General features: G+C 41.8%; 2 protein-coding genes across 12 annotated transcripts; both read right to left on the bottom strand.

Moving 5' to 3' along the window:
• Nucleotides 1-2,139: 2,139 nt before the first annotated feature.
• Nucleotides 2,140-69,288, bottom strand: TFCP2 (transcription factor CP2). 3 transcript variants are annotated; one of them, XM_023556391.2, is made up of 15 exons: nt 68,293-69,280; nt 21,482-21,633; nt 20,863-20,939; nt 19,312-19,417; nt 16,907-17,013; nt 15,727-15,879; nt 13,861-13,971; nt 12,544-12,632; nt 10,890-10,938; nt 10,401-10,494; nt 9,209-9,299; nt 6,757-6,857; nt 6,178-6,320; nt 4,545-4,596; nt 2,144-4,120 (listed from the first exon to the last, which is right to left on the bottom strand). In XM_023556391.2, the coding sequence occupies exons 1-15, from the start codon at nt 68,412-68,414 to the stop codon at nt 4,083-4,085; spliced, it is 1,485 nt and encodes a 494-aa protein (XP_023412159.1). In that variant the 5' UTR covers nt 68,415-69,280; the 3' UTR covers nt 2,144-4,082. The 3 variants fall into 3 exon arrangements, with proteins under 3 accessions (XP_023412165.1, XP_023412159.1, XP_003405827.1); XM_003405779.4 differs by having other exon boundaries at nt 2,145-4,120; nt 6,745-6,857; nt 68,293-69,277; XM_023556397.2 differs by lacking the exon at nt 15,727-15,879 and having other exon boundaries at nt 2,140-4,120; nt 6,745-6,857; nt 68,293-69,288.
• A 1,956-nt stretch (nt 69,289-71,244) lies between these two features.
• Nucleotides 71,245-113,232, bottom strand: POU6F1 (POU class 6 homeobox 1). Of its 9 annotated transcripts, none has more exons than XM_064284224.1 (12): nt 112,537-113,232; nt 101,859-103,503; nt 100,136-100,331; nt 93,152-93,238; nt 92,551-92,672; nt 91,475-91,700; nt 90,691-90,944; nt 89,882-90,010; nt 88,778-88,981; nt 82,855-82,996; nt 82,116-82,284; nt 71,249-81,376 (listed from the first exon to the last, which is right to left on the bottom strand). In XM_064284224.1, the coding sequence occupies exons 2-12, from the start codon at nt 101,904-101,906 to the stop codon at nt 81,031-81,033; spliced, it is 1,923 nt and encodes a 640-aa protein (XP_064140294.1). In that variant the 5' UTR covers nt 101,907-103,503; nt 112,537-113,232; the 3' UTR covers nt 71,249-81,030. The 9 variants fall into 9 exon arrangements, with proteins under 9 accessions (XP_064140297.1, XP_064140298.1, XP_023412188.1 ...); XM_023556404.2 differs by having other exon boundaries at nt 101,859-102,571; XM_023556412.2 differs by having other exon boundaries at nt 101,859-101,953.
• Between the last annotated feature and the right edge of the window lie 5,779 nt (nt 113,233-119,011).

The following is a 119,011-nucleotide window of genomic DNA, read 5'->3' as shown; positions in this document are numbered from 1 at the left end:
AAAGATGGCCCCATGACACAAACAACAAAAAAGCTGTTTGAGTGGAATCAAGGAAGGTCTTAAAAAGGACATACACAAATTTATCTCTATATGTACACAATATACACAAACACACAGAACCTATTTCAATAGCAAAATAGCCATCAGGTCTAAGGGGGTGAAATGCAGGGATGAGTTTAGAGAGGGCAAACTTAATAAACTCAACAAGGTGAATAAAAACCTGAAGCAAGGTTAAATCCTTAATGAAAAATCAGGCAGAGCTCAAGAAGAAAACAGGAATCTGCTGTGATTAAAATGAGGAACGTGTACCTCAACTTGAGCAAATCTAATATATGAAAATATACATTCACATAAACCAGTTATTAGTCATGTTCCAAAAGATTCCATACAGTACAAAATGGAGACACAATAACATTATTTTAAATAGCAAGTTCCCTTATAACTGACATGAATCCAATTGAAAAATTTAAGTCATATACAATTTTAAATCTGGATTTGAGAATGGAAATGCTAGATGTAGTTGCAATTGTTAAGGTAACATTATTGACTACAATACCTTAGATCTATGTTCACAGGGAACAACACAGATCTAGAAGTGAGAAGGAAAGAGGTAGAAAGAATAGGGAAGAAGTGGAAATGGATGGAAGTTCAAGGTCAAAGGTAAAATACATGATCATTAAAAGAAGCAAGAAGGAGAAATAAAGGATTAATAATGTAGAAAAAACAGGTGCTGATGGCATGAATTTCAAGTCGCATGGAGCATCTTTTCCAGCTCATTCCACTTTGCAGTGTTCTTCCTCATTTAAGCCTTACAATTGATATAATGAAACAAACCTTAATCACAAACTATTTTAGCAAAAAAAAGCCTTACCCCACTACTCAGAAAATAGAGCATTTACAGAAGCAGGAAAATGATGCATGATTATTCTACTTGAACCACACGCAAACCAAACCACTGCCATCAAGCCGACTCTGACTCATAGCGACCCTACAGGGCAGAGTAAAACTGCCCCTAGGGTTTCCAAGGAACTGCTGGTGGATTCGAACTGCCAACCTTTTGGTTAGCAGCCAAGCTCTTAATCACGGCGCCACTAGGGCTCCTATTCTACATGAATTAGTATATAAACAATGCAGCCAGGTGGGGCATCTGTGCAGTTCCAGTTGAGATTGGAGTTCTTGAAACAGACCAGTAGGGGCGGTAACAGATTACATTCCTACAGTGAAACCATCCATGGCTGAGGAAGCAGGCTAACAAAGGTTTCAGTATAACGATAAAATGGCTCTTCAATTTCAGCTCTCCAGTACCAAATCATGTGGAATTGTTAGGCAGTGGCCAGAGAAAAAAACTACCGTGAAGAGGGAAGAGCTTGGCCGCGACTTCAAATATTTGTACTCCAAATTGGTGTTACTTTCAGAACTGAATGCAGAAGCATCGTTTGATCTTTTATGTTGGTTTGCAAGACAGTCCAAATCTCTGCAGCAACCCTAAAAATACTTCATTGGAGTACTTGGGGATAACAAAGGGTTTTGAGAGCACTCCAGTAAGTATCAATCAGAAATGTATGGTCCCCTTATTCCAAGCTTTTTTCACACACCTCAGGTTTCCTGATGCCTCCAGAGGCCATGTGCCCCTCCAGCTCACTGTGGTGAGAGTCATGATCATGCTCTGCCCCTAAAACACACTCAGTGCCTGCAGGTGCCTGGCTTCTAGGAATCAGAGCATCATCTGCCCCTTACATGGACCTCTCTTTCTTAGTTCTTTCACAGATCTGGTTGTCTTTTATTTGTATACTGTAATCTGTTTCCAGCCAATGCGACCAACTCCCATTTCTCTCCTTTCAATAGCTTCTTAAATCATTTATGTGAGCAGACATTCTTATTGGGCAATAATATTGGGTAAAACAAAATTACTAAATAGCCACATTTCATGTAGTGACTAGTGCTCGGTCCTTAGGGTCCTGCAATAACACCCCTGCCCCATTTTTCCCCCAATAACTCCCTCTTAACTATTAAGTCATTACATGATATATGAGTAGAATTCCATGTATCATTTGCATTAAGCAAGAGTCACAGGTTCACAGATTTGGAAAAGACTTTAAAAGTCATCTAGTCCAACCTTCCCAATCTGAAAAAAAAAAAAAAAAAACAAACAATAGCAGCCTGCTGAGGGGAGACCTTTCTTCTTTAGGAAGTCAGCCTAGGACTGAGTCAGTCCTAGGAACATAATACAACTGGGAAATGTCCCCCCCAGATGGGGACATCTAGTAATCATTCACTGAAAAAGTATTTCAGCCTAATATGTCAAGTTGCCCAAGTCATTTTTAAATAATCATTGACTTGTTTAATTTTCTGGTTTCAAGGTTTTCAATTTGTTTAAAACCAAGAGGAATTAGGTCATGTTGCAGGTTGATTTTAATGAACAAAAATCTCTGTATAAAAACATTTAAGCTTTATCAAATGCTTTAAAAACACACACAAAAAAAACTTCAAAGCCAATACAGAATCTTAGAACATTATCTTTTTTCACGTCAACATAATCTGGATAAAACGTTACATGTGAAAAAGAAGACCCATGGTCTTACACACACACACACACACGCACACACACACAGGCATACAACCATTTTTAAGGAAGAACAAAAACATACAGTGTGAATGAGATGGGAATGAATTTCTTGGGAAGCTTACACATGAGTCCTATATGAGTAAAAGAACTCCCTACAGGAAGAGGACACAGAGAAGGGAACAGAGAGCAGAGATTAGCCTAACTCAATAAACAGTCTGAGAAAGTCATTCAAGGATAGTGAATTTTGGGAGTTACAGACAATCCCTAGTTTTCACTGCCTCGAATCCTGCAAATCTGATAACTGCATCGATGTTTTCATTTTTTTGGAAGTCTTGATTTTTTTCATCATTACTTAGGTATGGGTTGCCTCTTGCAGTGGCTGATTCTTCACTTCTCATGCACCATTACGTGCTATTCACCGGAAGAGCCACAGTAATACATGATGGCAAGCGCAGGCTATAAAGGGTGGCAGTACTGTCTGGTGGTTACGAACCAGATTGCCTGGGTTTGGATTTGAGTGTCACTGGAAAAAAAAAAAAAAAAAATTTTTTTTTTTTTTTTTTACCTGCTAGCTGCCTGTTATGGTGCAAGTTACTGAGCCACTGTGTGTCTCTGTTTCTTCATCTTCAGTTAGGGATCACAATAGTGTCTACTTCATAGAGGGTTATTAAGTGATTAAACAAGACAAGCTATTTAAAGACTGTATCACATTGCCTGGCATTAGTTATGTGTCAATTACTGTTGGCAAAAAGTACTACTATTAGTAGTATTACCCAAATCCCCAAACCAATGCTGTCGAGTTGATTCTGATTCAGTGACCTACTGGGACAGAGTAGAACTGCCCTGACCCTTACGATTTCCAAGGTTGTAATCTTTACAGAAGCAGACTGCCCCATCTTTCTCCTGAGGAGCAGCTAATGAGTTGGAACCGCCAACCTTTCAGTTAGCAGCCAAGCACTTCAACCACTGTGCCATCAGGGCTCCTAGTAGTATTACCAGGGAACAAAAAGAAAAATCCTATCTCTGCATGTCTCTCCTTTGATGAGGTTTTCAGGAGCCAACTGTGGCAAAAAGAGGAGATGCCTGTATGTTTGATGCAAAAAAGACTGAGGATCTAGTCTTAGGAATATAGATGTTCATTTTTATATTAGAAAAAAATTACATGGCTCCATATCACAAATTTAACATCTCTCCGTTAAACATCACACGATTTCCACCATTATTATGCCATACATACACTCTAAACGATGTGGCGTTTCTGATACTCAGTAACAACAGGGTCCATAAATTGTAACTAAGAAATAGCTGCAGAACTGCATGTTGAGCAGTAATCTGTGTGTGCCACAAGAGCTTGGACCAACACAGAGGGCTGCCTCCATGGCCCAGACTCCCCGACACACAGTCAGACAGGTCGGGTTCCTGCAGACCTTCAGATTCCCACTCATGTCCCTCTGCGAGAGGGGAGTTTCCAAGAGGTGAAGGAAGCATCAGCCACTGAGTATGGAATGCCTCATTCCTACTTCAGGATGATATGATAGCTATCATTGGCTTCTGCTGTAAAAAAACAAAAACAAAACAGAATGATCTTCTGTTACCCTTAAAACACAGAATGAGAAAAAAAAAATACGGTAAGCTTTTTGGGAGAAGGAGAAAACAAAAACAACAGAGCAGGACAAAGGGCAGCATACCTTTTAATTAGCAGAGAATACTTTAATAAATGTATATTATAAAAACAACGTGGCTGTAAGGGACACTGAGCTTCTGTTAATGGTGAGGGAATATCTGGAAATGGATAGTGGTGATAGCTGCACGCCATGAACATAAACAATGTCACATAAAAACAATGCTGAAATCGCAAAAAAAAGCTTCCATTTCCTCATTTGGTGGTTGATACTTTCCCTATCTCTTCTCAAAGAATTATGAAAAAGCTCTTAAACTCCTTAGAGAAAGGTGTTTGTTTGTCTTATTATTTTATTACCTTTCATTGTGTCCAGAATAAAACAGGCTTCTTCCTGAAAGTTTTGTATCATCTGAAAAGAAGCAAGAAAATTTGATGATTATTAAAAACTTTTTATGATATCAAATTTCAATGAAAAATAATCTGTCCATTTCTGTTTCTGGAGGACTGCTCCATCTGGGGGGTGTAGATGGAAGTCTTTACTGGTCCTAAACACAGTATTTTATGAATATCTGTAGAATCATAGGAGTTTTTTCTCCCAACTTTAAAAAGCCTTCTTAAAAGCCTGTTTTTGTTTGTGTTCTCTGCCCCTGTCCCCTGCCACCTGTTTTGGTTTTTTAATTTTTACAAGCTGAGCGGTCTAGAACAGTGGTCTCAAAATTGGAGTATGCATTTCCCTGGGTTAATCCCAAGACTTTCCAAGGAATACACGGACACTGATAGGTCCCATATAGAACTCATTTCCAGGTCTTCAACTTGCATACATAGTTTTCTCTAAAACCTCTTCATTTCCTTCCCCACTTTCCCTTCTCAACCCCTCTTCTTCCATTTTACAAAATAAAGGCACGAGTCTCACCCCCCTAGGAACTTACTAAAGTGCTCTGCCCTAGGGTAGCAAAATATAATTAAAAATGTGGACTCTAACGAATGACTGGGTAACAAACCCTTTTGAGAGTCACGTGGATTGCAAGTCTTTCCTCGCACCAGAACTGAAGCGTGACCTAATCAAAAATTGTCAAATTACAGATGATTCAAAATTATTTTGATAACATCCTGATGTAATTTTTGGCATGTAACTCAGAAGTTTGAAAACCCAGCAATGGTGCTATAACACAACTCCATCCATTCCTATCTATCAATTTATGCAAATAGGGTTCTACATCATTTCTATCTAGGGGGGAAAACGGGATGGAATTGATGCTGAACTCTCTCTCTAGCAATCAAGGGGCAGTATTCATCTACAGATGAACTAATTGTGGGTGGGGGCTGAGAATGGAACACCACCATTCATCTCATTAATAGATGTACTTTTAATACATTTTCTTTATGTTTAATAATTCCTTGTCAAAATTTGTAATACATATGTTGTTTTAATTAATTATAATTATAGTGATAATTCTATTTGGAAGAAATAATTTTTCTCAACTTATAAACTTTTGTTTCAAAGAACTATGGTAGGATATCAATAAAAGATGTTAAGCATAAAAACTATGTTAACAGAAAATTCTATGAAGGAGGTAACTGGAAATACAAGTTCAAGGAAACAAAGGAATGATATAAAATTTCTAACTTAAAGAAAAGCACAGTCATGTGTTTTTTGATGGATGACGGCACTAATCATGCTTGTATGGAGGTTTCATGGAATACAATTAAAATAGTGATGTAACTGTTTCATTTGTAAATGTCATATGATATGCCCAGAAATGACATCTTTTGCAACTATTTAAACTTACAACAAAAAATCTTAAGTCAACCTAAAACTGCACAAGGGGATAGTTTTTAAAATTTATTTTAGAAGGTATGCAAGCAAGAAAGTTTGAAAACTTCAGGTCAAGAAGACAGAGCATCCTGCCCCAGTAGAGCTGCTCTTGCTCCATCCCAGGCCCTGACAGACTGACTGTCATCTGGTGAGTTGCGGTCCTGAAAAATCTACCTCATCACTGATGAGCACATGGATTCCTGTCGGCCCCTGTTTGTAGATCTGGCCGATCTGCTGAGGGGAAATGCTGAACAGCTGAGCAATTTTTTCAGTCAGTTCAACAGCTGTCAGTTCTTCTAGATAGATGGCATGGTACACTGCAAAGGGAGAGAGCAATGGCAGTCAGCGCAAAGGTTCTCTGCTTTTACAAAGCACCTGTCAGGAACTTCCACTTTTCTGAAGGACTAAGAAGTCAGACTGCCTGTGTACAAATGTTGGCTCAGCTACTTGCTAGCTGTGTGATCTAAGGCAAGTTAACATTTCTAAGCCTCCTTTTCCTCACCTAAACACTGAAGATAACAATGAAATCTACTGCGAAAATGAGACAGCAGTTGTAAAACTAAAGCATGTAGAAGTGCTCAGAGTAGTGCTTAGCATGTATTAGGAGCTCAATAAACATTAGTGATTACCATTACTTCTAGCAAATGCTGAATCTGCTGTTTGATGAATTCCCATCACATGCCCTTAAGACATCTCTTCACCTCTCTTCATGTCTGTCCTGGTCTGTCCAGAACGACCTACCGAAGAAAGTACCATTTGAGTCTCCATCCTCATGCTTCTGTTGTTGCTGCTGCTGCTCCCTCAACTGCAAGGATTCCTGACAAACATAAATGGTCAATCTTGGACGTACCATGCTAAAGACAAAACCAAAAAACAACAACCTGTCAGTTTAGGGTTTTCATAGGAAGCACAACTTAAGGGAGAACTTGTGTGTCTACATGACTAACAGTATAGAACAGTGGCTGAAAACTGGCAGCTCACAGGCCAGATGCAGCTTCTTCAATGTTTTATTTGCTCCCCAGTGGTTTTTTTTTTTTTCCTTTCTTTTTTTCTTTTGAAGCTGAATTAGTTCCAACTGGAGACATCATATAAGCTGAAGTTTTGGCTTTTCTTGAAAAATCAGGCCGGCAATTCGAGGCTCTCATCTTCACACAAGAACAGTCAGCTGCCCTCCTCATCTGGTGCGTGTTTTCTTCAGTACAGCCCAGTCTCGGCCGTCCCTCCGTTACATTACCTATGGGACCTCTGTAGTCATTTGAGTTTGTGACTTTTGGTGTAAAGGTTAGAAATATTCAAAATCTGTGAGCACTGCTCCATTGGTCAGGTTCAAGACAGATAACTTTTACTTAAAAACTCCAATAAGTACATGGGGTATCTATGTCCCTCATTACCCTTTTCTAAGTAGCCTAAGCCCTCTTTCTATTCTTCTTAGGCAAGGGTATTCAGTTACCTCTTGATCTGATCATTGTATTCCTTTCTATTAAATATTCTTCAGACGATACCCTAAAAAAGATTCTTTTTTCCCAAGTCACCAACCTGTGAATTTCACCTTTCCTTAAAAGTTTCTGAGATTACAGCCCTATTGATTTAATATCCCTGTGAGGTACACAAACACGAATACTTATCCATCTGTTTTATTATTTAGTCACTGATTTGGTTCTGTTGCTATTGACCTGTATGCTTTTTTTTTTTGCAAGACAATAAGGTAGGGTCCTAGACATTTAATGGAAAGATGAGATAGTTTATATCTTCCAGGAGGGGTGAGGGAGTGAGGAGGTAAGTGGATTACAAAACAGAATAAGAGAATATACATCCACTGGGGCTCAAAGGACAAATAGGTCACATCTAACTGAAAGGTCAGTAAGGCTCTCACACAACAGTGACAGTGGAGATGGGACTGGAGTGATGGGGAGATTTCAACAAAACAGTGATATACACAGAGAGAGAGGCCGTGCGCTGAGCCACCACCCTGAATGTGCAGATTCAGATCTCAGCTTGGCGTTCACTTCTCAGGCAAGCCCTCCCTGACTCCACCGTGAGGGTTGTTGTTGTTGTTGTTGTTATTAGATGCCGTCGAGTCAATTCTGACTCACAGCAACCCTATGCACAATAGAATGAAACGTTGCCCAGTCCTGAGTCATTGTCATAATCATTACGCTTAATCCCACTGTTGCAGCCACTGTGTCAATCCATCTCATTGAGAGTCTTCCTCTTTTTCGCCGACTGTCTATTTTACCAGGCATGATATCCTTCTCCAGGGACTGATTCCTCCTGACAACATGTCCAAAGTATGTGAGACGTAGTCTCGCCATCCTTGCTTCCAAGGAGCATCCTCGTTGTACTTCTTCCAAGACAGATTTGTTCATTCTTTTGGCAGTCCATGGTATATTCAATATTCTTCTCCAACACCATAATTCAAAGGCGTCAATTCTTCTTCAGTCTTTTTTATTCATTGTCTAGCTTTCACGTGCACAGGAGGCAATTGAAAACACCATGGTTTGTGACCTGTATGCTTTCTACATCAATATTATTTATCTGAAACTGTAAATCTCAAAAGGGGAAAGACTACAAATTACTCTGTGTCACAACTAATATTTGCAAGTGGACACTTAGGTAATTTCTACCCAAGCTCTTCTCAGTTAAAACTAACAGGGCCTTTGCACCTGCTGTTCCTTCTGCCTAGAACATTCTTTTCTCAAATGACCCCATAGCTTCATCCTTCTTATAACTCAGCTTAAATAGCCTCTCTTGACTGTACTCTGGGTATACTCTCTAGCCCATATCTTGTTTTTGCTTAATTTTGTTTTGTTTTCCTTCAAAGCACTTATCACTATCCAGAATATTCATTTGTTTATATCTTTATCTCTTTCCTCATTAAAAGGAAACTCCATGGTATTGCGTACCTTCTCTCTTTTGCTCGCCAATCCTTATGACTGGTGTCCTCAGAGCCTAGAATAGTACCTTGCTCATGACAGAGACTCACTGAATATTTGTGGAATGAAAAAACTACCTGGGAATGGAAAGTAGGATATTATGGAGGAATTTCATGGATCAAGTGTAAGAAAGGATATTTTTTTCTCTTTATTTGATACGTAGCTGGCACTGAAGAAATGTATTTAGCTGTGCAAACAGTATTTTGAAGACTCCCTGAATCCAAATCCATTTGAAATCCAGCCTCACCAATATTTTGACACTAATTACATACCGGCCTTTTAATGCATTAAAAAGTCTGATTCCATCTGCAGGGCCACAGATTTGGATCACATCATCTCTAGTTAGTTTCAATAAATCTGCCCCTGGAATAAATATAAAGAAAATGTGTGATAAAGGGAAAGATTCTCTGTTAATGATGATTAAAATGGGCTCTGTTACAAGGACACCTCATTACCAGCATGTTATGGTCCAAGATCTTTTCTATGGCATACAAGGCTCTCCATGACCTGGCCCGGCCTCCTCTCCAGCCTAGATTCCCACCCAATTAACTTTTCCACTTAACCCTATGCCTTCATCATATTGATTTTTGAACCTCAGCCTAATGAGCAAGTTTTTTTTCCTGTCTGAAATTTCCTTCCACTATCTGACTAAAAGACAGGCTCCTCCTCATCCCTCCTCGAGAGTCACTTCGCACATCACGCATGTTCCCTGACATGAGAACCTCCCCTGAATGCCTCATCTTGTACCCACCTCTGTAGAAAGACTTATCGACTACATCACAATTCTTTGTTAACCTGTTTGGGGGGTTTTATTTTGGTTTCATTTATTTTATATTTTCCTATACTAGATGATGAGCTCTTTCATCAGGAATTATGTTTTATCCATTTCTGTGTTCCTACTACCCCTGGTACATAAAAAAAGAAGGTGCTAAATAAAAGTGGAATGTGTTAAGTAAAATACAATATACTGATACCCAGGGAAAGATTTCAGACTACCTTTAAATGTCCCTTGATAAAGCACTATATGAAATATACATTTTAAAAAGTGTTGGACGTAATTAATACTTTAAAATTACAGTGCATTTACACTAAGTATTTCTTTTTAAGTATTTCACAGCACTGTTGCAGCTGATGAGAAAGGCTAAAGGGTTGTATGGAATTAATTTCATCAGAAAAGTACACTAAGATCTCACCAAAAAAAATAACCTCTTACAGACACTAGGAAACCCTGGTGGTGTAGTGGTTAAGTGCTACGGCTGCTAACCAAAGGGTCGGCAGTTCAAATCCACCAGGTGCTCCTTGGAAACTCTATGGGGCAGTTCTACTCTGTCTTACAGGGTCGCTATGAGTCGGAATCAACTCGACGGCACTGGGTTGGGTCACAGACAATACGAGGCCATAAAATGTAAAGGAATATCCCATGCTGTATGAATGGGTAGGTGGGGAAGGACAAGCAAATTTAACCTGAGAAGTTTGTGAAAAGTCTTGTGAATGTAGAAAAACGGTTTCGATGCAACCACTGCTGAGCTTCCTGAGGTGTGGTTGTTGGCAAAAGGTTCTGAAAGAGAGGAGAATTTTTTCATAATTAAATATGTTCCTCTGTCATTTCATTAGGTAGCACAAACACACCCACATGCACCCACACTCAGGCCCAGTTTGCTTGGAAGTTGTTTACACACCTATCTCTCTGTATCTAAACACACAACAAGCCAGCGGAGTTCATCCTTATCTTCCCTACTAGACTGTAAGCCCCTCAAATGTGAGAGTCTTGCATTACTTATTTCATATCTCTATTTCCTATCACAGTACCTGGGACATAGTCAAAATTCAACAGATGTTTGCTTAATGAATGAATACCAATCCTCCCTAAAAGCTGGGCATTTCTATTGAATTGTAAAGTCATCAAAGTATTATTAGACATTGCAAGTAATTGACATTCAACTTCAGACTTACGTCTGTGACTGGAGGGGGAGGCTCTGGCTGGTGGTTTGGTGAACCATTTCTAAAGAAACATTTAAAATGAAAGAATGAGTCCATGACAAATACTAGGGAATTGGGAAATTCATTCTCCTCATTCTTCATCCTCACAATAAGTCTTAAGCTAGAGATTTAAAAGATCTGTGTGGTCTCATAAAACATTCATACTCTTTGATCTAATGCTTCTATATGTGTTTATATGTGTTAATCTGACCTCAAGACTTTACGAGAGAGGGAAAGGAACTATGTCATTTATAACATTATTTATGATTGGGGAAGCTGAAAAAAAAATCTAAATTTCAATAACTTGGGACTCATTAAATAAATTATGGCATAAAGAATATTGAATAATGGGAAATTTATTAGAACATAAACTATCAGGATACAAAAGCATACCAATATATTACAACTATATTAAATATATAAATATACAATATAAACATGCATAAGAAAAAAGATTGGAGGAAAATTTACGCAATGCAATGGGATGATACACTTTTATAATAAAAAACACTTAATAATTATTTTTAAAGCAGCTTCAAAAATTAGTGCTGTTTAATTTATGATCCAAGGGCCAGCTCCACACACTTGGTTCTTCCTTATACTCCCTTTTGCTTTATGGGTTGTTCCTCTTCCCTAATGCTTACTTCTTTTATGGGAGAAAAATTAAAGCCTAATAATGAAGTACATACAAAAGAGAAAACTTAAAAAAACACAACCCTTAAGCCTTTACATAATATTTAAAATTGCCTATAAGTAAAAAGATCTTTTTCCTTCTTTTTTTCCCCTTAGCTATAAAATTCAAATTCAGTAATTAACTTAGCTCAAGGCCCTAATTATATCTATGCCTCCTACCACTTCTACATATTTTTATTCTGAATTGTTCCATTTTGAACATTAAAAAAAAAAAAAAATTTTTTTTTTTAAAGCTACCTTAAATACCTTTAAATTTAGAACTTAAATAAATCTAAAAACAAACACTACAGCCAAACAATATACTCACATATTTGGTAGCCTATCTCAAGCTTCAAAATGGCCTGTTCTAGAACTATAAGACAACTACCCTTTTTTTAAACTGGAGAAGGCATCTGTACCAACTTTCAATTACCTCTGATGGTAAAGGACAATAAGGCAAGATTAAATATATCCCATAGATAATTCTAAAATTTCATTTTAGCCATCATCTTCAAACTTCTCCCTCCAATTATCAAAGGCCCATAATAAATGTCAGGAGCATTCTTAACAAGTAACAGAATAAATTTTAGTGTTTGCACAACTGTGTTTCCAATTTCCAGTGACCACTCTCTGTTGAAAGTATGATCAGGAAGTGAAATAACTCAAGATCAGCAGCAATAAGAAGAACCAAAAAGGCTAAAAATTCAGTCCTTAAATCACTAAAAATCAAACAAAAATGCTATTTTCTAATGGAAATTTTTTTAAAAAGGAGAAAAAGGGCTACATAAAACTCTTTCAGTCTCCTTTGAAGACAATCCAAACTTCAGTTAATATGTGAATTTACCAAAGATTGACCAAAGGGAAGTATTTACTGATTTGGAAAGATCTTGTTTATGGAAAGATAAAGAATACATATTTGGGACAGACACAAACCAATTTCATTTCCCAGACTTACCCTTCCCCAAGAGAAAAACTGCTATGGGAACTGTTGAAGCCAGGTGATGGGGAATTATTGACGTACGTGATCTCAGGCCATGGCGAACACTATAAACAAAGGACAACCCAGATACTGAAAAAGCACATTTGACCCTAGGGTCCCACTAAAACATTGTTACTTGAGTAGCACGTCTTTATTAGTCCATCTTAATTCATGAGGGCCCCAATAAGCAAGAGAAAATATGCCCAGGACCATTAGGTTTTGATTAGGCTGGACATAATGGATTTTTCCTTTAAGAGTGAAAAGTATCATAATATACCCTTGAAAAATGGCTGAAATTGAAGAGCAGCTAGGGATAAATGAAAAGTCACCTACGAAGGAGAGTCAATAAGAATGAACTTGGACTACTCAGCAGAAACTATGCAGGCAAGAAGGCAATGGGATGACTTATATAAAGCACTGAAGGAAAAAAGTTGCCAGCCAAGAATCATATATCCAGCAAAACTGTCTTTCTCAAATATGAAGGTGAAATTAGGACATTTCCAGATAAACAGAAGTTTAGGGAATTCGTAAAAACCAAACCAAAACTACAAGAAGTACTAAAAGGAGTTCTTTGGTTAGAAAATTAATAATATCAGGTATCAACCCAAGACTAGAACACTAGACAGAGCAATCAGATGTCAACCCATATAGGGAAATCACAAAAATAAATCAAGATAAAAAAACGCTCAAAACGGCAACAGTGATGTTATTTTGTAAAAGAAGACAACATTAAAACAATAAAGAGGGACTAAGAAATGTAGTCACAGATCTTTCATATGGAGAGGAAGACAAAGCGATATAAAGAAATAAAACTTATATTTAAACTTAGAAGAATAGGGGTAAATACTAAGGTAACCACAAAGGAAACTAACAATCCAACTCATCAAAATAAAATACAAGAAAAAAATACTCAGCAGAAACAAAATCAATGACAACGAATAAGAGGAAAAGACAATATATAAACGACTCAGCACATAAAATTAAGTGGGAAAAAGAAACTCTCAACAACACACAAAAAAAGACATCAAAATGACAGCACTAAACTCATACCTATCCATAATTACACTGAATGTAAATGGACTAAATGTACCAATAAGAAGACAGAGAGTGGCAGAATGGATAAAAAAAACACGATCCATCTATATGCTGCCTAAAGAGATAGACCTTAGACTTAGAGACACAAACAAACTAAAACTCGAAGGATGGAAAAAATACATAGCAAGCAAACAACAATCAAAAAAGAGTAGGAGTGGCAAAAACGGCTGAAATTGGCACTAAAAGAAATCCTTTTACCTCTGTGAGTATAGTTGTCTCATAGGAAGGTTGATATTTCTCCTTTTCGTGAGGTGTTCGTTTCTCCATTTTCTCCCTGTCTGTTTTTTGCTTTCTGTCTGCACCTTTGGGCTGAAATGAGAAATAAGTGTGCCTTAAACTCAAGAATTCATTTTTTTTAAATTGTGCTTTAAGTGAAAGTTTACAGCTCAAGTTAATTTCTCATACAAAAACTTATACACATATTGTTATGTGACCCTAGTTGTAATCCCTATATGACAACACACTCCCCACTTCCACCCCGGGTTTCCTGTGTCCATTCGATTAGCTCCTATCCCTCTCTGCCTTCTCATCTTGCCTCCAGACAGGAGCTGCCCATTTGGTCTTGTTACTTGAATTAAAAAGCACATTCTTCACAAGTATTATTCTATGTTTTAGAGTCCAGTCTAATCTTTATCTGAAGAGTTGGCTCCGGGAATGGTTTTAGTTCTGGGTCAGCAGAGTGTCTGGGGGCCACATCTCCTGGGGTTCCTCCAGTCTCAGTCAGACCATTAAGTCTGGTCTTTTTATGTGAATTTGAGCTCTGCACCACACTTTTTTCCTGTTCCGTCAGGGACTCTCTGTTGTGTTCCCTGTCAGGGTGGTCACTAATGGTAGCCGGGCACCTCAAGAACTCACTTTTGACCCAGCAACATTACTTCTAAAAACTTAAATATCCACATATGAAACAAAGGTTTATATACAAGGATGCTGATTGTATCACTGCATGTAAGTCTGAAAAAGAAAATTTAAATACTTGATGGAGTTAAAAAAGAAAGAGACAGACCTACAGTGACTGTCTATAGACTTATCAATAGATCTATGGGAAGATCTCTGAAGTACATCCAAACCAAAACCAAACCCATTGCTGTCAAACCGATTCCTACTCAAAGCAACCCTATAGGACAGAGTAGAACTTCCCCATAGGGTTTCCAAGGCTGTAAATCTTTATAGAAGCAGACTGCCAGATCTTTCTCCCATGGAGTGGCTGGTGGGTTTGAACTGCAGACCTTTTGGTTACCAGCCGAGTGTTTAACCACTGTGCCACCAGGGTTCCTCCTGAAGTGCATGGTTAACTAAAAAAAAACCAAGCCTCGAAACAATTTATACAATATAATTCTATTTGCTTCAAAGAAAAAAATATATGCCTATGTACATATCTATGTAAAGCATAGTAAAGGGACTAAAAGGACACATACCTAATTATGACAGCAGTTACCTCTGGGGAGGGGATGCTGATTTAGGGAAGAGGGAGTGGTAAAAGGAAACTTGGGTATTATGCTATGAACACTTCTGTATTACTGAATCTTTTGCAAAGAGAACATATTTATCACACATGATAAAAATAAAGACCCAAATAAGGGAAGAGAATCAAATTGTCAACTTTTCTAATTTTTATGGGCTTCTACAAGTCCCTGTGACTTCAAGGGGAACCCTGGTGGTGTAGTGGTTACGTGCTATAGCTGCTAACCAAAAGGTCGGCAGTTCGGATCCACTAGGCGCTCCTTGGAAAATTCTACGGGGCAGTTCTACTCTGCCCTATATGGTCGCTGTAAGTTGGCATCGACTCAATGGTAATGGGGTTTGGGGGTTTTTTGGTGACTTCAACAGGCTCTAAAAGCTTTCATGAAGCATCTGTTTCTGTTTCTGACCCCAAGTTCCCTTTTTCCTACACCATCCCCACATAAATTTCATTATCAGGCATCTCAGCCATTAGTTGAATAACTCTAGTTTAGACTGAGCTGTCAGAGTTTTTGAAAAAAGACAAGTCAACTCTCTGACTTGGTGATTAATGTTAAAATAGATGAGGAAAAAGGATCTGAGAGCCAGCACAATGCCCAAGAATACCTTGAAGACTTTGATCTGGCAGCTGGCTGAGTGTAAGTGCTCAGTATATTCCCCATTCTCGTTCTCCTTGAAGGTGTCAATTTGTACTCGGAATGGCACTCCCTTTTCTCCACCATGTTTCCTCATAGTGAACTCTGTGCTAATACAATGTACCTGGAAAGAATACAGAATGGCTTCAGTAATGCTAGCCAGCCAGCCAAACCAGCCAGCAACATTTTTTGAGAACTACTAAGAGCAAAACCTTTAATAGGTTTTATGAACAGCTACAGAAACACTTTGTCTTTTTGATCTTGAAGAACTCACAGTCTGATGAAGGAAATAAGAAAAACCTAAAAGATTTACAAATTCAAACAAAGTAAATGTACAGATATGATGCCAACATAAGCTCCTGTGGGGAGCTAAATACATCAACTGGTTCAGGGAACAGAAGAGTTAACATAAAAGAGAAATAATTTCTGATAGTAAACGTTTCCTGGACTTCCAGGTAGATGTTCAAAAGAGGAGGCACCATTCGTGCTGGGAAAACTCTAAATATGAGCTCACAGGCCATAGGGGGAGAAAAGGATTGCATGGCTACTGCATAAAGTCTAAGACCTTGGTGAATCCTAACAGTGGAACCTTGGTTGACTGACCACTTACTAGCCTGGGTAAGTTACTCAACCTTTATAAGCCTCTACTCCACAGGGTTATTGTTGAAAGTATTAGATTAAAAATCATGTGTAGAAAGTGTTTTCTTAACACAATGTCTCATGGTAAACAATAAACTGGCAGTTATCCTGATTATAAATAAGGATTTTCAAGTAATCTACCCAAAGGACATGATCAGATATGCAAATAAAAATTTAAGTATAAAGACTCAAAATAATTTTACTGATAATAATGAAAAATTAGAACAATCTAAATGGTAAATAATTGTTAGGTAAGTTATGGTACATCCAAAGGATGAAATATGATATAGCCATTAGCAAGCACTTTTGAGACAGATGAATAAATAAACTAGGGTAACTGGAAGAGCAATTCAGAACTCCTCACTGCTCTTAGATACACGTTGAGGTGTCTGGACTTGACAGTTAGGGTGATGCCCTGTGAAGATTTCATAACCAAGATGTTTTACCCTTTAAGAAACAAGCTGTAGTAAGAGATGCTCTTTATAACTGGAACCACATCTGCGATGCCTTACCTGAATAAACACAGATGTCCTCTTTGCAGGGTCCCATAGGAACTCCACTGTATTTAGCTGAGTTGGGTTAGCCCTAGGATCGATTATACCCACAGACATTGGGATATCTGAGAAACAAAACAGTAATCACTGACCAATGCTATGGGCTACTGGCATTATAAGAAAGCATTTATTTCCTGGTCCCCAGCAATAAAAGATTCTTGTGTATCACGCCCTAAACTTCTTTTTTTGCCAATAAAAGAAGGTTCTGATTAGAGCTAAAACCGACCTAAGTACTTTCCTCCTGAATATCTTTTTTCTACTTTAAAAAGTTTTTTAAATAAGGCAATTAAAAGCAGTTTCTTTTTAATTTGTCAAAATTCTGCTTAAAGACTAAGTCTACACACTAGCCCTAGTGACATAAAAGCTATAATTTATAATCTGCATCACTTACACTCCTAAAATTAGCATTACTGCTAGAAGCACATTAAAAGGGTTACTGTAGAAAGGAGAAGCAGAGAGTCCCCCCCCCCAAAAATAAAACAACAGGAAGTACTATATCAAGGATAAAACCCAAAAACCAAACCCACTGCTGTCGAGTTGATCTGACTCATAGTGATCCTACAGGACAAAGCAGAACTGCCCCATAGGGTTTCTAAGGAGCAGCTGATGGATTCTAACTGCTGATTTTTAAGCCAAACACTTAACCACTACACCACTGGGGCTCCGTATCAAGAACAGAAGTGAGCAAAATTTATCACAAAGATTCATGTTACTTATCAAGTCACCAAATAATCCTATAACAGAGAGATGAAGCTTATACTGAAGAGGGAAACAAAAATTAACGGACTTTAGCAGAATTCTGCTCTCCATTTCACATGGCAGATATTGAAATGTTATTCCCTGACTGCCATTAATATTCAAACTGGGGAAATAAGGCCAAGCTGATATTCTTCACTATCATATTGCGCTATAACTATACCACTATTTGTTATCAATGACTCAAACACGAAAGCATTAAGTGGATCCCACTCCACAGTGTTAGCTGTGTTGGTTTCATCCAATCTATCAAATGCATATCAGAATATCTATATGGGAATGAAGGAGCCCTAGTGGAGAAACAGGCTGCTCAACCAGATCTTGAACAGTACCTGAGACAATTTTTTTTCCTTCTTTCTTCTTTCCCTCCCCTAGCCCATCCCTGTCTCCATGGAAGATCCTGATCTTAGCTCCCCCAAAAGGTTAAGTGTTAACCAATGTTTCCTCTAGGACTGGGGAAAACAAGTGATATTGATCTAAGCCTGTCAAATGAGATGAAGGATGGTGCCAGCCACCCCCAAGCCTATGGGATAATGGCAAGAGAACATGTTTGAGATACGACTACAGAAACCAAACAGAAGAAAGAGAGTGCACATTCCACAAGTCCCTAAAACTTATGGCCCCTTTTCCCTTAAAAACCAGAGCTGACCTGTAGTTCAGAGAGACAGACGACTTTAGGAGGAGATGATTCCCCTCTGTCTCCATATACCAGTATATCTAATGAAGTTCTTGCTACCCACCTCACCCCTGTCTCAAGGATTGGCTGTTTGAGGCAGGTGGCTCTAACTCATGAAATTGCAGTAACGGTGACACGGTGGTTAAGTGCTCAGCTGCTAACTAAAATGTAGGTGGTTCGAACCCACCAGCCTCTCTGTGGGAGAAAGATGTGGCAGTCTGCTTCCATAAAGATTATAGCCTTCAAAACCCTATGGGGCAGTTCTACTTCATCCTATAGGGTCACTATGAAACAGAACTGACTTGACAGCAATGGGTATATGAGAACTACTTTTTTTTTTTTTAAGGTAATACTAGCAGTGCTTACTTAGATTTGCTTAACAAATATGTTTGCCAATAGGAGATAATAACTCTGGAGTATTGTACACAGATGCCAGCATTAAAAGTACGTTCACGAAGAGACTGTGTTTGTTTGTGAAGATCTTTCCCTCATGCTGTATGATTTAGGAAAAACAAGTTCTACTCTATGTAGCAAAGCAGAAAAAAACCTCAACTACAAACCAAAAGATGTAGATTCTAGTCACAGGTCTCCCACTTTAGTAAGACATATCATTAATCTGGCCCTCAAGTATTAGTAAAATAAAGGAACTTGCAATATATTGGGAGAAAACCTGCTCTCTTTTACACACTATTCAAAACAAAACATAACCCTGAAGTAATGGTTGCAACTGCTATGGAAATGAAGAGTTTACAATTCCAACTTCAATTGTGGTATCATCTTACAAGTAGTTTTTTATGCTTAGTCAGTAATCACTCCCAGATTCACGCTAATTGAGCTGCTGAAGCACTGAATCAAGTACACGGCAAGTAAGAAAACCAACTCTCAGTCCATAGTTCAGGCATTTCCTCAGCAACAGATTCTCTTAGCTCACCTATGTCAAGAATTCTATCTCCAGGTCGGTTCCACCTCCAGCCCTCCAGCTGCTGATGCTCAGTGTATTGTAGCCGTCTGTCATGGAACACTACACGGAATATACTCTAAAAAGAAGCAACAAAGTGAGTGAAATAAGTCCTAGCTTAGGGAGCACTGAGCTTCTAATGGTGGTAGCATAATGTGGAAAAGGACAGCGGTAATGGTGGCACAACATGATGAACGTAATTAACGTCACTGAATTAAATCGATGAACTGGAAAACGTTATATGTATTTTTACCACATTTAAAAAAAATGCTCACTAGATATTCACTGTATTTGCAAGATGTACCACAGAAAAAGTAGGTCATTTTCCAAATAGTTTTGGAAAAGGTTGGATTGGTTTCTTTTCTGTGGAACTTCTCAGAGCCTTTAATGTGATAAGGCACATGTGATAATGGAGAGGAGTCTACTGTATGCAACATTTCTTAAGTTTATTCAAACTTGAAGCCCTCTATCATTTTTATTTTTGGTCAAAAATGAACGGTGGTCTCTGAAATGCAGCAAGGGAAACTCTGCTCTAATGTATTTATATTTTCTGGTTTATATCACAATTTCATTTATCATTCTAATTACCCCTCAAAAATTATTTTTTGTACACTGCAATAAAGGGCATTATAAAAAAGAAGCAACAAAGTCAAATTATAATAGGATCCCTTGAAAATCGGTGCTGACAAAAGAAAACCAGGAGTCACTCCTAATTGGTTTCTAGACGAAATCTAAAATTATTTTTCTTAAGACTTGTTCCACTCTAAAACCCATGCCACACCAAGCTCTATTTCGGTGTAAATTTTTTATAATTTTTTAGATATAATCTTTATATTTAGCTGTTACAATGTGTAAGACTTGGCCAAAACATCATTCCTGATGGTAACCAGGCATAAAGGACTCCTATGAGAAGCATTTCTACATGCTTCTACTGTTATCTTGTAATAGTTAAAGAAACTCTTCAGATGCAAATGAAAAACTCACTAAATCCCCCACTTGCTAACCCACCATATAACCTGTAAACACTGATGTTTCCATCAACTTTCCTTTTGTTACTCTTACTTTGTGGAGGTGTCTATTAATCCCTCCTGCCACCTTTCACGGCTGCTAAAAAGACTCCTCTTTCCCAACTGTGCTATGAATTCTCAAAGTCGTTACCGTCAGTCTAGACTAAGAGAACTGCTATTCATCAACAGCAGCGTCTGTTTTCCTTGCTACTAGACCAAGTATCCAAAAAGACACTAGAGCTTCTCTAAAACAGAATTTTGCTGAGCCAGGAGGCTACCCTAGACACAGAAGGGTAATCTTCGGTTTGTGCAGCTCCGAAAAATCCATGTGAATACAGGGGCCCGCTCTGACCCCAAGGAATTAACACGTCAGTTTACCAGTCTGCCAGCGAACTATGGCAAGTAAGAGATTTCAATCAAGTTCTCTATGGAAGCAAAAGAATATTATTCAAAATATCCAAAAAAGGGTCAATAAAAGCATATTGTGCAGAGGAATGGTTTATTCATTTTCTTTTACCTTCACCAACTTGCCATTAATTTCTGGAAGTTCTCCAAGTTTCCTATTGTCTAGCATTCGAATTTCATAAGACTGTCCTAGAAGAAAAAGTAATTACATATCACAGTCATCACAAGTTAACTCTGCAAGATTCAGAAAGAATAAATTTCAATTATCTGAATATATAAGTGCATAACACTAACTAGTATTAGTAACATCAATAACTATAAGCCTATATGCTAGGCACTGTGCTAAGTGCTTCCATACATTATCTATGGTATTATCAATCCCATTTTACAGATAAAGAAATTGAAATGTAAAGAGTTTAAGCAACTTGTCCAAGGCCACACAACTGGTAAATAACAGAGCTAGGTAGGGTAATACCTCTCAGAAAATAATCAATGGGGGTGTCTAGAGAACATGGATTAGAAATAGAATGGAAACTAAAAATGGGCAGGTAGACAAAAGAAGTCAGTAGTGCATAACAAATATGACATTAAAACTCAAATCTCTAAAGTAACGCTTCTAGTAAGGCTTTCTAGACCACACTAGACAAGATGAGTGTACATACAAGTGTACCTAATAAAATGTCATGAATCCAGCCGTCTGTAATACTACTAATGAATAGGAAGCATCTAACCTTGATTGAGATACGTCAGTGTTTCATCATGGAGCTTCACTGCTGGCGAGGTGGCAGCACAAAGCACATACTGAAAAGGTAGGATTTTATTCTCATTATCAGGAGGCAAACTGGATTCTTCTTGTTTAAAAATGGGCAACGCGAGGACATCACTGAAATAAAAAAAAGAAATGACTTACATTTACATCTGATAATGATGCAAGAGCAGATTTACTGTTAAAACAATTTAACTGCAATTCGTTTTGAAATAACTCACTTTGGTGGAAATTCATCAAGACCATTCAGTTCAGATTACCTGCTATGATATCCACCCCCCCCCCACCACACCAACCTGGGTGATGGCAGATGTTCACTGCCAAGACCAATTTAAGTGTCCAAAGAGAATGCTTCTAGGAATCATAGGCAGGGGTTCTTTCCTGTATGAAACTGGGATTCCATGAAGAGCTGCTCAGTCTTAAGGTCCCCTGAGGTATAAATTAACCTCTTGAGAAATGCAGCCCTCTGAATGGTCTCTACTAGTTTACAACTATGGTTTAAACTTCTCCCTTCAGGCCTACCAGAAAGTGACTTGAGAAGGGAGAGGGGAGGTTTGATAAGCTCTACTTTGAGTAAGAGAGGCAAGTAGGCAGATGTCCATAGAATCAAAGGAAGTTAGAAACTAACAGTTGCTGTGGAATCAAATCCGACTCATGGTGACCCCATTTGTGTCAGAGTAGAACTGTACTCCATAGGGTTTTCAATGACTGCATTTTTGCAGATGGCCAGGCCTTTCTGCTGAGGCATTCCTGGGTGGACTCTAACTGCCAAACTTTCAGCTAGCAGCTGAGTGCATTCACACCCAGGGACATCAAAAATCCAAATGTATCCTTAAATTTTATATACTATAAAAATTGCATGAGCATTAGCCATTAGAGAAATGCAAATTAAAACTACGATGAGATTCCATCTCACACCAGCAAGGCTGGCATTAATCCAAAAAACACAAAATAATAAATGTTGGAGAGGCTGCGCAGAGATTGGAACTCTTATACACTGCTGGTGGGAATGTAAAATGGTATAACCACTTTGGAAATCTATCTGGCGTTATCTTAAACAGTTAGAAATAGAACTACCATACAACCCAGAAATCCCACTCCTCGGAATATACCCTAGAGAAACAAGAGCCTTCACACAAACAGATATATGCACACCCATGTTTATTGCAGCTCCGTTTACAATAGCAAAAAGCTGGAAGCAACCAAGGTGTCCATCAACGGATGAGTGGGTAAATAAACTGTGGTATATTCACACAATGGAATACTACGCATCGATAAAGAACAGTGACAAATCTGTGAAACATTTCATAACATGGAGGAACCTGGAAGGCATTATGCTGAGCGAAATTAGTCAGAGGCAAAAGGACAAATATTGTGTAAGACCACTATTATAAGATCTTGAGAAATAGTAAAAACTAAGAAGAACACATACTTTTGTGGTTACGAAGGGGGGAGGGAGGGAGGGAGGGAGGGGTTTTTTATTGATTAATCAGTAGATAAGAACCGCTTTGGGTGAAGGGAAAGACAACACTCAATACATAGAAGGTCAGCTCAATTGGACTGGACCAAAAGCAAAGAAGTTTCCGGGATAAAATGAATGCTTCAAAGGTCAGCGGAGCAGGGGCGGGGGTCTGGGGAACATGGTTTGAGGGGACTTCTAAGTCAATTGGCAAAATAATTCTATTATGAAAACATTCTGCATCCCACTTTGAAATGTGGCGTCTGGGGTCTTAAATGCTAACAAGCGGCCATCTAAGATGCATCAATTGGTCTCAACCCACCTGGAGCAAAGGAAAATGAAGAACACCAAGGTCACACGACAACTAAGAGCCCAAGAGACAGAAAGGGCCACATGAACCAGAGACCTACATCATCCTGAGACCAGAAGAACTAGTTGGTGCCCGGCCACAATCGATGACTGCCCTGACAGGGAGCACAACAGAGAACTCCTGAGGGAACAGGAGATCAGTGGGATGCAGACCCCAAATTCTCATAAAAAGACCATACTTCATGGTCTGACTGAGACTAGAGGAATCCCGGCGGCCATACTCCCCAGACCTTCTGTTGGCACAGGACAGGAACCATCCCCGAAGACAACTCATCAGACATGAAAGGGACTGGTCAGTGGGTGGGAGAGAGATGCTGATGAAGAGTGAGCTGATTATATCAGGTGGACACTTGAGAGTGTGTTGGCAACTCTTGTCTGGAGGGGGGATGGGAGGATAGAGAGAGAGGGAAGCTGGCAAAATTGTCACGAAAGGAGAGACTGAAAGGGCTGACTCAATAGGGGAAGTCCAAGTGGGAGCACAGAGTAAGATGTATGTAAACTTATATGTGACAGACTGATTGGATTTGTAAACGTTCACTTGAAGCTTAATAAAAGTTATTAAAAAAAAAATTGCATGAGCAACATGGATGAATCTGGAGGGCATCATGTTGAGCGAAATAAGTCAAAAACAAAAGGGCAAATATTGTATGAGACGACTAGTATAAAAATTCATGAAAAGGTTTACACACAAAAAGAAACAATCTTTGATGGTTACAAGGGAGGGGAGAGGGTGGGGGTGGAAAAACACTAGGTAAGTGGTAGCTTTGGTGAAGGGTAAGACAGTAAGTACACAAAACTGGTGAAGCCAGCACCACTTGACCATGGCAAGGTCATGGAAGCTCCACAGACATATCCAAACTCCCTGAGGGACTGAATTGCTGGGTTGAGGGATGTGGGGACCATGGTCTCAGATAACATCTAGCTCAACTGGCATAACATAATTTTTTTTTTTTTTTATTGTGGTTTAAGTGAAAGTTTACAAATCAAGTCAGTCTCTCACACAAAAACTTATATACACCTTGCTACATACTCCCAGTTGCTCTCCCACTAATGGGACAGCCCGCTCCTTCCCTCCACTTTCTCTTTTCGTGTCCATTTCGCCAGCTTCTAACCCACTCTACCCTCTCATCTCCCCTCCAGGGAGGAGATGGCAACATAGTCTCAAGTGTCAACCTGATCCAAGAAGCTCACTCCTCACCAGCATCCCTCTCCATCCCATTGTCCAGTTCAATCCCTGTCTGAAGAGTTGGCTTCAGGAATGGTTCCTGTCCTGGGCCAACACAAGGTCTGGGGGCCGTGACCACCAAGGTCCTTCTAGTCTCAGTAAGACCATTAAGTCTGGTCTTTTAACGAGAACTTGAGGTCTGCATCCCACTGCTCTCCTGCTCCCTCAGGGGTTCTCTGTTGTGTTCCCTGTCAGGGCAGTCATCAGTTGTAGCCGGGCACCATCTAGCTCTTTTGGTCTCAGGCTGATGTAGCCCTTTTTATCTGTTGGGCTCGTAATTACCTTGTGTCCTTGGTGTTCTTCATTCTCCTTTGATCCAGGTGGGTTGAGACCAAGTGATGCATCTTAGATGGCCGCTTGCTAGTGTTTAAGACCCCAGACACCACTTTCCAAAGTGGGATGGTGTAACATAATTTATAAAGAAAACGTTCTACATTCTACTTTGGTGAGTAGTGTCTGGGGTCTTAAAAGCCTGTGAGTGGCCATCTAAGACACTCCACTGGTCTCACCCCTTCAGGGGCAAGGGAGAATGAAGAAAACTAAAGATAAAAGGGAAAGATTAGTCCAAAGGACTAATGAAGCACAACTACCACGGCCTCCAGCAAACTGAGGCCAGCACAACTGGATGGTGCCCGGCTACCACCACTGACTGCTCAGACAGGGATCCCAATAGGGGGTCCCAGAAAAAGCTGGAGAAAAATGTAGAACAAAATTCTAACTCACAAGAAAAAGACCAGACTTACTGGCCTGACAGAGACTGGAGAAACCCTGAGAGTATGGCCTCCAGACACCCTTTTAGCTCAGTAATGAAGTCACTCCTGAGGCTCACCCTTCATCCAAAGATTAGACAGGCCCATAAAACAAAACAAGACTAAAGTGGCACACCAGCCCAGGGGCAAAGAGTAGAAGGCAGGGCGGGACAGCAAAGGTGGTAATAGAGAGCCCAAGGTCAATAAGCGAAAGTGTTGACATGTCATGGGGTTGTTAACCAATGTCATAAAAACAGTATGTCACTAATGGGTTAATGAGAAGTTAGTTTGTTCTGTAACCCTTCATCTAAAGTACAATTAAGAAAAAAAAAGTATCATGGCTGCAGGTGGGTGGAGGGCCAGAGACCCACCTTGTAACAGTATCAGTTGATCTCATTAAAAGGGGGAGGGCAGGTTCAACCACTCATGTTAAGATTATCCAATGACTGATCCTCTATTCTTCTCTTTATAAACTTCACTGTAACTAGCCTACTTCAAGCCATTTGTTTTGTTTTTTTGAATCAGAATGGTCTCCCTGCATGCATACAGAATAACTGCTTGGAATAAACCTTACGTTTCAAAAAAAACTGCACGAGGTTTCATGGCTCAGCTGCTAAATGTCCCTACGGTACTACCTCCAAAGGTGGCCTCGAATGACCAGCAAGCATCTTCTCATATTTACACCCTTTCTCAGCCACTTGCCATACACTGAGTCTGGCCTAGCCCTGAGATTTGTTTTAGCAAAGAGAATGTGAACGATGTAGCAGTGTACCAGTTCTGGCCGAGGAACTAATCTTTAAGAAGGATTGGCGTTTTCTATTTCTGGATTTTGGGGAACCCTGAATAACCAGGTAAGTACCCTGCTAGAGCGACCACATGGAGTAGCTAAGTGGAGAGAGAAAGGCCCTGAGCCCAGTGTTCTAGCCAAACCCAGCACTGGACATGTGAGCGAGCCATCTAGGCCATTCCAGTCCAGGCCCCCAGATGACTGCAGCCTCAGCTGACCCCACATGAAGCAGAATTGCACTGTCAACCTGCAGGTTCATGAGAAGTAATAAACTATTGTTTTAACCCACTATGTTTTGGGGGTAGGTAGTTCCTTGAACAATAACAGATAATGAAATAGTCCCCCATTCCAAGGCTTCTAAAGAATTCTTTGCTCTACAGTAAAACTTAATAGTAATGGTAAATATTTAAATGAAGATATTAAATCATTCTTACTTAGAATAGTGTCATGGATTGAATTATGTCTCCCCCCCACCTCCCAAATGTGTGTATCAATTTGGCTGGGCCATGACTCCCAGTATTGTGGGATTTTCCTGTATGTTATGAATCCTGCCTCCAGGATGTTAATGAGGGAGGATGGGCTGCAGTTGTGTTAGCAAGGCAGGACTTGACCTACAAGATTGGATTCTGTCTTCAGGCAATCTCTTGAGACAAAAAAGAGAGAAGGGGGCAGAGAGACAGGAAGACCTCATACCACCAAGAAGACAATACCAGAAGCAGAGCGCATCCTTTGGACCTGGGGTCCCTGCGCCTGAGAAGCTCCTAGTCCAGGGGAAGATTGATGAGAAGGCCGACAGAGAAAGCCTTCTCCTGGAGCTAACACCCTGAATTTGGACTTTCAGCCTACTTTACTGTGAAAAAATAAATTTCTCTTTGTTAAAGCCATCCACTTGTAGTATTTCTATTATAGCAGCACTAGAAAACTAAGACAAACAGCTATGTTTGAAAAAAAAAATCAAAACAGGCAAAACAAAAGGTACATTCCAAAAGCCACTGTATGGTACTTAAGGAAAAATAAACAACAAAACACACGAACACCTCAGAATACAGTATGACAACTCGGCTTTACTTGTATTATTTTTCAAACACATTAATGCTATAAAACCTTAAACTACATTACTAATAAAATATACTTGTTTTCACTTTTCAGGTAAAGAAACAGTAACAAAGAATTTGAGCAATATGACCAGATCCAAAGAATAAGCAAGCAAAAGCAATTGCAACAAGCAATCAAAAGACACACTAAAAAAAATGCATGTGGCCCCAAAACAGTTAAATGGGGAAAAGACAGTCTTTTTAACAAATGGTGCAGGCATAACTGGATATCCATCCGCAAAAAAATGAAACAAGACCCATACCTCACTCCATGCACAAAAACTAACTCAAAGTGGATCAAAGACCTAAATATAAAATCTAAAACGATAAAGATCATGGAAGAAAAAATAGGGACAACGTTAGGAGCCCTAACACATGGCATCAACAGTATACAAAACATTATAAAGAACGTAGAAGAAAAACTAGATAACTGGGAGCTCCTAAAAATCAAACACTTTTGCTCATCCAAAGACTTCACCAAAAGAGTAAAAAGACTACCTACAAACGGAAAAAGTTTTTAGCTATGACATTTCTGATCAGCGCCTGATCTCTAAAATCTACGTGATACTGCAAAAACTCAACTGCAAAAAGACAAATAACCCAATTAAAAAATGGGCAAAAGATATGGATAGACACTTCACTAAAGAAGACATTCAGGTAGCTAACATATATGAGGAAATGTTCATGATCATTAGCCATTAGAGAAATGCAGATCAAAACTACAATGAGATTTCATCTCGCTCCGATAAGGCTGGCATTAATCCAAAAAACACAAAATAATAAACATTGGAGAGGCTGTGGAGAGACTGGAACACTTCTACACTGCTGATGGGAATGTCAAATGATACAACCACTTTGGAAGTCGACTTGGCGCTTCCTTAAAAAGCTAGAAATAGAACTACCATGCACAATCCAGGAATCCCAATCCTTGGAATATATCCTAGAGAAATAAGAGCCTTTATACAAACAGATATATGCACACCCATGTTTACTGCAGCACTGTTTACAATAGGAAAAACATGGAAGCAACCAAGGTGCCCATCAACAGACGAATGGATAAATTATGATATATTCACACAATGGAATACTACGCATCGATAAAGAACAGTGAGGAATCTGTGAAACATTTCATAACACGGAGAAACTTGGAAGCCATTATGCTGAGTGAAATTAGTTACAAAAGGACAAATATTGTATAAGACCACTATTGTAAGAACTTGAGAAATAGTTTAAACTGAGAAGAAAACATTCTTTTGTGGTTATGGGGGGGAAGGGTGGGAAAGGGGTATTCACTAATTAGATAGTAAGTAAGAACTACTTTAGGTGAAGGGAAAGACAGCACACAGTACAGGCGAGGTCAGCACAATTGGACTAAACCAAAAGCAAAGAAGTTTCCTGAATAAACTGAATGCTTCAAAGGCCAGCATAGCAGGGGCAGGGGTCTGGGGACCATGGTTTCAGGGGACATCTAAGTCAATTGGCATAATAAAATCTATTAACAAAACATTCTGCATCCCACTTTGAAGAGTAGCGTCTGGGGTCTTAAATGCTAGCAAGCGGCCATCTAAGATGCATCAATTGGTCTCAATCCACTGGGAGCAAAGGAGAATGAAGAACACCAAGGATACAAGGTGATTACCAGCCCAAGAGACAGAAAGGGCCACAAGAACAAGAGACTACATCATCCTTAGACCAGAAGAACTAGACGGTGACTGGCTACAACCAATGACTGCCCTGACAGGGAACACAACAGAGAACCCCCGAGGGAGCAGGAGAGCAGTGGGATGCAGACCCCAAATTCTCATAAGACCAGACTTGATGGTCTGACTGAGACTGGAGGGACCCTGGTGGTCATGGCCCCCAGACCTTGTGTTGGCCCAGGACAGGAACCATTCCCGAAGCCAACTCTTCAGACATGGATTGGACTGGAGAATGGGTTGGAGACGGATGCTGGTGAGGAGTGAGCTTCTTGGATAGGGTGGACACTTGAGACTATGTTGGCATCTCCTGCCTGGAGGGGAGATGGGAGGGTGGAAGGGGTTGGAAGGTGGCAAAAGGGACACGAAAAGAGAGGGTGGAGGGAAAGAGTGGGCTGTCATTGGGGGTAGAGTAGTTGGGAGTGTGTAGCAAGTTGTATATGGGTTTTTGTGTGGGAGGCTGACTTGATTTGTAGACTTTCACTTAAAGCACAATAAAAATTATTTTAAAAAATGCATGTGAGAGAAAACAAATGTAAGTAATAATCAATCTGGCTTCATTAAAGGAATGATAGGACAACCATCTCTTTTCCTTATCTTCTCAATTATGTGCTCTTAGTCCTGTGGCTTTCAAACCTCTTTGAATACTACTTGAAATTAAAAATCCATTCTACATTATGACTCAGGACACACACATGCGTTTGTGTCTACAAAACTGAAACAAGTTTCACAAAACAATTATTTATTCTCACTACATGTAATGCATTTTGGTATTTTCTATTTGATTTCATTTTTTTAAAATCTTGGCCACAACCTGCAGTTTGAAAAACACCACACTAGTCTCGTCCCTTAGAACTCTGTACTAAAGCTTACTTACCATCCCTTGATCGGTATTCAAAAAAACTAATAAAAGGCCAGTATTCCAGATCAGACTATAATTCAGCTACTAAGAACAGCGATATTATCAATTTTAATAAATAACTAAACAAACACACGGACTCACACAAATAGTTACATAGATGGTACTTTGCACACCACCTCTCTAGCTTTGAGGTTCTTCTCCCTTGCCCATCCCATGCCAGAAAATTGACTATTTCTTCCTTAGACTCATCCGTATTGGGTGCCCTTGGGCCCCCTCTTTTTTAAACTCTCCTTTACAAAGCAAGAAAGAATGCTCCTAAATCCACCATTCAGCATTCATAATGAAGACCGTCTTAAAAGCTACAATCCAGGATCTGCTTTTTAAGTCAGAAAACATATTTGGAAATAAAATCATTTTCAAGTCATCTTCTGCTCTACTTGTAGATCAAATTACTACATTCAAGTCAAGTCTGTATGGAAGGCATATAAATAGCAGGGGTTCGCAACCATGGCTGCACATTAGAATCACGTGAGGAGCTTTTAAAACTCCCTCCCATATCTCATGCCTATTAAATCAGAATGGGGGTGGGATGGGGGGAATAACCGGTCAACTGAATTACTTAAGTGTTGTGTCTTAGTAGGAACCCCGGTGGTTAAGTGATTAAGTGATATGGCTGCTAACCGAAAGATAAAGGAGCCATGGTGGCACAGCGGTTAAGTGCTTGGCTGCTAACCAAAAGGTCATGGTTCGGAACTACCAGTCACTCCATGGGAGTAAGATGCAGCAGTCTAATCCCGTAAAGATTTACAGCCTTGGAAACCCTGTGGGGCCGTTGTACTCTGTCCTATAGGGTTGCTATAAGTCAGAATTTGATTCGACTGTAAAGGGTCTGGTTTGGGGTTTTTTGATGTCTTAGTAAGACAAAGTAATACGTTTGATCTCTATGTCGTCTAGGATGACCAAGGCCAATAGGTGTCCAGTGAGCATCTTGAAACATGACCACAAAGGGTGAGGGAGTTTGCTCAGGTCTGTGCATACCCATCACAAATACGACGGCATGATGCTGGGTCAGTAAATCCTTTCAAAATCTTTTTTCCAATTATTCAGCAAATAGTCTTTGAGCACCTAGTATGTTCTGGGCCCTATTTTAGGTACCTGAGATATAGCAACAAACATGACAGATAAGGTCCCCATAGAGAGTAGCATCATTGTCATTTTGTGTGTGAGTGTGTGTGTACATACGTGCGCACAGACGCGCACATTAGGTGAAAGTTTACAGAGCAAATTAGTTTCCCATTTGATAGTTTGTATATGAAGTGTTTCACGACCTTGGTTTCATTCCCCACAATGTGTAAGCACTCTCGCATTTCTAACCTGGGTTCCTTTGGCCCTAATTTTCTACCCTTTCCTGCCTTCTCATCTTTGCCTTTGGGTAAATATTGCCCTTTTGATCTCATATAATTGATTATTCTAAGCAGTACATTCCTCTTGGGTATCACTGTTTATCTTATGGACTTGTCTATTGTTTGGGGAGAGGTGATCCCCAGGTAAGGCTTCAGTTCCAGGTCAGAAGGGTGTCTCAGGGCCATAGTCTCACAGGTTTCTTCAGCCTCTGTCAACCTAGTAAATCTGGTCTTTTTTGTGCATTTGATTTTTTGTTCTATATTCCTCCCCTGCTCTGTCCAGGACCCTCTGTTGTGATCCCCATCAGAGCAATTGATAGTGGTAGCTGTGCACCACCTAGTTCTTCTGGTCTCAAGATCATTTAGGCTGTGGTTCATGTGATCCATTAGTCCTTTGAACCTAGCGTTCCCTTCAGTCTTTGGTTTTCTTCACTCTCCTTTGCTCTGGATGGGAAGAGACCAACAGTTGTATCTCAGATGGACGTCTGCAAGCTTTTAAGACCCGAGATGCTACTCACCAAAGTAGGATATAGAACACTGTCTTTATGAACTATGTTGTGCCAATTGACACGGATGTCCCCCAAGTCTATGGTCCTTTGTCTTTGAGCCTAGGAACTTCATCCCGTGAGGTGTTTGGTTATGTCTAAGAGGGTTCCCTAACTGTAAACCCTTGTGTGCTCTATATGAGCCCCACCTACAGTCACGTATGTAGAAATATTCACCACCAAACCTGTAGCAGACAGTGCGTGTGTTCCCTTACGACCTCCCATATCTCTTGATCCATTCATAAACTATTGTTTGTTAATACTATTGTTGCAGGACTGTCTAATATATAGTAGTTACTGTAGTTGCCTTTTATTCTTGCGTTCCCCTCAGTGTCCTCTCTTGCTTTGGTCATGATGTGCTGAATTCCCCCATATTACATACTGTCCTTTCCTTCACCAATATTAACACGTCTTCTATCTAATTGGTAGTTTCCCCTCCCCTCATCCGTGCTAACCATCAAAGAATGTTTATCTTTTGTGTAAACCTTTGTTACTTCGTAACAGTGGTCTCATACAGTATTCGTCCTTTTGTGATTAACTTATTTCACTCAGCACAATGTCCTCCAACTTCAACCATGTTGTGAGATGTTCCGTGGATTCACCATTATTCTTTATTGTTGCATAGTATTCCATTGTGTGTATCTACCACAGTTTGTTAATCCATTCATCTGTGGATGGGCACTTAGGTTGTTTGCTTTTTTTTTGCTGTTGTGAATAATACTGCAATGAACAAGGGTGTGTATATGTCTATTTGTGTTGTGGCTCTTATTTCTTTAGAGTATATGCCTAGGAGTGGGATTGCTCGATCACATGGTATTTCTATCTTTCTGAGGAAGCGCCATACCGTTTTCCACAGTGGTTGTACCGTTTTACATTCCCACCAACAGTGTATAAGAGTCCTAATCTCCCCAAAACCTTGCCAACATTTGTTCATTTTCAGTTTTTTTTTTTTTTTGCCAGTAATGTTGGAGTGAGGTGGCATCTCATTACAGTTTTGATTTGCATCTACCTAAGCGGGTTTGGGTAAGCACTAATGACCATGAGTGTTTCTTCATATGTGTTAGCAGCCTGAATGACTTCTTCAGTGAAGTGACTGTTTACATCCTTTGCCCACTTTTTAATTGGCCTTTTTATCATTAAGATGCTGATGTTTTCTACATCACTGTCATCTTCATTTTTATCTCTGTACAGCAACAAACCATAATAAATTATTCTGAAACATCTATAGTTTTCCCTTCTTTGTTCTTTTTCCAGTTCACTGTCCTTAAGTATTACTACTGTTCAAGGAAACATAAACGAATTATTTAAAAATATAGTAAAAATTATGTTACTCAAAAGGGTCTAGTATGCTTTCAATAGGTGTTTTATGCAACTCTGCCCTGAGTAGCTTAACTCTGCTCCCATCCAATTTCAAACTTCGAACCTGGATAGGTCGAGTGTGAGGCCAAAACACAAGTGAGCAGGAGACAAAAACTACACTATATCTGGGTTTTATACTGCCCTGGTAGAGACACTGGTTATCTGACAGTCTTTCTTTAGGAATTCTGTTTCTGGGACTTTTTTCCAGATTTCAGAATTGGGCTTAATGTTCTTTAAGCACTTTAAAAAAGTGCTTCTTGAGTATGTCATTCTATTTCCTCATCACAGTTATGAGAAACCAGAGGCTTAAGATCAGAACAGTTATCATTCACTATGTCCACTTCAAAATTTCCTGCAAAATGAAGCTGGATTTTTTTTTTTTTTTTTGAGTCTCCCCGCTTTTCTATTCTGCTGAATAGTATTTGGCCAAATGCCATTTATTTACCTTTATAACCAATGTCTTTTTTTAATTTTCTTTAGGCTTAGGAAGGTACCAAGAACTTCTGATTGCAAATCTATCAGCAAATTTTATTTTTCTTAATTTTTAATTTTATTGTGCTTTAAGTGAAAGTTTACAAATCGAGTCAGTCTCTCATGCAAAAACTTATATACGCCTTGATATATACTCCTAGCTGCTCTCCCGCTACTGAGACAGCACACTCCTTCTCTCCAACCTCTATTTCCGTGTCCATTCAGCCAGCTTTTGTCCCCCTCTGCCTTCTCATCTCTCCTCCAGACAGGAGCTGTCAACTTTAACCAAAAAGCTCACCAGTATCATTTTCTATCCTACAGGCCAGTCCAATCCCTGTCTGAAGTGTTGGCTTTGGCAACGGCTCCTGTCTTGGGCTAACAGAAGGTCTGGGAACCATGACCTCCGGGGTCTTTCTAGTCTCACTCAGACCATTATGTCTGGTATTTTTACCAGAATTTGAGGTCTGCATCCTTCTGCTCTACTGGTCCCTCAGGGATTCCCTGTTGCGGTCCCTGTCAGGGCAGTCATCGGTTGTAGCCAGGCACCACCTAGTTCTTCTGGTCTCAGACTAAAATAGTCTCTGATTTATGTGGCCCTTTCTATCTCTTGGGCTCATAATTACCTTGTGTCTTTGGTGTTCTTCATTCTTCTTTGCTCCAGGTAGGTTGAGAATAAATGACACATCTTACATGGCCCTGTGCTAGCATTTAAGATCCTGGATGCCACTCTCCAACGTGGGATGCAGAATGTTAATAGATTTTATTATGCCAGTTGACCTAGATGTCCTCTGAAACCATGGTCCCCAAACCCCAACCCCTGTTACGTGGGCCTTTGAAGCGTTCAGTTTATTCAGGAAACTTTGCTTTTGGTTTAATCCAATTGTGCTGACCTCTCCTGTACTGTGTGTTGTCTTTCCCTTTACCTAAAATAGTTCTTGTCTACTATCTGATTAGTGAATGCCCCTCTCCCTCCCTTCCTCCCACTCTCCTAACCATCAAAGAATATTTTCTTCTCTGTTTAAACTATTTCTCGAGTTCTTATAATAGTGGCCTCATACAATATCTGTCCTTTTGCAACTAATTTCACTCAGCATAATGCCTTCCAGATTCCTCCATGTTATGAAATGTTTCATGGATTCATCATTGTTCTTTATCGATGTGTTGTATTCCATTGTGTGAATATACCATAATTTATCCATTCATCCATTGATGGGCACCTTGGTTGCTTCCATCTTTTTGCTCTTGTAAACAGTGCTGCAATGAACATGGGTGTGCATGTATCTGTCTGTGTAAAGGCTCTTATTTCTCTAGGATATATTCCAAGGAGTTGGATTGCCAAATTGTATGGTAGTTACAGTTCTAGCTTTTTAAGGAAGCGCCAAATCAATTTCCAAAGTGGTTGTACTGTTTTACATTCCAGCAGTGTATAAGTGTTCTAGTCTTTCCACAACCTCTCCAATATTATTTTGTGTTTTTTGGATTAATGCCAGCCTTGTTGGAGTAAAATGGAATCTCATTGTAGTTTTGATTTGCATTTCTCTAATAGTTAATGATCTTGAGCATTTCCTCATGTACCTTGTTAGTTTACCTGAATGTCGTCTTTAGTGAAGTGCCTGTTCATATCCTTTGCCCATTTTATAATGAGGTTATTTGTCTTTTTGTAGTTGAGTTTTTGCAGTATCGTGTAGATTTTAGAGATGAGATGCTGATCGGAAATGGCATAGCTAAAAACTTTTTCCCAGTTTGTAGGTAATCTTTTCATTCTTTTGGTGAAGTCTTTGGATGAGCATAGGTGTTTGATTTTTAGGAGCTCCCAGTTATCTAGTTTCTCTTCTGCTGTTTGTGCATCATTAGTAATGTTTTGTATACCGTTTATGCCATGAATTAGGATTCCTAGCATTGTCCCTACTTTTTCTTCCATGATCTTTATCATTTTAGATTTTATATTTAGGTCTTTGATCCATTTTGAGTTTGTTTTTGTGCACAGTGTGAAGTATGGGTCTTTTTCATTTTTTTGCAGATGGATACCCAGTTGTGCCAGCACCATTTGTTAAAGAGGCTGTCTTTTCCCCATTTAACAGACTTTGGGCCTTTGTCAAATATCAGCTGCTCGTATGCGGATGGATTTATGTCTAGATTCTCAATTCTGTTCCATTGGTCTATGTATCTGTTGTTGTACCAATACCAGGCTGTTCTGACTACTGTGGTGGTATAATAGGTTCTAAAATCAGGTAGTGTGAGGCCTCCTACTTTGTTCTTCTTTTTCAGTAATGCTTTACTTATCCGGTGCCTCTTCCTCTTCCATATGAAGTTCGTGATTTGTTTCTCCATCTCATTAAACAATGTTGGAATCTGGATCGGAATTGCATTGTATCTATAGATACTTTTGGTAGGATAGACATTTTTACAATGTTAAGTCTTCCTATCCACGAGCAAGGTATATTTTTCTACTTATGTAGGTCTCTTTTGGTTTCTTGCAGTGGTGTCTTTTAGCTTCCTTTGTATAGGTCTTTTACATCTCTGGTAAGATTTATTCCTGAATATTTTATCTTCTTGGGGCCTACCGTAAACGGTATTGATTTGGTGATTTCCTCTTCGATGTTCTCTTTGTTGGTGTAGAGGAATCCAACTGATTTTTTGTATGCTTATCTTGTATCCCAATACTCTGCTGAACTCTTCTATTACTTTCAGTAGTTTCTTGAGGATTCTTTAGGGTTTTCTGTGTATAAGACCATTTCATCTGGAAACAAAGATACTTTCACCTATTCCTTACCAATCTGGACGCCCTTTATTTCTTTATCTAGCCTAGCTGCTCTGGCTAGGACCTCCAGCACAACGTTGAATAAAAGTGGTGATAAAGGGCATCTTTGGTTCCCGTTCTCAAGAGGAATGCTTTCAGACTCTCTCCATTTAGGATGATGTTGGCTGTTGGCTTTGTATAAATGCCTTTTATTATGCTGAAGAATTTTCCTTCTATTTCTATTTTGCTGAGTTTTTATCATGAATGGGTGTTGGACTTTTTCAAATGCCTTTTCTGTATCAATTGATAAGATTATGTGGTTCTTGTCTTTTGTTTTATTTATATGGTGGATTACATTAATTGTTTTTCTGATGATGAACCATCTCTACATACCTGGTATGAATCCCACTTGGTCATGGTGAATTATTTTTTGGTATGTTGTTGAATTCTGTTGGCTAGAATTTTGTCAAGGATTTTTACATCTAAGTTCATGAGGGATATAGATCTGTAATTTTCTTTTTTTGTGGTGTCTTTACCTGGTTTTGCTATCAGGGATATGCTGGCTTCATAGAATGAGTTTGGGAGTATTCCATCCTTTTCTATGCTCTGAAATACCTTTAGCAGTAGTGGTGTTAACCCTTCTCTGAAAGTTTGGTAGAACTCTGCAGTGAAGCCATCAGGGCCAGGACTTTTTTGGCGGGGGGGGGAGTTTTTTTAATTACCTTTTCAATCTCTTCTTCTGTTATGTGTTTATTTAGTTGTTCTACCTCTATTTGTGTTAGTTTAGGTAGGTAGAGTGTTTCTAGAAATTCATCCATTTCATCTAGGTTTTCAAAATTGTTAGAGTACAATTTTTTGAAGTAATCTGATATGATTCTTTTAATTTCAGTTGGGTCTGTTGTGATATCACCCATCTCATTTCTTATTCAGGTTATTTGCTTCCTCTCCTGTTTTTGTTTTGTCAGTTTGGCCAATGGTTTATCAATTTTGTGAATTTTTTCAAAAAACCATCTTTTGGTCTTGTTAACTCTTTCAATTGTTTTCTGTTCTCTATTTCATTTAATTCTGCCCTAATTTTTATTATTTGCTTCCTTCTGCTGCCTGAGGGTGTCTTTTGTTGATCTCTTTCTATTTGTTCGAGTTGTAGGGATAATTCTTTGATTTTGGCCTTGTCTTCTTTTTGTATGTGTGCGTTTATTGACATAAATTGACCTCTGAGCGCTGCTTTCACTGTGTCCCAAAGGTTCTGACACGAAGTGTTTCCATTCTCCTTGCATTGTATGAATTTCTTTATTCCATCCTTAATGTCTTCTAAAACCCAGTTGTTTTTGAGCAGGGTATTGTTCAATTTCCAAGTGTCTGATTTCTCTTCCCTGCTTTTTCTGTTATTGATTTCTACTTTTATGGCCTTATGGTCAGAGAAGATGCTTTGTAATATTTCGATGTTTTGGATTCTGTTAACGCCTGCTTCATGACCTAATATGTGGTCTATTCTACAGAATGTTCCATGTGTGCTAGAAAAGAAAGTACACTTGCCTGCTGTTGGATGGAGTGTTCTGTATATGTCTATGAGGTCAAGTTGGTTGATTGTGGCATTTAGATCTTCCGTGTCTTTTTTGAGCTTCTTTTTGGATGTTCTGTCCTTCACCAAAAGTGGTGTGTTGAAGTGTCCTACTATTATTGTGGAGCTATCTCACTTTTCAATGCTGTTAGAGTTTATGTATCTTGCAGCCCTGTCACTGGGTGCATAAATATTTAATATGGTCATATCCTCCTGGTATATTGTCCCTTTAATTATTATATAGTGTCCTCCCTTATCCTTTGTGGTAGATTTAACTTTAAACTCTATTTTGTCAGAAATTAATATTGCCACTCCTCCTCTTTTTACTTGTTGTTTGCTTGATATATTTTTTTCCACCCTTTGAGTTTTAGTTTGTTTGTGTCTCTAAGTCTAAGGTGTGTTTCTTGTAGGCAGGATACAGACAGATGTTTTTTATCTATTCTGCCACTCTGTCTCTTTATTGGTGTCTTTAGTCCATTTACATTCAGCAGAATTATGGATAGGAATGAGTTTAGTGCTGTTGTTTTGATGTCCTTTTTTTGTGTGTTGTTGACAGTTTCTTCTTCCCACTTAATTTTTTCTGCTGAGTAGTTTAATAGATTGTCTTTTCCTCTTAATCGTTGTTGTTTTGTTTTTGCTGAGTGTTTTTTTTTTTTATGAGCAGGACTGTTAGTCTCCTTTGCGGCCACCCTAATACTCCCCCCTATTTTTCTAAGTTTAAACCGAACTTTTATTTCTTTATATTGTCTTGACCTCTTGTCCATATAAAAGACCTATGACTACATTTCTTTAAAAAAAAAAAAAAAAAATTTCTTTTTTTTTTTTTTATATTTCTTAGTCCCTCTTTATTGTTTTAATGTTGTCTTCTTTTATATAACATCACTGTTTCCCTGTTTTGAGCTTTTTTTTTTATCTTGATTCATTTGTCTGGGCTGACATCTGGTTGCTCTGTCCTGTGTTCTATTCTTGGGTTGATACCTGATATTATTGATTTTCTAACCAAAGAACTCTCTTTAGTATTTCTTGTAGTTTTGGTTTGGTTTTTACAAATTCCCTAAACTTCTGTTTATCTGGAAGTGTCCTAATTTCACCTTCACATTTGAGGGGCAGTTTTGCTGGATACAGGATTCTTGGCTGGCAATTTTTTTTCCTTCAGTGCATTATGTAAGTCATCCCATTGCCTTCTTGCCTGCATGGTTTCTGCCTAGTAGTCTGAGCTTATTCTTATTGACTATCCTTTGTAGGTGACTTTTCATTTATCCCTAGCTGCTCTTAAAATTCTCCCTTTATCTTTCGTTTTGGCAAGTGTGATTATAATATGTCTTGGTGACTTTCTTTTGAGATCTACCTTATGTGGAATTTGATGAGCATCTTGGATAGATATCTCCTCATCTTTCATGATGTCATAAATTTTACTTATTTGGAAAGATGAAAAATGTCTCACCTAATGTCCAATATAAATTTACTTCCAGAGAGCTTTTAAAATAACAAAAGTTTAATCAGAGAAATCTGAATTAGCAAAGCCCTACCTCAAGAGATTTGCCAGATATAGGCCTATTTTCTGTTTTTTTCCATACATGATAGGATTAGTTCTTACCAGCCTACAAATCTCATTAAAACACTGCTAATTGAAAACATCACCTGTGGCATCATTAGTACCAGGCTCTTTCATTAAATTTCTGAAATCACTGACTCTTCCCATTTAGGTAATAAATGGTAACTTGCAACAATATTCGTGGGTTACATATCCTTGGGGGATCTGATAATTTTAATATAGAAAGCAGAACTCCCATTTCAGTATTCAAAGATCTGATATCTTCCATCACAGGATGAGCTAACTAGGAAACACCACAGGAATTTTTTTGTTTTGTTTTTGCACGAGTAAGGGAAACCACATTCAGTCTTTATAGTGTTGAGCCTCAAAGTTTCTTTTCTGTTCCAAAATGTCTACCAGTATACCCTCTCCCTCTCAATATGCTTCCCTCTTCACAGGCAAGCATCACTCACCACCTCTCTATCCTTTGGGGTTCTTCTCCTTTGCCCATTCCATCCCCTCTGCCAAGCCTGGCTCCAAAGTAATGACAATCTCCCTAGTGTCCCAACCCTCCCTGCACTGAAAAACAAATACCACTTCATTTTTAAGGCTTTCACTACTCTAAGAAAACAGGCAGGTGTTAACAAATGCTAAGAATGGGAAAATCCTAAACGTACCAGAATACTAGTCGTATGAAATGGTAAATATACTTTAGCCTTCCCTTCTTCCTTTATGCTCATAGTGATATGGTTTATGAAAATTTCTCCTTCTCTTGCTTCAGTCAACAACTTTGATGAAAGCTGTTTTTTCTAATATGGTCAGTATGCCCCCTGAAGATGCCTGATGATGTGATCAAAGCATAACAGTTATTTCCCCTTTCTTTCTAGATAGACAGATAGAGAATGAACTTACATTTCTAAGGCTATGCAAAGCAGAAGACACCAGTTCCCTAAGCTTCAAACGTTCTCCAGAAATGATAATTAATGGCTTTATCATTATCAACCAATCTTTGGTCAGGGTAATCTTTTTAAAAAGTAAATATAAATACATCACTTCTCTGTTTATAGTGCTTCAGTGGCCTCCCAATGCAATCCAGGTGAAACAGTAGCTCCTCAACAGGCCTTTCAAAACCTGGAATCAGCTTATCTTTCCAGTCCCATCTCTCATCATACTTCCCATCTCTTTTCCCTTTTAAAGTTGCAAATGGCAAAGTGCATTTCCTTTCCCTCGCCTCCTGGTCTTGGGTCCACCTGCTACCCTCCACCCTCACTCAACTACCACCGTTTAGTTTTTAAAACATAAACTCTCAGCCAGTCCACACAACTATGCTATGGGGTAGGAGGAATTCCCCCTTTCTTCCCATTTTCCTGTTGAAACTGAGGTCCAAGTAATTTGAGATGTTAAATAACCTGCCCAAGGTAACAAAGCTAGTAAATAACAGATATAAATCTGAGTTTATTCATTCAACAATACTCTATGAAGTGCTATGTGCCTGACATTGTTTTAGGCAACGGGCAAAACAATAAACAAACAAATTTCATCCAACTTTTATACTCCTGTATTATCATTCAAGGTTCCTGGGTAGTGCAAACAGTTTGTGGACCGCTCCTATCCTAAAGGTTGGTGGTTCAAACACACCCAGCAGCACCACAGAATAAAAGCCTGGTGATCTGCTTCTGTACAGATTAGAGCCAAGAAAAACCCTATGAAGCAGTTCTACTCTGTAACACATACGGTTGCCATGAGTCAGAACTGATTGATCAGCAACGCATTTGGTTATTTTTTGTTTGCTTGTTTGTTTTTTATCATCACTCAATGCCAGGCATAAAATAGTACTTTTTCAAAAACATTCCTGAGGAAAAAGATATAATCAAAAGCTCCCATTCAATGCTCTGAAGATATTTCTAAAGGTGGTGCACTCCAACACTTGCACATGACTATTTGTACAATCCATACTGATGGAATGACAGTATCAATTAAGTGATTTCACTAAAGGGACTCAAAAAGAACTCAAAGCTTTTGCAATGACAGATCCCTCTCCCCAAAAGGCTCAATTTCCACAAATTTCTACAGGCTGGCTCTTTTTCAAGTCCCACTTCAAATGTCACCTCTGCGGAGAAGTTCGCTGGCCTCTCCTTAAAGTAGGCCCCACAAACACACTGGCCCCATGGTTCTCTAATCCTGTGGTATTTTCATCATGGCCCTTGTTTCTCAAATTTCCTTCTTTGTTTCTTTTCCTCCCTCTGTTTCTCTATTTTCAGTCTCTTCTCCCCACTCCCCCCGTAAGAATGTAAGCTCCACAAATGCAAGAACCTTATTTGTCTCGGTTACTGCAGTATTAACAAGGCCTACCACAGTATGTGCTCAATAAACCGTTTTAAAAAAATTATTAAAAATATAATAATAATACGCCCATTAGAAAATCTGGGTCTTTATAATTAGGCAACTCAGCAAACACATCTGGTCCACTTGTGGATGAGTAGTCAAGAAAATGTTATCATTTATTATCAAATCCATATTGAGACAGCCAAGTGAAGTGCTCCTGAGTATTTCCATGTTACTTGCAATTGCCTCTCCACATACAATTTAATTAAACCCCCTCATAGAACATTTTTAAGCATCTTCCACCAGCAAGCCTACAATTCTACCTACCCCTTGAACTCATCTTCTCTTTTGCTCCTGATGCAACAAAAGCAAAGTTCCTCCTATGAAAGGGTGAATGTTCCCTGTAGACTTCTCAATTCCCAAGAACCCTGCATCAATTTTCTTCTATTGGATCATTCCCATCGCACACGTTTGAGTATTTCCCATCTTTAAAAAAAAAAATTCTTCCCACATCCCCCTTCGATTTACCCATTACCACTGCGTTTATTCCAACTCATACCAGCCCTATAGGACAGAGTAGAACTGCCACATGGAGTTTCCACGGAGTGCCTGGTAAATCTGAACTGCCAACCTTTTCGCTAGCAGCCATAGCACTTAACCACTACGCCACCAAGGTTTGCAATTACTGTTGGATTTCTCTGTGCTTTCAAAACCAAAATTCTCTACCTATACCCAGAGTCTCTATTTCCTCACCTCCGATTCACTCCTTAAACCACCAGAGTCAGGCTTTCACTTCGCCACTACGTGAAAAGTGCTTGTCAGAGTCACCGATGACATCCATGTAGGCAAATTCAATGGTCATTTCTTCAGGCTCATCTTACTTCGACTCTCAGCAGCATTCAACACAGCTATAACTCCTAAATTTGCTACTCTCCTCTCTGGCATCCTGAATACCCTTTCCTGATTTTCTTCCTACTTCACTGGCAGCATCTTCTCATCCTCATTGTAGCAACCCCCCTCCTCTACATAACCTCATGGCTTGATCTTGGCTCTTCTATATTCCCAGATGATCTCATTAATTCCCTAAACATTTAAATACTATTTTCTTCTGAGGCTCCCAAATTTATCTAGTAGGTCCAGACTTTTACACTGAACTCAAGATTGCATTTAAATGCCTACCTAACATTGCCTTTTTGATATCTCACAGGAATGTCAAATAGACCAGGTTCAAAACAGAACTCCTGATCTTCCTTAAATGTCAACACCATCCATCAAGATGCTCAAACTAGAACCCTTAGAGACATACTAGCTTGATCCTTTTCCCTCGTCCATGAAGATGTCCATTAGCAAGTCCTATGACTTTTATCTACATAATACATCTTGAATTCATCTTCTCTTCAGAAGAGCATGGGAATTAAGAAAGCAGGCTCTGGACTACTAGAACTTGAATCACAGTACTAATAATAGCTAGCATTTCTATTGAACATTTACTGTTTGCCTAACACTGTTCTAACTATTTTACACATATTCACTTATTTAATCTTCGTAACAACCCAATGATGCAGATACTATTATTATTTCCATTTTAAAAAGAAGCAGAGAGGTTAAATAATTTGCTCGATGCTGATGGCACTAGAATTTAAATTCCTACGTCTGGCTCCAGATCTCACTATGCTATGCTGCTCTTAGAAAGAGCAAACTAAAGATCTGAAACAGCAGACTGAAGAGTAGAGAGATCAGTTGAAAGCTAATCCAACAGTCCAGGAAAGAAATGAGAATCTGAACTAGCACTGAAAGCTGGAACACCCGTTAAAAAAAAAAAAAAAAAAAATTGCCATTGAGTTGATTCCGACTCACAGTGACCCTACAGGACAGAGTAGAACTGCCCCATACAGTTTCCAAGGAGTGCCTGGTGGATCTGAATTGCCAACCTTCTGGTCAATAGCCATAGCACATAACCACTACGCCACCAGGGTTTCCAGCAGAAACACAGAGGAGTCAAATTCAAGATAAGACCTAAAGACAGACTATATCATGTTCAAGGACTGAAAGATTAAATATCATCAAGATATCAATTTTCCCCGAATTGATCTCTAGACTGAACTGCAATCAATATCCCAACAAATTCAACTCGACAAGCTGATTTTAAAAATTTCACGAATGAGCAAATCCAAGAATAGCCAAGATAATCCTGAAGAACAAGAAGATATCGAGAATTATATAAATGCTTTAATAATTAAGACAGCATGGGATTGATGCAGAGAGATAAATTAACGTGTGGAACAGAAATCACAACTCATAAATTGACCCCACCTATATAGAAATTTGATTTATGACAACTGTTATCAGTGAAGAAAGGATAAACTTTTCAATAAATGATGCTAGAAAAAAATGGATATCTATATCAGGAAAAAAACAAATTAGATCCCTACCCACATCCAATAGAAAAATCAATACTAAATGAATTAAAGACTTAAGTGTGAAAAAGAAAACTATAAAACTTTTAAAAGACAATAGAGGAGAATATCTTTCTGGTCCTAAGAGTAGAAAAGAATTTCTTAGGTAAGACGTAAAAATCATAGACCATAAAGGAACAGGTTGATAAATTCTAATATACTAAATAAATAACTTTGGAACCAAAGATACATAGAGAGAATAAAATGACAAGCCACAAACTGGCAGAAGATACCTGTTACACACCTGATGAAAGATAAGTATCCGGAATATATTAAAAATTCCTACACATTAATATGAAAAAGACCAAAAACTCAATAGAAAAATAGGCAAAAAACTTCTCAGGAAAAACAGGAATGGCCAATAAACATATGAAAAGATGTTCCACCTCATAAGAAATCAGGAAAATGCAAATTAAAACCACAATAAAATACTAGTATACACCCACTTTTGTCATTTCACCGACAAAAATGAAAAACGCTAATTAAATAAATTATTGGCTAGGACATAAAACAACCAGATCACTGAAGCTCCAAGTAGACCAGGAATAACAACTTAGTATAGGTAGAGAATTTTAGTTCTGATAGTACAGAGAAATGCAGCAGTGGCTGAAGGGGAATGTGGGAAGAATTTTTTTTTTAAAGATGGAATACATTCATCTTGTATAAAGATGCACAAACTCCATAATCTAGCAATTCCATTGTTCCTACAATCCCTCCTCCTGGAATACCTACTCTCCTCATCTTTGCGTGGTCAAATCTTACCCTCCCTTAAATACCATCTTGAGAAGGCAGAATTAGTTTTCCATCTTATGAACTCCTACAGCACTTTATCCGTATTTTCGCACAACAATTTGTAGCCTGTATATTTATATACACGCCTTATCTCTCTACAAGACTGTAAGCAACTGGAGGACAGAAGCCAGTTTGATTTGCCTTTTAATCACTATAGCATGAGGCACAGAACCTGTACATGGGAGCATATGGTGAAGACTCAAAGCTATGACATCAAGCTTCACGAAACCCAGCACACAGTAGGTACTCATATTATTTGTTGAATGAATAAATATCTGAGTAAGGAATAAGTGAATCAACCAGGACTTGCTGCATACAAAACACGAATTGGTGATAAAAGGAAAATCCGAAGAATACCAGTTTGTATACCTGAAGTCCCATATTTTTTTCCTCCCAGATTCTAATTTGGGGCTTAATGAGAATCAACCATCAACTACAAATGGTAAGTATAAACAAGGCAGATAGAGAATGAGGGCAGGATTGGAGGGGATGGAAAAAAAGAAAGCAAAGGTAACAAAATGGGAGGAGGAAGGAATGGCAACAGTGTTGGTTTGTGGGTCATCTTTCATATGAATTAGAGGAGGGGAAGAAAAACAAAAAAAAATAAGTAAAGAAAAAAATCTATGAACATTCTGACAGAAAGACAAAAAAAGCTACCCAATAATAGATTATGTGGTAGACATTTTATTAGGCAATATTTCAGACATAATAAAGGTAAAAAATTATAACAAATATCAGTGTGCACTACAACCAGCTTAAGAAAGAGAACATTTAACAGCTGAAGCCCTCTGTATTCTCCCTTAATTACATCCTCCTCCAATACCCAGAATCAACAGTATCCTGAATTTGCAGTTAATCATTTTATGCAATTTATATTTTTACAGAAGTATCGTCTTTAAAAAGAAGTAGTATATAAACTCTGTAGCAAAGGAGGAATCTCATCTGAATACATTATTCATAATAAGAGACTCAGAATGAAGTGAAAGGAAAGGAACAATCAGTAACAACCAACCAATTCTAAGACAGAGATGAAGGGAAAAAAGGATGAATAGGTGATAACTGAAGGGAGAAAAAAATGAAGGAAAATGTATTGAAAACAAGATGCACAGTAAAAAAGAAAAATTCATTCTTGATGAAGAGAAGCCAGCTGCCTCAGAAACAGCTATACTTCTTGCCTTTTAAACAAAATGGAGATGGTGAGTTCAGTTCACTCACTCAACAAATAAGCATGGACTACTTATTAGGCAGTCTTCTAGCACTAGGGATATAGCAGAGAACAGAGTTGTTTGTTCTAGTTGAGGAGAGAGGCAAACAAATGAATAACACATCAGATGGTAACAAAGGATTTGTAGAAAAAATAAGAAAGCAGAATAGAGAAGGCAGGGAGTGCTGGTGAGGGAAAGGAGGTGCTTGCTATTTTATGTGCAGATTGTTAGAGAAGGCTTCTCTGATAGGTGACATTTGAGCAGAAACCTGAATGAAGTAGGGAATCTAGAAGAATGTTCCAGGGAGAGTAACAGTAAAGGCCTTGTACAGTATCTGAGGAACTATAAGAGGGCCTGATGTGCCTGGGGAAGAGCAAGCCAGGGACAAGAGTAAATATGGTCAGGATGGTTGGAGAGGCTTTTATTGAAAGTGAGGTGGGAAACCATTGGAGAGTTTTCAAGAGAAAAGCAATATGATCTGATCTGCATTTTAAATAGAATGATCATATAATTATATCATTCAAAACAGGACACTTCAGTGAGTGAAGGAGGGTGCTACTAGTAGTTACACTAGAACAACAGGCATCAACAAGACCTTAATTTTAAAAGGGGTCTGCGTGGGAGCCAGTTGAAGGGGCTCCCCTCTGCTGTAATCTGGGACAATCTGACCAAAATAAATAGTGATAGTAATAGATAATAATCTTTTAAGTAAAGAACCTATGAGTCTATATTGATAGCAATAAGAACGGGAAGTTCTTTATTATAGTAGAAAACCAATTAACAAATATAGAAGGATGGAATTAGAAAAATCGTCATTTGACAACCATCATAAAAATACCTGATTCAAGCAAAATCATTAAGAAAGGCTAAAACAGGTGGATGAAAGTTTGAGGAGTAACAGGATATTTGCATAGTCTCCAAGTATCTTTCCACAAGATACTTACTCACCACAAAGAGCAAAACAATAGCTTTACTGTGGATAACACTGACACACACCACCTTAACTAAATGGTCAAAGTTAATGTTTCCAGTAATGGGACCAATCAATGGCATGTGTGTCCTAATATGATACACAGAGAAAAACTCAGCCTCACTTTGTAGGTATTACTGCCTAAAGTGTATAACCTGAAATCTAATCATGAAGAAACATCAGACAAACCAAAATTGCATAATATTCTACAAAATAACTGACCTGTATAATATTGACTAAATTGTCAAAATACAAAGATTCAGGAACTGTTCCAGATTAATGGAAACAAAAGAGACATGACCAATGCAATGAATTTTTTTTTTTTTGCTATAAAGGACATTATTGGAACAATTAGCAAAATCTGAAAAGGTTAATAGGTTACAGTACAATACCAGTGTTGACTTTGATCATTGTGCTGTGGTTTTATAAGAGAATGTCTTGTTTTTAAGAAATACACACTGAAATGGAAAGGAAGAACCCAGAAAAGTAAAGCATTATTGAGAAGAACAAAGTAGGAGGCCTCACACTACTTGATCTGTGAACCTATTATACAGCCACAGTAGTCAAAATAGCCCGGTACTGGTAGGAGTTGGAATTGACTCAATGGCAACAGGTTGGGTTTTTTGTTTGTTTTTTGGTATAACGACAGATACAAAGACCAGTGTAACAGAATTGAGAACCCAGGTGTAAAACCATCCACCTATGGACAACTGATCTTCGACATAGGGCCAAAGTCCATTAAATGAGGAAAAGACAGTCTCTTCAACAAATGGAGCTGGCAAAACTGGATATCAGTCTGTAGAAAAATGAAACAGGACCCATACCTCACACCATACACAAAAACTAATTCAAAATGGATCAAAGACCTAAATATATAACCTAAAACTGTGAAGATCACATAGGAAAAAATAGGGACAACACTAGCCACCCTAATATATGGCATAAACAGAATACCAAAAATAACTAAATATGCACACACACACAGTAGAAGATGAACTAGATACATGGGACCTCCTAAAAATTAAACACATATGCTCAAAAAAGACTTCTCCAAAAGCGTAAAAGGAGAACCTACAGATTGGGAAAAAAATTTCAACTACGACGTACCCCACAAGGGTCTAATCTCTAAGAATTTATGGAAAACTTTAACACCTCAACAAAAAAAAGGACAAACAATCCAATTTAAAAAAGGGCAAAGGATATGAACAGACACTTCACCAAAAAAAAGACATTCAGGCAGCTAACACACATATAAAGAAATGCTCACGATCATTAGCAATTAGAGAGATGTAAATTAAAACTACAATGAGATAACACCTCACCCTGGTATTACTGGCACTAATAAAAAAAAAAAGAAAATTACAAATGTTGGCAAGCTTGTAGGAAGATTGGAACTCTTACACACTGTTGGTGGGAATGTAAAATGGTACCACCACTATGAAAAATGGTATGGCACCTCCTCAAAAAGAAATGGAAATACCATATGTTTGAGAGCAATCCCACTCTGAGGTATATATCCTTAAGAAATAAGAGCCATGACACAAATAGACATAAGCACACCCATGTTCACTGCAACATTATTTACAATAGCATAAAGATGAAAACTACCTAAGTGCCTATCCACAGACGAATGGATTAACAAACTGGTAGATACACACAATGGAATACTAAGTAAAGATAAAGAATGACAAATCCACGAAACATCTCACATGGTTGAATTTGGAGGACATTATCCTGAGTGAAATAAGTCAATCACAAAAGGACAAATATTATATGAGACCACTATTATAAAGCAACAACAAAAGGTTTATGTACATGGAAAAAAGAAAAAAAAATTTTTTTTGATAGTTACCAGGGATGAGAGGGGAGGGAGGGAAAATTACCAGATAGTGGACACAGGTTAATACAGGTGAAGGGAAAGGTAGCACACAATATGGGAGACATCAGCACAACATGACCAAGGCAAGAGAGGGTACTGAGAGGAATGCAAGAAAAAAGGGAAACTATGAGTTGGAACCAACTTGACAGCACCTAACAACAACGCAGTACAGACAATCCTGCAACAATAGTTATTAACAAATAATAATTTATGAAAGGATACATAGGTAGACAGATTATGCCAAGGGGTGTGGGTGGATGTAAAGGGAGCATACCCACCAGCAAATACAGGTTTGGTGGTAGTTATTTCTATATACTGTAGGTGCTCCTCGTATATTAATGTAGACAATAAAGCACACAAGGGTCACAGTCAGGGAAACCTCTTAGACATAACCAAACACTTCACGAGATGAAGTTCCTAGGCTCGAAGCCAAAGGACATCTACATCAATTGGCACAACATAGTTCGCAGAGATAATGTTCTGTATCCTACTTTGGTGAGTAGTGTTTGGGGTCTCAAAAGCTTGCAATGGATAAAACTATTGGTCTCTTCCCATCTGGAGTGAAGGAGAGCGAAGAAAACCAAAGACTCAAGCGAGCAATTTGTCCAAAGGGCTAATGGACCACATGATCCCGAGCTACACGACCAGAAGATGCCAAAAGAACTATATGGCACCCAGCTACCACTACCGACTGCTCTGACTGGGATCATAACAGAGGCTCCTAGATGAAAAATGTGCAACAAAAAACCAACTTCACAAAAAGACCAGAATTACTGGTTTGACAGAGAATGGAGACACCCCCAAGACTATGGCCCTAAGACACCCTTTTGACCTGGAACTGAAGCCATTCCTGGAGGCCACCTTCTAGCCAAACAATAGATAAGCACATAAACAATAACGCCTGAGAGGAACTTACTCCTTAGAACAATCAATTATACACCATCAAAGGGCAGTATCTGCCCAAAAGCAAAGATCGATAGGCAGGAAGGGGTAGAAAATCAGGATGAAAGGAGACAAGGAACCTAGGGCAGAAACGAGGAGAGTGCTGACACACTGTGGGGAATGAAACCAAGGCCATAAAACACTTTATGCACAAACTATCGAGTGGGAATCTAATTTGCTCTGTAAACTTTCACCTAATGTACAATTAAGAAAAGAAATACACACTGGGGTATTTAGGGGCTAAGAGGCATTACAACTGTAACTTACTCTTATACGGTTCAGGAAAATATAATTCTGCGTGTATGAAGAGAGAGAGAAGGACAAAACAACTGTAGTAAAATGGTAATCTGGGCAGAGGGTATTCACAAATTCTTTGTACCATTCATACGCATCTTCTGTAAAAACAAAAAACCAATGAACAAAAACCAGACAGGCACAAAGGCTTCTGTGTGGAGATGGGAGAGGGTGTTGAGTGCCGAGCTAGAAACAGGCTGGACCAATTAAAAGGCTATTGTAATTATCTAATGAAGAGGTTACAATGGCCCAAAGCAGGAAGGTAGCAGTGAAAGGGGTAAGCAATAGTCGAATTTCAGAGATATTTTGAAAGTAGTGCCAACAGGATTGAACATGGACTGTGAAAGAAAGGAGTCAAGGATGTTGCCCAGGTTTTTTGACCTATGCAACTGAAAAAAATGAGTTATCGTTTACTGACATGGGAAGACAGTGGAAGGAGCAAGATTTTTTTAGGGGGTAGAGATGCTAGAGCAATAGTAAACACCATCCCTTGCCCTCTCTCTAAAAGTCTTAAAAGCAAAAGAAAGAAGTAATTATCGTACACCATAGCAAAAGTGGTACAGTGGAGCACAGAACAGTGAGGATTCTTCCCTTGCACTCAGAAACACACATAATTTGGGAACCTAAAAAAGGAAAATAATTATTTCTAACATGACTAGAAATCAAATTAAATGATATTCTTGTTCTATTACTTAAATATTTACCGAAGACCTAATAGGCGCTAGACTCTGGGGATATGAGAATGATAAGCACACCGTTCTTGCCCTTGGTGAGTTTACAGTCTAGTGGGGGGGAGATATACAAGTGACACAGACAACTGAAACACAGGTAGGGGCGTATTAGCCTAATCTAGGGCACTGGCATCTGAGGTTTCTCAGGGAGCCTCTGGAGCCGCATTTCTGCTATAGGCATCCTCTAAGCCCAATATCCAACTTACAAACAGCAGGTACACATTTCAATGTCCTGTTGCTGAAACATCACCTCTGCCCAGGATGGCTGAAGCTCCAAAACCTACAGGCGGGTAGTGGAAGCTGTCAGATAGGACAATGGTTCTTGAGGAAGAGTGCGAGAGAAGACCCGCTGGCATACAGGAAGAAAGTATTAGAAACACACACACACATTCCCGGAGTCCTACCTCAAGGCTGTAATTAAATAGGGGACCGGACACCCATATATATATATTTTAAAACACAGGGAATTCCAGTGTTTTAAAAACCCTAAAACAGCGTATGTTTTAGTATGTTAGAACGTAATTCATAGGTAAGATGGATTCTCAACCTGTCAGTTACACTGAATCCTACCCACAAGTATGTGGTCCTCCCAACAAGCATTTTATAAAGCCCTATAAGAACCACACAGCTATCTCCAGGAAGGATCAAAAATGAGTTACAAGAACAGTTTAATGTTTTAGCATTTCATTGCTAAGCAGTAGATGTCAAATAACGGAGAAAATATTTTAAATTCAGACTAAAAGTCCTATGAGAAAGGAGAAAAAAAAATTTTTTGAGATGTTTGAAAATATAAAGGGTAACCCTTTTACCTATGAATCTTAGAATTTATCCTTAGAAAACTTTTTTTTAATAAATAAGCTAACATATCCATGTAAGCATTATAAACACGTGTGCTGTATACGCATAGAACTTTTCTGGGGATTTCCAATTAACCATGGCAGACTACCATACCTATCTCTCCTGAAACCCCACTAAAAAAACAGTAAAGAATAAAATATCAGCAGATGAAAGTAACAAATTTTAGAAGACGGAAGCCAGCAATTTCATTCGTAAGCATATTGCCCTAGATATTACTGCAGGCAGTTGTGAGCCTTTAGTGGATTACAAAATCAATTTTGTGGGTTGGACCCAGTATCTTTTTTTTTTAATGAAATAGAATAAAATATGAAAGTGCACTGCATGTAGTAAGGGTAAGTATCATTTCATGTAACTCTTATTTCAGAGATACTTGATCTCAATATAAAATGTATTTTTTGTGAATCATCATACAAAAAGTTTGAAAGTCACTGAACCTAGAGAAAGTCTTGTACATGTGCACACAGAACACTGACAAAAATGTTTATAGCAGTACTATTCTTAAAGCCAGCAAAAATCTAGAAACAACAAAAATACTGATTAATAATAAAATGGACAAATAAGTTGTGGCATGCCCAAAAAATAAAATTCTATACAGTTATGAAAATAAGTGAACTACAGCTCTATGTATCAACAACGTTGTTGCTGTTAGGCAAAAAAAAAAAATCAAAGAAAAAGGAATATGCAGAAGAATACATACAGTAATATTCCATTTACATAATATTCAAAAACAGGTAAACAATATATTGTTTAGTGATTCATACAGATGTAATAGAACTACAAAGGAAACAGTAACACAAATTCAGGAAAGTAATTACCTCCCAGGAAAGTGGCTGAGTGAGTTTCAACAGTATTAGTAATGTTCTATTTCTTAACATGGATGGTGAGTACACCTGTGCATAGTATTTATTTTTATTCTTTAAACTGTACAAATATGTTACATACATACTTATATGCATGATGTGTTTCATAATAACAAAAATAAAGTTAAAAAAAAGTGGAGGAAAAAGAGTTAACTGACTTAAAAGAGGGATGCTATAACCTCAGGTGCCTGCAAAAAGTCATACTGACAACAGGCAGCCCGACTTTCCAACGGAGCCCCAGAGAGGCTCAGCACTTGAGGGGAGCAGGGGAACCTGAGCCTGAGAAGAAGACTGGCTGGAAGTCTCTCTAACTCTGTGCTACCAAGAGGCTCTCTAATCCAGGCAGGAGAAAAAAAAAAAAATTCTCTGGAGAAAACAAACTGGGGGCCTTAGGAATACCAGGCACAAAGTGAGCGTGAAGCACAAAGCTGTAAAAAAAAGAGAGGTAGAAAAAGGGAAGTTTAATTCAAAAACTGCATCCGAACTGTGGAACCCCAAGCCTTCTTCTCTAAGCTTACTGCCAGAATGCCAGAAGACTAGGCATACCTCCCCCGAAGCAGGAGACCTGAAGGGTCTTCTCTTGAGAACTAAAAGGCCTCAAGGAAAAAAAAACCCAAAAACCTCTATATACTAACACATTGGAGTCCTCCAACAAAAAAAGTTGTCTCAGTGTCCCGTTCTGTACAGTAAAATCCTCCCACCACATCCTATTCTCGTTCACTTCTAATCAGCCTTTTAGTAAGACATGACTGATAAATACAGGCCATTGGTGGTTTACTGGTAGAATTCTCATCTTCTATGCAGAGACCCTGGTTCGATAGCTGACCATACAACTCACGTGTGGCCTGTGTGATGCTACGAAACTAAATAAGTTTTGATAGCCCTTCCAGACTAAAATGGACTAGGAAGAAAGGCGTGGTGAGCTACTTCTGAAAAATCAGCCAGTGAAAACCCTATGGGTCACAACAGTCTAATCCACAACTGAATGGGAATGGCGCAGGACCGTGCAGCATTTCTACTGCACATGGGATCACCATGAGTCAGGGGCTGACTCGATGGCAACCAAGAACAACAACAGTTCTTTTTTTTTTTAACTGTAAGAATACAGGTAACACAACAACTCTTAAATAAGGACAGACAGCTGAAGATTGCTGGACATTTCAGGAAAGCTTCCAACATGAAAGAAAAAGACCAAAACAAAAAACAGAAAAAAAGGAACTAGGAGTAACAATGAAGACAGAAGAAAATATTCTTTAAAAAAAATAATAATAATAATAATTAAAATTATCAGAGAAATAAGAGAACATAAGGCTTATTTTATTCATAAAATAAGAACACGATGTGGAAAAAACGGTCCAAGAATGCTAGCAAAATAAATTTATTTGAAGGATTAGAAAATAAAATCAAGGAAATCTGCCAGAAAGTAGAATAAAAGACAAGCAGTAGACAACAGAATAAAAACAATATTCAGAGGCTCAATCCAAGAATTCCACCACTGAAGGAACAGGAGTTGCAGAAGGGGAGCAGAGAGAAAAATAAAAACATCTACAAAAAAATCCTACAAGCCAACCTCATACTTAATGGTGAGAAATGAGATGCTTTCCCCCCAAGAACAGGAAAAAGCAAGGATGTCCCCTCTCACTCCCACTCAACATCATACTAGAAGACCTAGCTAACGCAATACGACAAGAAAAGAAAAAGTAGACAGATAGGGAAAGAAGGGATAAAACTGCCTTATGAGTCGAAATCTACTCGACGGCAGTGGGCAGTGGGTTTGTTTGCAGATGACATGATTTTCTCAATAGAAAATTCCAAAGAAACAAACAAAAAACACCCAGAACTAATAAGCAATTGCAGCAAGGTTACAGGATGCAGGGTCAATATACAAAAGTCACCTGCTTTCCTATATACCAGCAATGGACAGTAGGAATTTGAAATTAAAAAAAAAAAAAAATTCCAGTTATACCAGCACCTTTAAAAAATGAAGTAATTAGGTATAAATCTAGTAAAACATGTACAAGTTATGTATGAGGAAAACTACAAAAATGTGATGAAAGAACTCAAAAAAGACCTAAATAAATGGAGAGATATTTCATGTTTATGGATAGGAAGACTCAACATTATTTAAAATACCAGTTCTTCCCAATTAAATCTACAGATTCAACACAATCTCAATCAAAATCCTGGAAAATTATTTTGTGGACATCAACAAACTGAATCTAAAGTTTATATGGAAAGGCAAAAGACCTAGAATAGCTAACACAGTATTGAAGAAGGACAAAGTCGGAGGACTGACACTTCCCAACATCAAGGCTTACTCTGAAGCTACAATAATCAAGACAGTGAGGTACTGGTGAAAGAACAGACAAACAGATCAATGGAACAGAACAGAGAGCCCAGAAATAGACCCACACAAATACACTCAACTGCTCACTGACAAAGGAGCAAAGACAATTCACTGGAAAAAGGATCATACTTTTCAGCAAATGGTGCTAGAACAACTGGACATCCACATGCAAAAAGTAAATCTAGCAGTAATCTAACTCCTTTCACAAAAAACTAACCGAAAATGGATTATAAACATACACAAAAACTATAAAATTTCTAGACGATAACATAAGAGAAAATGTAGGTGACCTTGGGTTTGGTGATGAGTTTTTGGATACAACACTAAAAGCACAATCTAAAGAAAAAAATTGTAAATTGGACTTCATTAAAATTAAAAACTTCAGCTCTGAAAGAGATACTGTTATTAAGAAAATGAAGAGATAATACTCTGAAACACGTAGCTGATAAAAGATTTGTATCAAAATATACAAACCCTACTGCCAAACCCACCGCCAATGAGTCAATTCCAACTCATAGCGATCCTATGGGACAGAATAAAACTGCCCTACAGGATTTCCAAGGCTGTAAATCTTTATGGAAGCAGACTGCCACAATTTTCTCTCACAGAGTAGCTGGGGGGTTCGAACTCCCGACATTTCGGTTAGCAGCTGAGCACTTTAACCACTACGCCACCAGAGCTCCTTCAAAATATACAAAGAACTCTTAAAACTCAAGAATAAGAAATCATTGACATGTCCTGGGGTTGTTAACCAATGTCATAGAATAACGTGTGTACTGTTTCATGAGAAACTAGTTTGTTCTGTAAACCTTCATCTAAAGTACAATAAAAAAAAATACTCCACAAGAGGTTGTACAACATGATGAACATAATCAATGTCACTAAATTAGTACATGTAAAAACTGCTGAACTGGCAAACTTTTTATTATATGTATAATTTTTTTAACCACAATAAAATTTTATTTAAAAAAAAAATCAGACAACCTAATTTAAGAACGGGCAACAGATCTGAACAGATGCCCCACCAAAGGAGATAAACAAATGGCAAATAAGCATATGAAAAGGTGCTCAACATTACATAATTAGAGAACTGTAAATTTAAAAAATGAGATAACCACTATACACTTAGAACGGTGAAAAAAAAAAACCAAAAACTGACAATACCAAATGCTAGTGAGGATCTGGAACAACAGGAATACTCCTTCATTGTTGGTTGGGAATGCAAAATAGTATAGCTACTTTGGAAGATAGATTGGTAATTTCTTAAAAAGCTAAACATAGTCTGACCATGTGATCTGGCATTCACACTCCTACGTATTTACCCAGATGAGCTGAAAACTATGACCACACAAAAACTGCACACAAATAGGACAGAGTAGAACTGCCCTATAGAGTTTCCAAGGAGCGCCTGGTGGATTCAAACTGCAGCCTTAGCTCTTAGCCACTACACCACCACAGTTTCTACACAAATGTTTATAGCAGCTTTATTCATAACCGGAAAAAACTGGCAGCAACCCAGATGTCCTTCAAAAGGTGAATGGATAAACAACCAGTGGAACATCCATACAATGGAATATTATTCAACAATAAAAAGAAAAGACATGGGGGGCCATTATATGCTGACTGAGTAGTTAAAGAAGCCAGTCTGAAAAGGCTACATGCTGTATGATTCCAACTACATGACTGTGGTGAAATGAGTTCCTTTATGTGATCTTTTGCTTTGGTTCTTTGGAGAAATAGCTTGAGAGATTCTTCCCCTAAGCCCTGGGAGTTACCTTTGCCCTAGTTTTCTACCCCACAAGGTCTGTTACTTTTGTCCAGGTTGACTAACATTTCCTGGGTGTCAGTCACCTAGTGCCGCTATAACAGAAATACCACAAGTGCATGGCTTTAACAAAGAAGAGATTTATACTCTCACAGTCTAAGAAGCTAGAAGTCTGAATTCAGGGTGCCAGCTCCAGGGGAAGGCTTTCTGTCTGTGGGCTCTGGGGGAAGGTCCTTATTATGAATCTTATCTGGTGAAGGATCTTCTCAGCGCAGGGATCCCACAGATGCACTATTCTCCTGGCTCCTGTGTCTCCATGCTTGCTTCTCTCTTTTACATCTCAAAAGAGATTGACTTAAAACACAATCTCATCTTGTAGATTGAGTCCCGACTCAATGACATAACTGCTGTTAATCCCACCTCATTAAAATCATAAAGGGAGGGTTTATAACACATATGAAAATCATATCAGATCACAAAATGTTGGACAATCACACAATACTGGGAATCACAGCCAAGCCAAGTTGACACATGTTTTGGGGGGACACAATTCAATCCGTAACACTGGGTAAACTGCAGACAACTTGGTTTTAATATTTTTTGTCTGGTCCTGGGCTGCAGCCTGCCCTGTGATTGGTATGTACCTTACAGGGATCAGGCAACAGGCTACGCAAATGAAGTGTCTGTAGCCTGTCGTGCAAATGACGTGTCTGTGGCCTACCAAGAGGGGACAGGGGATTGCTCAGTTTGTGACCTTGGTGGGAGGACCATGCCCTGAAATTGATGAGGAATTTGTATATATAAGTAGCCAACCCCACAGAGGTTTTTGAGCTAAAAGAACAGAGGAAAGAAGAGAGAAGAGGAAATCAGAGAGAGGACGCAAGGAACCTCCTAAATGAGCTGTTACACGGTCAAGAGCTGGAACACTGAAGATGGCAACAGGCTTGGAAGGGGTCTATCAGCAGAGCTGGTGGCGATATGCCCAGAAGGGGTCTAGCAGCAGAGTGGGTGGTGACAGGCCTGGAAGTAGCCCAGCAGAATAGGTGGCAACAGGCCTGGAAGGGGCCCAGTGGCACAGCCAGTGACAACAGACATCGCAAGAGGAGCCTGTCCTGAGGGGGCCAAAAAGAGCCTGTCCTCGGAGGGCCAGGGTGGAGCCCACCATCAGGAGGCCGAAAGGAGGCCTGCCAAGTCAAGAGGAGCTGAGAGAAACGTCCTGCATTGAAAAAGAAACTTTGCCTACAAGTTTCCTGACCCTGTTCCTGAGTTGTAGCCTATTCCTTAACAAACCACTTAACTGTTAAGTATGGTCTGTGAGTTCTGTGTGGCCATTGCAATGGGTTATCAAACCCAAAGAGAAGTACAGAGAGTGCCCTGGGAGGGACAGCTGGTGTGAGAAATGGTAAAAAGATTGGAGAATGGAATACCTCCACCTCACAGGGATCAACCCTGGGCTGATCTTGATTCACATCTCCCCCCTCCAAATTAAGACAGGTTATGACGATATTAGCACTATTATTCCCACCGTTTCACAATGACATTCTGAAAAAGGCAAAATATAGAGACAGTAAAAATATCAGTGGTTGCCAAGAGAAGGGGAAGGGTTGTGGGGAGGGATGAATATTTCGAATACAGGGAATTTTTAGGCCAGTGAAACTATTCTGTATGATGCTGTAATGGTAGATACATGATATCTGGCTTCGTGAAAATCCATATGAGTGCACAACACAAAGTGTGAACCCTAATGTAAGTGATCGAATTTAGTTAACAATAATGTACCAATATTGGTTCATCAATTGTAACAAATGTATCACAGGAATACAAGAGGTTAATAAAAGGAGAAATAGTGTACAGGGCGAGAGTATATGGAAAGTGTGCACTCTGCTACAACTTTTCCGTAAACCTAGAACTGCTCTAAAAATAAAGTCCCTTAAAAAAAAAAAGACATACAGGAGAGGTAAATACAACTGGACTAAACCAAAAGCAAAGAAGTTTCCTGAATAAACTGGATGCTTCAAAGGCCAGCGTAGCAGGGGCAGGGATTTGGGGACCATGCTTTCAGGGGACATCTTAGTCAGTTGGTATAACAAAATCTATTGAGAAAACATTCTGCAACCCACTTTGGAGAGTGGTGTCTACAGTCTTAAACGTTAGCAAGCAGCCATCTAAGATGCATCAATTGGTCTCAACCCACTGGGAGCAAGGAATTATGAGCCCAAGAGACAGAAAGGACCACAGAAACCAAAGACTACATCAGCCTGAAACCGGAATAACTAGATGGTGCCCAGCCACAACTGCTGACTGCCCTGACAGGGAACACAACAGAGAACCCCTGAGGGAGCAGGAAAGCTGTAGGATGCAGACCCCAAATTCTCATAAAAAGACCAGACTTAATGGTCTGAGACTAGAAAGACCCCAGAGGTCATGGTCCCCAGACCTTGTTAGCCCAAGACCGGAACCATTCCCAAAGCCAACTCTTCAAACAAGGATTGGACTGGACTATGGGATGCAAAATGATGCTGGTGAAGAATGAGCTTCTCGGATCAAGTAGACACATGAGGCTATGGTGACATCTCCTGTCTACAGGGGAGACGAGAGGGCAGAGAATTGACACAAGGAGATACAGTGAAGGGAAGGAGTGTGCTGTCTCATTAGGGGGAGAGCAATTAAGAGTGTACAGCAAGGTGTATATAAATTTTGTATGAGAGACTGACATGATTTGTAAACTTTTATTTAAAGTACAATAAAATTAATTAAAAAAAAAAACAACTATGCAGAGAGGCATGGAAGAAAGTGAAAGATAAATGTGAGAACTTATCTCAAAGGGACTGACCTCGTCTTAGGGGTATGGCGGTGGGGGAAGGGGAAGATAGGCCTTTAAAATAAAAATAAAGTCTATTAATTAAGCTTCTCAAAGGCATCATTAGAAAAATATTTTCAACCTAGAATTCTGAATTCTATGTTCAATCGAATTATAAATCAATTAAGATGGTAGAATAAAGACATTTCCAAATCTACCATGCACCTTTTGGTAGGAAATTACTCAAGGAAGAGCTCCATCCAAACAAGTGAGTAAATCAAGAACAACATGGGGACCCAGGGGATGAGATCCAACACAGGAAAATGACAAAGAGAAGTTCCAGGATGACAGCTCTATAAGGAGTCTAAAAAGCAGCCAGCACAAACAGAACTTAGGAGGGAGGTGTCCAGAGGAGAAAAAAGGGAATTGATAGATCATCTGTTTTACCATTTGGAAAATAATGACTGCAACAGGTCTGATGGAGCATTTAGAAAACTAGCAATGAGAAAAAACTAAGCACATAAAAATCTAGACAGCAATTAACCCCAGTGAAAACTGCTTTGTGAGAAACGTGACTGGAATTTTGGGCTCTGGAACTAATTTCTACACAAACACAGTAATAAGAACAGTGACTACTGATTCCACCAAAATTTGTAATATAATTTACAGGGACAGGATGGGGGGGGGGAGTTCAAGTATCATAACAGAAAGTCAGTAGATAGTATCTACAAAGGACAAATCAGTAAATAGCTGTACAAATACATTACCTACAAATAGAAGAGTCCGTTGCCTCTCAGGGAAAAGGGGAAGGGTTTTGGTTAAAAACTTGAGTACTGTTTGACTTTTTTCTATGAGTCAGAATCAACTCTACGGCAATGGGTTTTTGGTCTTATACACATGGATTATTTTGACTTAAAATATTTTTTTAACAGCAACTAGAAAGATTAGATAGAAACCTTAGGAAGTAGTGAGTTTATGTTAATGGGGGAGAACAACTCAGAAAAGAGGATGAAAATGGCTGTACAACTCAAAGAATGTAATCAACGTCACTGAAATGTACATACAGAAATTTGACTGGTGTTTGTTTTTGCTGTATATTCTCAACAATAAAATATAATAAATTATTTTTTTTTTTAAAGAAAATTCCTAGGAGTATCTCAGTCAATATAAAAACCTCTGTCAGTAATAATTCTCTGGCGAGCAGGATTAGAGGTTTAGATGAGAAAACGTTTACAAAACTTTACTTTTCATTTTAATTAACTTAATGTTTTATTATGTGTAAATTTAAAAAAAAAAACTGATTCTAAAACCTATTTGCATGAAAATGTTCCTATATCAATACTAAAGTAGAAAATAAGAAATAAATGTCCAAAAAATAGAGAAAAATGACCAGGTAAATTATATATCACAATATGGAATAATACACAGCTTTTACAAATAACAATTATGAAGATGACAAAGAAACATGAAGTTTATATCAGTTAAATAAAATGCAATATAAAACCATCTTCACTGAAGTAGTAACTATGTAAAATTATGTCCACTTATAAACAATGACAGAAAGGAAAAACAAATCTAATTGATATTCCCTTGCTCAAAATTCTTCAATGGCTCCCCACTATATTCAGATGAAATATAAGCTCTTTGGCATGGCACATATGGCTCTTCTTCTTGATCTGCCCCTCACCTCCACCAACTGGTTCAGCTTAGTCTCTTTATACGCACTGTACCACCTGCATTTCCCACTCCAACAATAAGAAACCACACTTTCTAAAAAGCTCCAGGATCTGGCTCACAGTGTTTCCTTGGCTTGGACTATCCACCTGGCAAACTCCTCCTCCAGTAAGACTTTCATATGTGAAACCGCCCCTGAGTTCTCTACATAGATTGGCGTAATCATTCCTCTGATCTCCGTAGATACTTTATACATTAAAAAAAAAAAAAAAAAGCTGCTGTTGAGTTGACCCCATGAGTGTCAAAGAACTGTGTTCCACAGCATTTTCAATAGCTGGTTTTTCAGTAGATTGCCAGGCCTTTCTTCCTAGGGACCTCTGTGTGGACTCAAACCTCCGATCTTTCAGTTAGCAGCCAAGCACATTATTGGTTTGCACCATCCAGGGACTATTAAGAGCTAATAAACATCACAAAAATAAAGTGAACCCAAAACCACAATGAGATAACACCCCACCTCTATCAGAATGGCAATGATCAAAAAAACAGAAAACAATTGGTATTGGTGAGGTTGTGGAGAAACTGGAACCCTCATGATCCATTGCTGGTAGAAATGTAAAATGGTACAGCCACTGTGGAGAACAGTTAGGCAGGTCCTCAAAAAGTTGAACACAGAACTACTATATGACCCAGCAATACCAATCCTAGGTATATAAATAGAAGAAGTGAAGGCAAGAACGCAAACAGAAACCTGTACACCAGTGTTCACTGCAGCACTTTTCACAACAGCCAAAAGGTAGAAACAACCTAAATATTTATCAACAGAATAATGGATAAACACAATGGGCTACTACTCAGCTATAAAGAGAAATGAAGCCCTGATGCGTACCACAACATGGGTGAACTTTGAAAACGTTATGCTGAGCAAAGTCAGTCAGTCGCAAGAGGACCAATACTGCATGATCTGTTATATGAAATAAGCAAATATATAGAAACAAAAGATTATTAGTGGTTACAAGGGGTGGGAAAGAGGGGGAAAGGGTGAGTTTTTGCTTAGGAAACACTGAGTTTATGTAAATGGTGGTAGAATGATGTGGAAAAGTATTTTGAGAATGGCTGCACAACTTGAATCGTGTAATCAATGTCACTGAATTGTACCTGCAGAAACTGCTGAGTTGGCATACGTTTAGTTAGTATATTTTCACCACAATAAAAATTAAAAAAGAGAGCCACACATTATGCTCTGTTAATAGAAGTATAAAACAGCTATGAAATAATCTTGCCCACTGCCAAAAAAAAAAAATTGAATCTGACTCTGATCTGCTCTAGAGCCAGCTACAATTTAGAACAAATACACAGGACAGAGGAACATGTTAAATGACACCATAGGAATGCAATGAACACAATCCAGAAACTGTGTAAAACAACTGAGGATATGTGAACATTGACTGTATGTTCGTTATTGAGGAATTATTTTCTTTTTTTTAAGGATGAATAGCATTGTAGCCTAGTATCTGAAAAGAGAAAAAGTTCTCATATACAGAAATATTTACTGATGAAACTTTATGATGTCTAGAATTTGTTTCAAAATAACCTGGGAAAGGGACAGAATGTATAGGCGTTACAGATAAAACAAGACTGTCCACATAGGGATAATTGCTGAAGTTAGATGACAGGTACATCAGATTCATTACACAATTTTTTCTACTTTTATACATGTTTGAGAATTTCCGTTAAAAACTTTAAGGAAAAAAAAAACTCCGTTACTTTTTTTTTAATAACAGCTCAACTGAGATGTAAGTCACATACCATACAATTCACCCATTTAAAGTGTATAATATTAGTATATTCACAGAGCTATGAATACTAAATCAATTTTTAGAACATCTTTATCATCCCAAAAAGAAACTCCATACCCATTTGTAGTCACTCATCATTTCCTCCGCACCCCACCCAGCCCCAGGTAACCACTATTTTCTCTCTGTCTCTATAGTCTATAGTCTATTCTGGACATTTCATATAGATGGATTAATATTAATATGGATTAATATTAATATGGATTAATATGATATTTTTTGTGACTAGCTTCTTTCACTTAGCAAACTGTTTTCAAGGAACCTCCTTTATTATTACTATAAAGTTTGTGTGATGTATAAAAATGTAAAGAAAAAAATAAAAAGACTGTTAAAGGACCATTTATGAAAAGAACATTATTGAATACAGTGCCAGATCAGGAATCAAAAACAGAAACACAGTTAAGACGAATCTTTATAAAATATAAATAAATAGATCTGAAGACAAAACCATTATCAGATGCAACGGAAAATAACAGAAGTAGGGTAAAGCAAATATACTGGGTAAAATATTCTACAAAATTGATTGTCAAAGAGAATATTTTTCCCTAAGGAAGGTGCAGGAAGACTTTGATTGGCATTTTGAATTAGCTGACGAAGATTATTGGTGGAGGATAGTAAGCAAAGATCGCTGGTCTTATTAAAAGGAACAACAGGAACAGCAAAAAATCATTGCCTTTGTGAATAAAAATTTCTCCAGTCGGTATTTCCCAAAATGTGGTCCCAGGACTACCTGTACCAAAATCATCTAGAGAACTTGTTTAAAAAATCAGATTTCTGGTCTGTGCCTCAGACAATCACTAAAGATGAGGTTCTGGTAAATGTATTTCTAATAACTACTCCAGGTAATTCCTCTGAATACTTAAGTTTAAGAATCAAAGTCTAATTAACACAAATGCAGAAAATTAAATGTGTGTTAGAGTCCAGAGAACAGCAAGAGCAAAAGGCAGGAAAAAGAGGAAGGTCAAGCAAAGAGAAAAAATACTTAAAATTTTGACACATTTGTGTTCTCAAGAAAACAAAGTAACGTTTTTTAAAAACTGTCACGAAAGGGTCTAATCTCTAATATATATAGAAAGCTTCAACAGCTCAACAACAAAAAGACAAAAAATCCTATTTAAAAAAATGGGCAAAGGACACAAACAGGCACTTCACCAAACAGTACATTCAGGTGGCCAACAAATGTGTGAAAATACGTGAAAAGATGCTCATGCTCATTAGCCATTAGCCAAAACCAAACTCATTGCCACAGAGTCGATTCCCACTCATAGTGACCCTGTAGTGACAGGGTAGAACTGTCCCATAGTGTTTCCAAGACTGTAAATCTCTGCAGAAACAGATGGTGACACAGTTCTCCCACAGAGTGGCTGGTGGGTTTGAACTGCAACATTTTGGTTAGCAGCCGAGTGCTTAACCACTGTGCTACCAGGGCTCCTCACTAGCCAGAGAGATGCAAATCAAAATTACAATGCGATACCATCCTACTCCTGTAAAAATGGCAATGATCAAGCAGAAGACAACAAATGCTGGCGAGGTTATGGGAAACGAACTCTTATACGTTGCTAGTAGGATTGTAAAATGGTACAACCACTATGGAAAATGGTATAGTGCTTCCTCAAAAAGCTAGAAATAGAAATACTTTATGATCCAGCAATTCCAATCCTATGTATATATCCAAGAGATATAACAGCAGTGACAGAGACAGACATATGCACATCTATGTTCAATGCGACATTATTCACAACAGCAAAAAGATGGAAACAACCTAAGTGGATGAATGGATAAACAAATTGTGGTACATACATACAATGAAATACTACGCAACTATAAAGAATGGGGAGTCTGTGAAACATAACATGGATGAATCTGGAGGACATGTTGAGTGAAATAAGTCAATCATAAAAGGACAAATACTGTATGGTCCCACTATTACAAAGAGTCAATAGATATACACACAGAGAGCAATGTTCTTTCATGGTTACTAGGGATGGGAGGAAGGGCGAAATGACTTTCTAGATAGTAAAAAACCCCAGTGCCATCGAGTCGATTTGTAAATACTTGTTATTTTTGGTGATAGGAAAGGCAATACCAAATGCAGTGAAATCAGCACGACCTGACCAAGGTAAATAAAGGCCCTAAGAAGTACATGAAACAAAGGGACAATTCCAGTAAATGCTTTAACATATACAATTTTACAACAACAGTAACAACAGCCAAAAAATGTGTGGCTACCTAGGTAGATATACATGCATACATGTCTATAGGAAGGCATACACAAGTAAATGCACATGCGTGTACAGGTGTATCTGTAGGCATATGTATGTACACATTTGTGTGTGCTGCATATATATCCATACATATAACAAAGAACATAGGAGGCACAGTTAAGGATGCTTCTTAGACATATCCAAACAACTCTCAGATTGGTTTACTGGGTTAAAGGCTTAGGACCGTAGTCTCAGGCAACAACCTATTTCATAAAGATAATGTTCCACATTCTAGTTTGCTGAGTAGTGCAGCGTCTGGGGGCTTAAAGGCTTGGGTGTGGCCATCTAAGATACAACTATTAGTCTCTACTTGTATGGATCAAAAGAGAACGAAGGAAATTAAAGGCTCAAAGAAGAAACCAGTCCACAGCACTAACAGCCCACACAAACCACGGCGTCTTCTAACCTGAAACCAGAAGAGCTAGATTATGCCTGGCTACTACTAATGTTCTGATCAGGGACACAAGAGAAAGTCCTGGATAGAATGGGAGAAAAATGCAGAATAAAATTCATATTCCTAAAAAGGCCAGACCTACTAGACCAATAGGAAACCCTGGTGGTGTAGTGATTAAGCGCTAACCAAAAGGTCAGCAGTTCAAATCCACCAGATGCTCCATGGGGCAGTTCTACTCTGTCCTATAGGGTCACTATGAGTCGGAATCGACTTGATAGCAATGGGTGGTGGTGGTACTGGACCGACAGAGACTAGATGAACCCCCAAGAATATCACCCTAAATACCCTTTGAACTTGGAAGGTCACCTTTCAGCCAAATAATAGATTGGCTTATAAAATATGTAATATCACCCATCAGTAATATGCTCCCTTAAGCAATGAATTATGAGACCAAATGGTCAACATTTACCCAATAGCAAACATGAAAAGGCAAGGTGGGGAAGGGAAGCTAGATTAACGAAAACAGAACAAATGGAATGGAAATAATGAGAATGCTCACACACTGTGGAAACTGTAACCAATGACACTGAACAATCTGTATAAAAATTGATAAACGGGAATCTAATTTGCTGTGTAGACTTTCACCTAATACACAATAAAATACTTGGAATGAAAAAAAAAACTATTGTGGATTTGATGTTGGAAAAAAAATTCTCCCGTGTGTAAACGTGCAAGTCATTGTATGAATACCTCTGAGGACCACAGAGGGTATGAGGTATGAAAGCACTCTTAAATGTAAGGTCACATGGCAGTGTACATGGTAGTAGTGCACTACATAGTAGAGGCACAGCAGTACTACATAGTAGTGCACACAGTAGATGCACAAATGTTTGTTAAAAATATTAACTATTTTCTATAACAAGTACAGTTATAGTTCATCATTTCCATTCTAAACTGATAACCCAGACAAAACCAAACTTTTTCCTGTGGTAATCTTTGCATGAACAACAGCATAAACTGTCAAACATTATGTCAGGTACTGACATGCAAAGCTCAAGGACAGGCAAAACTAAAGTTAAATTTCTCATGACTTTAAACATTGCATGACAGAACTCAAATTTCCCTGAAAAAAAAATCACTAAAATAGTTACGCATTATTCTAACTATAAGCAATGATTCTTGAAGATGCTGAAGTATTAAGTTCAAACTCATAATTTACTTCAGTAAGGAAAGCGACTTTACTTAACACTCAAAAGATCTAGTGGAATGCAAAATTTGTCCACTTTCCCCATAAGACGCATCTTTCCCTATAAACTCATAAACCCAATGAAAGTGTGAAGTTCTAAGATCTATTTTTGACTCATTTATTTAGATTACATTCCATCTAACTCTAAGATGGAAACCCTGGTGGCATAGTGGTTAAGAGCTACAGCTGCTAACCATAAAAATCGGCGGTTCGAATCCACCAGGCGCTCCTTGGAAACCCTATGGGGCAGTTCTACTCCGTCCTATAGGGTCACACGAGTTGGAATCGACTCAAGGGCAACGGATTTGGTTTTTGTTTGGTAACACTAAGATGTGGCTGTTTCAACATTTCCAGGTGTGATTCTTGCACATATGTAAATGAAACATACTATAGTGGGGAATGAGGTGGCCAATGCATGTAAACATGTTATACGGGAAGTATTGCTGCTTTCAAAGGAGATTTTTATTTACCATCAACATATGACTTGATACATGAAGGTCTAAAAACATCTAAAAGCTCTTTTTGCCACCTTTTCATTGCACAGCTTCTGTTTCAAGAGTCAGAAACCCTGTTGTTGTGTGCCAAGGTGATTCTGACTCAGTGCAACCCAATGTGACAGAGGAGAACTGCCCCACTGGGTTTCCTAGGCTGTAGTCTTTACCAGGGCAGATCACCAGGTCTTTTCTCCGGCGGGGCTGCTGGTGGGTTTGAACCACCGACCTTTCGGTTAGTAGAGGAGCACTTAAGCACTGCACCACCAGGGCTCCTTTCAGAAACCCTAGAATTAACTAAAAGCCTTAAAGCAGTCCAGGGCTAAGATACAGATGTGCGGACTTCTTCACCAAGGTCTCACATTTACCTCCAACAGTCAACCAATATTCATTATTAAGCCCCAACTCCCAAAACATGCCTCATGTTCTACGGGGTCCCACCTTTGTACAAGTCCAGACGAACCTATCCACACCTACACATACATCATTAGTCTCCAAGTCTCCCACACTGGCACAACAGCCTCTCAACGTTCATCCGGTTGCTAATTAAGAGTCATTCTTCCTTCTTCCACTGACTCGGCAGTCTTGACATTCCTACAATCTCTTGTTCCATTTCTACCACACACTCACTATCCAAAGCAACAAAAGAAACAAGTCCCTTTCTCCAACCACAGACACCTTCATTAACTCCATACACCTCCCACCCCCACCCCCTTATTCTCTATGCTTCCTTTGTTATTCCGTAGGTACAGGGCCTGGGAAAAATCTCACTCACCTCATGCTATAGGCACCAGCACCCAGTTCCTGGCCGATCCCGGAAAGACTAGCATCAAAGTCCTGCACCAGCCCGGATTCAATCACTTCATCCGCCAGAGGCAGCTTCAGAGCCCAGGCCATCCTGGCTCCTTCCTTGCCCCAGGAGACACCGTTGCTTGTACAAAGGCGCGGAGCGTGATTCTACCCAACAGGGGAAGACTGTAGAGAACTCCAAACCAAGATCTCCCAAGCAGTGCCCACCAGCCACCCCCAAGCCCCACACGCACTCCTCGCACAACTAATCTCCCGAACCCTTGACTCCTCCTCGCTCTTAGCTGCCCCGGCTTCCGAAACCCTCCCGACCAGCTCTCTGGAGCGCGAGGCCCCCTTTGCTCAACTACTCCCGACTGGCCAGGGGCACCCCTCGACTCCCGCACTCCCACTCCTTGGACTGCACTCTTTGAGCTCGTGGTGGTCACTCGCTGGTTTCCAGACAGGCCAACAGCACCGACTGGCAGTCAGTCTGGCGCTCCCACGCCGCTTTCGCACCTTTTCCCCCGCCCACTACTACGAGCAGCCCCCTCCCTCTCGGGACCCACTCTCCTTTCCCCTCCAGGCCTCGCTTCCGGTCAGTCCCAATATCACTTCCGGTCACCCCTTCTAAACAGTACGGCCCTTAGAATCAAATCCAGGTTTCCTTAGAGCCGGCTCCCCACCCTCTGCAGCGCCCCACTGTCTCGAAACATGGAAGGGGAAAGTCCAAGCACCAGCTTGAAACCCAGACTCGCCAGGCCCCTCCACCGCCCCGGCGCCAACCAATCATGGCGCCCTCTTCCTTCGCCGACCCGGCGAACATGACGTGACCCTATCGCTCACCAATGAAGAAGAGATTTTGTCGGCCTCCGGAGTGTTGATAGGCTAGCCACGCCACGGCTTCCGCCCCTGGAGGCAGGACTGGTCGTTCTCGAGGGGGAACCGGTGCATGTTCAGCGTGTCGCGGTTTAAACGTCCCTCTGTCCTCTGTGTGGCTATTTGAGTTCTTGGCATCCGCTGCGTACCTACTCGCCGCTCTAAGGCCCTAGGGCAGTCTTACTGAACCCGCTCCCACCTCTGGCGGGCTCTTGGCGGTTTCACAGACGTTCGCTAGCTGCGCGCCTTTCCTCCTGCTCATCCTCCTATCTTGAATGCTCTCATTCCTTAAACTAATCTTTCCGGAGATTAAGACCCAGTTTCAATCCGGCTTCTCTGGATATTCATTTTATCTCCCGCCATTCCCCCTAATGCATTTGAAAAACAGGAAAGCATGAAATGAGTGAAAGTATTGTGATTAAAAAAAAAGGGGGGGGGTATGGTTTGAGATTTAAAAGTTCCAAAAACCAGGTTTGGGCTGTTACCTTCATTTACTAGTTTGGTGACTTCAGATAAACCGCTTAATCTTGCTGAGATTTAGCTTTCTCATTTGTAAAGTAGATATAACCATACCTTCCTTCTTTGAGAATTAAATAATGCCATTGTTTATTGAGCGTCACCTGTATGCCAGTAACTTTATTACGTTATCAGTAATCTCCAAGACAACCTTAGAATTATAATTCTAAAGGTAAATGTTATGGCCCTCACTTTACCAATAAGGACGCAAGGTGAAATTGGCAGAGCCAACGTCAGAGCTGACTTCAGAACTGATCCAAAGCCTGGCATTTTTCATACAACACATTGCCTGTATGTGAAAGTATTGGTTCTTTATTGTATTACTGATTTTTTTACAGTCTGCCTTGAATTATAATTTTGTATGTATCTGCCTCTCTCTGTGAACTCCTAAAGAGTAGGGACTAGGTTTTTTTCAAGTTTGTATTCTAAATATCTCCTCGTATAATTCCTGCATTCAATAGGACTTTCAAAAAGATGCTTCTTGAATTAAAAAAGGAAAGAAAAAAAGAGTAAGAATGAGGAAAAAGAAAGACAATGTCGACCTGAAGTCCCTGACAGCATGCCCCCATTTCTAGCCATGCATTACTAGCTCTCTTTTACCTACCCGTTAGGGTCAAGTCGATTCTAACTCGGCTTCCAGTGCTGTTTTAGGGTCCTGGATTTAAACCCATCTTTTTTTTTAATTTATCTTGGTATGGGAACTGTGGTGGTGTGGTGGTTAAGTGCTACGGCTGCTAACCAAAAGTGTGGCAGTTCGAATCTGCCAGGCGCTCCTTGGAAACTCTATGGGGCAGTTCTACTCTGTCCTATAGGGTCGCTATGAGTCAGAATCAACGCCAGTGGGTTTGGTTTAGTGGGTTTATCTTGTTGTGGAAACCCCAGTGGTATAGTGGTTAGGGTCTACCACTGCTAGCCAAAATGTTGGCAGTTTGAATCCACCAGGCACTCCTTGGAAAGTATGGGGCAGTTCTCCTCTGTCCTATAGGATGGCTATGGGTCGGAATTGACTCGATTTGGTTTTTCTCTTGGTGTAGTAGTTAAGTGCTACAGCTGCTAGCCAAAATGCCAGCAGTCCAAATCCACCAGACACTCCTTGGAAACTCTAGGGGGAAGTTCTACTCTGTCCTGTAGGATCACTAAGAGTCAGAATCCACTCAACTGCAAGGGGTTTGGTTTTTTGTTTTGGGGGTTTTTTTTTTTTTTTTCTTTTGTATTTTGGTAAACCCATGAATCCTCCTCTTGGTAAATTCCTGGTACCTAATATCTCCTCAAGCCATTTTTTTCTTCCCTGGGGCATGTTCTTCCCTTGAGCCAGTTTTACCTAAAAACATGTACCTGGGGTAAAGAATGGTCTGGGGTTCGGAGATAAAGAGATGTCACACATGGAGATTTGAAGGCTCAAAATCCTTTGTAGACCAGCATTATATCCAGTATATTTTCAAACACCTATTAGGCCAAAACATGCCTTGTTTGAACACCAGCTCCAACACTAGCTGCATGATCTTGGGTAAGGGACTTTACCTTTCTGAGTCTTAGTATTTTAATCCATCCACTAGTAAAAATAATAAACAAACAAAAACAAATCTGTTACCATGGAGTCAATTCCAACTGGTAGCAACCCCGTGTGTTACAGAGCAGAACTGCTCCATAGAATTTTCTGTAATTTTTACAGAAGCAGATCGCCAGGCCTTTCTTCCACAGCACCACTGAATGGATTAGAACTGCCAATTTTTACATTAGCAGCTGATAGCAAACCATTTACACCACCCGGGGACCTCCTCCTGAAATTGTTGTGAGGCTTAAACAAGGTGCCAAAATGCCATATGTGTAGTAATTATAAATATTAACTCCATTTTCCCACTCGCCCACTTCCACTTCCCTGTTCAGATTGGGACTCTATTGTTATGTATTGTTAATGCTATTTTAATAACATTATATTACTATGATATAATAGTTTTAATAGCACTCTACTACATATTACACAGCAGCCAGGTGGTTCAGATAGTTAAGTCTCAACTACTGGCTAAAAGGTTGGTGCTTTGAACCCACCCAGAGACACCTAGGAAGACAGGCCTTGTGATCTGCTTCTGAAAGGTCACAGCCCTGAAAGACCTATGGAGTGCAGTTCTACTCTGCACATACGGAGTTGCTGTGGGTTGGAGCCAACTGGACAGCAACTAACAACAACAATATATATTGCCTCATTTAATCCTCATAGAAGTTTTTATTTTGTTTGTTATGTTTTTAATATGAGGAAAGAGACTCAGGACAAGAGTGGTTAAAATCAAGAGGGTTACAACCGCTTTAGAAAATGTCCTGAAATTATAACTCAGCAACTCTACTCCACTTCCCTATCAAAATTCTTTCACATTCACACCAAAAGACTTGTGTGAGAATATTCATGGCAACACTACTTGTAGTAGCAAAACAAAACAAATGCCCACCAACATGAGAATGGATAAATTGGAATGGAGTAGAATATTGAATTTCAGTTGAATACTGAACTCAATTTTGTCAGTGAAAATGAATAAACTAAGTCTACCCTCAACCACATAAATAAATCAATCCTAGAATTAAGGGTGGAAATGTAGAAGTCCTCATACACTGTGATATCGTTTTATAAAGCTCAAAACTCAGCAAAATTAAGCACTATATCACTTAGGGAAATGTACATACATTCCTTTCAAAAAGAGTGAAATGATAAGCATAATTCCAAGTGGTAGTCACATCTAAGGAAAGGCCAGGGAATGGGCAGGGGAGGAACTCGGAGCAGCTTCAACAAAGATAATAGCTTTGTTCATGGGTGATTTTTTTTTTCATCGTTATGCTTCCTAACTTACAAAAAGTATATTCTTAAATAAGGAACAAATATTACACAAATTAGTAGCTGAGCCAGGAGCCACAGTCCAGGTCCCCCGATTATCTTAACTCAGCTTTGCCTTCCATGATGCCTCCCAGCTCATGGCATAGTCCTGGAAACTGTACAGATAACAGAGCAAATATAGGTAATAATGATAGGCTGGCTCATATTTACTGAGTCCTTCCTAAGTGTCAGGCCCCAGCTAGGTGCTTTAGTACATTATCTCATTTAATTCTCACATTACCCCTATAAGAGATTAGATTCTTAAATCCATTTCATAGATAAGGAAACTGAGGCTTAGAAAAAGTAATTAGATTGTCCAGGGTCATTAAGTTTGAGAATGGTGAAGCCTGACTTCTGACCCCACAGTCTGGGTGACTAACCCTCATGCTAACTGCCTCTGTGGAAGGTTATAGCCTAAAAGGGATCTGCTTCCCACCTATTTCTTCCTTTCAGGAATGGGTTTTAAAACTGGTGAAGGCGATAATTCTGAATTTTTAGAAAATGAACAGTGCTCATGAAGGAATATTGGACAATGCAGGTTTTCTCATCCACAGAAGGATAGCTCAAAGGGAATGAATTTAAAATAAAACAGGGAGTATGCACATCAGATGTTTGCCACTTCCCTAGGAATATCATGGAGCCCGTCCTCTGGACAATATTCAGAAAAAGACAGACAAGTGCTTTTTGAAAATTGTGTGAGCCTAATTTTATGAACTGAAGATTTCAGAAAAATCCTCCTTACCATTTATTAATTCTGAAACAAACTGAGGTGAAACGAAAGGAGATGTCCAAGTCTTGGCCCCTCCCAAAGGCAATGCAGGTGAGCTTCCATCATATTTATGCCTCTTATAGACTGAATTATGTCCCACTCCAAATAAGGTGTTGGAATTCTAACCTTTATTCCTGTGGACGTAATCCTACCTACAAGGTGGAAACAGATATTACCTAGACCCTGATTTGGACTTTTAGCCTCTGGAACTGTGAGAAAATAAATTTTTGTTCTTCAAAGCCACCTATTTGCAGTATCTATGTTCTAGCCACACTAGCTAACTATGACAATGTCCTTCAACCCAGTTCCACCTGAGGGAAGAAGACCTTACAGACTTATGAGGAGGAAATGAACTTTACCCCTCCCTTCCCTTCCCTTTCCTAATGTAACTAGGAGTGAAACTGGAGTGCTAGGACAGGAAGCAGAGGTTCCAGGAGCAGCGCCATCAGGTACTCCCCAGCAAACCCAGCAATACCTATCAATAGACCAAAATTTTGTGCATTTCCATAGATTCATCCCATAATAAAAATAATGACTCCTATTGTTGTTGTGTGCAATTGAGTTGATTTTGACTCATAGCAACCGTACAGGACAGAGTAGAACTGCCCCCATAGGGTTTCCTACACTGCAATCTTTACGGGAACAGGTTGCCAGGTCTTTTCTCCCTCAGAGCCACTGGTGGGCTCAAACCGATGACCTTTCGGTGAGCAGCCAAGCACTTAACTGTTGCACCACAGGGCTTCTTTGACTCCTTGTTGTTGTTGTTAGGTATCATCTAGTTGGTTCTGACTCATAGCGACCCTATGTACAACAGAACAAAACACTGCCCGGTCCCACACCATCCTCACAATCATTGCTATGCTTGAGCCCATTGTTGCAGCCACTGTGTCAATCCATCTCATTGAGGGTCTTCCTCTTTTTTGCTGACCCTCTACTCTACCACGCATGATGTCCTTCTCCGGGCACTAATCCCTCCTTGTAACATGTCCAAAGTACATGAGATGAAGTCTTGCCACCCTCACTTTGATGAGAATTCTGGTCGTACTTCTTCCAAGATAGGCTTGTTCATTCTTCTTGCAGACCATGGTATATTCAATATTCTTTGCCAACACCATAATTCAAAGACATCAAATCTTCTTTGGTCTTCCTTATTCATTGTTCAGCTTTCACATGTGTATGAGGTGACTGAAAACACCATGGCTTGGGTCAGGCACACCTTAGTCCTTAAAGGGACATCTTTGCTTTTTAAAGCTTTAAAGAGATATTTTGCAGCAGATTTACCCAATGTAATGTGTCGCTTGATTTTTTGACTGCTGCTTCCACAAGTGAGATGGAATCCTTGACAATTTCAATCTTTTCTCCACTTACCAGGATGTTGCATATTGGTCCACTTGTAAAGATTTTTATTTTCTTTATGTTGAGGTATAATCCATACTGATGGCTCTGGTCTTTGATCTTCATCAGTAAATGCTTTAAGTCTTCTTCACTTTCAGCAAGGAAGGTTGTGTCATCTGCATATCACAGGTTGTTAATGAGTCTTCCTCATCCTGATGCCCCATTCTTCTTCCAGCTTCTTGGATTATTTCCTCAGCATACAGACTGAATGAGTATCGAGGAAGGATGCAACCCTGACGCACACCTTTCCTGACTTTAAACCACGCAGTATCCCCTTGTTCTGCTCGAACTACTGCCTCTTGGTTTAAGTACAGGTTCCTTATGAGCACAATTAAATGTTTTGGAATTCCCATTCTTTGCAATGTTATCCATAATTTGTTATGATCCACACAGTCAAATGCCTTTGCATAGTCAAAACATAATAAAACAAATTAACCAGAGCACTTATGGCACCAAGCTCCAAATTCAGTATTTCTGGACGATCAGGTGAGATGAGGTAAAGTTCACTGTGAAGGGTTCATCTCATCTCCCTGGGTTAGATCCTGAAACTGGACACTGTTGAGATGGGACACAGCAGGGCCTGCCCTAGTGAGTGGAAACCCTATTGAAAAGATCGGGACAGACAACAATCCCAGGTTCTGCAGGGCCACCTTTCAGAGCCTGAATGGGGCAGAGTTAAGCACACAGGTTTTAGAGACAGCCCATTTGTGTTCAAATCCTGGTTCTGCTGCTCATAAAACAACCCTGAGTAGATTCATCATCTTCTTTGTGCCTCTGTCCCGTATCTGTAAAATGGGTATAATAACAGTTCTTACTTTACAGAACTATTGTGAGACTTAAATGAGATAATGCACATGAAGTGTTTAGAAGAATGCCTAGCACATAGTGATCAGTAAAGGTTAACTATTATCATTATTGACAAAAGTGGGTTTGATTCCTGACCAATGTACCTCAAGTACAGCCACCACCCGTCTGTTAGTGGAGACTTGCTATGATGCTGAACAAGTTTCAGTGGAGCTTCTAGACTATGTCAGAATAAGAAGAAAGACCTGGTGATCTACTACTAAAAATCAGCCACTGATAACCGCATGGATCACAATAGCCTGATCCAGAACCAATCACGGGAATGGCACAAGACTGGTTAGTGTTGCATTCAGTTGTGCACGGGCTCACCATGAGCAGGGAGCTGACCTGAGGGCTGCTAACAACGACAGTAGCACTTGTCTTGCCTACCTCTTGAAACAAAGCGGTTCTCTCAAAAGCTTGAGGGCTGGAGCTCCCTGGGTCCACCCCCACGCCCCAAGCTTCTCTTCTCACTCAATTACTCAAATTAGTTGATGTTGCTATATTCCCAGGTCAATCACTGAGCGTTTTCCTCCAGATACAGGAAGAAACCATTAACCAGGCAGGCAGCCTTTTTTGGAGGGACTGACTATCTACCTGGAGTTCTTCATACCTTTCTGTATCCCATTCTGGGAACCTGTGAGGCCCAGTCCTGTTTCTCTGAGGGGCCCTACAGCTGAAAGTAAATAAAATCAGGAAAAGTTTTCAAGCCCTTGCAGTTCCAAGCAACCTCAGGTTCCCTTCCTCGCTCATCTCTAGTCCAGAAACCAGCCACACCTTCTCCAGACTGTAAAAGGTCAGTTCCCCTTCACAGCTGTCCACAGAACAATGGCCCTCCCAGGCCTGGGAATAGAAACTGCAGTCCCTCCACATACTCACCCCTCTCCCTTTTAAGCCTTCCCGGGCCAGCTGCCAGGAACCACATTCAGCTGGTCTGAGCCAGAGACAGCAGCTCCCACTGACTCTTCTGGTGGGAGCTGCTGAGCACTGGCCTCTCTTGGAATCAACTGGTTGGGGCCAGTTGCTGCCCAGATTCCATTCACACTCACATTTCACAGTCCAGATCCTGCCTAGCTAAGCTGAATCCCCTGTACCTGCTTTCTCTCAGTTGCCTGAGGTCAGGGGCTCAGCTCTCACTATTTCCTTAAAGGAGAAGATAAGAAATGCATTCAGTCATTTGAACAGTATTTCCCAAGCACCTACTGTGTGCCCCTGACCTAAATACTGAGGAGTGACTGCCCAGTGTGAATAGCTAATATCAGGGTTGCGAGATCCATGCAAGGGTAAGTGCTGCCTATTTGATTTTGTCCCATTATTTTGGGATATTATAAAGCTACTCTGATCCCTGAGCCTTGCATCAGTCTTAGAAATCCATCATCCCTCTGGATGAAGGTAGGATGGTGGAGTATGGTCTAGAGCCTAGCACAGTGTCTTCCTCAGCTGGTTGGATGGAATCAAAGTTGATGCCTTGTGCTCATCATTTTAGATTATGTAGCCCAGACACCATCAATGCCAGGTAGTTGTGTGTGTGTGCATTGAGGGTGTGGGGAGAGACATGGCATAAACCCACTCCTATAAGGTAGATAAGCAAAGAGGGAGACCCTTGTTACAGCTGTGCTCTCCCAGCTCTTAAGCCCAGGTAGCAGGCCTGCCCCTAAGATTGGCAGGCCTGGGGTAAGATAACAAATGAAGGTTCACTTACCATATCCCTAAATTTTGAAAAATATAAATCGAGCTGTTAATGTTCTACCCTCCCACCTTTGTGAGTATACCTTCATATTGACTTGGAAGATGGGGTTTGAATTTAGACTTCTAGGTTTCCTTGAAGTTCTGTTAGAATGTATCCCCTTCCTGGCTCCTAACCTACATCCTGCCTTTTCTTCCCACTCCCAGCCCCATCTCATATTGCAAGGCACCTCGTGTACATGTGTAGACACTCCAGTCTGCATATCCAAGATCCATCCAACCCACTGTCTGACAAGCGGCTGCCCCTTGGCCACCCCTTGGGCCTAAGAGTGTGTACACCAACAGCAGCCTGCCCTCGGGAGGGTGGACCCAGAGAAGGTGGGTCCTGAAAGTAGGAATTCTGGAGACATGGGGAAAGGACACACTCTCTGGTGTTCCATGGGGAGGGCAAAGACTGGCGGAGGGCTTCAAGCAGGGCCTTCTGAAGCAGGAGCCCAGGGCACTCTTGCCCTCTTGGAATGATATTTTCTAAGCTGTAAGTTATTTGACAGCAAAAGCTGCTCCTTGCCACTCCCTGGCCTCTGACATGGGTTTCCTTATGTCCCCATCCCGAGAGGGGAACAAGAAACAAGCAGATCAGTACAAAAGAAAAAATACTGTTTATTCCACACAACTACATCAAGTGCTTCTCTCCCACTGGACCCTCCCAGCACCCCCACCTCGAGCTCTCAGCAGGCTCTGCCCCATGTCAGGGGGACAGAGTTGGAACCTCTGTGTCAGAGCCTGGCCTAAGAGGCAGGAGGGAATTCTGGGTATAAGAAGGTGGCTGGATTACTGAGAACACAAATGTCAGGGTCTCTCATTGCAAACTCAAGTATGTTCCTCAGTCCACTTGGCCAAATTCTTTCCCTGGACCCCACCCGGATAAAATGCCATAGTTAGTGCAGAGCCAAAGGCCCCAGCTGGTTCACCAGTCACAGAAAGATTTGGTCTTTTCATTTTAAACAGAAACAAACAAAACCACACACACAAACAGTTAAACCATTTCTGCCTTTTCTCCTGCCTTTCCATGGCAAAGGAGCCACTGAGCTCTGGCTTAAGTCCAGAAAGGTGCTTTCACAACAAAATTTATTCCAACTCCCTTTAGGCCTGATGCTACCAAAAAAACAGTTTCCTAGGGGAGCAGCCCAGGCCCCAGCTGCTTCCCTGTGGCCCTTCAGTGGGGAGCAGAGCACGGACCACAGGCTGGCGTGCGTGCTTTGGGCATACTTCTGCATTCCCTGCTTGGGGAATTCAGCTTGCAGACATTCTGCCCCTGACATTGTCCAGCTGAAGGACTGACCCAACTTTCTAGCAGAGAAGAAGACAGTTTAGTTCTAGCCCAGCCTTAGGAAGACAGATTTAGATGAGGGAGGGGCTGGCCAGCCTAATTTAGACCAGCAACTCAGGATCTCGCCACCACACAGGACAAACGGTGTCCTCCTGCATGACTGCTGCCGTGGACACACCCTGGTTTACATGCTACTCCCAGGGCACCAGCTGTGACCCACTTGTTTCTCCCCCAAAAAGAAAACATATCTGAATACAAATGTTTAAGATTGAAAACCTGAATCTCTCTAATTTATTAAAGTGTAAGTCACTGATTCCTTTACAAACGTCTGTACTTTAACTATTCCTACTGAAAAGGTGTTTCCAACACCCCTCCCAAGTGAGCTCCCAGCATCACCTCATCGAGACCCGGTGGATAACCCTGAACTCGAGAGTGTGGAGCCTCCCCCTTGGAGACATGGTCTCTCCCAGGAGGCTGAGTCAGGCAAGGTGCCTATCCAACCCCAGCAGGTTTGCTTTGTCTGCAGGGCGAAGGTGGGGGTAATTGGGCACACAACTGTCCTCCTCTCACTGACAGGGCTATCAAGAGAATGGTCACACTGGCATTGCAAGGCCAGGGAGGGACCACTGGTAAGCAGGAAAGGAAACAGCATGCAGAGGAACTTGGGCTAGGACCTGTGACCCATAGAGGTGCTGATGTGCCCTTGGCCTGGTGGTCACTCCCTCAGGTGTATCACACGAGGTGCAGTGGAGGGTACAAACATTAGTGAAGAACGGAGGAAGATGACCCCTGTGACTTGTGGCCCTTGGGGACAGTCTACACAACAGTCTACAAATCTCTTAGTTCTCTCCTGACCTCCTGGAGTTACATGTTGAGTTCTAGGGACTGCCCAGCCACAGTCAGGCTCGGGAACGTGTCACTTAGCAGCTCAGATGAGATGCCATCTCCCAAAGTACCATAGCTACCGCCTGTGGAGGCAAAATTCTTCCTGATAGTGGAATGTTCTTGATTTAGAGGATCATTGAGGAGATTTTTTACACAAACCTGGTCTAAGACTCTGAACAAAATAAGATTTCTTCTTATCCAAGTATCCAAGGCTTAAGATTACAAAGAAAATTAGAGTTAACTCGTCTTTCACAAGAGACCTTCCTGGGCTGCCATTAGCTCTTTCTGGATGTTGTCCTTTCTACCAGGGTCTTGCTGTCTGGTTTACTGTTTAATTGGCTCCTCTGAGAAGGTCCCAGTACTGGGTTGGGGGGTGGGTGTGGGGATGAGAAAGAGCCAGCATTCCTGTCTTCATTTTTCTCCAGAGTTGCCTGCTTGCCTGGGTAGTGGGATTTTCCAGGCTGTGAGCTCTCTTATCTGCACTTTTTGTTGGGGAAGTGGCCAGGGACAGGATTAGATGAAAATCTGGAGATGGCCTTATTTACTAAATTCCCAACCTGTGTACAACAGAGCAAGGTCAACTCCAGGACAACTAGAGTTCACTGTTGCCTCCTCCCAATGTGGGTTTAAAAAAAAAAAGTCAGCCTTAGTGCAATTTTCCCTCAAAGGAGTCAGGGAGAGGTGGGCGAGGAGGTCAAATGTTCTGGTCCCAGGGCTGTGGGAACCTTGACCGTGAGGTCAAGCCAGGCCCTGAATCTGACCTTCAACATGACACTTTTCTGAATTTTGTCCATTGGGTGCTTTCAGGGGGGCAGTGCAGAGGTGTGGGGAGGGGGCAGAAGGGGGCACTTTCCCCAGGGCACAAGTCGAAGGGGGAGTCAGACGAGTTGTGGAATGACATTCTGAGGTGCCACAAACATGAAAGGTGCCTGACCGAGGCAGCTGGACAAGAGAGGGTAAGGTGTTTCTGCTGATGTGTTCCCTATCAACATCTATTCATCTTGAAACTTGGAGGGGGGTGCAGTTTAGAGATTGCCCCTGGGCGCTCATTCCCCTTGCTACACCTCTGAGGCAGTATGCCCTCAAGCAAAGGAGGAGAGGGTCTGAAGTTGTGGTTCTGGTGGATGAGCTGCCTATACCTGCCATACTAACACAGAAGAGCAGAGGAAGAAGGCTGGGAAGAGAATGCCACTGAAAACAAGAGCTAGTGGTCAGCGGGCCTTAGAAGCTGCTATGGCCCTGCCCCAAAGAGGGAAGTTTCTGGTTCCACCCAGAATTCACCTTTCAGAAACCAATTTAGCAAACTGCTTCTCCAGTGACACCATCAATTCCCTTCCTGGGTGTGGCCAGCCCAGAGCCTGGAGTTCTCAGGAGGTCCCCTCTGCCCTTCCCATGGTGTAGGGTATGTGGGGGAGAGGAGGAGGCATCTGACACACATGCACACAGTGGAGTCTCACGCTCAGGGCGAGCACAGCTGCATGTGGCAAAATGATAGGTGCTGTCACAGCTAGGCTCCCAGGAAACGTACAAAGTGCTGTAACACAGGGCTGGGGGCTGAGCCCTAAGGGATCTGAAAGACATTTAGCTTGCTGGTGTTCTTGAGTGTCTGGCGCCGATTGCAGAACCAGACCCGGACGACCTCACGGTCATAGTTGAGCTCCTTAGCAATCTCGGTGATCTCCTGGCCTGTGGGCAGTGGGTTCTTCTCGAAGTAGGCATTGAGAGCCTCTATGGCCTGGGGGGTAAAGGAGGTGCGGCGTTTGCGTTTCTTGGAAGGCTCACCTCCCACAAACTCCATCAGGTTCTGCTGGCCTTCCTGGTTCCGGAGTTCAGCCTCATTCAGCCACTTCTCTAGCACCGGCTTTAGCTTCTGAGCACTCTTGGGCGTGATGTCCAGCTTCTCAAACCTGTGGGCAACCCAAGCCCAGGAAGGGACAGTGAGATTCTTTCAGTCCCTTTAGCAAACCTCTCACCCAGGTATAAGCACTACCCTCAATGGGCCGCTGCTCCTCTCAGATGTGGTGAGCCCTCGCCCATTGTTACCCCTACATGCCACCAAGACACCCCCAGCTCGACCAAGCCCAGGCTCCTCTGACCGTCCTGTATCCCAGGTTATAACAGGGAGGCCATTCCCCTGGCCTCAGTTCAGTAGTGCGATGATAATAATGCAACTCCGTTTTAAACAATCACCCCAGAACTTTTACACCCATATGAGTGAAGTCCATCCAGGGTTTGTCTTAAGAGGCCATCCAGAGACGGTAAATGGATGTCATGAGTGCTGCCCTCCTCCAGGTGCACTGTCACAGCGCATGACTAATGGTCACTCTCATAGCAGAGGCTTCTCTTTCTGAGCCCAGATGAGACTACAGAATTCCCAGCATGGTTCCTGAATGGATTAGGGCGTTGGGTTTTCCAAGAACATTGAAATGCTCAGGATTGGAGGACAATCTTCAGGGAGCCCCTAGAAAGACTAGGTTGGTCTTTGGCTACTCCAGGTGTTCATGTCTACCTGTAGGACAGTTCTTATCTAGCAGAAGGCAGGAGTAAGAGCAAATATGGAAGGGGGCTGGATGTCTGGGTCCCCATGAGTGCCCAGTGGCACCAGCTGCGAGCAGGCCTAGGCCTGGTTCAGGGCCCCTTACTCACCGGCAGATGGCTGACTGGCTGTAGGCTGGGCCTTCCGTTGCAGTCAGAGCCTGACCCACCTGCGTCTGTGTGAGGCCCAGGGAAAGCCTTCGGATCTTAAAGTTCTTGGCAAACTCCCGAATCTCTTCTAAGTTGATTCCATCCTCATCCAGATTTGGGGTATGCGGCTCTAGGCCAGAGGAAGGGACCAGGGGTGAATGTGTAAGGTGGGAATCGTCACTGCATACCTGGCCCATAAGTTTAGTCTGGTATAATAGTGAGGTATGAGGGCTTTGGCAAAAAGCTCTCTGCACCCTTCAGACCTTCATCACCCCTGCCCTAGGACAAACAACACCTGGGGGAAGGGTGCCTGGAACAATCTCCCCGGGGCTAGGAGTCTATTTACAGGTCCTTCCAGTTCTGTCTACCCTTCCTCACCCACCCCCCATTCCTGGCCCCAAGCACTCTGGTTGGCCACCCACATTCCTCAAATACTAGGTGAGTGAGCAAAGCAAAGGCAGCCAATGGCTTGGCCTCCCAGAAAAGCAGCCAGGCAGCCAGCTAAGCAGCCTCCACCATTATCGTGCCCAGAATCCACCTCAACGCAAATAGGAATGAGAAAGCTAACACCTGGCATTGGGCTTCTACCCTCCCCCTTCGGACTCAGGGAAGTTTATTCAGGAGAACAGCATCTAAGAGCTTTCGGATGCCCCCAAAATGCCTCCCCCTTCTCCACACTCCTCCTCCAGGACCCACTTACTGGACACCAACTGGCTGACGGTAGGGGTCTCTGAGCAGGTAATTGGGATGGGAGCAGAGACAGATGGCTTGGCCGTTGGGGCTGGGCTGGCAATGACCACTGTGGGCTGGGGCACCGCTGGCGTGGGCTGGATGGGCTGCACCTATGAGAAGAGAGCCAACAAGCCCCTGCGGCCCACCTGTCCGGCTCAGGGGGTTGGATTCCCTGGGTGGACCAGAGGTAGGGCATGAAATCCTCATTCAGCACACTCCCACCTGTACCCCCCTCAAATGGCAAGGTTGGAAGTTCATTATCAACACCCACCCAGCAACGACCTTCTAAGTAAGCACAGCAACGTGCCCAACCAAGCTGGAGCCTTGTAACCACCTGTGATCCAGGCAGGTCAGAGGCTCAGAAAGGTTTAATACACTTGACCAAAGTCCAAACAATTGTCCACCCCTGTGATAACTGCTCTCAAATCTTTGCCTTCTGAGGAGAAACCAGAACCTGATTCTAGAGCCTCCCAGACCCCATATGTCCATTAATAGGGAACTGGTTAAATGACCTTTGGGGGCTCCCAGAATGAGACACTGTGCAGCTGCTGAAAAGAATAAGGTATATCACTTAACTACTGATGTGGAAAATCTCTGTTATGTGAAAAAAACTAATGTTCCAAACAATTTTTATGGAATAAATCCTTTAAAATATATATATATGAATTTACTGAAAAAAATTTGCGGCATATAAAGCAAGCTGTCAACAGAAGTAATCTCTGCGGGTGGAGTTAGAGGGGGTTTTTACTTTTCACATTACGTGTAATGTTGGAATTTTTATTTAAAAAATCATGTATTATTTTTGTAATCAGAAGAAACTATAACTCTACGAAATTAGTATTTTTAATATGATAAAACAAGCTCCCGAGGAAGTGCAGGTTTCTCCAGGGTGGGTCCTGTTCCCCGGATTCTACCTCCTGGTAGCTCTCAAGTCTACCTCCTCTTCATTTCCAGGGCCTTTGCCTTAGTTCAGAGCTCCTCGTCTCTTGGTTGAACTGTTGAAACTGCCTCCTAACAGTGATGATGAGAGCACTGGTGGTTCAATGGTAGGATTCTTGCCTTCTAAGAGGAAACTCAGGTTTGATCCCCAGCTAAGGTATCTCATACACAGCTACCACCCCTCTGTCAGTGGTGGTTTGCGTGTTGCTATGATGCTGAACAGGTTTCAGTGGAGCTTCTAGGCTAAGACAGACTAAGAAGAGAGGCCTAGTGATCTGTTTCCAAAAATCAGCCAATGAAAACCTTATGGATCACAACGGTCCAATTCATAACCAATTGTGAGGATGGCACTTCATTCCATTCTGCATGGGGTCGCCATGAGTCAGGGGCCAATACCATGGCAGCTATCAACAATAGGTGATGAGGGCTCAAGTCTTACCAGCCCAGTCTAGTTCCTAGTTATACTTGGATAACAAAGGGATTTTTTTTTTTTAGTGCAAATCTGACTTGCCATTTCCCTGCTAAAAATTTTTCAGTGGCTCCCCACTACCTAATAATACCAAAAAAAGGAAAAACTAAACCTGTTGTCATCGATTCTGACTCATAGCACCCCTATAGGACAGAGTAGAACTGCCCCATAGGGTTTCCAAGGAGCAGCTGGTAGATTTGAACTTCTGACTTTTTTGGTTAGCAGCCATAGCTCTTAGCCACTGTGCCACCAGGGCTCCGTCAGCTAACAACAGCAATAACAATAAGAGCTACCATTCATCACTGGTAAGGCAATTAACACTCTGTCTAGTACACAGACGAGTCCCTGAGTGGCACAAATAGTTAAGTGCTCTACTACTAGCTGAAGGGTTGGCAATCTGCTTCCGAAAGGTCACAGCCTTGAAAACCCTATGGAGCAGTTCTACTCTGCACACCTAGGGTCACCATGAGTTGGAATTGACTTGATTTGAGGGCAGCTGACAACAACAGTACGCAGAAAGCCCTTGGACATTCATAACAACCTTCTGAAGTTGCTATTCTTATAATCCCCATTTTACAGATAAGGCTAAGAGGTTACTCACAAAGCTCAAAGCAGCATACCACATTTGAGAACCACTGACTTCAACATCACCTGGGAACTTGTTAGAAATGCAAATTCTTGGCCTCTACTCCAGATCTACCGAATAAGCAATTCTGGGGATGGGAACCGGGAATTCGTGTTCCAACAAGCCCTCCAGAGTGTGGAGATTCTGATGCACACTCAAGTTTGACAGTCACTGCTCTAGCACATTACACTCATTGCAATTCTCTGAAGGTGGAACGCTCTCACATCTAACTCTGCCCAGGCCCTTATGAATACTGTGGCCTCTGTCTGGAATGCCCTTTCTTCCACTTTTCCCTTTAGATTAATCAGTTCAATGTTCCCTCTCTATGAAGCTTTGCCTGGTCAGACCCCGAGGTCTGTTGAGAGCTCCCTTGTCTGGGTTCCCAAAGCACCATATTCATGCCCCTGTCAGAGTCTTTGAAGTCCCTGGGTGGTGGAAATAGTTAACATGTTCAGCTGCTAACTGAAAAGCTGGAGGTTTGAGTCCACCCAGAGCACCTTGGGAAAAAGTCCTGGTGATGAACTTGTGAAAATTAGCCATGAAGCACAAGCACAGTTCTCCTCTGACACACACGGGGTTGCCATGAGTTGGAGTCAACTCCAGGGCAATCATAATCACAGTCTTTATCAAAATGATTTGTAATTGTCTCCAACACTGGGCTACCTAAAGCTAGGAAGGGTGTCTTATTCATCTCTATATCTTCAGCAGCTGAAATATAGTGTTGTTGTAGGTGCCATCCAGTCAGCTCCAGCTCACAGGGACTCCATGTACAACAGAACCAAAGACTGACGGGTCCTGCGCCATTCTCACAATCATAGCTACGTTTGAGCCTATTGTTGCAGCCACTGTATCAATCCATCTCATTCAGGGTCTTCCTCTTATTCAATGACCCTCCACTTTACCAAACACGATGTTCTTCTGATAATGTCCAAAGTATGTGAGATGAAGTCTCGCCACCCTCACTTGTAAGGAGCATTCTGGTTGTACTTCTTCCAAGACAGGTTTGTTTGTTCTTCTGGGAATTCATGCTTTATTCAGTATTCTTCACCAAGACCATAATTCAAAGGCATCAATTCTTCTTTGGTCTTTCTTATTCATTATCCAGCTTTCACTATCCACTTTAAACCACATAGTATCCCCTTGTTCTGTTTGAACGACTGCTTCTTAGTCTATGCACAGGTTCTGCATGACCACAATCAAGTGTTCTGGAATGCCCATTCTTTGCAATGTTATCCATAATTTATTATGATCCACATAGTTGAATGTTTTGCATAGTCAATAAAACACAGGTAAATGTCTTTCTGGTATTCTCCGCTTTCAGCCGAGATCTATCTGGCGTCAGCAATGATATCCCTTGTTCCACATCCTCTTCTGAATCTGGCTTGAATTTCTGGCAGTTCCCTGTCAATGTACTGCTGCAATTGTTTTTGAATAATCTTCAGCAAATTTTACTTGTGTGTGATATTAATGATATTGTTCAATAATTTCCACATTCGGTTGGATCACCTTTCTTTGGAATGGGTGCAAATATGGATCTCTTCCAGTAGGTTGGCCAAGTAGCTGTCTTCCAAATTTCTTGGCATAGATGAGTGAACACTTCCAGCATTGCATCCATTTGCTGAAACATCCCAATTGATATTCCATCAATTCCTGGAGCCTTGTTTTTCGCCAATGCCTTCAGTGTAGCTTGGACTTCTTCCTTCAGTACCATCTGTTCTTGATCATATGCTCTCTCCCGAAATGACGGAACATCAACCAGTTCTTCTTGGTATAGTGACTGTGTACTCCTTCCATCTTCTTTTGATGCTTCCTACGTTGTTCAATATTTTGCCCATAAAATCCTTCAGTATTGTAACTCGAGGCTTGAATATTTTCTTCAGTTCTTTCAGCTTGAGAAATGCCAAGTGTGTTCTTCCCTTTTAGTTTTCTGACTCCAGGTCTTTGCACATTTCATCATAATACTTTGTCTTCTTGAGCTGCTCGTTGAAATCTTTTGTTCAGCTCTTTTACTTCTTCAATTCTTCCATTCTTTAGCTATGTGACATTCAAAAGCAAGTTTCAGAGTCTCTTCTGAAATTTTTCATCTTTTCTTTCATTCCTGTTTTTTAATGACCTTTTGCTTTCTTAATGTATGATGTCCTCGATGTCACCCCACAATTCGTCTGGTCTTTGATGATTAGTGTTCAATGCGTCAAATCTGTTCTTGAGATAGTCTCTGAATTCAGGTGGAATATACTCAAGGTCATACCGTAGTTCTCATGGACTTGTTTTAATTTTCTTTAGCTTCAACTTGAACTTGCATATGAGCAATTGATGGTCTGTTCCAAAGTCAGATCATGTTCTGACTTGTTCTGGCTGATGATATTGATCTTCTCCATTGTCTCTTTCCCACAGATGTAGTCTACTGGATTTCTGTGTATTCCATCCAGCGAACCCCATGTGTATAGCCACCATTATGTTGTTGAAAAAAGGTACTTGCAATGAATAAGTCGTTGGTCTTGCAAAATTCTATCATGAGATCTCTGGCATCTTTTCTATCATCAAGGTCATATTTTCCAACTACTGATCCATCTTTTGTTTCCAACTGTCACATTCCAATCACCACTAATTATCAATGTATCTTGATCGCATGTGTGATCAATTTCAGATTTCAGAAACTGGTAAAAATCTTCAAGTCTTTCATCTTTGGCATTAGTGGTTTGTGTGTAAATATGAATAATAGTCATATTAACTAGTCTTCCTTGCAGATGTATATTATCCTATTATTGACAGCATTGTACTTCAGGATAAATCTTGAAATGTTCTTTTTGACAATGAATGCAATCCCATTTCTCTTCAATTTGTCATTCCTGGCATAGTAGACCATATGATTGTCTGATTCAAAATGGCCAATATCAGTCTATTTCAGGTCACTAATGCCTAGGATATTGATCTCTACGTGTTCCATTTCATTTTTGATGATTGCCAATTTTCCTAGATTCATACTTCATACATTCCATATTCTGGTTATTAATGGATGTTTATAGCTGTTTATTCTCATTTTGAGCAGTGCCACATCAGCAAATAAAGGTCCCAAAAGCTTGACTCCATCCAGGACATTAACGTGGACTCTACTTTGAGGAGGTAGATTTTCCCCATTCATCTTTTGAGCTCCTTCCAACCTGAGGGGCTACTTTTCCGACACTGTATCAGACAATGTTCCGCTGCTATTCATGAGGTTTTCATTGGCCAATTTTTTTTTTAGAAGTTGATCGCTAGGTCCTTCTTCCTAGTCTGTTTTAGTTTGGAAGATCTGCTGAGACCTGTCCACCATGGGTGACCCTACTGGTATTTGAAATACTGGTTGCATAGCTTCCAGCAACACGGCAACACACAAGCCACCACAATACAACAAACTGACAGATGAATGGTGGTACAGGAGGCACACAAAAAATGTTGCTAGAATGAACAAATAAATGAATAATCAAAATCACAGTGCTGAGTGGAGGGATGGAGGGGTGAAGAGTGAAGAGGGAGGGAGTAGGACTAAACTCCAAGGCTCTCTTCCTGCAGTTTGTTCACCTGGAGCCGATTCAGGCCATCCACTTCAACTATCACCTCCCTGGGCTCCTCAGAACGGCACTGACCCCTGAGGATGCATATACATGTTTTTGTTGTGTGTGAGCAGGGGCTGGGGTGCTATTTCCCTGACCAGAGCATGTGTGGGCTCATATGGGTCTTCTACCCTGGGATCTCCCTTCACTTTTAGGAGGTGCCCTGCTCTCCCAGGGACCTCAGAAATGTCTTCCTGCCTGGCAGTCTTGGGGGAAGCAGCCTGTGCCAGACAGCATTGCCTGCCGCCCACCCCAGCCCTTGTACCTCACTCTTAGCAGGGGACTCAGGTGTGCTTGGCTTCCGGACCGTTGAGGGTGGAGGCAGGGGGCTGCTGGCCAGGGTCGCAATCACCTGGCCCTGGGCGTTCAACAATAGCTGGGGGGTCACGGCCTGGACCTGCAGGCTTTGGGCTGGTGCTGGGGCTGCCACACTAGCCGAGTTCACTACCCACGGAAGTGTTCCAATAACCTGGGAGAAAATAAGGTAAGGACCTCAGGAGTGAAGGCAGGGGTCTGCTCCATTCCCAACCCAAATCCCCACACCGGCATGGAGAGAGACCAACTTGGATAAATCACTTAACCCCTCTGGACTACAGTCAGGGAAAAGCAACTCTGGCTAATCTTTCAGGCCAGGCCTGCAAGGGTGGAAAAGCCAGCCCAGAAAGGATAATTTGAATCTAGTCACATCACTTTCCTCATCAATAAAGTGAAGTGTTCACACTCCAGAGGCTACTTCCTTCATTCTCTCTTCAGAGCTGTAGTGGACCAGAAACAGGTCTAGATGTGGATTCAGACAGACCTGGGGGAAAATCCCTGCTCTCTCCCATTTTAGCTGTGCGGCTTAATTATTCTGAACCTCAGCCTTTCCCCTGTCAAATGGGAATAAAAATCTCCACCTAATAGAGCTGTACTCAAAACGAAGTGAGACATGGAACAACCAGAATGCAATTAATGAGAATGTTGACACATGGTGAAAAATCTAACTAATGTCACTGAACAACTTGTGTAGAAATTGTCAACTGGGAACCTAACTTGCTATGTAAACTTTTGCCAAAAACACAATGAAATATTATTAAAGGAAAAAAAGTTTAAAAAATCAGAGTGAAACAATATATGAGAAAGCACCTAGTATAGAGCCTGGCCACAAAATGAGGGCTCCATGTTAAATAAGCCTCCCCAGCTAGAGTGAGTTCGAGGGCAGGGTGGTGGCTGTGTCTCTGCCTGGCCTCTGCATCAGCAGGGAGCTGCCACACAGAAGATGTGAACTACAGCTTGATCCCAGTTTCTATAATGCTCAGCCAAAGTCCCGACCCCCTCCTGGCCAGCATCGCTATAGCCCCACCCCTCAGCCCTGGCTTTGACCACTTGCCTGTCCCTGAGCATTGGTGAGGATCTGGCTGCTAATCCCCGGCATGCTGGGAATGGTGTTGGCAATGACTGGAGTTGTAGTGAGGGACCCCAGGATCTGGGTCTGTCCCCCGAGGGAGGCAGCGCTGATCTGTGGGTGGAGGAAGACCCATACTTAGAAGCCAAGGAGCAGGAAAGTACCCAAGGTAGAGGGAAGAGGGCTGAGGGCACTGGGGTGGGGAGATAGGCATGCTGAGCAGATGTGAACGTGGGCTGCAGGCCCATGTTTGCCAGCTGAATAGTAGCCAGAGCTTGGGGTTGTTGGCGGTCAGCAGGGACAAATGGGACTATGGTCAGGGAAGAGAAACTGGCTAATCTTTCAGGCCAGATCTGCAAGGGCGGAAGGGCCAGCCCAGCAAGGCTGATGTGAATCTAGTCACATCTTATAGCTCCCACTTGCAAGTCAGGAGCCATACTGGACACTCAGATACTGACCAAGGGGTTGTGAGTCTCTGACTGCACCTTAGTGGCAGCTCACAAGTCAGCAACCCCTAGACATCATCCCACCCTCTGAGGCTGGTCCAATGGTTCAGTTCTGGAGGATTTGCTCGGACCTCTTGGCAGAGGTTGTCTGCCTTTGTCTGGGATGGGCTGGCAGCTGCAAGGAGAAGGCCTCAGAGGAAGCCCATCTCTGCTGAAGGACTGGAAAAGGGCCATATTCAGAGGGCTGGTCCTCCACCTCCTTTCTCCCCTTTGGGAAGGGTCAGTTTCACCCTTGGGTCAAGATTCAGTCCATCCCTGGTCCAGCCCTAAGTGAGGCCAGCAGCTTACGATTCCTGGGCTAAACGCGAAGCCTGCAGGCTGGACGGTGATCTGTGGGGGGGTGTCCACTGGCTTGGAGGTGGGGGCAGCAGCGGTGGCAGCAGTGGGCTGTGGCAGAATGGCAGGCGTAGTCTGCAGCAGTGGCTGGGTCTGGAACAGTGGCTGGGGCTGGGCCGGTGGCCGGGGCTGGGCCGGCGAGGAGGCCTGTACTGGTGGGGCAGCTTGTACAGGTGCCGGGAGAGCGGTGTTCAGCACAGCAGCTGCTATGGAGCAAGGCAGAGACAGAGGTGCTCAAATGCCTAGCCGCAGTCCAGAGCGGCTCCAATCCCAAGGGATTTGGCACAAGAATCGAAGGGGTTGGGGGCAACGGGGCATGGGGGGCAGGCAGCAGCAATTCCCTTGATCCTTGAAGGGGATAGCACATGCCAACATCTCGCATCCCCCCTCCCTTGGGCCTGGAGATGTGTAGGTTCAAGAACCAGACGCCGACTCTTCTTGCAGTCCTTCTCAGGAGGCTGGTCATGAGGTGAACTCTGGCATGGGGGAGAGGGGCAGTCTCAGACAGTTGGTTGAAGTAAGAGAGGCCTGCTGACCCAGCATGGCGTCCTGGCCTAGAGTCCCGAGGTGCTGTAGAGGCTCTGTGGCTGGGTGCCTGGGACACTGGATCCAGACTCCAGGGCTGTTGCCCCGGGTGGGCCATAGGTTCTGAGTCCGACATGGCAAGCACGCATGTAGGGATGGTAGTGTGGGGTGGTAGGGGGTCTGATGCAGTCCTGGGGAGAGTTGCTGTTACCTTGGAGACTGGCTAAAGGTGGCTTGAAAACTCCCCCTGTAGGAGAAGCAGCGGTCAGTCCTGGGAGGGCAGCCACAGTTGCTGTAGGAATTGTCCAGACGGCCAGCCCCTGCTGACCAGCCACTTGACCTGCAATACTGATGGGGATAAGAAGAGGTTGAGTAACTGCCCCTGCTGGAACCATAACTCCTGTCAGAACTGTGGCTAAGTTTTCCTGAGTCAAGACCTGCAAAAGCAAACAAGATTTCAAAAAGAAAAGAAAAAATCAACATTGACAGTGCAAACACTGGGTCTCTCAGACCCAGGTGAGCACAAACAAAGTATTCTGAGGGCAGTGGGGAAAAGGCAGCATGAGGACAGGGAAAGAGCCAAGTTCTAGCCATAGGCCTGACCCTGGCCTATTCTGCCTTCAGAGAAGCAGCCCAAAATAGAGGACAGGGCCCAACCCTACTCACAGGATGGGAAAGGGTTCACAGGCCTCTTCCCCCAGTCTGTTGCCTCCCAAGTCTTCCCTAGTCTTTGCCCACATGACCAATGCTTTGTGGTCAGGGAGCTGGGGGTACAGCCAAGTGGTCAAGGGCCTGCAGAGGCCTCTGAAAAGCTCTCATGGAGAATACCCTTGACTGGATGCCTTGGAGGTCTATGTAGGTGTAGTCAAAAGTCCCAGGGAACTTAGCAGGCCTGAAGGCTCTTGGAGGCTGCTTCTTACTGCACTGAGGCTGCTCCCTGGCTGTAAATGAGGACTCTGTGAACAATCCATTAATTCTTCCAGGCATCCACTGGAGGGGCTGACAAGGGTATTCACTCCTTTAATCATTAGATAAACAGAAACTCTAGTGTCTTGAAAGAGTTAATGGAATTTCTATAATCATTGCTGGACCCAAGGAGATTACTGGCAAACACAGATCCACTTTTCCAAGTGGGCCTGATCTGGGCCAGGGGAAAGATCGGGGTGCCTAATAGGAGATTCCCTCCCTTGAGCCACAGTCCCTTTCCTATCCTGACACATGACATTCCCAAATCCCACGCCTTACTCCTGCCACTGCCCTCTCTCCAACTCACTGGGTGGCTCTTACCTGGGGGGCAGCTTGTACAGCCAACGGCGTCAGGGTCTGTGATGCCTGAGGCTGGCTTGGGGCTTGGCTGAAGGTGGCAACAGCAGGAGCAGGACTTGGAGGGATCCCTGGGAGTGACTTCACTTCACGTGGCATTGAAAGAAAGAAGGACATCATGGAGTGAGCATGATGTGAGTGGAGGGGGCACTGGAGTACAACATCTTATTTACAGCTTGAAGGGGTAACTCTCTGCCTCTCACTGTATTTCTGTATAAGCCCCTGACTGACCTATTGCTGGCCTTCCCTGGCCCATGAGGCAGCCCTTCCAAATGCTACTGGTAGTGAAAACAGGAGGCCAGAACCCTGTGCCAGATCTGGAAGATAAGCCACCCTCTTGCCACATCTACATGAAGAAAATGCAGGCCTCTGCACAGTTGAGTATCAGTTCATTATTTCCCAGCAGTGGGTCAGTAGGACACTGTGACCTATCACATAATCATGCAGAGGGGCCTGAACTGAAGGCGTGTCAGGGAGGAAGGCAGCTGGCATCAGTAACAGCGGCTTCCCTTGGCTCATGCAGCAACTGGGTCATTATTCACCTTTAGGCATCTTACCACCTCACCTTCAGGGTACTTTTTGGATACAGGTAGGTACTGGCTTGGGGAAGGACAGGAATTCCTGCAGGGAAAATTCCTGGAGATGACAGTCTCTGAAAACGGAAAATTGGACATGTCTTTGCCATACTGTGCGATCACAGGGACCCTCCAGGTCAGCTGGCTTTTCTCTGCCATTCCTTGAGGTCTAAGTCAAGATGAGCAGCTTCTATGAGCTTCTAAAGGAACTTCCAATGAACCAGAGCTTTCCCTCCAAGTTAGAGCCTCCTGTTGCTGCCTTGGTCTATTCAGATATTGGGGTGTGCCCACCAGGAAACTTCTTCACTGCCTTACGACAATGAGAAAAATTATTGTTTAATATATGGTGAGACATTAAAAGGAGTCTAGGTATTGAATGATAAGCGTTGGATCAGATCAGTGGCTTCTTAATACTGACTGGGCATAGATTTCTAGGCCTAATGAATCACAATGTCTAAGAGTGAAAACCAGTAACTCTTTTTTTAAATTGAAAAGTTCTCTTGTGATACAGTGCAAAGCCAGGAATGGGAACCACCAATTAGATAACCTAGGGGTTCCTTCCAACCCTGCAGTCCTAACCCATGTTTTAATTGGAAAGACATCAACCTAACTCAGCAGTATACTGCTCATAGTATGTTATAATAAAATCCAGATCATTTAAGGAACTAAAGAGACAAGCAAGTAACAACAAAAGCCTTATAAAGTAGTAAGAGAAAATGAAATGGCAGATTTCTCTCCTCAGTGGGAGATATACGTTTAGGTATATGAAAAAGATCAGAATAGTATCAGAGGATAATCTAAACATATTTTAAAAACATTTTGCTTGACAAAATGTAATAAAACATAAAAACTGAGAAAACAGGAATATGATAAATGTAAATGATAAAAGCTTACTGTCAGTAGGATTGAACTGTGTCCCCCCAAAATACCTGTCAACTTGGCTCGTCCATGATTCTCAGTATTGTGTGACTGTCTACCATTTTGTCATCTGATGTGATTTTTCTGTGTATTGTAAATCCTATCTCTATGATGTTAATGAGATGGGATTAGTGGCAGTTACGTTAATGAGGCAGGACTCAATCTAAAGATTAGATTTTGTGTAAAGCCAATCTGTTTTGAGATATAAATAGAAGAAGTGAGCAGAGAGACTTGGGGACCTCAAACCACCAAGAAAAAAGCACTGAGAACACGGCACGTCCTTTGGACCCGAGGTCCCTGCGCTGAGAAGCTCCTAGTCTAGGGGAAGATTGATGACAAAGACTATTCTCCAGAGCCAACAGAGAGAGAAAGCCTTCCCCTGGAGCTAACGCCCTGAATTTGGACTTCTAGCCTACTGAACTGTGAGAGAATAAACTTCTGTTTCTTAAAGCCATCCACTTGTGGTATTTCTGTTATAGCAGCACTAGATAACTAAAACACTTACCATCTAAAGCAGTGAAATATGTTAGGGTATATTTCCAAAGTAGGACCACAGGGTCCAAGGGTTTGCATATGTTTATGGCTTTTGTGTCTGTCAGTTTGTCATACCATGGGGGCTTGTGTGTTGTTGTGATGCTGGAAGTTATGCCACTGGTATTCAGATACTAGCAGGGTCACCCATGGAGGACAGGTTTCAGCTGAGCTTCCAGACTAAGACAGACTAGGAAGAAGGACCCGGCAGTCTACTTCTGAAAAGAATTAGCCAATGAAAACCTTATGAATAGCAGTGGAACACTGTCTGATATAGTGCTGGAAGATGAGCCCTCCAGGTTGGAAGGCACTCAAAAGACGACTGGGGAAGAGCTGCCTCCTCAAAGTAGTGTCGACCTTAATGACGTGGATGGAGTCAAGATTTCGGGGCCTTCATTTGCTGATGTGGCATGACTCAAAATGAGAAGAAACTGCTGCAAACATCCGTTAATAATTGGAACCTGGAATGTATGAAGTATGAATCTCGAAAAATTGGAAATCGTCAAAAATGAAATGGAACATATAAATATCAATATCCTAAATGGACTGGTATTGGCCATTTTGAATCAGATAATCATATAATCTACTATCCCTAGAATGACAACTTGAAGAGGAATGGTGTTGCATTCATTGTCAAAAAGAACATTTCAAGATCTATCCTGAAGTACAACGCTCTCAGTGACAGGATAATATCCATAAGACTACAAGGAAGACCAGTTAATATGACTATTATTCAGTTTTACGCACCAACCACTAAGGCCAAAGATGAAGAAATTGAAGATTTTTATCAGCTTCTGCAGTCTGAAATTGATCAAACATGCAATCAGGATGTACTGGTTATTACTAACAATTGGAATACAAAAGTTGGAAACAAAGAAGAAGGATTGGTAGATGGAAAATATGGCCTTTGGTGATAGAAACAATGCCAGAGATCAAATGATAGAATTTTGCAAGACCAACAACTTCTTCACTGCAAATACCTTTTTTCACCAACATAAACGGCGACTATACACGTGGACCTTGCCAAGTGGAACACACAGGAATCAAATCGACTACATCTGTGGAAAGAGACGATGGAAAAGCTCAATATCATCAGTCAGAACAAGGCCATATGACCATCAACTGCTCATATGCAAGTTCAAGCTGAAACTGAAGAAAATCAGAGCAAATCCATTATAGCCAAAATACAACCTTGAGTACTTCCCACCTGAATTTAGAGACCACTTTCAGAACGGATTTCACTCATTGAACACTACTGACCAAAGACCAGATGAATTGTGGACTGACATCAAGGATGTCATACATGAAGAAAGCAAGAGGTCACTGAAAAGACAGCTAAGAAAGAAAAGACCAAGATGGATGTCAGAGGAGACTGAAACTTGATCTCAAACATTGAGCAGCTAAAGCAAAAGGAAGAAATGATGAAGTAAAAAAAACTGAACAGAAGATTTCAAAGGGCACCTTGAGAAGACAAAGTATTATATTGACATGTGCAAAGAGCTGGAGATAGAAAACCAAAAGAGAAGAACACGCTCGGCATTTCTCAAGCTGAAAGAACTGAAAAAAAAATTTAAACCTCGAGTTGCAATAGTGAAGGATCCTACGGGGAAAATGTTAAACAATGCAGGAAGCATCAAAAGAAGATGGAAGGAATACAGAGAGTCATTATACCAAAAAGAATTAGTTGATGTTCAACCATTTCAAGAGGTAGCATATGATCAGGAACCAGTGGTACTGAAGGAAGAAGTCCAAGATGCATTGAAGACACTGGCGAAAAACAAGTCTCCAGGAATTGACGGAATATCAATTGAGATGTTTCAGCAAACGGATGCAGCGCTGGAAGTGCTCACTTGTCTATGCCAAGAAATATGGAAGACAGCTTCCTGGCCAACCGAGTGGAAGAGATTCATATTTATGCTTATTTCCAAGAAAGGTGATCCAACTGAATGTGGAAATTATAGAAGAATAATATCACACGCAAGCAAAATTTTGCTGAAGATCATTCAAAAGTGGCTACAGCTGTACATCAATAGGAAACTGCCAGAAATTCAGCCCAGATTCAGAAGAGGATGTGGAACCAGGGATATCATTGCTGATGTCAGATGGATCCTGGCTGAAAGCAGAGAATACCAGAAGGATGTTTACCTGTGTTTTATTGACTATACAAAGGCATTCAACTGTGTGGATCATAACAAATTATGGATAACATTGCAAAGAATGGGAATTCCAGGACACTTAATCGTGCTCATGCAGAACTTGTACATAGATCAAGAGGCAGTTGTTCGGACAGAACAAGGGGATATTGAGTGGTTTAAAGTCAGAAAAGGTGTGCATCAGGGTTGTATCCTTCCACGATACTTATTCAATCCATATGCTGAGGAAATAATCCAAGAAGCTGGACTATATGAAGAAGAATGGGGCATCAGGATTGGAGGAAGACTCGTTAACAACCTGCATTATGCAGATGACACAACCTTGCTTGCTGAAAGTGAAGAGGGCTTGAAGCACTTACTGATGAAGATCAAAGACCACAGCCTTCAGTATGGATTGCACACCAACATAAAGAAAACAAAAATCCTCACAATTGGACCAATAAGGAAATCACGATAAGTGGAGAAAAGATTGAAGTTGTCAAGGATTTCATTTTACTTGGATCCCACAATGAACACCCACAGAAGCAGCAGCCAAGAAATCAAAAGACGCATTGCATTGGGCAAATCTGCTGCAAAGGACTTCCTGAAAGTGTTGAAGAGCAAAGATGTCACCTTGAAGACTAAGGTGCGCATGACCCAAGCAATGGTATTTTCAGTTGCATCATATGCATGTGAGAGCTGGACAATGAATAAGGAAATCTGAAGAAGAATTGATGCCTTTGAATTGTGGTGTTGGCAAAGAATATTGAATATACCATGGACTGCCAAAAGAACAAACAAATCTGTCTTGGAAGAAGTCCAACCAGAATGCTCCTAAGAAGCAAGAATGGCGAGACTGCATACTATATATTTTGGACATGTTGTCAGGAGGTATCAGTCCCTAGAGAAGGACATCATGTTTGGTAAAGTACAGCAGCAGGGGAAAAGTGGAAGACCCTCAACAAGGTGGATTGACGCTGTGGCTGCAACAATGGTCTCAAGCGTAATTGTAATGATGGTGCAGGACCGGGCAGTGTTTCGTTCTGTTGTGCGTAGGGTCGCTATGAGTCGGAACTGACTCAACGGCACCCAACAACAACAAACAACATGGCTTTTGTGGCATATTGCCCAACTGCTTTTCAGAAAGAGTGGGCCAATTCACAGAACTGTCAACATTGTACCTGTTTCTCCATAGTACCACCCCATTTAAGCTTTATCATTTTTAATTTATTTTTCTGGTTTAACAGGCACCTAGTACCTTAAAACCAATTAATTTTCCTCTCATCTATAGCAAGTTTTTGGATTTTTTCATGTGATAATGTCCTCCTATGTAAACAGTTAATTTCTCTTCAAAAAGAATTTGAGTGGACCACACCTAAGAATCACAAGAGTCCAATCTTGTTGTACATGGAGTTGCCATGAGTTGGGGGCTGACTTGATGGCATCTAACAGCACATCTCAAAGAAAAAAATTTCTTTGAGGAGCCAGTACGAAGATATTCAAGTCAGAACTGCTTATGACAATGATAAACTAGGAACGGCCAAAAACAGAATGGAGAAGCAAACTGTGCTGTACCAGGTGTGTGAATCTACATCAATAAAGAAAAAGAGGATATGAAATAATATGGTGGTAGGTGTCATACTAAGTACTGTACCCTCGGTATTCATAACAATAAAAATATATATGTGTGACAAGGAGTAGATGGTAATTTAGTGATACAAATCACTACATTCTTTTTTTATCCTGAAAACACTTCCTATTCTTTAGTTTTATCTTAATAACACGAAACTCTCCTTAATATTGCATACCTAAGATAGGTTCCATCAAAGCATTATTGCTTTGATAGAACAATCTTTCTGTCAGCTTCTTAGGAGTCACCATCAAAATATTCCTATTACCTCCTTGACAATGACTAAAATTCCTTTACAAAGAATAAGTATTTCATGAAAGGCTTAAATATATGAGCCTCTAGAAGAAGAGGCATGCTGCCATAAATACTCAGCTAAGGTGTAAATAATTGATTTAGGACTCATTTCGGAGAGCAGGTTTGGATAAAGAGGAGAATTAAGGAGAAAAGGGCACTGGGCACCAAAGCATATAAAATACGGAAGATGGATAAAAGGATAGCAAGGGAAGCGGAGCATTGCAGATAAACCTGGGAAATGTCCCCAATTTTCTGAAAAGGGCCATGCCGAATGGAAAGGGTGGCAGAAGTGTAGAATCTTTATCCTCTCTGCTTGCTCTCCAGGGCACTGCCCCTTGGGAGCAGGTGACAATCCATGCTGATCTCAACATGGAAGCAGAGCATTTCCAGCCTAGGCAAAAATGGTCATGTTTCTTGCCATTCCTTTATTCAAAAGGGGAAAAAATAGCCCAGGTTACTAGGGCCCCTAAATGAATCTGCATGCCGATTTGCAGGTACAGCAAGTAATATGAGGCCTTGCAGTTCTCTTGTTAAGGGACTTCTGTTTCCCTGAAGCTTGTCTGTTCTCATTTGCTCTCTTCTTGGCTCCTTCTCCTGGCCCACCCCTGCCAGCCCAGATCTCCAGCCTGGTGAAGGGGTGAATTATGGTGGAAAACAAAGGGAGATGAATCATGGCGGGTTCTAGGGGACCTGGCAAGGTTCTGGAGGCCCAAGGCTTCCTGCAGAAGGAAATGTCTACTTGGCGAGGTGTTAACGAGGAAAGTCAATGAGATGGTGTCCCATGGCCTGAGAGCAAGGCTTGGTTCTACAGCCCAGCTCTAGGACTGTCTCACAGCTGTACTGCAGGTAACCAGGAGAGGCAATATGGGTGGATCAGCCACATCCACCAAGCTCACACCCTAAGGTCATCTCTGGAACAGGATAGCACCTCTAAGTCCCCTGGGCTTGGCTCATGCCAGCCCAGCTAGGGTAGGGAGCTGGGATTCTGCAAGTTCCTACCTAACCTGCATCCTTAATCTGAGGTAGGTAAGATGTCCTCCTATCCCCAGCCCCTGGGACCTCCCAGCTCTGCTACCAAAAGGACTGAGTTAGAAGGGCAGGCAGGATCCTGAAAGGTCTAGGTCCTCTCTGAACTGGGCCTGAGGGTCTGGTTTAGACTTAGAAGCCCTCTGAGATTGATATGATCCCCTCAGCTGAGCCCTGCACTCTCCTCCAACCTCATCCTGATACATTCTAGTGTAGGCCTAGAAGTGACTGAAAGTAGAAGTAAATTTCCAGGGGAGAGGAGTACAGAACAGCTCTGGCAGCTGACCAGAAGTACAGGCTGTGGCCAAAGGCCGTCCACTTCACAAGAAGACAACCAGAACCTAAAGCCACCTGGGCCCCCAAGGCTCATGCTGGTCCCCGAGGGTGATCACAGGAAGGGGACTCGGGTGAAGCAATGGCAGATGGGAGCAATAGCCTCGTACCAGTTGCCTCTGCAGAGAGGTCTGGGTTGTCTGGTCCAGCTTCACCAGTAGGTTCACTGGCTTTGGCAGGGCCTCCACTCTGGAAGCCCTCAGTGGCCACATCCTCCAGGCCTTTACCCTCCTCCTCAGCAGGGAGCTGGGCATCCACTCCAACTTCTAGCACTCGGATAGTCTCGTGGCCTGACATCACGATGACCTGCAAGCAGAGGACAGGGGACGCTGCTGGAGGGAGTGGCCGATATAGCCCCAGGGGCCAGAGCTCTGGGTATGGTTGAAGGAGAGAGAAGAGGGAACTTTGGGAGATGCAGACTCAGACGTCATGTTCAGAGGACTGTGTGCTCTGTGAGAAGTCCAGAGCCTGGCACAGCCTGCAGCTTCCTGATTCCAGGGAAGGAGCTATTAGAAGAAAGCAGGCCCTGGTGATGGGGAGGAGGGCCCAACACGAGCTAGAAAAAAGTGCCACAGGGCCAAACCACTTGGGGATATTTCTATTTGCTCCCTTTCCTGGACTCAGTTCAGAGAGTGGTAAATGGCCCATCCCATAATCTAGCAAGGATGTCCTCTTGGTTGCTAGGATCCTGGAGTGTAGCCATGAGGGTCCCTGACACAGTATCTACAGCTTACGTTGGGCCAGGAAGCAAATCCCTCTCTACTTCCCTTGAAACCATGTGGAAATTTCCAAAGATTAAGAAGTAGAAAATGCATTCTCCAGAATGCTGAGTAACTCTTTAAAGCTCTCATGATCCTTTATTTCCAAAACTCTGGGATAAAGGGCCAGGATTTCCCAGCAAGCTCACTTCCTGAAACAAGGGTCAGGAATCTTGAATGAAGATTTAGCCCCTCCTTCCCCACCCATCCCCCCTTGGACTGCAGCTTTGTGTCTCAGACCTGTAAGCCTGCACCCCAGTCATGCCATCTGCCATAGGCATGCTCAGACCTCAGGGGGCTCCTCCGTGCATAAGTGAGGCAGGCAGTCTCTGAGCCTCCCCCAGTGCTTGGTCTTTCCTTGCTAAAATGTCCAGCACTTGGCTCCTACCCCCAGACTGAAATGCTTCCAGATGGGCAATTCAAGGATTACAGACAAACTCTATACATTAAAAAACTTTGTGTCAGGCCTCCCCTACACTTGGCCCATGCCTGAAGCCACTCCCACACATGCTACTTAAGCCTGCAAATTGGATCCAGCCAGATTCTGCTGGAAAAAGTGACAATGTGACCTTAACGGCAGTAAGAGTGAAACAAACAAAAGCAGTTCCTTTTCTGACTCAGACTTGACCTATAGGAGACTTCACTCCAATTACATGTTAAGAAACTTCAATCTTTTTTCTCCTTTTTAAAAATTATATAAGTAATAAATGGTCACTGCAGAAAAATTAGAAAATATATATAAGCAAGAAGAAAAAATAAAGAGTAAGTTACCTGATGTTCACACCTTGCCCCATGTAAACTTATATATTCAAGCATTTTAATTTCATTTTTTAAAGTCACATTTAAATTCATGCATTTCACTTTTTAAAGTCACAGCTTAAATCCCCAAACTCAGCTGCTGAGAAATCCTCGCTGGCAACTACAACTGATGGACAGGTGAAGGGGTCATGAGTCTTGGTATGAAATAGACAGTAGGGGGTGCTGTGGAATCTGCCTCCCTTTCCCACACAACTAGGCCCATCAAGGATGTGACACCTTCGTCCCCACCCCTGCCTCCTCCAGCCCCAGAAGATACCTGTTCATTTACAGTCAGAGATGCATCTGGCCCGGCTCCAGGATCCATGGTCACTCGTCAGGGTAGGGTGGGGGCGGGCCCACACTTACAGCATCCTGTGGAGTGGGATGGGATGGGAAAACCAAAGACTAATGTGACAAAGTAATACAATTCCCAGACCATCGAAAAAAGTCAGAAATAGAGCAATTGTAGAAGGAGGGAAAAGCTAGGTTCTCCAAAAAGTATATGTAGAAGTAAAGGAAACCGGATTCTAAGAAATTAAAACTAAAATGTCTCACTTCTTACAGCATCCTGGGAGAGTCTACAGGCAGGAAGAATAAGGAACATATGTGGTTGGGGTGATGAGAAGAAAGAGAGGCCCAGGCATCTGTCCCTGGGGGCTCCCAGTCCAATGGGAGAGAGCACACCCCACAGAACCCAAGGTGAATCTGACCCAGACACTCAGAAAATCAGATGCAGCTACGGAGCACTTTGGGTATCAGAGTTCTTCTCAGAGAAGTCTGGGCAGACTTCCTGGAAGAGATAGTAAAGATGGGAATGAATTAAAACAGTGGTCTCAAACTTAAATATGCATGAGCATCACCTGGAGGAGCACTTACTAAAAATGCAGACCTTCAGATTGCCGCCATCCCCAACTACCAGAGGTTCTGGCTCAGCAGTGGGTCCCACAGAATCAGCTCCCAGGTGATTCTGTGGCAGTGGACTACAGTGGCCTGTAACACAGAATGCTGATCAACATCCTAAATGGTTCAGCATCCTGTCACAAGCAGTGAGGACAGGTGGTCTGGCTGGAGCTGCAACCAGAGTCATAAGACATAAGTAATAAAGGGGGCAAATAAGTTTAGACACTTGTATAGGAAAGAAGGCAACCAACATTTATTTTAAATGACTACTAGCTGAAAGGTTGGCAGTTCGAAGCCTCAGGAGACAGGCCTGGCGATCTGTTTCTGAAAGGTCACGGCCTTGAAAACCCTATGAGCAGTTCTGGTGTGCCCACATGGAGTTGCCATGAGTCAGAATCAACTTGACAGCGACTAACAACAACTATCTGCTAACCATTCATGTATTTATATATATATATATATTTTTTATGTGTGTGTTACGGGTTGAATAGTGTCTCCTCGAAAAACATACTTTGAAGTCCTAACCCCTGGAATCTCCGAATGTAACCTTATTTGGGAATTGGATTGTTGCAGGTGTAATTAGTAAGGTTAAGATGAGGTCATTAAGGTGGGCCCTAATCTCTTTATGACTAAAACCAAAACAAAACCCGTTGACATCGAGTCAGTTCTGACTCATAGAGACCCTATAGGACAGGGTAGAACCGCCCCATAGAGTTTCCAAAGAGCATCTGGTGGATTCAAACTGCCGACCTTTTGGTTAGCAGCCATAGCACTTAACCACTATACCACCAGAGTTTTCTTCTTTATGACTAGTGTCCTTAGAATAAGAGAAGAGACACAGGGACAGACAGAAAGAAAACAGCCACGTGAAGACAGAGGCAGACTGGAATTATGCTGTCACAAGCCACGGAATACCTGGGACTACCAGGAGCTAGAAGAAACACGCAAGGGTCATCCCCTAGAGCCTTCAGAGTGAGCACGACCCTGCTGACACCTTGATTTTCAATTTCAAGCTTTTCGGTCTGTGAGAGAATAAATTTTTGTTTTTTTAAACCACCCAGTTTGTGGTACTTTGTTACAGCAGCCCTAGGAAATGAATACAGTGCTTGAGTGGGGAAACCAACCCTAATGCAGTGTTTGTGTGGGGAAACCAACCCTAATACAGTGCATGTGTGGGGGAAACCAATCCTAATACAGTGTTGGGGGCGGGGGTAACCAACTCTAATACAGCGTATCTGTGGGGGAAAAATCCAACCTTAACACAGTGTGTGTGGGGAACCACCCTAATACAGTGTGTGTATGGGGAAACCAACCCTAATACAGTGCAGGGGCGGGGCAGGAAACAAACCCTTACACAGTGCATGTGTGGAGAGGAAACCAACCCTAATACAGTGCGTGTGTGTTGAGGAAACCAGCCCTAATACAGTGCGTGTGTGGGGGAAAACCAGCCCTATCACAGTGTGAGAGTGGAGAGGGGGAGGAGTGCTTTATTACCGCCATGTTACTGATGAGGAAATTAAGCTCAAAGAGATGTTCTGAACTCCTCACCTTTCTCTTCCTCCTCCTCTACTCTTTTTTTCTTCTTTTTTAAAATGAGGTTACAGTCATATAACATAAAATTCGCCATTTAAAAAGTGTTCAATACAGTGACATTTACGAAATTCACAAGGTTGTGCAATCATCACCCCACACCAATTAAGCAGTTACTTCCCATTCTTTCTTATCCTCAGTCCTGGGCAGCCACCAACCTGTTTTCTGTCTCTGCAGATTTCCCCATTCTGGACATTTCATAGACATAGACTCACACAATATGTGGCCTTTTGTGTCTGGCTTTCCCTTAGCATAATGTTTTCAAGGTTCATCCACGTCGTAGCACGTAGCAGTACTTCATTCCTTTTTATGGCTGAATACTATTCCATCATATCAGTCAGTATACGTTTTGTTTATCCACTCATCAACTGATGGACATTTGGGTTGCTTCCACCTTTTGACTATTGTGAATTGTGCTGCTATGAACGTTCATGTACAAGTTTTTGTTTGAACACCTGTTTTCAGGGTATATACGTGAGTCACTGTTGAGGTTTTAGTATCTTCACCCCTTGGCAGAATGTCCCCTGGTCAACCAGGCAAAAAGAATCATGAGGTTCCTTCCCTCTCCTTTCTCCCTGATCTGCTAGAGTGGGGCTGAGGCAGCAGGCAAGCAATATAAGACATCTAGCAATTTGAAAGAAGAGGAAATGAGTCCTTCACTTTTCAAGTAGAAAAACGGGTACAGGAAGGGCAGGAAAATTCACTGGAAGACCAGGGGGGCATTTGCCTACCCCAGGGGGGTTCTAGCTGCATTCCTGGGTGAAGTTCTCCCCCAAAAATTTTGTACATGGGAGCCTTCTATGAGTTTTGCAATTTGACGATTTACCACCACTTCTGGGTGGGAACTGGGATGAGCCATGAAAGTCGTTACATGTAGAAGCCAATTCGCGAGTCATTTGGAAGCAAATTCAAATAAGAGACAGAAACAAAGCTGAAAGGAAGCTGTACGAGGTGGATTTGGGTCCATTATAATTCAATCTATACATTTCATGAGGAGAAGAATTTTCCAACTCCAAAGAAGGCCTAAAGGCAGCAGTAGCCAGTCTTGTGGGGCAAGGGGGACTTAAAGCCTACACATACTCTTGTTGTGGCCTGTGGTTCCTTGTTGCCAACCATGGTCACTCACAGGAAATGGCTAAGAAGAGATAAGCGTCCACTTTGTGGTTGTGTTCTTAGGGGGATTGGCAGATAAGGCCTGTATGATTCTGAAATTCTTTCCATCCTTGAAATTCAATGAGTTGATGGATATCCCCCCAGGTCCTCAGTATCCAGACCTTTGCATCAATGGCAAGACCAGTCCTGCATCAGAGCCTCTGGCCATACTCAGGCCCACCCTAACCCACCAACCAGGCTCTAGGTAGAACACAGGCAAAGGCCTTGCTCAGCCCAGACCCAGACCTCGCTTATCTCTTAGTCTTACCTATAGAAGGCTCGTATCAGAGACATATAGGTGATATAAACACCTCTCATAAACAGACAAGGGCCCCTGGTGGCACAATGGTTAAACACTCAGCTGCTAATCAAAAGATTGACGGTTCGAACCCTTCAGCTGCTCTGAGGGACAAAACACCTGGCGATCTGCTCCCATAAAGATTTACAGTGTAGGAAACCCTAGGAAGCAGTTCTACTCTGTCCTATAGGGTTGCTATGAATGGGAATCGACACAGCAGCACACAACAACAAGAAGCAGACACTCAGCATTTTGATTTTCAGCTACGTCCTATGTGTTCCCCTTGCTTGGAATCTGGGCAGTCTTTCCCCTGGATCTGTTCCCATCCCCTTGCCAAGAACTTCCCACATTTTCTCAAGCCTCAGGCTGCAGCTTGGTCTTGTTGACTAGACAGCCATCTTTCGTTTGCTTTTTGACCATTTCCCCAATGTCTAGGTTAAATAGCACATCTGGGTGGTCTCCCTTGAGCCCAAGATACCATGCAGTGTCCACAGCCTTATGGTTGGTGAGGAGAGACAACCAGCCATCTGTTTTAAGAGAAGGGGATCCTGGCCCATGCCAGCAGTAGAACTCCAATGTACAAACAGATCACAGCAAGGCTGCTACGGTTAAAACTGGAACAGGAGTCAGAGCCCACCCTGAGCCTTTTCCTTTGCCCTCTTTCTTCAGCGAATAGAGTTTGAAAACCATCTGAATCAAGACTGGCAAGGCACCCTGGTTAGCTAACAGATGGCCAATTGATTGATTCCTTGCTTTTCTGTGCCACCATCTAAATACCCACACAACCTCAGAGGGAGAATGTACTGTGGGCGCTGAGGCATCTGCCCACACTCTGAGAAGCCAGAGAGGCCCAGGACCATCCAGAACTTTTGGTGGAGGGGGCTGAGCTAGAGGACCTAGTTCTACCTCTCATTCTCCTCTGGGAGCTGCTTTGGGCTTAAAAGCAACTTTCCAAGACACCCAGGAGGAACACTGAAAAATTCCATCCAAATAGGAACTCCCTAGATCCCTGAGATCCTGCTAGAAGAAATCCTAAAATGCCTACTCCTTTGTTTATTCACAGTTCTTACTATGGGGGATGGAGTTCCTGGGTGGTACAAACGGGTAACGTGCGTGGCTGCTAACCAAAAAATTGGAGGTTTGAGTCCACCCAGAAGTGCCTCAGAAGAAAGGTCTGGCAATCTACATCTGAAAAATCAGTCATTGAAAACCCTACGCAGCACAGTCCTACTCTAACATGGGGTCATCATAAGTCAGAATCGACTCTATGGCAACTGGTTACTGTTAATAGTCACTATGGGAATATAGTGAAGAGAAAATACATTCCCACCCTCGTCAAGAGGCCTACAGTCTAATACGGGGAGTCAAGGAAGTAAAAAGAGAACTACAACAAAGTATGACTCAGCGCCTTGGTGGATGACTGCAGGGAGGTAGAGGATCTACAGGAGGGGCATCTAATGCAGTTTTGCTTCCAGGGTGGTGTGTGTTCCAGACCCGAAATTGTATGTAAGAAGAACCTCATCCTACGTAGAAGAGAATGAAACTTGTTCCGTGGGGTGCAGACTTTTAACTTAGACCTATTTCTGTGGTTTTAATTATTCCCCTAGCACTCAATGTGGTTTGCAAGGTGTAAAATGCCTTCTCAGTACGGTACCTTTTTGTTATGGAGGATTCTCTGTGTGAATTTCACAGACTCCAAGGATGGCTAGTCAAACGGAAATTAGTTTTATCATATTCAATTGAAAGAAAGTCACATTTGTATGGGAAGTTACCCCTTCAAATGTTCATCGATATAACTTTTCCAAGAAGGTTATTTGTTGATATAAGCATCTGTAGCTCTTACCACTTACCTGCTATAGAACTGCAACTCAGAATGGCCACAAAGTCAGGAAGCTGGAGACTGGTATAGACTGGTAGCTGGGCCTGAGCTGAATGGGGCGGCCAATCCACTCTACATTTCTGCTCTCAGTGGTCTCAACCAGTCTGATGACTACCCTGGAACTTGGACCTTAACCCAGAACTTCAGACTCATACATCTAATTGCCTACCGATTGCCCATACCTCATACTCAGCATTTTCAAAAACAAACTCCTGATTTCCACCCCAAGCCTGCTCTACCAGCATGTGCCTTCCCCATCTCAGCAAATGGCAGCTTCACCCTTCCACAGTTGCTCAGGGCAACAACCTTATCATCATGCTTGCCTTCTCTCCTACATCTCACATTTACTCCTTCAGCAAATCCTGTTGGCTCTACCTTCCAATAGGCCCAGAGTCCCCCACTTCTTATCACTACCACCCTGGTCCAGCAGCAACAATACCTGGTGTGAAGGAACACCACATCCCCTCCCATCACCCCTCTAAAGTCACCAGGCTCCAGTCAGGCCCCCTCTTTGGAACTGCCATTGCTTGGTGGATTTTCCCCATGTCTTGCCACCCCTCTGCACTTCTGGCCCCAGGACAGAGATTTCCCTTCCCAGCTGCTGAAGGATAATCTTTAGTTTATTGGGACACAGGCCCTTTACACGTAGTATTCGGGTTAGAGCACAGACTCTAGAGAGAGACTGTGTTCATAATCTCAGCTTTGATATTTATTAGCTGTGGGACTTTGGGCAAATGATTTAGCTTCTGCATCTGTTTCCTCTGAAAAATGGGAATTTTCCTCATAAAAATGGGAATAATAATAGTATCTACTGTAGGGCTTTTGTGAGGATTGGATGAATGAATGAATGCATATAAAGAGCTTAGATCAAAGCCTGGCACGTAGTAACACCCAGAAAGTGGTAGCTATTGTAATTATTTACATATATGATTTCATTTCAATTCAGTGTAGCAGTAAAGAATCCAGGTTCACCTCTCAATTTCACCATTAGCCGTGAAGCCTTGGACAAGGTCTAACCTCTCTATGCCTCAGTTTTCATATTTGAAATGTTGTTGTTAGCTGACATTGAGTTGGCCCCGACTCACATGGAGACCCCCATGCACAATGGGTTTGGACCACTGTGGGTTTTCATTGGCTGACTTTTCAGAAGTAGCTCGCCAGGCCCTTCTTCCTAGTCCTTCTTAGTCTGAAAGCTCTGCTGAAGCCTATTCAGCATCATAGCAACACACAACACCAGAGCAACACACATGCCGCCACTAACAGGTGGCTATGCATGTGGTGCATCGGCCAGGAAAGAGCCCAGGTCTCCCACGTGGAAGGCAAGAATTCTACCACTGAACCACCACTGTCCCATATTGGAAATAGGGATAGTATTACAGTTAATTGCATAGGGTGCAAAAAATGTGATCTGTTACCCGTTGCTGTCGAGTCAGTTCTGACTCATAGTGACCCTATAGGACAGAGTAGAATTGCCTATAGGGTTTCCAAGGTTGTAAATCTCTACCGAAGCAGGCTGCCACATCTTTCTCCTGTGGAGCAGCCGGTGGGTTCAAACCGCCAACTTTTTGGTTAGCAGCTAGGCACTTAATCACCGTGCCATCAAGGCTCCTTAAATGTTAACTACTTTTATTATTATTCAGTTCTGACAACAGTGCCATGAGGTCATAGAATTCAAACCAAAAAACCTGTTGCCACGGAGTTGATTCCCACACATAGCAACACTATAGGACAGAGTAGAACTAACTGCCCCATAGGGTTTCCAAGGAGTGGCTGGTGGATCTGAACTACGGCCTTTCGGCTAGCAGCTGTAGCTCACTGTAGCTCTTGACTACTGTGCCACCAGGGCTCCTCAAAGAGTTTGGTGGTTAAGAAAACAAATACCGAAACTTGACCAGCAGTGGGTGGGCAAGTTACTTTACCTCTCTGTTTCTCACAGATAAATCATAATAAGAGAACTTACCTCAGAGCTGCTGTACAAAACACTAAGAATAATGCCATCAGCCTCATTTTTATAGATGCAAACGTTGAGGATCAAAGAGAGATTGGCTTAACTGGCTATCAATGTACAGGCTTCAGAGGAAAACTTAGATTCAAATCCCAGCTTGCCCAAGTGATTGCTGTGTGATCTTGGGCAACTCATTTAACCTCTCTGAACCTTAAATTCCTTATCTTTTTTTTTCCTGGCTGGATATCCCTCCCCCCTACTTTCCATACCATTTTTTAATTTTTCTTATGTTTTAAGTGAAAGTATACAAATCAAATCAGTCTCTCATACAAAAATTTATACACACCTTGCTATATACTCCTAGTTGCTCTCTCCCTAATCAGACAGCCCACTCCTTCCCTCCACTCTCTTCGTGTCCATTCCACCAGCTTCTGACCCTCTCATCTCCTCTTCAGATAAGAGATGCTTCCTTATCTTTAAAATGGTGATTAAACAGGCAAGCCTTTTGGGGCTGTTATAATGATGACATAAGATCATGTAAGTGAAATGCTTAGGATACTGCTTATTAGGATTCCCATTTTTATCTACAGAGAAATGGAGATAGCGAGAAATCTGGCGATTTGCCTAAGGGCATGTGGAGAATCAGAGGCAGAGCCAAGCTTCAGGCCCATTCCACGTGCCCCAGACACCCTGACTTCCTGCCACCACACCAAGCCTCCTCTCAGGAAACAGGAGGAAGCTAATGGGGTCTGGACTGGCTCCCAAGGCGCTCAGCTCTGCTTCAGACCTTGAAGACTGTGGACTCAAGGCAGAGATAAATGGCTCGCCAACTGTAGGTAGACCAGCTAGGCACACACATGGGCTGGAAGAAAGAGAAAGGGCTGGAGAAGTGGCAAAAAGATAGGAAAGTAGGGAACAACTTTATTTCTCCTTTTCCAATTTACCATTTCCAATCTTAGACATATATAGTCAAATAGCAAGGACTAGTTTAATAAGATTAGTTTCCTCTCCTGCCCACTATTCACTTGTGACCAGACCTGATTCATCCCAAGAAAGGGGAGGGAGGGGCACATGAAATAAAAATAATAAAAAAAAAAAAGATATGTTCCCCATTAGACTATATAGCTCCAAGAAGGCAGGGAACATGTCTGCTTATCACCACTTCCCGGTGCCTACCATAATGCCTGGTACATAACAGGCGGTCAGTAAATATGGGCTGAAAACATAAATTAAGAGAGCAGGCCATATCACAGCCACAGCACTTAGCATCCTCGTATTTCCTACCTTCTCCCTTAAAACACATATCCTATTTCATACCTTTTTGCCCCCATTCCAAGGACTGGGGCTACTTAAAAATGATTTCAAAGAAGTGCTAGTGAGTTCTAGAGGACCTAACCACACTTAAATCATATGCAGGTCCAGCTCCTCATTCCTAAGCCTTCCCTCCCTTGGCCAGTTTCTTCCAGGTCTCACTCCCTCAGCTGCCTCACTGGCCCTCATTCTGACCCAGAAAGAGCATGGGACTTAAAGGCATTAGAGCCAGGTTGAGTACTGCCTCTACCACCAGTAACCCTTTGAGCCTCAGTTTCCTTATCTGTAAAATGGGACTAAATTATAGTACCCAACTAATGGGTTAGTGTACGGATAAAATTAATAAAATTTATGTAAAGCACTTAGAACAAAGCACACATTATTATTATTCTATTATTTTAAAGTGAAATAATGCATACATATAAAATGTTTTAAATTGTAAAGCATTCATTTCATAGTGAGTAAACCTTGGGAAGGGAAGAATATGACTTATCCCAGGCTCATTTATAACACAGAGAGCCTTAGAAGAGCAAATTCACTCTGGTTTATTTTTTCTTAATTGCCAGGTACCTCAGGGAAAAGAAGAAATAATAGCCCATCACTCATACACACACATACACATTATCATTATTTGATATTATCTTGTTTGTTTTCGTATTTACTACTGGCCTGCTCCTCCCCTCCATGGAATGAGAACTCCATGAAAGGTTCAGAGCATGACATGGCGGGCATTTTTGTTTAACCAATGAATGAACTGAATGCATGAAGTTCTGCAGCAGATAGGCAAAGAAGTACCAGGTCCCAGAAACATGACCCAGAACAGCAGGACTTCGATCAAAACAGAATATATGGAATTATTCCTCAGAAGGCCTCTGAGGATCAACGTTGTCTGCCTTACATTACCAAGACAAGGGCAGAAGGGATACGTGTATAATACTATGTATATGACAATTAAAGACCAGCCCTCTACTTTTGGAACGAGGAATAAGGACGAGCAGTTGAGGCTAAAATCTTTGCAAAGAGCTTCTTTTTTTTTTTTTTTTGCCCAGGAAGGCCTCTCGAATTTTTTTATTTTTCCCTGCCCAGCAGTGGAAGCTATCCTATGAAGGCTACTCTATGAAGGTTTTAGGCTTCAAATCACAGCTGAGTGGAGGATTCCCACGCCAAAGTGGAGGTTAGAAGGCACCCTGGGGCTCCGTTTGCCTTGCCAGGTGAGAATGCCTAGGAAGCGCAGGGCCCATTATTATGATTATTTATTAATAATAATATTGTTATTAAATATTTATGACGTGCTCATGCTCTGCTTGATGGTGACCCTCCCACCACTCCCCCACGCTTCCAGCAACACCAGGGTCCCTAACCCCGAGTCCCACCAGCCAGGCTTATGTTCGTACGGGAGAATTGTGACAGGTCGCCCTGGCCGCCTCGCTTGGCCCTAATCGCCCAGAACTCAGGCGCCCGGGTTCTCCAGCGGGGCGAGAACCCACTCCTCGTCGCCACCGGGTCTGTGTATGGAGAGTCCCCTGTGGTTCGTACCCCACCTGGGCTCCTGCGGAAGCAACGGGGAGGGGCCAGGCTCAGGCTCCCCACGGGGTCCACCTGGTGGTCGCCCCTCCCCTCCTACGATCCGGGCGCGGCCCCCGGGGGCTCCGGTCTGGGATGGGCGACCGAGCGCTGCGCCACTCCCGGAGCTCCCGGACGTCCCGGCCCAGCATCCCGCCGCTTCGGCCCCGAGGCTTTTTTTTTTTTCTTCTCTTTATCATAAATATATAAATTATGCTAATTACGGGCATTGCATATTAACCAAACCCGAAACCTCTCCTGCCCGGCCCCCTCCCCCTCCGTGCAAACCCCTCCCCGCCCCGGACCCCGCTACTTACCGGAGCCCGAACCCGAGCCGCCTTCGCCCCGGGCGCCCGGCAGCTACCGATTAGAGATTCATCTCACAGCCCGGGCTAGGGGGCCGGGGGCCGGGGCGGCCGCGCCCGCAGACAAAGAAGCCAGTGCGGCTTGGCTCGGCTCGGCTCGGCCCGGCAGCCGGTCGAGACCCGTCGCCGCCCCCGGGCCCCCAGCCCGGGCTGGGCAGCGCCGAAGGGGACTCCGAGGGCTAAGCAGGGCGAGGTGGGGGTGGGGCGGCCGGGGAGAGGGAAGGGAAAGCTGGGTGGGGGGGCGGTCAGGTATATATTTTTCTTCCTGGCCCCCGTCTTCGGCCCCCCCTTTTTCCCGCCCCCCCTTTTTTCCCTCCTTCTGCTACTTGGATTTTTTTAGCTGCTGCGTCATGAGCATAATTTATGCAAAAAGCTTTGCCGCATGCTGCACCGCCCGCGCCCGCCACCGGGGGCGGCGGGCTGGGCGGGCTGTCGCGGAAGGGAGGGAATCTGGGGAGCTCGGAGGAGATGTGAAGACAGGGAGGGAACCCTCAGCCTCTGGCCAAGCTGGGGGGCCCCAGAGGGAGGCTTCCTCTGGGGACAGGAAGGGAGAGTCGGTGGGGCTCGTTGTCTATCCCCCTCCGAGGTGCACCTGAGTGCGTTCTATTTAGGAAGGTGGAAGAGGGAGAGCAGAAACACCGGCGTCCAGCCTGGGGACTCTGTGCCACTTTCCCTTCAGCTTGGGGCGGTGACGATCGTGCCTCCCAAACGCCGCCTTTCCTGTCTAGGTTGAAAGTGAAGTTCATGTCCCTTTCCAAGCCCTAGGCCGGGATCCCACTGTCAGAAGGAAGGGAGCGAGCCCTCAGACATGGCTCAGCCAGCGTGGAACCTCCGGAGCTGCGGTGCCCCAGCTCTATCCCAGAGAGGGTACCAAGGCCAGAGGGTCCCTCTACCTGGTCCTGAATGTTTCCTTCACTCCAAGCCCCCAGCAGCTGTTGTAGGCTGTTTAAAGACAGCTTCTCTGCCTTCTGGTCCAAGTAGGCAAGGAAATGTAAAAGGACAGTTAAAGTTCAGTGGAATGGAGAAAAAACAACGGTCCGCCTTAATGGTGGTGATGGTGAGGAGGGTTTGGTTTATCTAGCGGCTTTTGAAGGTGGAGAAAAGGGATGGGATAAGAAGAGGCAGAGTCTGGGGCTGAGGGAAAGCAAATTGGAGAAGTAGTTGACAAGGGAAGGGGGAAGGAGTTGGGAGACCAAAGGGAAAGAGAAGGAATGAGGGGAGAAGAATCGGGGAGGAAGGAGGTTCTATAAATCTAGTGAATGTTGATCTCGATACTGAGGCATCCTGCTGTCAGCATCAGCTGCTCCCCCTCCTGCCTCCTCCATTTCTCCCAAAGCATAAATTTGATGATCTAATGATGACAGGAAGTTAGAGGTAGTGTGCAGAGAGTGAGAAGCCTCCTGCTAGATTTAAGGAGCCCTCAGCCCTCTCCCCCAGACCACTCCTCAAGCCTGCCTAGTATAAGAGCGCTGCAAGACCTGGAGTGGGGGGAGGGGAGCAGCACCAGGTGGCTCCATACCATCTCTACACCCTGCTTTCCAGAACCTTGTCCTGGAGCTTGTTCACACCCAGAGGCCCTGCTCACAGAAGCTTCCTGCTTGAGGTCTGGCATCATCACAATTTGCCTGGCCAGCAGAGCTGAGATTTCGGCTTGCTCTTTCCATCTGGGGGCGAGGAGGTTCTGCTGATGGCAGATTTATAAGTAACCAGTGGATTCAGAGTCAGAATGCTCAGGTTTCAGTACCAACTCTTCCACTAACAGTCCAGCCAAGTAATTAAATTTCATTGCCTAGAAAACGAGTGTAGTATCTGTCACATCTACTTCACAGGGTTGTTACGAAGTTTAATTGTGAACCTGTATGTGAAGAAACTTTGCAAACCGTAAGCTCTATACAGTTGTAAGGTATCGTTACCTACACAATAGTCTGGACCCTAATGGCCCTAGGAAACTAATGTATGTCATGGTATTATAACTGTTGGGGTTCTTGTTTGGTCTCCCTTCTGGACTATAAATTCCTTGAGAACACAGGTTGTAACTTACTCATTTTTGTATTTCCTGTCACTCTTCATGTGAAGAGGGGCTCAGTATTGCTACTGAACTTGTCACATGAGGGTAGAAATTCCTAGTCTACATGACTTGGTTTGGTGCTACACACAGATTGATCAGGCACTTTGGATGACATGGATATTGGGTAGTTTGAAGAAAGAAACCTGAATGTGATCAGAGGGATTCAGGGAGACATATATCAAAACGTTAATTGTGGGTGAAGAAGACCTTTAATATAGATTTTATACATTTCTGCATTGCTTGAATTTTTGATGATTGAGCATATCTTACGTTTTGGTGGTTTAATTTTTATTAGGGTATAACACGCAAACAGTAAAGTACACAAATCTTAAGTGTACAACTTGATGAATTTTTACATACACATATATGTGTGCATATGTATGTGTGTATATATAAAATCACCACCCAGAACAAGATAGAGAGCATTTCCAACATCCCTGAGGGCTCCAGTGTGTTCCTTGCCAGTCAATAAACTCCCAAAGTAACCACTATTCTGATTTCTATCACCATAGATTCATTTTGCTGGTTCTTGAATTTCATATAAATGGAACCAGACAGTATTGTAATCTTTTGTGTCTGGATTCTGTCACTAAACATATGTTTTTGAGATTCACCCACATTGTTGCATATAGTAGTATTTTTTATTGTTGTATAGTATTCCACTGATAAATATACCACAATTTATTTATCCATTCTACTTGATGGGCATTTAGGTTCCTTCCTGTTTTTGGCTATTATGAATAAAGCTGCTATGAACATTCGTGTACAAATCTTGAGGTGAACAGATGTACTTATTTCTCTTGGCTAAATACTTAAGTGTGGAATTGCTAGCTTTTAATTATATATTTAACTTCTGTAAATACTGCTAGTTTTCCAAAGTGTTTGATCCAATTTCTATCCTTACCAGTAATGTAAGAGAGTTGTAGTTGTTCCACATCTTTGCCAATACTTGCTGTTGGCAATCTTTTTGCTGTAAGTGTATATTAATTTTATAATCAGGAAAAGGAAACACCAACAATATATTTCCATGAATTGACAGGGAGAAGATGCTGCCAGTGGCTCCCATCTGCTTCCCATGCCAAATAGAACTCTTTGACAGGATCCTCAGCCCAGCACATTTCCTTTTTCTCCTTCACTCCCACTTCCCATGCCTTCTGAGCCCTCACGTAGTCAACAAATATTTTATTGTCTACTAGGTACTAGACACTGGGCTGGGTGCTGCGTGTCCAGTGGGGATAAAACAGACTCCTCTCTTGGAAGTTAGTCTACTAGGGAAACAGACGTTAACTAAAAAATAAAAACATAAATATATCATTACACATAGTGATTAAGAAAACAAGAAGGTAATGTGGGAGAAAATAACAGTGGGCATCAGGGAAGGCCTCTCTGAGGAAGTCACATATAAGCTAAGACCTGACAGATAAGCAGGAGGCAGAGGGAACAGCATAGTAGAGGCAACCAGGTAGGAAAGAGCTCGGGATTCAAGAAACTGAAAGATCAGTGTAGCTGGAGCACAGCAAGTGACGGGAGAATTGCACGAGATGAGGTTGGAAATGTAGGCAGGGCCCTGTCAGGTAGGCCTGCCCATATCTACCCCTAATCTATCTAATTAATTGGGTCCCTTCTCACTTTGCAAACTCCATTTAAGACTTACCTCCTACAAGAAGCCTTCTTGAATGGTTCAATTGTTCTCATTAACTTCATTATTTTAATTACATCATTGTTCCAATAACTTCACCATACAGTTTCTTGTTTACAGGCCATTATTTGTACTTGTTTGACTCTGTTTCCTAAGAATGTGTATGGTTTACTCAACGGATACAGGACAAGGCCTTAAGTTGTCTCTTCACCCACTCTCCTGCCAGCACCCAGCATCAGGAGTGCTCTGTAGGCAGAATCTCCCTTGGCGCTGTATTCCTTGAACGATTAAAAAAAAATGCGATCACTTGCTAACTGTGTAAACCTTGGATAAGTTAGCCTCTTTATGTCTTGGTTTCCCCATTTGTAAAATGAGGAAAATAATAAAGTCAATGGACTCTAAATGGATAATCCACAGGTCTTATCTTCTTGTCTTGAGAACTGGCCCACTTCCAGGTCTTCAAGAACTTTTTGGGAGCAACCAAGGTTCCCTAAGATCTGTGGGTATTTTCCTAAACATCTGCTTTACCCCCTTTTCTCAAATACCTTGTTTACCGTCATAGGCAATCTTGCTCCTCCCCTCTGCAATCACTAGATTAAAGGCTGTTACTAAGGGAATAAGGCTAGGTAGTGCAGATGGAGGTGAGCTGAAGGATGGTACAGCAGAGGACAGGTTGGTCAGCAAGAAAAAACCTCTCAGCTCTGAGGAGACAAAAGGTGGCAAACATTTCCAAGGGCTTCTAAGCCAGTTTTCATAAAATAAGGAAGCAGTTGTCTGGTTGGTCATACTGAAGTCCTGTGAGGACGCTGGGCCACGGGGGAAGATGACCCCTGAGTGCTGACAACAAAGCAGGGATATCTTAAGGCGAGGAGCCAGTTTTTGAAAACTTGTATGTGACAAAGAATGTGGCTGCGCATACTCAATTTTTTTATAGACCTCCTCCTCCTACCCTGAGATGCACATATTTTATTCTACTTACTTTCATTTTAACCATGATGTAAAACTGTATTGCTGGGCTGCTGTCACTCTCTCTGACAGATCACCCTACCAGCTCAAAGAGTAAATATGGTTCTTTTTTTCATAGTTTTTGTACAGTAACAAGGTGAGGAACATTTTAGCTCATAAATTATTTACCAAACCTCACAGGCATAATAGGCTGTGTGCATATTCATCAGGCTATCATCCATTATTCATAAGAAGTTCACTTCAACTGTTAGAAGAAAATGAGGTTGTTGATTGAAATGCTGAAGAAATGTGGGCTTTTGTCCTCCTCTCCCCTTCCTTTCTCCCATCTGAGTAAATCTAGAAGTTTCCACCAAAAAATTTCGTTCCTGACATGCAGATATATGGATAGAAAGAGGGAAACCTTGGAGTAGGAAATAAACTGGTAGAATCAACCACCACTGATTTAACTCCGTTAAAGGCCTCTCACCCCTGCTTCTAGGAAGTGCAAAGGGGCCCCTTTTTTGCAACAAAAGAGCAGCTTCAGCAAATCTGGTAGACTTAATACTTGTAATATTAAATAAGATAAATAATAATTCAAAGAAAATTGTTGTCAGATTGATTCTGACTCATGGTGACCTTGTGTGTACCAGAGTAGAACTGTGCTCCATCAGGTTTTCAGTGGCTGTTTTTTTTTTTTTATAATTTTTATTGTGCTTTAAGTGAAAGTTTACAAATCAAGTCAGTCTCTCACACGAAAGCTTATATACACCTTGCTACATCCTCCCAGTTACTCTCCCCCTAATGAGACAGCCCGCTCCCTCCCTCCACTCTCTCTTTTCGTGTCCATTTCGCCACCTTCTAACCCCCTCCACCTTCTCATCTCCCCTCCAGGCAGAAGATGCCAACATAGTCTCAAGTGTCCACCTGATCCAAGAAGCTCACTCCTTACCAGCATCCCTCTTCAACCCACTGTCCAGTCCAATCCATGTCTGAAGAGTTGGCTTCGGGAATGGTTCCTGTCCTGGGACAACAGAAGGTCTGGGGGCCATGACCACCGGGGTCCTTCTAGTCTCAGTCAGACCATTAAGTCTGGTCTTTTTATGAGAATTTGGGGTCTGCATCCCACTGCTCTCCTGCTCCCTCAGGGGTTCTCTGTTGTGTTCCCTGTCGGGGCAGTCATCAGTTGTAGCCGGGCACCATCTAGTTCTTCTGGTCTCAGGGTGATGTAGTCTCTGGTTCATGTGGCCCTTTCTGTCTCCTGGGCTCGTAATTACCTTGTGTCCGTGGTGTTCTTCATTCTCCTTTGATCCAGGTGGGTTGAGACTCATTGATGCATCTTAGATGGCTGCTTGCTAACGTTTAAGACCCCAGACGCCTCAGTGGCTGGTTTTTCAGAAGTAGATTGCCAGACCTTTCTTCCAAGGCACCTCTGGGTAGACTTGAACCTCCATCTGTAGCCAAACACATTAACTGTTTGCAGCACCCAGGGGCTCATTAAATAAGACAGATTGTATTTTGTAGTTTAAAAAAAAAATTTTTTTTTTTTTTTGTAGTTTAAGGAATCTTTATTTGTCCTTTTATTTGACCTTCATGCCAACTCTGTGAGGTAGGAATAATTTTCAAGATGAGAAAACTGAGGCTCAGAGAGGCTAAGTAATTTGTCCAATGCCAAACAGTGAGGAGCAGTCAGGACTAGAACCTAAATTGCCTTCCTTATTCCATGTTCTTTATATTCTGTCTTCCCAAGTCCACTGAATGGTAAAAAAAAAAAAAAA

Source organism: Loxodonta africana, chromosome 4 (genome assembly GCF_030014295.1).
Source record: "Loxodonta africana isolate mLoxAfr1 chromosome 4, mLoxAfr1.hap2, whole genome shotgun sequence".
NCBI lineage: Eukaryota > Metazoa > Chordata > Mammalia > Proboscidea > Elephantidae > Loxodonta > Loxodonta africana.
The sequence above is the reverse complement of the archived record's forward strand: the minus strand, read 5'-3'. Positions and strand labels throughout refer to the sequence as shown.

Bases quoted from the DNA above. Each gene is read 5' to 3' on its own strand.
- TFCP2 (XM_003405779.4), bottom strand. From the start codon at position 68,414: ATGGCCTGGGCTCTGAAGCTGCCTCTGGCGGATGAAGTGATTGAATCC. The intron at 13,972-15,726 runs GTATTCTTGGGC...TTCTCATTTCAG, and splicing joins GCCAGATCAAAGTCTTCAAG to CCCAAAGGTGCAGACAGAAA. The intron at 10,495-10,889 runs GTAAGTCTGAAG...CCTCTCTTTCAG, and splicing joins CTCCCCCTCCAGTCACAGAC to AACCTTTTGCCAACAACCAC.
- POU6F1 (XM_064284224.1), bottom strand. From the start codon at position 101,906: ATGGATCCTGGAGCCGGGCCAGATGCATCTCTGACTGTAAATGAACAG. The intron at 100,332-101,858 runs GTATCTTCTGGG...CTCTGCTTGCAG, and splicing joins CTCTGACTGTAAATGAACAG to GTCATCGTGATGTCAGGCCA. The intron at 88,982-89,881 runs GCAAGTGGTCAA...ATTTTCTCCCAG, and splicing joins TCACCAATGCTCAGGGACAG to GTTATTGGAACACTTCCGTG.